Genomic DNA, 144,179 nt, shown 5'->3' on the forward strand with positions numbered 1-144,179 from the left:
GAAAACCTGAAAATTGCGCTTATTTTGTTGTTATATCTCATTAGTATTCAACACGTGCAGTAGCTCAATACGTCTACCCATACTACCTTTAGGGATTGGCTTGTGCAGTTTTGTGCTTTTTTCCGACGTTTCTCGAAATAGCTGTATTTCATTATATAACATAATGCTTAAACGTTGCCTTCGTGTAATCATCAAGCAATATTATAGAAACCTTTCTAAAAAAAAACGGCATAAAAACAAAAGCATCGTCAGTCTGTTGAAGTAAAAGTTAACCATAGAAAGTTTTCGAGTAACGCGGATCCGGATTTGAACGAAAACAGTGGCGGGTCGACGGCTTGGGCCAAAAATAGCACAGGTAGGCGGATCAGTGTACCGTACCCCCTCCTTATAACAGCAATATAAACTTCAATATTACAGCTTTCAATTAAGTCATCCGGCATTGAAACTTATGACCGGTCAACCTAAGTACACGAAGAAACTGATTAGGGGTCTAAATATAGTCAGGGAATGTAGCAGTCAAAACTGTCAAAACGTCTGTCAACTTGTGCTATGACCGCCAGACGGAACTCGGCGGCAGACACTTCCGACACTTGTTTGCGGCCAAAGTAAGAACATCGGCCTTCCTCGGTACCAAGACACACAAAAGGCTAGACACATAGAAGTCTTGACAAGAGATCTAGAGACTTTAATTTCATTTTCGTGACTGTAATTTTTTAGGTTAACATTTTTTAAGCCTAACGGCGTGTGCATCAGCTACCTACTGAAAAGCTAGAAAAATATAATAAAATTGTTAAACGCATATTAAAGAAAATACTCTCCATAAAAAGGTGCAGAATACTGTAAATTTTCCCGTCTGACTTAAACGGGCAACTAACTAAAAGTTCCCTTAACTAAATTAAAGGTCAAAGTATAAAAAATATACAAATATACGTGTTAATTTTAATTTTAAATTGTAGATAGTGAAATGAAAAAAAAAAAAATGTTTCATAACAAGGATTGTCGGTTGTCTGGACACCTTTTTGTGTTTTCTATCGTCAAATGCTACGCATTGAGATAATTTTATCATGTGTTTACCGAACATTTCCTACCATAGTGAATTTGCAATTCATTTGTTTGGATTAGGTCAGTTTTGCATCGTAAGTTTTACTTTTATAATTTTAATTCCATCGACTGCAATTGATTTCATAACTAAGATCATGTGAATGAGTCCCCCCTCTTAATTTCTAAGTGTATTTTACACGTGACTCAGAGCTACTGCTTATTGAACATGAGCCTACACAACTACCATTTATTTCATTTTTTTAAGTAGCTTGTGATTATTCAGGGTAGGGGTATGAGTTCATGGGTTAAAAAGCACGCAGTACATTCAAGACTTGTACAACTCAACAAAAACAACTTTGTTTTAATGACTTTAATACCTCAGTTTTAAATTTTTCGTTTCCTTGAATTACTCCTTTCTTAGCTTCTTTACCTGTAAACCATGTTCAAAGCATTAGACTCAGCTTTTTCTAGGAATAAAATGGTGTTATTCGGCGTATTTAACTAAAACAAAAATAAACAGAAAAGTCACTTTAATCTAAACAAGGAAATAGACTGAACAACTATATTCCATTTCTTTGTTCTCATCTTTACTCACCGCTGAGAGAATATACTTTCAGTTACATTATTTTCCATTTTTACACTTTGTTATAGAATTTTCCTGAAAAATGAATGGTGTGGCTTATGTTATTTATATAGGCCCTTCTTGGTACCAGTTATCTTAACACCGTTGCATACAATTCTATCCTCAGCAGGAAGAACATAAGGATTTCAACGATTAACCACGGGACATCAAGTTTTTTGACCTCACAAAACGGACCATTTGTTAGTTGGAGAACACAATAAATCTTTTAACAGTTGTTCGGCGCTGTTACTTTCTGAATAAAACTCACTTTATTTTTAACAGGAAAGCAGAATAGAATCTGTATATTCCATTTAACTTTTAGTCAAGAAAATATGATGTCTCACTTGTTTAATTAATTTAGGCCCGTTTTTTACGTTTATCATGGACTTTTCCAGAAACCTGTGCAGTGCGTTTTTGTAATTGTATTGACTCTTTTTTTGGAATCAGCCTGTGGAAATCAAAAGGTTTTATTTACTCGGCACGCTACTCTTTTCTCAGCGGGAACAGCAATATCTTTCAATTTGGCGATTAACTGCGGACATTTTTCTTGCTGTCGCAAAACGGAACATTTGATACATACAGAACACGATTCTTATTCTAAATTCTGCGTTTTATTTTATAAGCGCCCACAAAATGTCTTCCCAGTGATAAACATTACGAAAAAAAAAAAAAAAAACCCGGCACAAGCCTATACTTGATGCTTAGTAGCCCAAGCCCTTTGGCTCTTGCAGGCATTACTGATATCGTGACCTACGTCGACAATGTTTTGGCTGCTTAACTAATGTTTATCCGTTCAAACGACACCGCCGATTTATTTCCCAAACGGCTTTTTCTTAAATTGACATTTCCCAAGTACGCGTTGACTGTACAATAATATTCTAGCACAAGTTCGCACTCAGGATAAATCAGCCTCAAGAGGTTTCCTTTTTTCACCTTCACAATGATATTGACGTTGGCACGAAATTGTATTGTTATCACAACAATGTCTTGCATGTCAAGATAAAAAGTGTTCAGTTTGTTTTAGTCAAGTGCACGTTTTCACTTGGTTGATAAAGTATTTCATTTAAACGATTGCAAAGATTTGATACAAAAGTTAAAGGAAAATCCATTGATTTTCAATAATGGAAAAAAGAAAAAAATCTGAATCAGAGAATTAAAATCATTTTTGTCTATATAAACTGTTTTTCGCTCATTTTCATTGGCTGCTTAAACTCCAGATAATCTGCTTTGAGGTCGGTAAGTGTTTTCCACTATTCTCCTCCACTTTCATGAATGGCTGATAAATTTCGGTTGTACATCGACTTTCACGTCCAACAGCTGCTTAATAAAATATCTTGCTTTTCAGTCTTACCCTAAGCGTTTGTTAAGGTCGTGACTTGCATATGATAATTCTTTGTTTTTTTTTTGTTCGCTAAAATATATAACTAATATTTTACGTTAGGGAACCATAATTTTGGCTACTCCTGCGGTTATTTCCCCCACTGAACGAGCCACTTCCGTAAACATTCGGATATTAAAAAGTGCTTTGATTTCACATTTTCTAATCGTGTCACGCTATTTGTTATGACCAGAAATCCATGGTCCTGTGTTATAAAATCTCTGCTGAGCAACCAAATATGAGGGAATATTCTTCTCATGCTGTGTTCGACGATTATTTAGCAAGACTCATCGAATTCGTGACACTGAAATAACATTAGTATGCAGAGTTGACATACCGCTAGCATATACTTAGTAGCAATTTGTCTTTAATCTTGAAATTGAGGAAATCGTAAAGGGTTGCATTGCTTTTTATGGTTTGAGTGATTTTTTTCTACCAATTGTAATACTCTGCCTTGCGAAATATGGCTTTTGAGTCCAGATGAATTTAGGTACTTGTCGCTATTATTGCTCACCCTTTGGCAGGACATTATTTAAATTTTAATGACAGATCTTTGCATTTATTTTTCTCCTGTTCTTTCAAGTACGATAAATACTACAAGGTGGTGCTTGAATCACTTGTAACAAACTGTTTTATAGGAGCTGATATAAATAACTCCCACGAAAAGGCACCACGATTTTTGTCGGATCTTTTTCTTTTTTTGGAAGGCGGCTCTTTTTGTTTGTTTGTTCGTACTATGTAAGGCCAAGGAGACGCCAACTTTATTTGCCGTGAAACTTAACGAGTGTAAGTCTAAAAACATGGCATTGTTCGTAAACGACATTTAGGCGTAAAATATGACATCCCCTGACAAAGAAATGAAAAAATTGGGGTAAACATTGCAAACACCATGACGGGCAATATAACTGTTGTTTTTCCAGCTGTTTAGATAATTTCGTGGCACGTTTCAAGCCTTTATTTAGAATGAAATAAATCGAATGGCCAATTTTAAATGCTAAGACCTTTTCATAGCATTCAGAAAGCACAGCGTTGGCCGCCGTCAGGTTTCAAACGAAAAGTGTTCTTGACGCTTAATACAAAGCCCACGCACGTCAAAATGTCTCGTCAACGAATCATGTTTTGATAGCTCATAACGCAGGTGCGTGTATCGCGTGTAACGTCAGTCGACACTTTGCGGGATTTACGACATTTGAAAAGGGATTTGCCGTCAGGGCGTGCGTTAGCGGCGGATAACAATGTATTCTCAAATTTGTTATTTTTGAACAAAGGAACACCGTAAGATAAATAGCTTGCATCTAAATAGATCAGGTTAGATCCACCACGACTAAGAGCGGTGAACAACAAGGAAGAAGAAATCGAAAGTACAGAAGCTAAACCATGAAGCAAAACGTTCCTTTTCTACCGAGGCTAAAAATGACACGCCATCTAAGCACGATCGTGGAAGGAAGAGAAGATAACCAGGAGTTCAGTGATTCTGGTGAGCAGTTTGGCAGACCGGGTGAAAATAGGCACAGGAGATTCAATCGAAGGGTGTACTCGTGTAGTGACATTCCTGTTTCTAGGGATTGGAACAAAGAACGCGATGCTCTAATTCTTCCTCCGTTGGCAAATCCTGAGAAAACTCAGCGACAAGCTTCACTTGGCAATAGAAAAGGGCCAAGAGGCAATCTGAAGGTGGTAGACTGTACTGATAATACATTCCCGGATTTTAGACCTCCTGATAGAACTCGGAGCAATTTGGACATTAAGGTCAAAATGCGATCAAAATCGAACGCTGAAGACAGTTGTTCTCAAAACAAGGAAAACATTGTTGCCTCATGGCTTCAATTCTTTGGATGATCATCATCAAAGCGCATTGAAATATCTGTGTTGGCAATACGCTGCACACCGACGGCAAGCCAAGGATTTCATACAAATTCGTCCTAGCCGTTCTCTGAGAAATCATGGAGAAACAAAACGTGTTTCAGATATCAAATGCTGTTAAAAACTTTCAACGTCCATTAAAGTGGTTCTCAAGAATTAAATTGATAAGAGCGCTGCTGTGATTTACTTTTTCACTGCGCTCAATTTTATGCCAAAGTTCTCCCTTTGTATATAAACTGATGATGACGAAGAAGAGAATTTGGCATTAGCAGAAATTCTTGCATTTTAAAAAGGAAAAATATATTTTTTGTATTAATTAAAGGGTGATATTTCCATCATTTTCGTTTATTTTATAAGCTTGTATATATTAGATTGTTTTTCTTCACGTATGACGTTTTCTGTCACTTAATTTTGCCATATACTTGTTAGCCAAAATAATATAATTGTTCCAATTTACAACTTTCGTTATCGTACCAACCGGGAATACCAAATTTTTTGATTATATTCCTATCATTCACAACTTAAATATTTTGCGAAATACAGTATGCAAATGTCTGGCATTCATTTTGAAAATGTGAGCTCATGATATCCTGTTATTTCTAATTTAAACAATGAACAAAATCTTGGCTATTTACGTTTTTCTCCCCAGAAACGCTTTTTTTTAAACTATATTGAAATTTTGTTTCGCATTCGTTTATTTCATTTCCCAAGATAGTCGATATCTGTCAACGCTGCCTTTAGCGCGTACTCGTTGGGTAGTTTGTTGATCTACAGTTGTAGCTGTCTTTCCCTTACAAATTGATGCTGCACGTACGCGGAAGACGAGATAACAATTCAATTTGAGGGCTTTGTGAAATCATCAGCAGGAGTGCTTTTGCATGCGGTTATCTGATATTATTAACAAGACAAGAAAACGTATAACTGAATTTTCTACAATTCATCAGAAAAATTGCAGTATAGTATTAGTTTACAAAATTTTTTAGGGAAAAGGAGGAAAATGTTCACAGAGATAAGAAAATCGTCGTAACGGTGTTTCTTCAGTAAACCTTTTTTCATATTTTTAAAATAATCAAATTATTTTTTTTTTCATGCTGAATACATCTCTCATTGTACTAAGGAAGGACTTTTGTTCTTCAAAGCTAATTGTATATGGCCGTCTTGGTAACATTTTTTCGAAAAAGGCCTGCAATCATCCAGAAGTTTGTACTCTTTTTAAGGCTGAGCTTAGAGCCAAATGTTTGAATGCTTGCGGGTAAACGATCAGAAATCATTTGTGTTTCGCAATTCAGATACCAGAAAATATATATTTTTTATTTGTTTAAGAAGATGTATTTGTAAAAAAAAAATGATTAAAAATACAATTTTCTAGTTATTTTTGGATGGCAAATTTCCACAAATTCAATATTTGCTAGCGTTCATGGATGTAGAAATCCACCTCCATAATTTTTTTAATACACAATCCAAATAAACTTGATGTTTTGCGTATATTGACCGGTGATTCACTTCCTGTGAAAAGGAAAATGTTTTGATGTACCATACAGTATTTTGTTAGAATTACTATGTAATTTTTCCCATGAGAGATGGCTGCATTTGCTTTCTCAGTTTATGAATATACTTTTTTTTATACCACAAACTTGATTTCAGTAAGGAATCTGGAGCTGAATGGAAACTAAGTCAGCGTTTCCTTGCGTGCTTTGCTGAGTGCAAGTAACCCCGGCAAGATGAGATTCCGGATTGTAAATGTCATATGTCAGTTTGATTTTGGGGCCCCCTTAATTGTCTCTTCTTAGTAAAACTCTGTGGTTGTCGTTTCTCACTTGACAGTTCGGATGCATTTTGAGATGTGTATGTTGGTGGCTGAAATGTTTTGTCAGTTGTCTTTTAAGTCCCGGTTGTCAGACCCATTTGATATTTCTCTGCTGACCTGTTTATTTCTTGTTTCATAATCGCACTGTTTTGAGTAATTACTAAAAAGATGTTTTAGGGCCATCTTGCCATTTACAGTATACTTTGAAATATTGTGTATGTATATTCTATAAAAATTTTTTTATATTCCCGGGAATCAAATGTTCAGCTCGTCGAATAAATATTTCCCAGCCAGTACGTGGTTTTTCTGTTAATTTTAGATTCTTCTGGATCACCCTGCGGGTAAAATATGCGTGTACATAAAGATAATGTGATGGCCAAGATCCACTATATTTTATACGGATATTAATCTCTCGAACGACAGAACAATGGAATCAGATTTTGAATGTTAAATGAAAGGAGATTAGGCAAAGGTCATTCAACTGCAGTTGCAAGGTTAACCATTAGAGAACCAATCAGCTTTGCGTTCGTCTCCCATCCAATCCTACCCCTCGATTCCCCCATCCCCCCCTCTTTCTACTTGGTCGAAGACTGGTTTTCACTAGCGACGGAGTCGCAGTCGAAATCAAAAGCAAAGAGCGTTACGATCAAGTGGAAATCAAACCGGCGGTGTGGTAAACAGAGTTTCCGATTCCTGTTACGACTCCGTCGCTTAAAATTGTCGGAGTCGCAAGCAGAAAGGAAGTACTCAAAGGTCCTGAGATTTAACACTGTGATTGGTTTGTTCTTCCGCTTCTGCTTGCGACTCCAACAAACAAGTTTTCACTGGATCATAAGCGACGAGGTTACCTAGGCACGGGTGTTAGAGTGAGGCGTTAAGTATCAACTGGAACCCAAGTGAGTCCTAGAACAAAAAGTTTATTTAAATACATCCAAACAGACTGATTATAAGGTAAATTAAGGCATGCATGGGCAAATTAAAATTTTGTAGAAATCTTGACTATTTCAGTAGATCAAAGTACTTTGAAACTAATGACTTTATTTTCAAGTATTTATTTTACTGAATTACCTAATGTAGTCAATAATGCAAAAATAGAAAAATTTCGACAGTTAAACAGAGCGTAGAGTTCCTCGTGAAAATTAACTCCCAGTTAATACAGAGAATTGATAGAGCTTGAAACATAATTAATTACATTCAAAAATTAGCCTGCAAAAGTCACGAACCAAGCTTTAAAATGTCGTCCATAAATTTTAATGTTCATTTAATCTTTAACCTTATAGCCTGGCAACTATAACTGAGTATCTTCGTATTATTCCGCTTATTTGCTCTTCCATCCTGTAAGAGCCTTCACGGGTCATTATTTTTCAAGTCTGGTTACAGGTCTTCCAAGTGTCCTGATTCCGTCTTCTCTGAATCAAAGCTCTGTTATCAGGATTCAGATGTCGGACCTCCTGAATACGAAACCGTTCATCTATCATACTCTCTTCAGTTTACTGACTATTTTATCCCAAATTCACTCTTGTACCAGTCCTCAATGCCACGTGGGTTATTTTCGGTTACACCTTCACTGATCATCCGTTTGCGCTGAACGCACTTGTTAGGTACGTCACACAGGTAAAAGAACTCTGGAAAAATTGCCATGGCACTTCTTAGATCATCACCATCAAAACTGCTCTGCGCAGTATTCTTTAAACTTTCTGATGTTTTTAAGAAGAAAGAAGTGGAAATAACAGCATCGGGTGTAGATGGCGCTTTGACGTATCTGTTCATGTTCGCTTCCAGGACGAGATATTCTTGGTCTTCCTTCCTCCAAACGAAAATGACAACTGGCCTTATCGTTGCCAATCTTCTTCTTATATATCTTCCTGAAATATTTTTTGAGGTACGTGAAGAAGAGTCGTGCTTTAATAAGTGTTGTTTTGGTCAAGTGCACCTATTTTAAGAATGGGAAGCATTTTGGCACTTATTACCTTTTTAAATTGAATCACGTATCATTCCCATTTGTAAATAGATGTGGTAAGAGACAAAAAAGGTTTTAATTTGTTTTGTGGGTCTATCACTTGCTAATTATAACGTAATCAACAATAGGGAAACTAGTTACGTGCTTGTCTTAGTTTTGATAACAACTTGATATCTAATAATTTTCCGGCCTTTTGAATTACGAACTCTTGTAAGTTATTGTAATCTTAAATCAGGAGGGCACGAGTCTAATTTTAATACTAAATATAGCATCGAAACTAAGTAACATGAATAAAAGGAACTAATATACTTAATATGAATCTCATTACTTACAAATGTAAGCCATTGGCAGACATGATCCTTAAGGTTATTAAGTTCATCGAATTGTTTATCCCCTCATCTTTTTTTTTTAATTTACAATAATAATTTACCATTCGAATGCAAAACGACACGGTCGTGAGTCTTATCTCCACTAATCAGTATAATAGCCATACCATAGATAGGATATTAGGCTCTATAACGAGCTCGCTGTCACCATTTGTTTGTACAATCGTATAATAGAAAATGTACGTGGAGAAAGTCCCGTAATATATTCAATTCAATCAATCATTGTGTTTAGCTGCGAAATATAAATTACTTCATCTCATTTATAATTAGGATCAACCACGTCTATCAGTTTTTAAAAGTATTTTGTTGGTTCTCACCAGGGTTTCGGGTTTTCAGGTATCCCTCCACAAAACCAACATTAAATTTATTAGTAATAAGTATCCGAGGGCCACAGGTTTGCTTATGCTGAATTACACCACGTTATAACAGTGTTTGATTTGAGCAATATCAAGGGTTTTCTTTCGAGAGAATTCGCGATAAACTTCGGTCAGATCTGTATTGACCGCAAATCAGATTGTGTAATCGCAGTCTCGCAATACTGTAGTTTTCTGCGCGCGGATCTCCAAATGTTGTGTTTTAGAATATTAGAATTCATTGTTGTATTTTTCATTTACTCCTCCCTCGTTCACGACGTGCATATCGCAACGCACCTGAAAGTGTTTTGCTTTGTGACATTAATGTTTCCTTTAAACGTCGAACATTTGCAATTTTTTTTCACATTCGCACACACTCATGACTACGTAATCAGATTTGACCATAATGTCAAGTTTGCGTCGAGAAAGATGCCCATTTCTGTTTACAAGAGGTGCCCCCCAATGGCTAAGGAAAATTAAATCCTAACATAATATTATAACATCAATTTACGCTTCGTTTTGGAAGTGCCCAAGAGTGTTATTTTAAGCCAGGTGTTGATCCAGTAGTCCTTGCCTTTTGGCCTTTCAAATATTTGCTTTATTTAGACATGTCATATGCCCATTAGTCGAAACTAGCCTCAAAATTGGTATTTCTACTTAATTATTAGTTCAACGTGCTCTTTTTATTTAGATAGCTTTGTCGTTTTGTTTTAGCCAAGAGTAAATCATGTGACCAATTCACGTAAAGACCATTTCAAAGTTTTCTAAATCGCCATTGGGGCCAAGGGCCTTTGGCACATATAGACGGACAGCAGTTTCGTTTAAAAAAAGCACGAGATAGGTCTCGTCAATTGGTCAGGTGACAACATCATTGGTACAGAATGTATTAAAATTAGCAAGACCCAATTTTAGGCATGTATCGTGTAAGATTTTATGGTACTTTGAATGTTTCGATTTTTTGGGATTTGGATGGCTAAAGTTCAAGAAAGGCCAAACATTACTGGGTTTCTTACAGCTTTTTACCACAAAGTAATGTTAATTCATGAATCGTATGGCTAAACCAAATTAACTATTTCGGTAAAGGTTAAAAAAATCTAGTTTTCCTGAGGAAAATCGTCCCGTGCTGCGCAGAACGTGTGCGTATAACAAACGAATGCACTGTCCTTAAATGAGAGAGGTGTAGGATTGACAAGTGATGTAAAATTTGGCCCAAACAGCAACGTTCTCTGGCCGCTAAAGCTGCATAACTGCTAGTAGTGGATTCTACTGATTGGCTGCCTTTTAGCCATTTTGTTGAGCTAGTGTTTTCCATTCATTTTTGTCACCAAATAATTGAATGTGGATATTTACTTCACCACACGTTTTGGACACGTTTTATTATTGCAGTTCAGTGTAGCATACATTATGATCCACAATATTATTATAAAGGAAGTTTTATTTGTCGAAAGACCTTAGCGTCGTTATTTCCTGGATTATCGATATTAATAATAATAATAATAATAATAATAATGAATAATGATAATTATAAAAACAATATATAATTATAATAAAAACCTTCCCAAACTCCTTTGCAACTGAAAAATCGTCAATGCCAAATAACTTGGTATTGAAGTAGCAGGAGTAGTACTCGTATAGAAATAACTCTTACCATAAAATACTTCTTGTATAAGTCAAGGACGTGACGCCATTAGTCACGTACATTGCCCTGAAGTTCTTTTGCCATTAAAATATTTACTGAAAAAGCATCTGCATTTAAGCAATGTGTGAAGTATTAGACTGCCCGGGTACCGAAAAAATATAAAAATTAAGGGGTACATTTCAAAAAGTGGGAGTTGGGTACAAGTGCGTATCTGGCTTCATTAAATGTGAGGAAGCAAAAAATTACATTGGTAGATATTAAATGTTAAGTACATTTTTATCACTTTTATTTTTATGACGTCATTGTCACGTGACCAGAACGGACCGCAGTTTTAAATTCGCTGAAACTTTACCTGTATCTCTCTCTTAAGATTTTTTTACGCCAAGTTGTAGCTTTTTAAATAGTATTTTTAAAAATGGCCATTATTACTTTTTCCTAAAAAAGGACGGCAGTAAAAAATTCAACTGAAAAGTTTGTTGGCTTCCTTCTCAACGACAATTTGCGGTAGGAATAAAAGAAAATTTTGCCAAAGAGAGGAGTGTATGCTCTTTATAATAGCGTTGTCAGTTTTTTCTCATTTCAATTGCTTTTCGCAAGGTTGAATGTAATTTCTTCCAGACGAAAGGAGTGGGCCTGGGGAGAAGTTAAATAGCTGCCCCTCCCCCTCCCCCTGCTGGTGGTCACCCCAGCGGATTCCCCGTGGTCCGTATTGTGGGCTCATGAAGAGCATTTTCAAAATGGCGACTATGCGACAAAATTTTGAGTTATAGAGGAATTTGTCGATGTTTTTCCTTCTTGACGCGATCAAAACGAGTCCCCAAACGTGGGGAAAACCTCCTTTATTTGTATTCCGGATAAAGAAGAAATGGATTGAGTAGCAACGTCGAACGGGCAAAAGAAACTAACAGGGACTAGGTAAGCGTTTTCATGAACAACGATTTTTTTAGACTGGTTAAAGCTTATGTCTTCGACGTTTATCATGATTATCAACTAGCTTACTGGAATTAAGCCTGGCTAGGCGTAAAAAAATAGATGGTGAGAACAAGGCGATAGTATTAAATGGCAGTCATTCGTCGAGGCATACAACTGTTATTTATGTTCGTTATTGAATTTTAAGCTACTGTTTTCCAAATTAATAAGACTCGCATCCTTTCATATTTATACATGAGGAAATGTTCCTCAAAATATGACCAAATGGCCATTTAGACCGCAAAAAAATTACGTCCGGAATTTTATTGATACCTTTAAATTAAGAAAATTCAGCTCAGTGTATCTCTTTTTTTAATTAGCTAGAGACTACTTGCAGTCATCTGGTAGCTAATCTAGACTATTAATGCACTCTTTTTTAAATGAGACCATTCTTCTCAAATTCCCATATTTATATTAAAATTCATTTTTTTACAGGTCAGGGACTAAGAATGCTAATTTTAAGAATACTGTTCAGTGAGTTAAAAGAGTATATATCTCTTAGTTTTACCACAGGAAACCCGAACCGAGCAAAATAATGAAAATAAAATATTTTTTACCTGTGCTCCTTTCTTTCTTTTCCTTAAATGTTTCTCTTGTTTTCTTTTCCTTAAAATGTATTGAAGGTGCGAAAACGGTGAGCAAGCCTTGTCTGACGCTCCGTAAATAACGACGATTAACACCCGTATTTCCATTCATGTTATTAACTATTAATTCTCAACGGGAGAGGGAGAGAGAGAGAGAGAGAGAGAAGAAGGGAGAAACTAAAATCAGGGCTGATTTATTTCGAGGCATAATTTTCTTATTATTGAACAAAAATGCTATTACCTCACACCTAGCTTGATTTAAGGCCAAATGAATAGATGATGTTTGATTTGTTTGTTCGGATACCCGTTTTCCTACTTAATTTTGGTTATTTTACAAGCGTCTTTTGTTAGCTCTGTGACTTCACTTGACCTGACCGGAAGTGATTTAAAACTTGTGAACATGGCTTTATCAAAGTGGTTCTATTGTTCTCGTGACAGCATCTTTTGTCTTCCTTTGACAGCCGCTTGCCATGGGAAATATAAACCAGAACCTACCACGCGCAAAAGGATTCGCGCGACGTTATAAACTTCATCGCTCTTGTCAGGTCGTGCGAGTGTTCGATAAATAATTGTCTTTTTTTCCTTAAAAAAGTCTACCTCTCTTTTCTCGGACTCGTTTCTCTTTGGTACCACGGCATTTGCGTAGGCCAAGCTGGTCAGCTTTTCATATTTTATGTAGGAAAAAAATGTAACGCCGCGTGGAGATGTGCTTCTCTCGACATCGCCATGCTAAACAACGAGCAACAAAGAGCCAAAGATGTAGTCCAAGAGGGACACAACGCTTTCACACCGGAAAAGCAGGGACAGGGAAAACTTTTACTGTCACATTTTGTGATGGTTTAAAAAATGACTCGAAGACTGTTTCTGTAACGTGTACGACCGGAGAGTGTAAAAGTTTACCGCCAAGTCTTAGGCGACTACTCCACCCGAGAAAACCAGAAGAGAACAGTCCAGTGCACCGGAAAACCCAGACCACACGCGCGTAAGGAAAAGGAGAAACAACCCCCACCAGTCGGCCCAGAAAAAAACCCACGGGACCCACCCGCGCACAGGCGACAACGGAGGCCCGCGCCAACGGTGTCGCAACAGGAGGGACCGAAAAACCCTCCAAGCCCCGGAAAACAGAACGACCGCAGCAGATACAAGCGTGTAAATAAGCTCCACAAAGAAGAAATTACAAAAATTTTTTTTTAAGTATTGATGACAAAATATAAAAAGAGAAAACCCTACCAAAAGTCCAATCAAAGAAAAAAAAGAGAACCCAAAAAAAAAATTCAAAGGAAGGCGGGGGGGGGGGGGGGGACTCATAAATCGATGTGCCGCCAAGGTTAACTGACCTATTAGGAAAAAAACAACCTGCCCAAACGAAGCCCGAGAAGCGAGACGACCCAAACGGCTACCGCGCACGCAAACATATAAAACGCTTTCTATAAGAACAGTTCCGTTTTAAAATCTTTTTTCTTTTTTTTACTAATGTACCCCACTAAGGACACACCCGGAACCCAAAAGGAGAAAAGTACCCTTAGCCGAGAACCTCAAAAACATACCCTATCGGGCGGCACAACAGGCCGACCCCCCCCCCCCAGGAAGGAAGGGGAAACCCGCAGACGGACGAAGAAGAAAAAAAAAAAAGCTGAAGATGGAAAAAAATTGACCCTGCAAATAAAAGCAGCCAAAAAAAGGATAATTTAAAGACAGTCTATAAAATAAATTAAAAAAATATTTTTTTTTTTTTTTTTATTACAGTTGAAGATCAAAGATCTTAGTAAAAGAACTCAAAAAACATATAAACAAATTCCCACAGTGAGTTTAAACATAATGAAATATTTTATAATATGAAACCAGAACCCAATAAGATGGGAGGCGCAGTGGCTAAGGTAGTACGGACTCCGGATGAGCGTACGAGTTGAGCCCCGGCCGGGCATTTTTTGGCAAGACACACCTCAAGTGCCCCTCCACCCAGGTGAGGGAATGGGGGGGGGGACCCTGCAGTGGAAGCACCAAGATAGCGTAGCGCAGACCGGGGCGGAGTTGTTCTTGGCTGTGGCTCCTAGAACTAATAAGGCTATTGACATAATAAGTTTTAAAAATTTAGTTCATAAAAAATTTTTTTCAATAAAAACATGTAAAAATAATAAATAACAGAAATTTAATAATTTTTTGCAGACCACTACTCCATTAGTAATGTCAATTTGCAGCACAGTTGTTCCAAGTGTCCAAAAAATTCATACCCCCCCAAGGATTTTTGACCCTCCCACCCCCTGGGATTTCTATTTTGCTCAACTTCTTTAAAAAGTTTTACTTGAGACCCTCATCCCCCTCGGAATTTCCAATGACATGGGGTGGGTATGGATATTTTTGGAACCGCACAATGTGGGTTTGCTTATGAAAGTAAGCGCAGATGATGATTATCACACTATTTTCACATTACCGTTTTTATGGAATATAATTATATATTGTTTTTACCGGTTTCACTTGTAATAATAATAATAATAATAATAATAATAATAATAATAATAATAATAATAATAATAATACAATAATAATAATAATAATAATAATAATTGTAATAAAAAACTTGTGGTCCTCCCCTAGATTAAAAGTTACTAATACTAGAACTATATTAATAAAAACAGAAATCAAATGAAATAGAATAACTAAACAAAAAGTACAATGATAATATAGGTGTGACAGTGCAAAAGAATATGAATAGGAAAACTATCTAAGCCGGCATATCCTTCCTTAATATAATTAATGTAGTTCTGTTCAAAGGCCTTTTAAAACGCTAGTGCTAGATCTTATATCAATAGGTGAAGAGTTCCAAAGTTTTATGGCTGGAAGTTCTTCCACTGTCCGTTTCACGGTTATACCCTATGATAACGTAAAGTCGTGTCACCATAGCGTGAGTTTCTGGTCTGGTTTCCTTTATTGCTACATTCCATACTCGTTCCTTACCCACTCAACAATGTTTTTAGAATTCTCGAGGTGTTCTGTGATTTTATCATTTGCTCCACTGTGAGAGGAAAAGCTTTCTTCGGTGCTCGTCTGCCTCTTTCCTTTGTCACTTAATGATTCCGATCGTTTACAGTCTTTGAAGGTATCTTGCAAAAGAAATTCTGGAAAGAGTTTCAAAGCCATATCAAAGTCTTTGTTATTTGAAGACGGATCCTGCACGTTTTGCGTATTGAATGAGGTTTGCGAACAAGCAGCTACGTTATTTGTGGAATTTCGGAGATAAGAGTATGGTCTTGCTTGCCTGCGTCCGTTTCCAAAACAAGTGGAGATCTTTCCTGTAATACTTTGTTTCCTGTGCCTGGGCATTTGAACATACTTGGGTTTGGCTCATTGGGTTTAGAGTTGGTAGCAGGGTAAGCTGGTACAGCTATACTCGTTGCCTACAGGTTGAATCCCAAATCCCAGTCACAAATTGTAGATAAACACGCTATTGAAAAATTGTTCTCTCTTCCGAGTTTTCTGTTTGCCTCGGCTTTTGAAATTGAACAAGAGCATTGTAATATTTATATTTAGATATATGTGGACCTGAGGCCTTATGCATTCCATGGCGCAATCAGAGGATGAATGATACGTGGACCTATTTCTAGAGTATGTGATCGTTCTACGTAATTTTAAGAATGATGCAACATCTTGTGATCTCACATGGACTCACGTAGACGTCACCTGACACGTTTTTTGCAATATATTCGATAGTTAAAGTTAAGGTCTTTTGTAGTCTAAATCTCCTTTTTTGTAGTTAAACTTCCAAAGCAAAGAAACTGAAACAACATGCTCCTGGGTGATATTTCAGTACAAATTTAAACGGAAAATAAGCAAGCAACAAGGATTCTCGTCGGACTATGCAAATCATAGAAAATACTACAGGTTTGTAGAGGTTCCCGTGATTTGTTCAAGGTTCATATTTAATCTGTTCCGGTTGTTAATACGACAGGCCGCCGCCCTTTGATGTTTCATTGTGTTCAACTTTCCTCGCAAAATGGGTACGGTAACTTTGTTTTAACATAACTCAGAAATATACGTTTGTCCATTTTTAAATTTCTTTCACGTAAAGCACTCTTTTTTTATTTGAAAAGAGACTACTGGAGTTAAAATACTTATTCGTTTTGTAATTAATGCAACAACAATCAGAACAATGATAGATTACGTCTAGGAAACGGCTGAAAGTTGTAGCGTCGAAAGGTTCACCAATATTGCTATGTACATTGCGCAATTCAAGGCATTCATCAAATGCTCTAAAAGCTGAGAAAAGAAGGGACCATATTAACTTCAGCTTGAGAAAAGAAATCATTGAACATATCTCTGTGTTAGCACAAGGCATCTTTTAGAGTTAAAACCAGTTATTCGTCTTGTAATTTATTGCAGCAGCAATAATAGATTACGTCTAGGAAACAGCTTAAAGCTCTAGCCTTTTTAGATTCACCTATATTATTATCTACATTGCGCAATTTAAGCATTCATCAAATGCTGAGGCTAAGAAAAAGAAGGGACGATATTAACTTCAGCGAGAATAGAAATTCTTGAACATATCTCTGTGTTGGCACAAGGCACCCCGATAATAAGGAAAAACTAGTTATTCGTCTTTTAGTTTATTGCAACAACAATGATAAATTACTTCTAGGAAACGACTGAAAGTTCTAGCTACATTGCGCAATTCAAGGCATTCATCAAATGCTGAAAAAAGAAGGGACCATATAAACCTCATCCTGAGAATAGAATTATTGAACATAACTCTGCGTTAGCACGATTGATGCCATGTGCCTGCCCTTTTAACTTGGACTTTTTTTCCACGGACGGACAAAATAAAGTTTGTTCCAGTGATTGGTTAAAAGTGCCACCTTAGTGCAGTTTAATCACGACGTTAATGGCCCGCGGGGTGCTCAATTATCTAAATTTTAAGATGTTTGAATCTTTTCTTTCCTTCTTCCACTTCTAACATTAACCAAGTCTTTTGAATACCAACTTTCGCTTTATTTTGCATATTTATGCTTGTGAATTAATATGAGTCATCTAGAAATGAGTAAATTGCAGTAAGGGGGATAAATCAGACAATCGCATCAGACAAACGGTCAGCTGACTTGGCTATTCCACCGGTTGTTTTTCTTCATCAATTTCTCAGTAGTCTTGTCGCTGGGACAAAAGAAAGGAAGGAGCAGATGCATATTGCTTGCCCCAGGCTACAGCTTCATATTCCTTTTTCGTTTTATAAAAGCTCCCTATATTAATTGCCCGTCGCAAAGTGTTAAGGGGTAAAAGAGTGTGCATGTTCTTTAGAGCTGGTGCCACTCGTCTACCGCATGTTTTCAGCTTTGCTTTTGTGGTGTTAAATAGTGTTTTTACATCAGATTCTCTTACATGCATGTAGTCATATCCACTAGCTAGTTGGTTTGTGATTTGAAATAACCCTCTTCCCATCCCCTTCAATTTAGCTTACCCTCAAACGGCCAGGCCCCTGTGGCTAAATTGAATATTTAAGATAAACAATCGAAAATGCGAATAAAGTTATTACGAAATAACCAAAAGGGTATAGCAGTCTTTCGTGTTTAACTGGGTAAGGGCTTCCAATTGATTAACCACTTTTTGTGTCGTTCGTTGAAAGCATTTATCTTTGGTGAACAAATCTGAAGTGTTCTTCGATCTAACCACCAGCTGATTAGTGCTACAAGTCAAAGTTTACGAAATACCGCCATATACGTGCATTTCCATCTTCTCACATTTGAAAAACAAAAAAAGAATCAGACGTACGACTGTTTTGTTTATGATAAAGACGTTTGGCAAAGCACATGTTACTGTTAATAGAAGTTCCGTTGGACTAGCCATAGTTCACTACACGAGTTCTCTTTTCACATTCAGATGTTTCCTTCACTAGGCAGACTGCGAATGCAGAGAAAAGCCGGACGCTGATTAAACCATAACCATTGGGTCATCGGCGATTCGACTACAAGCTACAGTACAGAAAGGTACGTCGACTGTCGCCTCTTTATGCATTTATTTAGTAAATATGGCTTAGACCGTTAAAGTTAGACCCTTTGCTGTCACCAAACGGTCAATATGCATATTTGGCAGGTGTCTTGTGCTGGTTAAACATATATAGTTGACAGTTACGATAAATTTAATACATGTTATTTTATTTTAAAAATGCTTTATTGCTTTTTATTTGTAAAAGATTGAATTGCTCAGAACAATTTCACTTTATTTAATTCATGTAGGCCTATCATAAATCCCGCCTGGGCATGATATGAATTATTATTTCCGTGGTAAGATCATAAAATACAGCATTACAGTACTTGCGGAAGAAAAATGTTTGAAGTTTTGTTTGTTATTCAAATTCGTATTACTCCCAGAAGCTTCATTAAGACTGGGTAAGAAGTGACGTCAGGTTTAAGCACAATTTACATGCAATCTGCACTCTTCGTCGCTCTCCGTTTCCACCAGATAAAATGTGTCATTCAGGTAAGATTTTGCTATTATATCCGTTGATACCACTGGTCAGTTCTGATACATAACGACTAAAAACTTCTAAACTCGATTTCTTAGTTAAGTTCTATCATCAGTTAAAACCTAGTGCTAGTGCTAATACACGCGGCCAGATTCAGACAATATATACATACATTTGATCGTGCTCGATTTGCAAGGCAAAATATCCTGTTTTCTTTACAGACTTTATAGTCTCTCGACAATGTGTTGTTATCAGTGATAAATCATCACAAAATAAAATCAACACCAAATGTCAAAAGCAACTTGAATGCCGAGAATATATAGCAAAACTCAATCAATCAATCTGATCAACCGATTAAACTGATCGAAGAAACCTAACTAGAGCAAGTCCAAAAGGAAAGTACCTAAATCTCCTCAAGCAATGTTTCTCTTTTTGCGTTGTTCGTGTTATATTAGTTGTTACACAAACTTTAATTTTATTCACATATCCCTCCTGAGGGAGTCTGCAAATCGCGGACAAAATTGTTGTCAAATTGCCGAGGGGGCGGATCAGTTTTCCTTAAAACGGAGCTGTTTTATCTCATCCGCCTGCTGTCAATTTCCTCAGTTGCCAGTCAAGATTTCATGTCCTGAAAATATCTGTTCCAACGTTGGATGTGTTCGTAAGTTATCATAATTGTCCTGCACTAGTTGTCGTGGGAAGAAGTCTGGAAGGAAAGCTTTGGCTGCAGTCATGTCTTTTTCTTTTCTTGTCTGCAAATTTGAGTTTCTTGTGTGATTTTCCAGCAGCACCCGAGGAGGATCGTTCAAGACATAAACATTTTTGGCAAAATAGTTTTGCCTTGATTGATGCAAAGGGTCTTGAGTCTTCACATCACCGCCCTTCGCCACCCATCTAGAAAGGGGTTTGCCTTGAGCTTTTCCTGCATAGCCGTCAACCTCACGGAAGTATTTCTCTGTGATCGTGTAACTGTAGTGCTGTTGAAGAAGTGATTCGTTTGGGGTTTCTTCGTACAAAATACTTAACACTTCCTTTGCAGTCCTGTTACTTTCTAGATGGGTTATCGACAGCTTCGTATCCATAAACGCTCTCGATCTTTTAAGCATATTGCCTTCTCCATTGTTGCATTCATCAGGTGTCTGGTTCATTGTTACTCTTCGTTACTACAGTCATTGCCGGAATTATTCAAGCACTGGGTGTTATCGTCTTCATGCAATTCTCGCTTATAAAGCCACTGATGTACTACGTGCCATACTCTGTATGACCTGTAACTGAAAACTAAAACCATGGCCAGAAACAATGATAAAATTGCCCGAATCGAAACTTAACTTGTCAGCCTGTTCAATTCACATTTGTTACGTCAGCATGGTCACGTCACGAGCGCCTTAGTTAATCACGCTTTTGATCTAAATGGTCCCTTAGTTTACCATATAAGCGCTTAAAAACGCGTGAAAAGCACTTATTTGACGTTTGTATTCGTTTATGGTTACAGTAGAAAGTCAGTAAAGGGTAACACAATCAGGCTTCAGCTTTGAATTCGAAATCTTGTGATTATTCTAGAAGGCTCTAGTCAGTCTTAATTGACTGTTTGTGTATGCACCATGGCGTGTTAATTCAGCATTCTCCTTTTCCGGACTTGTTATTACTTTTCTATCTTTTGTTGGACGATAATTCCAGCATATGGAAGACTAATCCTCTTTCTTCTCCTGATCTTTGAATTCTCAGAGAGCAGTCGTGTTTGTTTTGTAAAAATATTTGGTACGTGTTTTATTGTAAGGAGATATTAGTCAGGACTGTTCTTAATTATTCATTGTGTCACGAAAGCGACTCAGTTTAATTCGGTTTACGACGGCCATCTCATGTTAGGCATCTGTTAACTGAAAGTTTGATGTTCTCGAATCCTGCATATGCTAAAAAAAACTGACAATGAAAACCTTACTGGCATGCTGTTTGACAAAAGCTGTCTTTACCAAAAGTAAAAAAAGGTTCAAGCTAAAATAACTAAAAAATAAATGTCAAGAAAGAAAAACCAAGTAAAGGAAAGACATCTGTATGTGCATCGATGAAATTGGATCCTTATCATAACAATTCAAGCTGCCCACTAAACGTGCTTACTGATTCTTACGGGCGAAAAGCTGTCTGCTTTGTTAAGCACGATGAATCTAGATATGATGATGTTTTAGTGTTATTTTAGATACCTTAAATGTTAATTTTCCTAAAAGCAGTTACAGACACGCTTTATTGAAGTTAAATGTTTTTCATCACTTACCTAAAGATTGATAAAAAACATTAAGTATAGGCCATATGTAGGCGCTGTATCTGAGATATATAGACATCAAAAATTAAAATAATGGCATGGTTTAACAATTCAAACAAAACTTAATATTCCACTGACGAAGGACCAAATAAGGTCAAAGAGAAAAACATAAATCTCATAATTTGTATTGTCTGGAAGAAATACATTTTAAACGCAGAACTTTATTTAGTGGACAAAATGAATTTCAATATATTAGAGTGAATTCGTATAACCCGTTTTTCATATGCTAATATTCTGTGTAATATTCTAATGAGCTGTACTGGAAAACTGAAATTACGGACAAATCGTCAAGCTTTTATCAACATGTAAAAACCGAAACAGATAACAGGAATCAATATTCGTCATGCCTTGATTATTTTGCGATTTAAGATAAACATTTTATATTAAATATCGCGTTAAGGGAAACAAAAATTAAACTTGACTGTAATACAATTTTGCGTGCGCAATTCATTTTGGGGAGCTCTAATAACAAACCACGATGGCAAACAGCTTTTGTTTCGCAAACAAAAGGTTAATGAGCAGGAAAATAGCTGTGCACGTTTTCTTGGCAAATTTGTTTGCCGTCTTCTGAAAAACAACAACGAGAAAATATTAAATTTGTGTGTTTTGAACCAACGTCCGTTTTATTTCGCTATAGGTTTATAGCAAAGGGAGTTGAACATGTTGAAATTGTTCAAAGAAGGAAAAAGCACTTCTTGGTTATTTTCTGTAAAACAGTTAAACTGATTTCTTTGAGGTTTTCTGACCATTCGTGTATTGTTTTATTGTACTCAAACATTGGAATATTTTGCGGCTCATTAGCATTTAAAAAACGGGTTACACGAATTCACTCTATTCATTTGTTAGTTTTTCAGTTCTAGTTTGTGATTAATGTGTTGGAGTAATGCTATTTTTTTAAAGAAAACACCCACACAATTCATCAGTTGGCCAGCTTGCAATCATGAGACCGAATGCTTTCCTTTCTAGAAGCTTTTTAAAAAGAGCTCTAGCCTAAACAAAACAAAAACAAATTATTTTTAACAGTCACGAAGGCCTAGAAACACTTAATACGGCTTCGCAACCCACCCTCAGCTAGAGCCAACGTTTCTTATGTTCATTCAGTTGTGCTCTTGATTCTGTTCAATAAAGGGAAACACTAAATAAATGTCCTCAATTGTAGTACAAAGTTGATTCAAACGAAGAAGGGGACCGAGGCTCTATCCATAGCCTGTGAATCAGTTTCAGGTTAAACTTTCTTGATTAAACGCCGGCGGCGTTTATTTAAAACCCAGCGTTTATTTCAAGACAGCGTTTATTCGGTAAACCCCAAGTGGTGGCGGTTGCAGGGCGCATATTCAATCCACAAAAGTAAACAACATTGGATAATTGTCCACGCGTTTTTTCATTCAAGGCATTATTTGAAGTGCAATTTTATTAAATGTCGGTGCAAAATGCAAAGTTGTCAAATTTCTGACAACATTTGAAGAAAATAATTGAGACCGAATGGATTTAGACCCTTCATAAGATCACGTATTCTTGTTGATATAGTTGTTGATATATTTTTCTTAATACTAGCTTTTATAATTCAAAACAGGCACCAAAACACGACTGTACTCTCGCATGCATTGCCACAATCGCAGATCTAAATTGCGTGCAAGTATCTAGCCAGTCATATTACATAAAACTCACTTACATGATGTTGACAGTAAGATTTTATTACAATCTTCGTAATGAGAATAATTTTTTCATAAGTTCAGTTTATCAATGCCTTCTTTATTTATTTTTCTTAGAAGTCTCTTTTTATTGTTCAGGCGTTAATAACAAAACGTGATGGATTCCCACTCATCCTGACCACTACTAATATACTAACGCTAAAAAGATAACTGGTATCTTTTCCAGTATTCAAAGTTCGTATTATGATGCAGTCCGCATGAAACCAAAAAGTCGGTATTGTTTTGTCCTGAAAATATCTGTTCCATCGTCGGTCTTGCTTTCCACGAGCTATCCTCACAAGTCTCCTGTAATGCTGCTTGTGGAAAGAAATCAGGAAAAAGAACTTTAGCTTCATTCATATGTCTCTGCTTCCCGGTCTGAAAAAGTAGCTTTGTCGTTCTCAGCTGATGCTCAAACAGAGGGCATCGATCTTCTGTAAAACTAGTTTCGTCCATATGGCGGAATAAAACAGTTTTCCTTTCTAAAGTTTGTTGGAAATCCATATCTCTTTTATTCTGTATGCTTGAATGGCTACTCTTGTCACTAGATTTCTTTAGTTGGATTATTTCTTCTCGATTCTCTTCAGTGTTTACAAGTCTTTTCTGCAGAGCTGCATCGTCCACTTCTTCTGATATAGTTGGTAAGTGCCTTACCGAGCGTTTGCCGCCACGAAAACAACTTCGTTGTTTTTCCATTTCTGGCAATTTTTTTTCTTGTTCTGTTTTCCTTCCGCTCCTCGCCAAGATTGGTCGTTCTTTAAATGTTTTGTTTTTGGAATACTCGACGTTTGTCGAGCTTTAGTTTATAGTGCTTCAGCGATTAATGCTCGAACAATCTTAAGTAAGAGGTTGCGTGTCCTGGGCTAATATAAGTGTCGGCCCCTTCTGAAAAACCAAATATTTTGAGACTACGAAGTCACGTAGTGTGCCTTAGGTGTGTATGTTTCTGTCTCGCTTTCAAACAAAAACGTCAGATTATAAAATAAAAACCTCATGAAAAAATGTCTCAATAAGAGGCCCCTTTAAAATTGTAGTAAGTACACTTTTAAAAGAAGTTTTCCACGGCAGTCATAGCTTCTTTACTACTGCTAGCTGTTCCCCGACTTTAACTTAAACCGAAATACCCGTGAATAATTATCATATGCTATAAATAATTTATTCTAGTGACATCTGCTGTATTTGCCCAGAACGTTCTATATATTTTTGATCTACGTCGGTGGAAATTCAATATCTGAGGGTCAATATTGTCTTTCACTGGAGCCCGCACGGTAACTACCGGAAATTTTTTTTATTTCCTCGATTTCTCAGAATTAGCGACGAAGGCGAAGACGAGATAATTTTAAGAGTAAAATTGTAACCTAATTGCATCTCTGGTGAAATATTATTAAGTCATCTGCTTTTATCGAATGTTGCATAGAAAAGGCTTTCAAAGCGTTGATTTTTTTATACTGAACATTTGATTCATAAGCCCGCTCAGTTTAAAAATGGGCACATTTTGCTCTCCCTTTATGAAAAGCGACGACGAAAAGGAGATCTAAGTTTAATGCAAGAAATTGTAACCTATTTGCATTTTTAGCAAAATGTTATTAATTTATCCGCACGGTAAAAGTTATTACCAAAAACAATTATATTCACTTCTTAATAATAAGCAGTGAACTCAGATTAGGACAAAAATGTTTGGTATTTTCTATAGGTCAAGGTGACTACTAAAGTCAATATCTGATATCAAAAGTGCTGATAGTGAACTTTTATAAGTGTCGAACCTCTTATTTGCGAGAAAAAAGAATATTGGCCCCTTTTTCATTGTACAAAACAAACAATTTCGGTTTTGATGTGATTTCTTTTTAGTCCAGCTGAATTTTGTTAGTCAATTCCTATCTGTTGTTCACGTTGGTGCAGAGAACAAGGTAACTCAACAAGACTAAAGAACTGGCTTTTTACTGGCGTTCGTAAAATTAAGATGCCGTTGACTATTTGATGAATATTAGTCCAGAAATGTACAGTGTCTTTGGTACGTAAGTCGATTGCCGGCGTCGATTTGTAAACATATATTGAGGGATTGCAGCAGTCTTTCTAGCTGGACACTTCATTTGTAATACGTGATGGACCCGATTTTAACCGCTCCTATGAGGCCGATCTTCCTTTATTTCTCCGAAAAACGGCTAGTATTTGAGCCTAAATACGCGATCGACAATTTCGTACACGGATGAACCTGTCAATATGTCACGAGACAAATATGACAATTTTCACAGTTTGTACCAAAATAATCCGAGAAAGTAAGGAGTGACGGATGTTGCATGAGTACGTTTGATGGACCAATCTGTGACCTTGGCCAATAGTTCAATTGTTCTGCATGTTAACCCGCGATAACGTTAAATCTCGGATTAGCAAACTTTTAACACCCACGGACGGTCGTTTGTATTTAAGTTCTACGCTAATTAGGAAGTCTGGATTCTGTGTCGTTCTTCTTTTTTCTTACTTTTGGTTTCGCGAAGTTAACGTTTTTCATACTGAAAAGTACAATTTTTTTCAATTCTTCTAAGTTGTCAATTCTAAGCTTATTTGCATTTGTACTGCTCGAACCTCGTGTGCCTAGCAATTTCAGAAGCAAACTGATCACGTTTATTGCATACGTAAATAAGCTTAATGGCGCTGCTTCGCGGCCTCAGACTCAGGTTTTATGCAACTTGTCTCGTAGCCTTGTTTAGCCTGCGAACAGGCTCCCTAATTGGATCGAGATCTTCAGTTACAGCACTCTTACTCCAGCTTGTGTTTGCTAGTTAATTGTTACGTTAATCGTTTGGTTCAAAGCTGGGCTGGTGTAAATACAAAAGGGGGAATACCATGCTGGAATAAAGCCCTGCACCTTCTTGTTTGTCCATCATCGTAAAACTCGCGATCAACGAGGCATTTTAATTGTGAAATGTTCATTTTAATACTTGTCCTTAATAATCATTTTCTGAGGTTGAAGGATGTCATCTATTTATGTGCTGAGATTTAATGAAATAATGGTTTTCACGCAAAAATAGAGGCGTTATATTAAAAACAGGAGGTCAGTTTGATCATGTTCATGCGGAAATGAGTCACATTCATGTACATGTACACATAGAAATTGTGTCCACTCTTGTCAGTTTTCAGTCAGGGACAGAATTGGCATAAGCACAATACTGAAGAATTTTTTTTTAAATTTTCTCAAGAGAGGTCGAACCCATGATCTTTCGCATTTTGATCGTACGCTATTAGGTTGAGTTATAGGAGGCTTTTTGGTGAGCTGGACTATCTTTGGGACTTGCATACCGATAAGATTACAAGTACCTAATGGGGGTATGTAATGTCCCGAAGTAAAAATGATCAAGTGGTTTTGGTTATTTTCGTTGTTTTGGCTTTCCCCCTTTGTTTAAGTTTAGTCGTAGGGGTGGTAAACCTTCGAATAACAGATGTCCTTATCATCCCGGCTTACCATGCCCTACTTGGCATGGCAAGCATTATCATGAAAGAGTCGCAGAGAATGCACAAGAAAAACAAACTCTTAGATCCTATTTTTTCTCTCGTTCATGATTTTGCTGTATATTTTTCGTATCGGTACTGTTTTTGTACTTGATATCTATATTAATACAAATACTTTGAAATCACGACTACAATAATCAACGTCCTACAAGGACATTATTACAAATAAGAGTCATTTACTACCTACTTCATATTAAAAACACTGACGATATCAACAGTACATTGTACGTTTATTTTAGCATGGAAAAATTAGGAGATTTAAATTTTTATTTTGTTTATCGTCTTCCGAGTTTAATTTTCACCCTGTATTTCAATTTTTACTTTATATAGTACAAGGGGGGGGGGGGGGGGAGGGGGAAGAAAGTCGGCACTTTTCTTTGGGGACTTAGAAGTAGTAGTTTTTGTACTTGATATCTCTATAAATACATATACTCTGAAATACTAAAACAATGGTCAACATCCTATAAGAACATCATAACAAATAGAATTTTACTACGTACTTCACATGAAAAACACTGACGATATACCAACAAGACATTGTACGTATATTTTTTCATGGAAAAATGAGGAGATTTTATCTTGTATATCGGCTACTAATTTTACTTTTTATCCTGTATTTCAATGTTTATTACTATATATGGTACACGACGCCACAAGCATTGTGCTTTAAAATTTAATTGTGTATAAATAAAGGATGTGTTGTTGATGATAATTTATGTCTTTATTTAGTAAATATGGCTTAGGCCGTTAAAGGTACACCTTTTGCTGCCACCAAACGGTCAATCTGCATATTTGACAGATGTCTAGTGCTGCTTAGACATATACAGTTGACAGTTGCGGTAAATTTAATACATGTTATTTTATTTTAAAAAATGCTTATCCACCACTTCGGCTTTAGTTTCCGTGTTTTGTTTTTTTTTCCCAATTTTTTTTTTTTTCTTCTTTTTTTTTTTTTTTTTTTTTTCTTTTTTTCCCCCCACCAAAACAAATAGCTTTTTATTTGCAAAAGATTGAGTTAGTTAGGACAATCTCACTTTTTATCATTTATGTAGCCTATTCATAAATGCCACCTGGGCATGATATGAATTATTATTTCCGCGGTAAGATCATAAAATACAGCACTAAAGTACTTGCGGAAAAAAATAGTTGAAGTTTTGTTTGTTATTCAAATTCGTATTACGACTCGCAAAAGCTTTATTAAGACTAGGTTAGAAGTGACGTCTGGTCTAAGCACAATTTACATGCAATCTGCGCTCTTCGTCGCTCTCTGTTTCCACCAGATAAAATGTATCATCCAGGTAACATTTTGCTATTATATCCGTTGATACCACAGGTTAGTTCTGATACATAACGACTTAAAACTTCTAAACTCGTTTTGTAAGTTCAATTCTATCATCAGCTAAAACCTAGTGCTAGTGTTAGCATGCAGGCGGCCAGATTCAGACAATACATACATTTGATCACGCTCGATTCGCAAGGCAAAATATCCTGTTTTTCTTTAGACTTTTTAGTTTCTCGACAAAGTGTTGTTATCAGTGATAAATCATCACAAAATAAAATCGACACCAAACGTCAAAAGCAACTTGAATGTCGAGAAAATATAAGAAATTTCAATCAATCAACCAAGTAAACTGATCGAAGAAACCTAACTAGAGCAAGTCCAAAAGGAAAGTATCAAAATCTCCTCAAGCATTGTTTCTCGTTTTTCGTCGTTCGTGTTATATTTGTATATTATACAAACTTTATTCATCTATCCCTCACGAGGGAGTCTGCAAATCGCGGACGATATTGTTGTCAAATTGCCGAGGGGCGGGACAGCTTTCGTTTAAACCGAGCTGTTTTATCTTATATCCACCCGCTGTCGATTTCCTCAGTTGCCAGTCAAGACTTCATGTCCTGAAAATATCTGTTCCAGCGTTGGTTGTGTTTGCAAGTAATCATAATTGTCCTGCACCAGTTGTCGTGGGAAGAAGTCTGGAAGGAAAGCTTTGGCTGCAGTCATGTCTTTTTCTTTTCTTGTCTGCAAATAAGGGTTTCTTGTTTGATTTTCCACCAGCACCCGAGGAGGATCGTTCAAGACATAAACATTTTTGGCAAAATAGTTTTGCCTTGCTTGATGCAAAGGGTCTTGAGTCTTCACAACACCTCCCTTCGCCACCCAACTAGGAAAGGGTTTGCCTTCAGCTTTGGCTGCAGAGCCGTCATCCTCACGGAAGTACTTCTCTGTGATCGTGTAACTGTAGTGCTGTTGAAGAAGTGATTCGTTTGGGGTTTCTTCGTGCAAAATACTTAACACTTCCTTTGCATTCCTATTACTTTCAAGATGGATTATCGCCAGCTTCGTATCCACAAATGCTTTCGATCTTTTAAGCACATTGCCTACTCCATTGCTGCATTCACCAGGTGCCTGGTTCATTATTTCTCTTCGTTTGGCGGAATTATTCAAGCACTAGGTGTTATCGCCTTCATGCAATTCTCGCTTATAAAGTCGCTGATGCACTACATGCCATACACTGTATGAGCTGTAACTGAAATAAAAAACCAGACCAAAACCTGTGATAAAATTTCTCGAATCGAAACTTAACTTGTCAGCCTGTTCCAAGTTACATTTGTTACGTCAGCATGGTCACGTCACGAGCGCCTTGGTTAATCACGTTCTTGATCTTCGTGGTCCCTTAGTTTACCATATAAGCGCTTAAAAACGCATGAAAAGCACTTTTTAGACGTTTGTATTCGTTTATGGTTACAGTAGAAAGTCAGTAAAGGGTAACACAATCAGGCTTCAGCTCTGAATTCGGAATCTTGTGATTATTCTAGAACGAAGGCTCTAGTCAGTCTTAATTGACTGTTTGTGTATGCACCATGGCGTGTTAATTCAGCATTCTCCTTTTCCGGACTTGTTATTACTTTTCTATCTTTTGTTGGACGAAAATTCCAGCATATGGAAGACTTATCCATATTCTTCTGCTGATCTTTGAATTCTCAGAGAGCAATCGTGTTTGTTTTTAAAAAATATTTGGTACGTGAAGACAATCTACTGTTCTTTACTATTCATTGTTTCACGAAAACGACGCATTGACGACTACGTCGTTGGATCCTTTCCTCTCAAATTTTTTTTTTTTGCGGTAAAAAAATTAATTTTAAAATTTTATTGTAAGGTGATATGGTCAGGACTGTTCTTAATTATTCATTGTGTCACGAAAGCGACTGACAGTTTATTTCGGTTTACGACGGCCATCTCATGTTAGGCATCTGTTAACTGAAAGTTTGATGTTCTCGAATCGTGCATATGCTTAAAAAAACTGACAATGAAAACCTTACTGGCATGCTGTTTGACAAAAGCTGTCTTTACCAAAAGTAAAAAAAGGTTCAAGCTAAAATAACTAAAAAATAAATGTCAAGAAAGAAAATCCAAGTAAAGGAAAGACATTTGTATGTGCATCGATGAAATTGGATCCTTATCATGATAATTCAAGCTGCCCACTAAACGTGCTTACTGATTCTTACGGGCGGAAAAGCAGTCTGCTTTGTTAAGCACGACATGAATCCAGATATGATGATGTTTTAGTGTTATTTTAGATACCTAAAATGCTAATTTACGTAAAAGCAGTTACAGACACGCTTTATTGAATTTGAAATGTTTTTTATCACTTACCTAAAGATTGACAAAAACATTAAGTATAGGCCATATGTAGGCGCTGTATCTGAGATATATAGACATCAAAAATAAAAATAATGGCATAGTTTAACAATTCAAACAAAACTTAATATTCCACTGGCGAAGGACCAAATAAGGTCAAAGAGAAAAAACATAAATCTCATCATTTGTATTGTCTGGAAGAAATACATTTTAAACGCAGAACTTTATTTAGTGGACAAAATGAATTTCAATATATTCATTTGTTAGTTTTTCAGTTCTAGTTTGTGATTAATGTGTTGGAGTAATGCTCTTTTTTTTTTGAAGAAAACACACACACAATTCATCAGTTGGCCAGCTTGCAATCATGAGACCGAATGCTTTCCTTTCTAGAAGCTTTTTAAAGAGCTGTAGCCTAAACAAAAAAAAAAACAAATTATTTTTAACAGTCACGAAGGCCTAGAAAAACTTAATACGGCTTCGCAGCCCACACGCAGCTAGAGGCAACGTTTCTTTTGTTCATTCAGTTGTGCTTTTTATTCTGTTCAATAAAGGGAAACACTAAATAAATGTCCTCAATTGTAGTACAAAGTTGATTCAAACGAAGAAGGGGACCGAGGCTCTATCCAAAGCCTGTGAATCAGTTTCAGGTTAAACTTTCTTGATTAAACGAGGGAGGCGTTTATTTAAAACCCAGCGTTTATTTCAAGACAGCGTTTATTCGGTAAACCCCAAGTGGTGGCTGTTGCAGGGCGCATATTCAATCCACAAAAGTAAACCGCGGCAACATTGGATAATTGTCCACGCGTTTTTTTATTCAAGGCATTATTTGAAGTGCAATTTTATTAAACGTCGGTACAAAATGCAAAGTTGTCAAATTTATGACAACATTTGAAGAAAATTATTGAGACCGAATGGCTTTAGACCCTTCATAAGATCACGTATTCTTGTTGATTTAGTTGTTGATATATTTTTCTTAATACTAGCTTTTATAATTCAAAACAGGCACCAAAACACGAGTGTACTCTCGCATGCATTGCCACAATCGCAGATCTAAATTGCGTGCAAGTATCTAGCCAGTCATATTACATAAAAGACTCACTTACATGATGTTGACACTAAGATTTTATTACAATCTTCATAATGAGGAAAATTTTCATAAGTTCAGTTTATCAATGCCTTATTTATTTATTTTTCTTAGAAGTCTCTTTTAATTGTCCAGGCGTTAATAACAAAACGTGATAGATTCCCACTCATCCTGATCACTGCTTTATATCACGCTATATTCTAAAAAGATAACTGGTATCTTTTCCAGTATTCAAAGTTCGTATTATAATGCAGTCCGCATGAAACTGAAAAGTCGGTATTGTTCTGTCCTGAAAATATCTCTTCCATCGTCGGTCTTGCTTTCCACGAGCTATCCTCACAAGTCTCCTGTAACGCTGCTTGTGGAAAGAAATCAGGAAAAAGAACTTTAGCTTCATTCATATGCTTCTGCTTTTCAGTCTGAAAAAGTAGCGTTGTCGCTCTCAGTTGATGCTCAAACTGAGCACATTGATCTTCTGCAAAACTAGTGTCGTCGATATGGCGGAATAAAACAGTTTCCCATTCTGTAGTTTGTTGGGAATCCATATATATATCTCTTATATTTTGTATGTTTGAATGGTTGCACTTGTCACTAGATTTCTTTAGTTGGATTATTTCTTCTCGATTCTCTTCAGTGTTTATAAGTCTTTTCTGCAGAGCTGCATCGTCCACTTCTTCTGATATAGTTGGCATGTGCCGTACGGAGCGTTTGCCGCCACAAAAACAACTTCGTTGTTTTTCCATTCCTGAAAATTTTTTTTCCTGTTCTGTTTTCCCTCCTTACCTCCTCGCAAAGAGTGGTCGTCCTTTAAATGTTTTGTTTTTGGAATACTCGACGTTTGGCCAGCTTTAGTTTATAGTGCTTCAGCGATTAATGCTCGAACAATCTTAAGTAAGAGGTTGCGTGTCCTGGGCTAATATAAGTGCCGGCGCCTCTTAAAAAAGCAAATATTTTGAAAATAAGAAGTCACGTAGTGTGCCTTAGGTGTGTATGTTTCTGTCACGCTTTCAAAAAACGTCAGATTATAGAATAAAAACCTCATGAAAAAATATCTCAATAAGAGTCCCCTTTAAAACTGTAGTAAGTAGACTTTTAAAAGAAGTTTTCCATGGCAGTCACATTCCTTAACCACTGCTACCTGTTCCCCGATTTTAACTTATACCGAAATACCCGTGAATAATTATCATATGATATAAATAATAAATTCTAGTGACATCGGCTGTATTTGCCCAGAACGTTCTATATATTTTTGATCTACGTCGGTGGAAATTCAATATCTGAGGGTCAATATTGTCTTTCACTGAAGCCCGCACGATAACTACAGGCGTTGTTTATTTACTTCCTTGATTTCCCCAGAATTAGCGACGAAGGCGAAGACGAGATAATTTTAAGAGTAAAATTGTGTCCTAATTGCATCTCTGGTGAAATATCATTAATTCATCTGCTTTTATCGAAGGTTGTATAGAAAAGGTTTTCTTGGCGTTGATTTTTTTAATACTGTTTTTTTTTTTTGTCCGCTTCATTTATAACAGGGCAATTTTTTTTGCTCTCCTTTATGAAAAGCGACGGCGAAAAGGAGATCTAAGTTTATTGCAAGAAATGTAACCTATTTGCATTTTTAGTGAAATAATGTTATTAATTTAACCACACGGTAAAAGTTATTACCAAAAACAATTATATTCACTTTTTTAATGTCTTTAATAAGCAGAGAACTCAGGTTAGGGCAAAGATGTTTGGTATTTTCTATAGGTCAAGGTGAATAATAAAGTCAATATCTGATATCAAAAGTGCTGATAGTGAACTTTTTCAAGTGTCAAACCACCCATTTGCGAGTAGAAGAAATATTGGCCCCTTTTCAATGTACAAAACAAATAATTTCGCTTTTGCTGTGATTACTTTTTAGTCCAGCTGAATTTAGTCAGTCAGTTACTTGAACTGTTCCCATCTGTGTGAGTGCAATGTATGCAAAAAACAAGGTAACTCAACAAGATTGAAGAACTGGCTTTTTACTGGACTTTGCAGACCCTGTTAAGTTACAAATGAAGAGACCGTTGATTATTTGATGAATATTAGTCCAGAAATTTACAGTGTTTTCGGTACGTAAGTTGATTGCATCGATTTGCAAACCTATATATTTTAGCAGTCTTTCTTACTGGGTTCGTCATTTGTAATACGTGAGGGACCCGATTTCAACCGCTCCTGTGAGGTCGATCTTCCTTTATTTCTCCGAACAACGGCTAGCAATCGTACGTGATCGCCAATTCCTTACACGGATGTACTTGTCAATATGACACGAGACAAATATGAAAATTTCTACCAAAAAATCCGAGAAAGTAAGGAGTGACGGATGTTGCACGAGTACATTTGATGGACCAATCTGTGACGTTAGCCAATTCGAGTTCAATTGTTCTGCATGTTAACCCGCGATTACGTTTAATATCGGATTAGCAAACTTTTTGTACGCACCCACGGACGGTCGTTTATATGCACGTTTCGCTAATTAGGAAGTCAGCACAATTCTGTGTCGTTCTTTGTTTTTTCTTACATTTGGTTTCGTGAAGCTAACGTTTTTCATAAAGGTACGATTTCAATCCAGTTAAGCGCGTTTTTCTAAGTTGTCAATTCCAAGAAGCAATTGATCACGTTTATTGTATATGTTGTTTCCAGTTTGATTTTATTCCCTTGTTTGAGATTATGTTAATGAACATAAGACAATGAAAAAAAAATCAAACTGGTTTGAAATTTCAACCAAAGAAAAAATTAAACCACAACATATACGTAGATTAGCTTAATGTGTGTTTAATGGCGCTGCTACGCTTCTGACTCAAGTTTCATGCAACTTGTCTCGTAACCTTTTTTAGCCTGCAAGCGGCACGCTCCCTTATTGGATTTAGTTTTTTTTTACAGCTCTCTAACTTTCCGGACAACTTTGGGTTGCTTTTAAGAGAGAATAATGAAATAAAACGCTGCACCTTCTTGTTTGTTCATCATCGTAAAACATGCGATCAACGGGACATTTTAATGATTAAAATTTCATTTCAATTTTTGAAGTAAACAATCATTTTCTGAGGTTGAAGGATGGCATCTATTTATGTGCTGAGATTTAATGAATTGAAGTTTTCCTGAGAAAATAGACGCGTTAAAAACAGGAAATCAGTTTTATCAGGTTCAAGGGTTCACCGTTGTCTGTCTTTTAGTCAGGCGGAAATAAGTCACATTGATCGTAGTGGAACCCATGATCTTTCGCATAATATTATCGGTCGAACGCTATTAGGTAGGAGGCTTGTGGTGAGCTGGACTATCTTAGAAACTAACAACTACCTAACGAGAGAATGTTATGTCCTGAAGTCAAAATGATCGAGTTGTTTTGGATCATAAATTTACCAGAAGTTAACTGGCGTTCCACCTTTGTTTAATAGAGTTTAGTCGTAGGGGTGGGAAACCTTTCAAATATCCTTATCGTCAAGGCTTATCATGCCCTACTTGGCATGGCAAGTATAGGAAAACAGAGAAAGCAAGAGAAAAACAAACTCTCAAATTCTGTTTTTCTCTCGTTCAGGATTTTGCTTTATATTTTTCGTATCAGTACTGTTTTTGTACTTGATATCTCCATTAGTACATATACTGTGAAATACGAAAACAAAGATCAACATCCTATAACTGAAGAACATTATTTCAATAGAAGTTTACTACGTACTTCACATGAGAAAACGCGGACAATATCAACAGCACATTGTACGTTTATTTTTGCATGAAAAAATTGGGAGATGTAAATTTTATCTTGTATATCGGCTACTAATTTGGATTTTTATCCTGTATTTCAATGTTATTTTATATTAGTACACGATCCCACAAGCATTGTGCTTAAAAATTTAATCTTGTACAAATAAAGGGTGTGATGATGATGATGATGATGATAAGATTTGTCGAAATCAGGTTATTTTTCTGTTTTAATATAGCATAACTATAATGTTGTTTTTCTTTTTTCTTTTAAAAATTAATAATAGCTACAATCCACGTTTTCGAGATTTGTCGTAAATATTGACAATTGCACGGTGTTTATGATAATAGAAACAAATTTGTACGTAATTTGTAGCACACGAATTCTTCTTGGTAGTACTACTGACAGATTTAATTTGTTGTTATTTTCTGTTCCAACCCATGTAATTCTTTTAATTTTAAAAGTTATTTTTCGAGTGTTCAGATACGAGCACGTATTGTGTCAACTGGAACCCTAAAATTAGTTTAGTGTATCCGTAAACTTGCTTTCAAGTTTTGAAAATCAGTTTTAATGAGTATTCTGGTTAGAGCACGTAGCCTCTCACCTGGAAAGCTAAAATTAGCGAATGCATCCGCAGGCTTTCTTAATTGAAATTTATTTCACACGTGTGCGTGATCGGAGGCACCCTAAATTCTCATGACAATGAAAACATTCCGAGTTAATTTCACTTTTACTGACGTTATCGTGACGTCATACAGTCAACGTTCCTCGTTTACTAGACGGAAAGTTTTTATATTTGTAGCTAAAAATTTTAACTGTTTGCAGACTGAATGATTAACCTCACCAATTAGCCAATTTTATTTTGGAAAATCTCAACCTTATGTAGTACTTCACAAGCGGTAAATTTTGTAAAAAGCACCACTTTCAAGGGGACGCAATTGTTCGCAATATACATCTTTCATTTTAATTGAGATCGCCGCGAACTGACATGTAAACAACAGACTGCTTTGGATGTTTACTTAGTTTACAGAAAGAATAAAGTGATCCCATCCCCCAAACCTAAATTTCTATTAATTTTGTTTACTTCATGTTCTTTCATGGCAAATATCATGGGGCTTAAATTTCGCGATCGTAGTGACAAGGAATCGCGAAATTCAGTATATTCATTAATTTTGGTTAAATAATAACAAAGCACACGTTCTTTTAAAAAGAAAATTTGAAATTGCTTTTGAAAGTTATCAGAAATGCTCAGGCATAAAGCTTCATTTTTTTAGGCTAGACCAACGTTAAGAGTGATAGGCAGATATAAGAGCAGATAGTTTCCCATTTGCATTCTAAAATCAGCGAAATTCATTAACAAAGAATTGCACAGGCCTTAAGCTTCATTTTTCTCAACCTAGAACAGCAGTGACAGATAGAGCTAGAAGAAATCCCTAGCCGGATAAATAATAACAAACCACAGGTTTTCCCATCCATTTTTGAAATAAAATTTGAAACCATTTTTGAAAGCAATTAAAATTGCTCAGGCTCGTAGCTTATTTTTTTCTCAAGCTACAACAGCAGTGACAGATAGAGTTAAGAAAAATTGCTAGCAACCTGCTCTGCATTTTTAGCTTTAGTTATCGTTGACATTTTTAGCTTTAGTTACCTGACAGCCGATGGATAGGATAAGTTTTATGAGGATTGATAATACGCTGGAGTTTTAGCTAGCGATATATTTTTTGTGAGTTTATATAGCCACCATTTTTGACCACGTGTTAAACCACATAGCTTAAGAATAGGAATATAGAATGGCTGGAAAACCGCATGAAAAATTGAGAAATCGTGAACGAAAATTAAAATAAATAAACCGACGTAGTTTACAGAAGATGACCCTAAAAAAAATCTAAATTTAGGCTCTTCAACAACATATATTATTACCTGTACCAAGATGACAGAATATTTATTTTAGGTCAACAGAAATCATGAAAACGAAATTCATTTGAGACGTTTGGGAATCGTGATCGCTGTCATTCAATTTCAAACAAATTTCTTCAATTTGGGAACGTGAAGCACTTAATTTGGCAATGAAAGTAGGCTTGACAAACTCAAAAAAAGCCAAATGCCATGTAATATGGATCTAAATTAATTTATTACACTTATAAGAACGAAAAGAGTTCAACACTTTTGAAAATTATTTAAGTGAATTAGCGGACTCTGGTGCTTTTCGACGGTTTATTTACAGAATTCTGACAGTTGGCTATTATTTTAAACCTTTAGTATAGGCAGCTTGGCTTCCCGTGAAGATTATCTAATACACCTGCGCGCTCCTGGGCTCGCATTGGAGCGTTCGAACCTGATCTTGTCATTTTGCTTCCCAAATAAACCGCAAATGTCGCCACGATATAATAGTGATAAAACTCATTTCGTTATCTTATAAATTTTTTTTTCTTCGCCATAACAAACGACATGACAGGATCGTTTCCCCTCCCCCACTGCCAATTTGAATTGAGGCCAAAATTAGATTTTTAGAGTTAATAAAGAAACCGGCCATTGTTGCGAAACGCTTGGATGCATCGATGCTGATAAATTCATTTAAGCGCCTTTCCGAGGCCAAAACAATCTTTGCTTTTGCAAAGTTCACGAATTGAGACGTGACGCGCATGTAGTTATCTTGAAAAAGCTGAAAAACAAGTTTTAGCGGAACCAATCACGGAAAACGTCGCACTTCGCCCTGAACAACAAGTTGGCGGAAAGAGGTTATTTTTAAACTCGATCGATACGTGGGTTGGTGGCTTAGCGTAAATTTCTACGAGGTGCTTAAAACACACATATATCTTGGCTAATTGTAGACAGCTTGAAGACTGTTTCTCCGCATTTAATTGACTGTCTGACCATGGAAATTGTGAAACCGCAATCACTGGCCTAATATTTTCTGCCTGATGAATTTTATTATTCACGTGTGGAGCACTGCAGTTGAAACATTTTGTAGCTGATTCGCAACACTGAGATCACAGGAGCATTGAAGCATTATCAGAAAAGACAACTGTGGCACAAGAAAAATCAACAAGTAACCGATGAAGTTTTACATGCAATATATTTCTTAAAAAAGAGAAGGGACACTGATTGACATGACTATTTATCGCCAGGAGGGAAGCCACGGCGCCAAGAGAAACCCAAGATGCGCAAAATTCCCTTTACTTTCCAGAAAGAGAAATTCTCTGAAAAGTTTGCCGCCAATTTACGAGATCGATGAAGATTGTGAAGAAACCGCCTTTTTAGATGCTAAAGACAAACAAAATCTTCAAGCTGGCAAATTAGGAAACGTTTGTCGTGACCATGATGACAAATGTTTTCAAGAAAATACCAATATACCTCATGGAGATCACTGGGAGGTCAACAAAACGCGGAAACAACAGCAGAAATATCGAGAGTTTCCTGCACAAGACAGAAAGGAGACTTGCGGTAATCTTAAGCGAAATCTTGGGCGCAATTCATCTGTTTCCTCGCACGCCGAAGGGAACAATCAGATGGTGTTTCCAGACTTTTTTCCTCCAGGGATGCATGTTCATTGCGCGCAAAACGCACTCCCAGAAGCGAGCAAAGGATTGTACATGAAAATTATGCAAGGTGAAGCTGAAATGACGCACGATAGAAACGTCTGCAAAACGTGCAATAATTCCAGCAATAAACAACAGAATTGGATGCAGTTTTTTGGTTAGAATATAAAATAAAAACCACTGCGAACATTGATTGGCCGTCAATTTGTTCAAATTATTTACTACAGTCTTTGTATGGAAGCGACTATTTTTCTTTTTCAGTTTTTCAAATAAAGAAGCAAAACTTTCAAGATTGAACCCAGACGAGAATTAGCACAGAGGCAAACAAAAGAAGAACGGGAAGTTTGTCTACACTCCAGCAAATGTAAATAACGAAAAGAAAAAATCTTTTGAAATTACCGATGTTTCTATAATCGCTTTTATTTGTAAATAACCTCGGATTTGAATAATAATGAAAAATTGTTTGAACAGATCCTTTTTTTATATGCGCGAATCAGTATTCTACCTGCATTTCTTTTGTATAGCTCGGTCTCCCACTACTATTTAATCAACTGGAAATAGAATAATCACAAGTTTGTCAAAAATAGCTTTCTATGTACAATGTAATGTATATTCATATAAATATGTTTGTCAGATATTACAAATGCGCACAGTTGAGTTGGTCGTTATTAATTCTTAAATAAGCGGCAATGCTGTAGAACTATCTGACAATCGACACCTGCTGCTAACTGTCATGTTTATTTTTTAGGAATATTTACTGATTTGCTGGCGGTGTGTGAAACGTGTATTTTAAGAAAAGTAGTTGCAACATTCATGCAAGAACTAGCGTGAATTGCAGCTGTCTCTCCTCTCTCGCTCTGGTGGGGGGGGGGGGGGGGGGGAGACCCCGGGAACGAGGTTGCAGTCTTCTTTGGTCGATTTTTCCTGAGTTCGGGATCGTTAGTGACCAGCAAGAGCAGAAAGCTGAAATTCTACCTTGGCCAAAGAGCATGATGTCAGAAGTTGATTTAAATAATGCAGGAAGAATAAAAAATATTTATATAAAATAATCGTCTTCGTTAATAGGGGAGTTTCAAGCCATCACTGCTGCCGTCAGAATAAGAACCATATACCTTCACCCTTTTCTAGTCTTCTGAAAGTCGAAAAGATGCGCGACTCGCATAAGACGTTTTTTTACGTTTACATGAAATAGCGACATGCGCACTAAGGCAGAAACCCGTACGCCGGCCAAGGTGTTGAGCCTTTTATTCGCACCAAAACATCATTTAACGCAGTTCAGCACGGTAAATAAGGACGTGTAAACTGGGTATCAGTGCAATTTTTTTTTTGTACTCGTACCAAACAAATTCTGCCGTGCAAATCGACCTTCAATGTCAGTCATTAAAAGTTCCCATTTCGGCCCCATCATATGTCAGATAAAAAAGGAGCTCAAATCTGAAAGGAACAGTTTTCTTTTTCCAAATGCAACGCATTTATTAATTAACGAACCACATACCACAGAAGATATTTTTCTCAGCAACTAATAACGTTAAGTTTCACAGAAAAGGCAAATGCTCTTTCTGAACCCAAGGCTAGTGAAATGCGCCCCCGAGAAAGGCTTTCGTAAGAAACTCTATCGAAGAAGATTGTTTTATACATAACCAAATTACGTACAAGACCTAAGTCAACAAAACAATTCCCCCAGAACACTCCCTTAACCACACCTACGGAAAATACAATAATAAAATCAAAAGAAAATAACTTAACTTTGCATTGTTTATGCTTGTCTAGTCAAATCAACCTAGCTAGCTTAGCTGTTGTTATGAACAATCTAGTAGGAAACTCAGCGAATACGTAGTGGTGCGTGACTGTCCTACGCTGTCATTAAAAAGGCCGAATTTCAAAAAACATTTCCAGCTAAGCAGTGCTCAGTTCAGTTGTTAATTAAATCGCAAATTGAACCGGAACTTCAATGATGGCGCTGAACTCACTCTGTATCTTCGTCTGAACTAAGTGAGCTACTTGTGGTAGCACGGCCGGAACAAAACCGCTTCCTCTCAACATCAGAATCTGACTGTGAAGAACTAAAAAAGGCAAAGAATAGAAAAAAAGCAGGTTAAATTATCTGACAGCCCTATTTCATTGTGACCTTGTGTCTATTGTTTTAAAGTGAACCTCCACTATTACGACAAATTGACGTTGAATTGTTTGAATAATGCCTAAATTCCAAATTTTACAGGACAGGGGAAAATAACATTTTATGGCAACAAAAGGGGAAGAACTTATCGCTTTTAAATTTCCTGCGCCGCTATTTTGCATTTTATTACATGTAATGGTTGCCGCTATTGTTAAAAAACAGATGATCTATCTGATGTGAAGCAATTGGTCAACCATTTCACATCATAAAAGCAAAAATGGCGGCGCGCGGGAAATTTTAAAGCAATAATCTTTTTGTTGCTATTAAATGTTACTTTCCACTGTCCTGTAAATTTTGGAATTTAGACATTATTTCAAACAATTCAACGTCAACTTGTCTTACGAGTGGAGATTCCCATTAATAATTATCATGTCACGAGCGTGCGACAATGAAAGAAAATCTCAGTTCCTGACGAAGTGAATCGATGACCTCCCAAACACCTATATTCCTTTTGATCTCCAAACAGCTTTCTAACAGAGGGATCATTAATAACAGATAAATCGAACTCATTTTGTTCCTCTTGGTACACCTCTCAACTATCTAGCGTCCTTGCTCGGTGAAGGTAGTTTTCTAATGCAAAACATAATATTTAATCACAGTGACTAAACGATAAATATTTCTAGAAGTTAAATGGAGGTTTTGCTTGCACTAAAGGAATAATAAAACCCTCGCCGACATTCCCGAGCCTTACCTGTAATCAGTGTCCCGATATTTTCTTTTCTGTTTGCCTTTCACAGGATTGTGACAACGGTCTTTTTCCACCTTCATCGATTGTCTAATTGCTTTTGGTCCCAGAACATGAGGCTTCATTAAACTGATAAACTTTTGGTTCTCAGCTGCGGTGAGTTTAACCTCATCAAGTTGATATTTCAGTTTGTTAACTTCTTTCTTCAATGTCCCGTTTTTCACTTCAAGTTTCATCCTGTCGCTACGCTCCCTTTCCAGAGACCTTTTCAAGGATTTTTTGTCTTCTTCCAGTTGTACTATGGCCTCTTCTACGTCCTCCAACGCATTTGTTGTGTTTTGGAGCTTAGACCAGGTTTTCCTCAGGTGGTCCTCAGTAGAGACTTCTAGATGGGCTTTCAAAGTACTCCTTTTGTCCTGAGGTTGGAATTAAAATCAATATAATTATACCCACGTTAGGTTCTGTCATGCATACAAGAAACATCTCTCTAGACTGATTGCAGTTGCTACAGTTGGGGGGGGAACCTCTCTAATACGGACACCGAAGGGACAGAGCAAAGTGTCCGCATTAGAGAGGTGTCCGTATTAAATAGGTCCCCGCTATGACGTCACTTTTGACTTCATTGACAGATTTATTAAAGTATTAAGTAACTCGAAATGTTCTGCAACGCAATGCTGAAGGTAAACAATTTAACAGTAAGCACAAATCCGAAACGTCTAAGATTAATAAAGCGTTACGTTTGTTGTTTTTTGTAACCACAAACAGGAGATTGCATTACGTACACAAAATATCATCGCCTGTAGCCTGCGAGCACCGTAGTGTCCGTATTAAAGGGGTTAATTTTATATGGATTTGTTCCCTGGGGCCGAGATTTAGTGTCCGTTGTCCGTATTACAGAGGGTCCGTATTAAAGAGGTTTTTTCTAAAGAAAATATATGGCAATTTTGTTGGGACATAACTGAGAGAGGTGGCCGTATGGAGAGGTTCGATTGTATTTAGACATTCGAGGAAATTGACGATGAGAAGACTGCAAACAGGATCTCTGGTTGGGGCAAAGAGAAAAGTGGAAATAAAAAGGAGGGGGTGCCTCCCCCTCTACTGACCACTTCACTCCCAATTATTTTCTTCTCGGTCCGCGGCCAGTACCTTCGCAGCCCTTCCACCAGAGCCTGTTCACAGACGGATGACGAGAGTCTGAAAATCATGACGGGAGCGCGAGAGTGGCCCGCGGGAAGCTGCGGGCGCGTAATGCTATAAACTATGCTGAACAAAATGCAAAGCCACAGGGGCTAGAGTATCTAACCATGCATTACTTACATGAAAGTTGCACCCTGCCTCCTCGTAAGGACAGGCAACCATCGTCAACAAACAGTCGTTTTTTACATGGGTCTCCACCTGCAAAAGAATAACATACGTAGCCGAATTTTTTTTTTTTTTTTTTTGGAAAGTTAAAGGGACTGACAGCTTGGTGTACGTAATAATGATCGGCACAGTCTAATGGCTTGTTTTGAGGGTCTATCTAGGCCCTCTAACCATTTTTAAACACTAACAGGCAAAATTTTTGTGCGCTCGGTGATTAAGATCTTTGGTCAGTGATGTAATCTTCCCCTTAGTCAAGCGCGGGCGATTTCGCAATGAATTGCTTCTCCAATTCTACAGTAAATTTCAATAAATATAACCATGGTTTAGAGAGTTTGCTCTGGGTTATTCTAAAATGTGTAACAAAAAAGAATACGGTTAATACTTTACTTGCATCACAACTAGTAAAACCAATACTAGGTAATTTTTTTACCTCCTGTCGCGGTATTTCCCGCACTCCACATTGCTGAGGACAATCAAGGGGAAAGCGTAGGCATTTGTTGCGATGAATCTGTTGATTACAATAAACATTACGTTTGCGCGACAGGCTTTTAAATATACTTCTACGCTAAGTAAAATTTCAATCACGCAATGTATTCATCTAAAAAACGCGCGATCCCAAATTTAGTTGATCATTGTATGACCAAACACTCGACATAAATTACAACGTATAGTGAATGTACTTGGAAAAGGTAGCCTGTTAGATGCGTTCGCGCGAAAAACGGGATTGGCGCGAAGAACGTTCATCCCCCCTTACGTTCTCTCGCCGTTTTCCCCGCTGCCTGGAACACGCTAGTGGAAGGCAGCATCTGAAATGGGGTAAGCACATGAATTCTAGCTACCAAACGCCTGGCTATGTGAAAACTCGGACTTCCTGTATCCAGCCTGAAATTGTCAGTAGTGTAGCATGCGCAGTTGTCCTAAGCTTGTAAATCTACTAGTCCTCTAGTGTAGCAGTTGCTATTGCTGTGAGGGCTAGGGGCATTGTTCCTGTTTGTTCTATTGTTTTCTCGAAAGGACGCGAGTAATTCATATAAGACCTTGCGAGAGCTGCGAACCGATCCAAAATTAATATTGTATGATCAATATTGTTATAAAGTAGGATCAGGGGCGGGCACGCGCTGCAATTTTGTAGCAATGTTGCAGTGTGTGTCCGCCCCTTAAGGGCTGTATCCAGATACGAGTGAGAAATGACTAGACTGTTCCAGGTGTTTGGTTAGTCTTGAGCAGCACGAAAAACAACCTGAGAAGTTTGGGTTCTTCCCCGCTCCCCTTCCCTCATTTTTTAATTGTCGTATCGCGCTTCTACCCCTAAAACCCGACTTCCTGGGACAGGCTAAGGAATAAAACAATTCTTGTAAGGGTAGGGTGGCAGAAAGTGATTAGGCTACCATATGAAACAAACATTCATGAACTTCGGCGTCAACGTTTGTGATGTCTTGAAAGAAATCGATATTTCAGTCCTGCATTTCAGTGTTCGTGTAGGGCTCATGTACATGCATTGCACATATGAATACATAACTGCTGCTCTGAAAACCGCCGATCTTAACGATGGTTCGTAATTGTTATGAAGCCTCACCTCTGTGCGAAAGAAAGCAAACTTCTTTTGACAGTATTCACACTGCACAATCCTCCAGAGACATTCTGCAGTATTATGTTGTTGCAAGAACCTTCGTTCCACAACTTCATCACAGGCATCACAAACTTCATCTTCATATTTGCACATCCTGAAGTGTTTCTGGGAAAGAAGATCGAAACACGACGCCAGTAGTAATAACTGTTACCTCATTTTTCTTGAGACTCCTATGGCATCTATGACATTCCTTCCTGAGCTAGGCAGCAGTTTCCATCAACAATGACAAAAACAAGGTAACAAGATGAAAGGCCTTTCTAACAGCTTCTTTGGTAGCTAAGTTACATTGGCCCGATTTATACTAGAGACAGATGATCCGTCTCGACGCACTTGCATTTTAATTAGGCGAGCATTTTTTAGTTCGTTTGATAATTCATCTGTGTATAAATACGGGCAAACAGACGGTTTATCGGTCCAGACGAACCATCTGGAAAGTTCGACTTGGCAGACGAATTACGAAGATAGTTCATCTGGACGGATGATCCGTCTGTTTGCCCATATTTATACACAGACGAATTATCTGACGAACTAAAAATTGCACGCCTATTTAAAATGCAAGTTCGTCCAGACGAATCATCCGTCTCTAGTATAAATCGAGCCATTATTGCTTCATACAAAACAAGTTACCTCATAATCACGTAGTTGCTCAGTCCAATCACATCCTCGTTCACTCCTCTTGCACTTGACGCGAAGAGAAAGTATGTCCCTCTCCCAGGCCACATCGGCAAAGAACTGTGACAGAAAAGCAAATTATCAAACGACCTTCAGTGTTCAGTTTATCCTAAGATTTGTTTGATAAGACTGATGGTACAAATTTTAAAAGATGCCCAGGACAACTTGGTATCACGACTTCAAGCTAACAATTATAAGCACCAAAACTCGCCAAAATTTTATTTCGCTCAGTTTATTTCGTAGTTTTTCCGTTTATCAGCCGGTTCCAATCAGGCATATTCATATTTGAATTTTAAAGCTCGCTTCAATCCCAGACACTTCAACACCCAGACACTTGGTACACGTTTGACAGCGAAAATGTAAACGGGGCTCGTCACGCAACGACACGGCAAACATCAGGATCCTAGCTCAGTAAAGAGCGATAATGATATAAACTGTACATGTGTTTATAGTTATAACTCACCCCTCCATTTTTTGGAATAGGATTTCTATCTTGCGGACAATGGTTGCCTCGCCTGAAGGGAAATAAATCACAAATTCAAACTTTAATACTCGCGTTAGACCGTGACAATATTCGATAACTCAGTAATGTTCGGACATATTGAATTTTCGTTTTCATTCAGTTTATTGTGTAATAAAACGGAACGCTGAACTATTAAAAGTCCTTAAATCACATTTTTCGCATTTTCAGGGAAAGCGAAGCATTCGCAAGCGCGCTTGTATTCAACAACTGAACGTACCTGAGTACCTGCAACAAGCATGTTTCGCAGTAGCGGTGACCACATTTAGTCTGCACTGGCTTTCGCATGGCAAGAAAACAAATGGAGCAACTTTGGCATGGAGGCAACGCGTCCACAAACTCAAAATCATAGCCACCGTTAACCTCAGTTTCTTCCTCCATCGTTGAAGCTAAAAGATTGAAAGACGGAACTACAAAGTGAAAGTGCCTTACAAGCGTGTTCTGTTGGCGTTATTGAGAGTCGACTTGGGTTATGATCAGGTTACAACAACATGATTGGTTTTAATCTTGGTAGATTATTAGTCCAAACAAGCTAACCAATCGTAATCCAAGCCCTATCAAGCAACTGAATATTTTACAGTCACGCAAGGCTAAAGACACTGATGAATTTTCTGGAAGTTCATCGAGTAGCAAAGGGAAAGAATTCCAGGAGGATTTTGAGCCAGATTTCATAAATGCATTTGACGGTGAAGCAGTGAACCCCGTTTCGGTGGCTTTAAGTATGAGTTATTTGAGTAGGGTGGACGGAGTTTGAACGAGGTGACAGATATCAGAGATATGTCAGATATTCAGGTCATTCAGAGTTACCAGTGGATCTGTTGCCGATGCGTGACGCAGTGCAAACTTCAATCGATTCTGGATCTGTAAAGATTGCTTGCACGGGATTCAGTCCTGAATTCTTAGGTAAAATAATACCAAAAAACATGGTTTCAAGTCTGTCAATTCTGTCACACTGATCTGTTAAAGCAATGAAAATTAACCCATGTATGGATGCTATGCACAGGGTCGTAACCAGGTATATGGGATCAGGGATCACAGCCTTGGGATCGGGATCACAGTCTCAGGATCGGGATCATAGACCCGGAAATCCTGGGTCACAAGTCATAGGATCCGGATCGGCCAATCAGATGGGATCAGAATGGAATCCGGGATCAAATGTTGCCACATTTTGGGGATCAGGAATCAAAATTTAAAGCTTAAATTTGGGATCAGCGATGAAAAAAAATATACCTGGTTACGACCCTGCTATGCAAGCAACAGAACCCGTCGGTCGTCTGTGCTTACATCAGCACTATTTCGGCACTTGGGTTAAGTCTGTGTTAGATGCTAGCTAGGTAACGTTACGAAAAAAAATTATTGCACAAGAAAAGTAGGAGAAAAAAACGTGCACAAGCAGGAGCCCATTATGGGCTCCTGGTACAAGTAAGCACGTAAAAAAATTCAAACAAGTCCCAGCTGCTAAACATAGATGGAATCAAACAGATCCAGAGCGATGTGTTGGTAAAAAAAGTTCTTGCAAATACCAATGCTGAAAAAAATTTTACTCAGAAAAATTGCCCAAGTTAGTATTGCAAAAGAGGCTAACATTCGCAATTCTTTACCGGATCATGTAGCTCTATGATACAAATACCCGAGTTGTTAAATAATCATGAAACATACCAACGGCGTACACAACATTTAAGTCTAAACAATGGCTTTGTTTCTGCTTATTTATGCTTGAACTAACTTTGCCTAGCATTCAAATCTACTAATTACATATATATTGCGTTATTGCGTGTAGCATACCGTAACACAATGAAAGACACGCAATGCATGCAGAAGCGGTGACGTTTCACAAGGGGGTCTAAAATAATTTTCAGGAAGTTTGTCAAAAAATAAACGTAAATAAAAGTACTTGACAAGCAGTGACACTAGTATGTTAAATTATTGTTTTTCAATGAGGAGTGAGGAGAATTGGCACAAAAAACAGTTTTCGGTACAATGGAGAGTTTGGTCAAAGAATCGGAGACAGTGTGGGAGCAGGGGATTGGTGGGGGTGAGAGAAACGCTAACAGCTTGCATTTTTGACATAAGAAATATGTTAGATCATGTAAATGTTGCGCAAATTAGCATTTATTTCATATTTTTAGACTTCCCTTTGTTCTTGTTCAACAAAAGTCCCGTTATATGTGTTATATTGTAGAGTAACATCCGATACATGATACGGGCGAACAAGGACAAACACGAGCAAGGTTCAAAGACGTTTTTTTTTTCTGCTTGTTTACGCCGGCGAAAGAATAAAGAGATCTCTTTTTTGTAAATCTAATAGAACTCATCAATTTAAGCTATCTCTTTCGTTAATACTTTGTATTGCATTATTCCTCTCTAAATGCCCGGGAGTATTTTGCTTTGTATTCTACGCGGCGATTCTTGTTGGGTTGTTTGCGTAATCTTGCATGCCGGCATTAGATGTTTGTTCTTTACATCAGCTCATTGTGATCGTCAGACTATTCGGATGTTATCATTACGTTTATTTTTAAAGCAATTTATCCAATAACTGATAAAGCACAACGCTAAGCAAGACCCGAAATCTCCGGTTGACATCAAGAAAACGAATGCAGTTTGCGATTATACAAGTTGCAACAACAGCTTAAAAACTTGTCAAATTTTTCTTTGTTTTAGCATGTCTTAGAGTTATTGATTTCTTATTGTATACTGTTTCGAGGTTCTTTGCTGCCTTGGTCCTTCTTTTTTTGTTTTACCTCACTAGTGAGTTTCACTGGTTTTTACACCAAGGATGACTCGCCAAAACCAGATGAAAGGGAAAAGGAATGAGCTAATGCACCTTGTTCCTAGTGCTTTTCGGTTCGATACAAAGGAATAGATCGATCGCGCCCAACAGACAACAGTACAAAACCGAATTTGGGGATTCTGTTCACTATGTACATCGATAGTTAGTACTCTACTAACTATGCTACATCTAGACCAAATATAATTGGTTTCTTTCGTTAACTTTATACTTTGTATTGTTATTTTATTAATTGCCCGGGAGTATTTTGCTTTTGTGTTCTACATGACGATTTCTGATTTCTGATCACTCCCCTTGCGATCGATCACGCGCAACCGTACAACAGTTCAGACGCCAGTACAGATCCCTTCCATCGCTTCATGACATTAAGCGATGACGCCATCGCTTAAAATCGAAATGAAATAGACCTCTTTTGCTTAGTTTGTTTGTTGTCCCATTGTAGCCCCACGTGATGCTCCGGTTTGCCCCCTGGTGTATACCAAAGTATGTTTAAAATGTACAGCATGCATGCGCATCTCGATTGTGTAATCCTTAACATCCCGTAGGAGCGTTTTTTAAAAGAGAATCAAGTGGGATTGTTTTTGACCAAAGCAATTGCGTTTTGTTAGTTTGTTGTATACGTCTGAAAATTAAATGAAAACAAATTCAACTATTAAACAAGTACCTAATACTGTTATTGTCAAATTAGATTTATTATTCGAATTAATGTTCGGTTGAGTGAATTTATAAAACCTAGCATATCTAATTTCATTGTTTCCTTTTTGTTTTTACTTTAATTTACACAATTGATTCTTTCTTAGGAGTTTCCGAATATAAAACAACTTAGAGTCCAGTCATAGATTGTTGGAGCATCGCTTTTGTGTGAAGCGAAAAATTAGTCCCCTCGCATTTTTTTCCACTCGCCGTTTCAGTTTCGCGCTGCTCTCTAACAAACCGAACTCCTGGAACAGGCTAGTGTGGAGTTAACATGGCAGTAACGGAATATGCATTTGTCTTTATCTTTAGTAACGAATTTTGTGTTAATAATCGAGAGAAACTTGGGAAAATGGAAAAATTTTCTGCACGTGATAGAAACAGTTCCGCTAGCACTTTACTTTACTTTAAAAGATTAAAATAACAGTTTCCGCGATGAGGGGTCCGTATCCGCAAGCGGATTTGGACCGGGGGCTCAAAACCCGCGGGGGTTCCAAATCCGCTGTGACACCAGGATCATTTGCTTAGCTGTACGACCTTTCGCACCCATAGCCGCCAAGTTTGGTTTACAGAAATATTTTGCAATGAGTTTAAGTTTGTTTGAACACCAGAAAGTTTTATCTTCGCTGCAGTTACAAGCGGTTTCATAACTTCAGTACCAGCCATCTTTTGGTGACCAAACAAGTCAAGTTTGTTACCCATTAAGTTCTTTTTATCGCGCCATGGACGTGTTTTAGCTTGGATGCACCGCAGTAACGCAAGTATAGAAGAACTAAAGAGAATGACTTGATTACAGTCAGTATAACAAGTTTTAATAATTCGTAACTAAGGAGTACTCAGTACGGTGGTTAATCATAAATACTTTTGTTCCTTGGCCATTTCAATTTGACAAGAAATAAAATACAAACAACAACAACAAACATAACACACCTACTACGCGTGGTTTGAAAAAAAAGCTTAAATTTACTTGACGTTTCGCATGCTACAGCATACATCTTCAGAAGTGACGGTAAAAACTTTTAAATTTTTCGCTTTTTGTAACCGGTGCTTAATATTAAGTATGTTGCTGACCATACCCTTGTCAGAAAAATAAAAGCCAGTTTAAAAGTTATACTTTTTTTCAATCAGATCATATACGGAAGTGGTGGAAAAAATCGTGCTTCCATCTTTCCAAAGTTTTCAGTCGTCACCCGAGTCATCTGAAATTGAGAATTTAGCCCAGCGTTCCTCTTGTGAAGATGTCTCTGTTGATAAGCCAAACAAAAAAAGAACAATCGTAAGATTTCTTAGAGCCCTTTTCAGTGTCACGTCACGTATCTTTTACGACCCGTTTTGAAACCAGGGGCCCGTTTGCCGAAGGTGCCGAAATAAAAGCCTTGCATACCAAAATCTGGAACTGGAAAGTCAAGTTAACTCTGATGTAGTTTTAATGAAATGTAATTTAAGAGCTGGGTAATTAACGTCTCTAGGGGCAACCGTACAAACAAGATAGTAGCAATCATTTTTGTGATTTTGGTATCCACTGCTTGCTCTGATTATTTGAAAATTCATATGGAAGTGGTTTATGAGCACACTGCACACAATTGCTAATTTCTCCCACACCAAAAAATGTAGGTTTAATAAGAGTAATACACGGATACTTTCCTCCAAAGTTTAGCTCAAAAGGTGTAATATTCGAACAGTGGAATTTATTAATCGCAGAAATGATTTTTATAATTACAGAGCAATGTATGGGCACATTGCACAGAATTGCTAATTTCTCGGCTCCTCAGCATAACAAAATGAAAAAAGTAAGAAACTAAAATGCCGGGCTAAAGCCAGGTTTTCACTAGCGACGCAAGCACAAGAGCAAGGAGATCGATAAAAGCCTTAGGCTCTTATTTCACTGTGAAAACGGCTTCGACGCAAGCAAAAGCACAAGCGCATTGCATTTTTATGCTTGTGTTTGTGCTTGCGGCAAGCACAAACACAAGGGTCAAAATTTTTCCTTTTCTCGTGCTTGAGCTTGTGCTTGCACCGCTAGTGAGAACTAGGCTTTAATAAAATGTCAGTTGTGTTTTGATATATATGTAGTTGGTTTTATGGTTTACATAATGTTTAGAAGGGCAATGTGTTCTCATCAGCGCGCCAATTGTCAGGCGAACTGGACCAAACTGCCCAAACCCGTTTCTCGTAGCGTTTGGTCTCATTTTGATCTTTCGTGATCGGTTGGTTAAATGTTAGCGGATGCCCATTCGTTTACTCATTTAGAGTTTTGGGAAACAGCGAAAATACACGACTAAGTCTCTAGATCTTCGGCTTTCTGATCGAGGAAGCCCGAATAAATTTATAGCAGTCCTGTATTTTGCTGTCTATCGGAAACAGTTGAGAAATCTGTTATTAACTGACTACATATAAAACACTTTTAAAACGGGTTTTCTTTAAAAGTGCTTCAATGTTGTCTAGTTTTGCGAAACTTTTCGGGATGACCCCTTCATCAGTCGCAAAGTTCATGCAAAATCGTTGAGCGATAATCAAACGTTATTTTCTGCGCGCGTCATATGACGTAGATGCCAAATAAAGGTTGCACGCGCGAAAGAAATGAAATAAATTTGAAGTCCATGTTCAAGCCCCTTAGGGCAAGTGTTTCGAGCCTGAAAATCAGCCTTCATTCCTCACACTGTCTTCTTGCCGTGTCGCCGCTTACCTGGCTCACCACAGACACTCGCATATCACTAATCTCGTTGTGGTCCGGGAGGTTAACGTGTTGGGAAAAAGGGAATCCACCTTCTAGGTAGCGGAGATTCTGATGAAAACCTTCCACTAGAACGGAGGTGCTCACCGAAACGGGTCGAAAGCCTGCGACCGGTTTCGCCAATGTAGATCATGTGACAGCGTTGACACACGATAGCATAGACTACGCCAGCCACAGTGCAGTCGAACCGTCCCTTAACATGAACACTCCCGCTAGTGGAAGTGACAGTTGCCGTCCTAGCCTCCCCGTGAAGTCGCATGTGCGGCACCTGGGTCTGTGGCAAGGAAATGTTCCTGCTGGTGCGTGATCTTGATCCGGGTGAGGCGAGAAAGTGCTACGAACCAGGATGTCCCTAAGGTAAATATCCCGCTGATAGACGCACCAGGGCTTGGTGTAAAATAAATCTTTGGGGTCTTCGGTCAGGATACGAAAGTTCTGAAATAGAATCTTCTTGACTTCCTGGTTCTTTGGATGGTGGGTGAGTACCAGAGGCACTCTTTCTGATCGTTCGGCTCCATTCGCTCGGTCACAATTCCCAAGGGCTCTCTCACGGCTGATATCCTTGGCTCGCCTCAGGCTGGCGGTAATAACATCCCGTGGATAACTTCTCCATGCGAAGAATGATGACATGTCCTTTGATTTAATTTCATAGTCACCGTCATCTGAACAGATCCTACGAAGACGAAGGAATTGGCCAAATGGTATGCTGTCCTTGCATTGAGTAGGATGGGAGGAGCTACAATGAAGGAGTGGGGTGTCAGTTGGTCCAGGAATGGAATGGACGATTCACTGATCTCAAACGTCACGGTGTACTTTAGAGAAGGATGGTAAGATGAGCAGAACTCTATAAAATTCTCGAGATCTTCAAGTGTAACAGACGAACCGCCAAGAACGTCGTCGATGTATCGTTTGTAGAGCTCTGGCTTGTTTCCAGGGTAGTCTGCAAACATCTTCTCCTTCACACACTCAACAAACAGGTACATAATTGGGACCCATCGTCGTTCCCATAGCAACGCCTCCAACCTATTGGTAATAGATTCTGCCAAAACAAATGTGTTTAAGCTTCGAACCAGTTCAGCCAGTCTAACAAGAGTGTCCGTTGGTGGTTGCTGCACTGGACGTAGGTCGAGATGGTACTTTAAAGGATGCAAACCTTATAGAGAGATTTGATATCCATTGTAAACAGATATCTGTTAGGGCCTGGAAATGTGAATGAGTTCAGCATTTGAAGTGCATTGCATGTGTCTGACATAGGTCGGAAGGATGAAAGGGTCATTTCCGAAACGTTTCGCAAAACTTGACAACATTTAAGCACTTTTAATGAAAAAAGTTTTTCATAGTACTTGAACACAAAGTGCTACACAGCACCTTATTGTCGTTATTTTTTTATTTACGTATAAACCTTAATGACCAAAGATGGATGTCACTGTAACACTGTGGAGTCGATGTGGAGGGCTGCAGTCTATGTGCATTCCTGGAATACAGAATAAGGTAATAACACAAAAAGGTGTTAAAAAATAGTGGGCAAGAATCGGCAACCTACCATTTGAAATTGACGGCTTCCGTTGAATCTTTCCTCTTCTGCAGATAAACAGACAAACAACGTTCATTTCAAAACAATGTACGACAGCGGCGTCCAAAACAACTTTTTCAGTCACAGACATTGTGAATTTACCGACTTTCCAGCTCTATATATGTTTTTTAAGAACTAGTTTTTCTGAAAGAAGGATCGATTATTAAGAGGGCGTCTTTCTTACAAACACCCACACAATTTCGCGTAAAAATAATTTTGCCTGAAACTCTGTCAACTGAAAGACTTTATCGAGGTTAGAACTAAAACAGATTTGGTTTGATTTGAAATGATATTCTGGCCGCGTTAGGAGCCATAAAATATTTTCCCTTGTCAGCCCCCGTCACAACGTCTCGAAAATTGAAAAATAGGCACTTTTCGTAACACTGTAAAATATTTCTTTCGCATTATTTAGCCACAAATTTTATATCAACTTGCTCATAAACCTTTCTAGTTTTCCAAGAAAGTCACAATTTGCCTCTCAATTCTCCTGAAAAGACAAAATGGAGCGTAATATGACCACTACTAATCGCCTTCGAGCGAAGGCTGTAAATTGGCTTCGATTTAGAGGCTATTTTTTACATTTTGGGACCAACCTAATACTTCTAGCCTATACAACCGACTAGAGTAGTCTTTAATCTGCAAATATGTGCAAAATCCCATGTACGTTTTCAATATTTCAAAAGTTGTGACCGTTTTTATCAGCACATGTACCAGCATTTTCGATTTTTTAGCCTATATTGAAATCGAACTCTCTCGAGCAAATTTTGACACACATGCAGCCTACCTGCTTCTCATCTCGGTTTATGTCCAACGTTAGACGGTTAACAATCCCCAGATTGCTAAATTCCATAATAACTCCAGCAAATTGGTAGGTATTGCCTTCAAAACTTGAGCACCACGGCATCTATCGAGTCCCTTGTTGGCGAGCGAAAGCCTGAATCCAAGGCTACATTTCGCACTAAATAGCCCATTGAACACCGTTTCAGAGCCGTTTTTCTTCAAGAATCAGTCAAAAGACACTCCAAGACTGGTATTCAGAGAACATAGCCGCGATTTGAGGTCTGAATTCCGAAGAAACATCACCATTTACAGCGTATATCTCGACAATATCGATACTGTGTGATGCTGCTTCCGCAGAGGTCCGCATAAATGGGGAGACCGCTGATCGCTTGTGCCAACAAGGCAATGTTACTATGTGTTACTATCAATGTTACTATAATTTTTTTAAATCAAAATTTGGAAAGCATGCGCAATTTCGAGTTTTAAATAAATCAATCCTATACAAACAGGATGGGCCCTAAGCAAAGCGAGGAGCAACTTTAGAATTTCGCAGAAGGTTAAAGAATACCTTACGGTACGGTTTACAGTAGAAGTAAGAACTTGGCGAAAGGCGGATCCTTCCCCATAGGTGTACAGGCCGGGGGGAGGGGGCAGGGAGGGCTGCAGCCCCCTCAAATTTTGGGCTACTCAGATTTTTTGGGCAGCAAGAGAAAGAAGTTTTTTTTTTTCGAAAAGATAGATATTTTCTATTTTAAGGGGATCATTTGTTGATATACATATTTGTAATTTTTTTACTGTTGAACACTGTACTGCAAATATCTGTCACAGTTAAACACCTGATATAGAAAGCTTCTCTGCGTTACTAAATTTTATAAAATCGACGGAGACATTCTGGAAGCCGAACAGAAAATGTGCGCGAGTTTTCGTCGTGTGCGCGGATTAGGCTACATGTCTGTTTCAGAAATGCAAGAGAATGATCTATTTGATAAGTTTTCAGAGTTTCCTTACGTTCTTCATATCCGTGAGTGATACCTGCTACATCGTGTTCTGCAGAACGATCATTCAGTGCGTTGCGCAGATTAAAAACTTACCTCCGCCGCATGTGATGGGGCGACAACGTGTCAGTATGGCCAATTAAAAAACAAAAACAAAACAAGTGTTTCTCGTCCCCGCCCGCTTTATTTTTTGGGGCCGCCTCTCTTTTTTTATTTTTGGAAAAATTAGAACGAACAAAAACCAACAATGTTTACTTTCACTTTGTACGGAGTAAGACATGGCTTTTGTCTGCGTTTAATACAAACTAAGGCCCAAAACTTTAAATCCTTGTTACACTAGGTCCGTACTGGATAGGTCAATTACCTTGCAGGATTTATTTTGGAAGTTCGCTTCTGGCCTGGAGAATTTGACGATGGAGGAAAAAACATTAGTGTCACCAATAGGTGTTTAAAGCGCAAGAACGATTGACACTTAATACAAGTTTACTACTTCTACATCAATATTCACATATTCGAACAACACAGGTATGGAATACAACAAAATAATAAATAATTAAAAAATAAAAAAATGCGCCCGGCCGCTCTCTTTTTTTATAGAAATCGGGACGAGAAACATTTGTTTTTTTTTTTTTTATTTTATTTGGCCTAAATTATTACTTGCCATCGCACTTATTAGCATTTAATGGGCATGTTCTAACTCTGTAGTCAACAATGACATGGATTGTATGGTTGATATCTTCGGCCGTCGAAATGGTAGAGACAGCTATTTCTTTTAACGTGCTGTATGAGCTCATATGATAGATTCGTATATAAGAATTTTTCACTTCATTTGAAAGCCTATGTTAGTGCTTCGTATGAACTTTGTTTCTTCTAGACTGTTTCGTAAAAATTTGGGCATGCAACTTGCGAGAATTTTTTTGGGCAAATGTCTCACCGCCCCCCTGGCAAAAATTGCCCGTACGCCTATGCCCTTCCCAAGTTGCAGTAGACATGCGAAATGCCAAAAATGAAGACAATGAACGTATGTTTACAAGAACAGAGTGGCTCACGAAGAACCAAATCCAGCGCCTTTTCTCCCAACTAACAGCAAAACGTCGCAAGGATCAGGGTGTGGTCGGAATGTCACCCGATGACGAGGAATATATCCAATGCCTCCAGGAAAATTCCGACAGACAAGTTCTGGTAGATGAGGTTAATAGAGAAATCAACGTCTCGCATCCCACCTGCTACGACACGTATGACCTCTGTGAACGTTACCACAGCAACACGCTTCAAAAATTCAATGTGGACATGCTGAAAGCCATCTGTAGCCACTTTGAGATTCATGTAAAATCAAAAGAAAAAAAGCAACTTCTGATAGACAAGGGGACGGATATGATTCGTGAATGTGTTTCTGACTAAACCATGTTAAACATCCCGTAAGAGTACCAGACAGTCGTTGAGTAGTCTTAGCTCCATGCCTTGACATAGCTGTGCTTATATTACGTTCTACGTTTTATTAAGTCCTCTCATCCCTCTCATCAAAAGGCAGGCAGGCTAAGAATACTACATCCTATAAGTGGTTTTCACTGTTACGCCGTTAAAAATAAAACCAAAACTATTAAGTAAAAAAAAAAAATATTGCACGTTATAGAAAACTGCTATATAAACTACCGTTACTTGTCCAAGTCTCAGATCTGTACATTATTCTGTACTCTAGTTATCCGTCAAATTGTTTCACGCAAATTTGAAGAGCACAGACATGTGATCTGGCATTAAATTCTGCTACAAATCCGATCACCCTCACGAAAAAGTAAACATTCAAATAAACTCTTCCCGCAAAACCTCAACGCTCAAGTGTCCAGAGTATTAAAAATGGCAAGATGAGGATTTTTTAAGAAAACGTGACAGCCTTCTGGCGGCCATCTTAGGTCTTGTATGGCGTGAACTCCAAAATTCAAAATGCTATATATTACAGTCGGCCGGACTCCAGATCGAACTGTCCGCGGTTCGATCTTTGGCCAGCGTTGCTGTATTGTGTTCTCTACCCACCCGGGTGTATAAATGGTTACCGGCAAAATAATTCTGGGGGGGGGGGGGGGGGGGGGGGACTGCGATGGACTAGCATTCCATCTAGGAGGGAGTAGAACAATTCTTAGCCGCTTAATGCTATCGAAACCGGGATAAGCTGTGACAGCATGGGCCGTTTGGCTCGAGGCTTCGCTTTTAAAATATATTTATTTATAGGATTGATTTCTTTAAAACTCGAAATTGCGCATGCTTTCCAAATTTTGATTTAAAAAAATTATAGTGACATTGCCTTGTTGGCACAAGCGATCAGCGGTCTCTCCATTTATGCGGACCTCTGCGGAAGCAGCATCACACAGTATCGATATTGTCGAGATATACGCTGTAAATGGTGATGTTTCTTCGGAATTCAGACCTCAAATCGCGGCTATGTTCTCTGAATACCAGTCTCGGAGTGTCTTTTGACTGATTCTTGAAGAAAAACGGCTCTGAAACGGTGTTCAATGGGCTATTTAGTGCGAAATGTAGCCTTGGATTCAGGCTTTCGCTCGCCAACAAGGGACTCGATAGATGCCGTGGTGCTCAAGTTTTGAAGGCAATACCTACCAATTTGCTGGAGTTATTTTGGAATTTAGCAATCTGGGGATTGTTAACCGTCTAACGTTGGACATAAACCGAGATGAGAAGCAGGTAGGCTGCATGTGTGTCAAAATCTGCTCGAGAGAGTTCGATTTCAATATAGGCTAAAAAATCGAAAATGCTGGTACATGTGCTGATAAAAACGGTCACAACTTTTGAAATATTGAAAACGTACATGGGATTTTGCACATATTTGCAGATTAAAGACTACTCTAGTCGGCTGTATAGGCTAGAAGTATTAGGTTGGTCCCAAAATTTAAAAAATAGCCTCTAAATCGAAGCCAATTTACAGCCTTCGCTCGAAGGCGATTTGTAGTGGTCATATTACGCTCCATTTTGTCTTTTCAGGAGAATTGAGAGGCAAATTGTGACTTTCTTGGAAAACTAGAAAGATTTATGAGCAAGTTGATATAAAATTTGTGGCTAAATAATGCGAAAAAAATATTTTACAGTGTTACGAAAAGTGCCTATTTTTCAATTTTCGAGACGTTGTGACGGGGGCTGACAAGGGAAAATATTTTATGGCTCCTAACGCGGCCAGAATATCATTTCAAATCAAACCAAATCTGTTTTAGTTCTTACCTCGGTAACGTCTTTCAGTTGACAGAGTTTCAGGCAAAATTATTTTTTACGCGAAATTGTGTGGGTGTTTCTAAGAAAGACGCCCTCTTAAGCATGGAAAGATCTAGAGTAAAGCACACATCACAATTTTTCGTTAAATTCTATATTAATTTATTATTAGTTCAAGTTAGTTCATTAGTTCGACTGTGATGACTCGCGTTATAGTTGTCTATAGAACAACCGTTATTGGTTACTTACGTTTCGACAACCCAAGCGGTTCTCTGCTGTACGGATGATGGCAATTGGTCTCTCGTTATTGGTCAGTTTTGTCACAATGTGATTAATAGAAAATAGACGCGAAAGTTATTGTTAGCTGTTTTCAAGTCTACCATGGTTTGTATATCTTATTAGACATTTTGGTGTGTAGTATCGCCATAAATTTGGTATCGATCATACGTACAGTCTTTCCAAAAATTAAAAACAAATTTTTGTGTTTTGTGTTGCGCAAGCAATAAGTGTCCCGGGATATTTGTTCTCAGTCGTTCACGAGTAATTTGTACACTGATCTGCTAAGTGGTGTTGGATTATTTGTCTGCTGGAGTGAGTAGGTGGAACACAGTTAGTTTAAATTCCATAAGAGATCAAGATCACAGTTAGCCAATAATAAATACAAGTATTTTCCTAGAAATTAACTTGAGCTTTCTTTGCGTCGTAGAAACGTGCCATTTTTTGAGAATTTCCTGTGACATACCTCAATACAGGCTTCTTTTCATCAAAATTATCCACCTGACTGTTTTTTTTACTTGAACCTTTTACTTGGTCTTCCTTTTCTTCCTTTACTCCAACAATCGGTTTTCTTAAATGCTCCGTCACCTTCAAATGACACGTTCGACATTGCGGTTTCTTTTCATCCCTGGCGTCAAACTTGGTCTGCATGGTTTGTACAAGTTGTTTTAGCGAACTGATCTCTTCCCGGTCATTAGCAGCGGTACGTTTTACTTCTTCGAGCTCCTTTTGCAGATGTTTCACGTCTATCTTCAATGTCATATTTTCTAAGTCAAGCTTTTTTTCTGACAGCCTCAGGTCACTTATTTCTTCACCATTCTTGTCCAGTACCCTTTTCATGGATTCTTTATCGGTTTGCAATTCTCCTATTTGATCTTCTACTACCTCCAACTCACTTAATCGTTCTGTTGTCTTTAAGAGCTTAGACCATGTTTTACTAAGGTGCTCCTCACTCGCGAATTGCAGATGGGCTTTCAAATTACTCCTTTTGTCCTATACAAGGGTTAGATGAAAATAGTGATACATGCAATTTATTAAATAGATTTAGCCAAGCCTAAAAGCGGAGCTCCCCGGTTATTTGCTTTGCCCTTTATTTAAATCTGAGTTTACGCGATGATAAAACTTTCAGGCTAAGTAAAAAAAATCAGCACTTGTGTAACTCCCCTCCCCCTCTCCAGGCGCTTGCTCCCTCGTACGCTCACGTGACAACCAAAACTTTTCGGCTTGGTGGGTTTACCAAAATTCCATACGCATGCTACTCTGCTGGCGCGCTTCGCGCGCTGGAGCTCCCCTATAATTTTATGTTGTAGCCGGGGGGGGGGGGGGGGGGGAAGAAACTTCCTTTGTTTCACGACTCAAAAAGTGGTCATAGCGGTGCCGGTCAACCGAGACTGCGCAGTAGCTATCGAATGGTTGCTAAGGGCGTAATGAATAGCTCGACAAAGTTCATTGTTTAGTTCGCATGTTCTGGTCTTGACCGTGCACAAAACACAATAGCTATTTGCATTTTGTTTGCTCCATTGAAAGTTTGCCAGACATCAAAACAACACAGTGATAACGGTGACCAGTCTGCCAAAAGTAAGGCTTACAAATTATACTGAAATTATTTCCCATTTTTTGGTTGTCAAATTTCAACCGTGACAAATTTTTCGCTTGTTATTCCACGCCGCCAAAACATTCTCAGTGACGTGCAACATCAGGTGAGAAACCTGGCCGAAAATGCCAAAAGCATCTCAGCGGCGTAAAATATCAAAAGCGAACACCGCCACTATTCGCATTTCAAACGCACGAAGTCTTTGATATTTAAATCTTTCTGAGAAAACAAAACTTTGGTTTGACATCTTTCTTAGCAACGGCTTGATTGACATAGGACCCACCGTTTCCAGGCACTGCTATGTCTTCAAAGAAAAGTGCCGACTTTCTTCCCCCCTCCCTGTGTTGTAGCTAGTTTGTAAATACTAAATTAGATAGTTACCTTACCCTGTATTTTAAATAACGTTTAAGTAAGCACCCTCTCGAAAATGAAGAATAAAACAATTTGAATAATTGCGTGTCATTCTTATAACGCTCCTGCTGAACTAACTGTTTTCATTGTACAAAATTGCAGTAGAATTCTGATATTTGCCCCTAAAAATCTCAGACGCACCTTACCCCGCCTCCGCCCCCCCCCCTCCCGTCGGTCGTTAGCGCTAGCGCTTCTTTTACTTCGCTTGTCTCTTCCGGGAAGGCGAGCCAAAGTGTTTACATAATAAGTTGCCCCACCCGCCAGGGTTACCTTGCCTGCCAAGGCGAGACAACTCACCTTTCGCCCTCGATATGAGTCTGCAATCCTCATATAAGCAGTTGATTGACTTTTTTCCAAAAAAAAAGGATGGAAGAAAGCAGGGGGGGGGGAGCAACTTCCCATACATTCTCTTATATGAATTCTGAGCGATGCTCTCACAACTTGCAAAGCAATCATCGGGGCGGTAGTCAGCGGATCTCTTTACGGCGCATGAGCAGCTCCTTTCTTTGTGAACTTGCCAAAACAATAACAACATGGGACCAGTGAGAGAGTTCGATTATTCTTTTTTTATAGTAATGAAAAATAAGGCTTTCTAAGTTTTGTCTTTAAAGCAGCGAAAATTTCTCCGGAAGGGTTCTCGGTGTATGTGGTGTTTGTTATGAAATAAAACCATCACAGAAATGGTAATGAAAACGAATATTCCCGCGCCGGTCGGAGCTATTGTTCTTGCTCTATTGTTTCGAGGTTGTTTGTTGACTTGGTCGTTCTTTGTTTTACCTCATTTACAATCCCCATGTGGGCCAGTTGAAAATCGTGGTACAAACATTTGCATTTCAGCACTGAAAAGTAGCACGGTATCACAAAATTCTGCGTTCTTAAAACTACACGACGATGACGAAATTTTCGGATGAAAACACTGCTTTTAGATTTTTAGTTAAGAGAATTGAATCCCTTTATAATAAGTTATTCCACGGCATGGTAGTCGTGATTGCCATAGCTTCCATTTCGCGGGAACAGATTGCCTGTTGCATCGTACAAAAACCGCTGACTACATCGTGATTTGATCGCGTTGCAATTTGTGAGAGCATCGCTACTCGGTCCCAGACCTCGTTTCTTCCCCCCCCCCCCCCCCCCCCTGGAAGAAAGTTATCTCGACCATGGTAACTCGGGGGTTGGGGAGGGGATCGGCTGCCGAGACCACATAAATGGAGCCTGAATCAGCAGACAACGGAACTAGAGAAACTCCGACTAACTACCATAGCTGACTGCAACGCACGAAAACCTAGCTGACCTCGGACTTGTTGTGTGTCTCGAGTGACTGCTTTGTGAAGCCAAGAAAGCGGTGAAACTTTAAGGGGGATCCTTCTTAACTACAGATCTAGAGCAGTTGCTAAGGAATTGCTAAAGATAAATTTTGGTGGCAAGCTATTTTGGAGCGTTCGGCAATGCTTATTGTTGAATTTTTGGTGTGGAGGACAACTGCGTTGACAAAATTGATATTGCGCGCGCGTAACTAGTGCCAGTCCCAAACCGCGCACTGGAATTTAAAATCCCTAAAACTTTTGAGAGAAAAGTAAAGTTCCGATTTTTTTCAAATAATTAGAGATAACATATCATCCTTCATAATCCTTCGTATGGAATTATGATTTACGTGTAAGAATAAGATGCTACTGGGGAAAGTCTGAAAATGCCAGTCTTTATTACACAATAACTATAATAATAATGCGAATTTCCTAAAAGTCATACGAGGCATTAAGCACATGGACGTTCTTTATCTGTTGGCACTGATTTTAATTTTTAGATCTATACCCTCTTTTGGTTATAGGGTTTTCTCTATTCTGGTCACGTGACTTGTCTAATATGGCCGTGTTTTGAAACTTTTGAAGGACTCTTCAATTGAACAAAGTTGTGCAAAAATCTCATCCGTAGGAGGTTTAGTTTCCAAAAGTTGACTGTCAGAAATCTTCTTAGCAACAAATTGGTGGTTAAGAAGGACCCCCCTTGACTCCCTGGTTTTAAGTTTCTTCGAGCTTCCTGTTTTCAATATAGACAACTATTTGTATGCAATATATTACAGCGACGCAAAAAACGGTGTGAATGTGCTCATTGAACGGCATGTAGAAAGGCCTGTTAAAAATTGTATTATTGTGAACTTACATAAAAGGCACATCCAGCTCCCTCGTAAGGACAGACCACCATCGTCATCGTACAAACATCCCTCACATGAGACTCGACCTAAAAATGAAGCATGGCATAAATGAAATACATGATTTGTTTTAATTTGTGCTTGTGATTGTATTCTTCAGGATAAGTTGGAAGCATCGTGATGGTTGCTTTCGAATTTTCTGTAATTATTTTAGACTAGCTACCACAACTTCATTTAAGAGAGAATCTTTCTCTCCTATGAAAGCCTACAGCGCACGCGCTTCGTGGCGGCCGTCTACATCAGTCGAAGACATTCTCTTGCCCGCTCTCTTAAGGTGGCTTAATACAGTTTTTACAGGGCAAATCAGTCCAACCTTTAACTCTCTTGTAAAATCTCCAGAAAAGTTTTCTCTTTCTCTTATCGCTGTTTGTTACATCCTAAAACCATCTAATGCGATATTTGGAAAATAAAAATTCTTATAAACAGCTTAAATGAACGGCCGAGTGCCTATGAGGGGACTGGCACTAGTACTTTAAACAACGTTTTTCTCAAAATCTACCCGTACGACCATACCTCAAAATCTCAGAAATAAGAAATTGGCTTTGATTTATCATTCATGCAAAATAATTTAAAAATCTGTAAGACAGATTTTCCGCAAAATAGGAAAATGTGATATTTTGCCGATTTTTAAAATAGCTCAAAATCTGTCTTACGGATTTTTTCAAAATTTTGGCCGTGAACGTGGTTCACCCCTTAAATTTAATTGTGAAAGTTTCATAATAGGTTGTACGGTAGGTTTTCGAGAAAATATGGATCAAAATCTGGCTTTTACGACCTCCGAAGTGAATCAAATTGCGCGTGCGAGCGCGCGCTCATATGACGCCATGTGTCGCGAGCGATAATGAAAGACAGAATTTGAACTTCTCTGTCGGTTGTTTATCTACATTTTTTGTCGTAATGTTTTCCGTCCCAGGTTTCGAGACCTATCTGAAAGTATTTTGAAGTTTTCTTTTGTATACAAATTTGGTAAAGCGCGGTAAAACAGATGGAACTCTTTTTCGTTTCTGTTTAGAGTTGCTAGCGCCATTTTAGCCCGCGCGAGCAATAATGACGTCAAGCAGAAAATCTTAGCGCGCGCCTTTGAGCCACGTAAAAACTGTATTCAGCCACCTTAAGCCTGGTTTCCATATGATCGCAGACGATCGCAGAATTGTAGGTTCTGCGCAGAAAATAAAACCAAGTTCTATTCCCTGCGATCGTCTGCGATCGTTGCGATCATATGGAAACACAATTGCGATCGAAATTTATCCCATAATATTGATAATCGATCCCATCATTCAACACCATTCAACACTTTTGCGATCATCTGGAAACACTAGAAACAGTTCGCTCTTCGATCGTTGCGATCAAACAGTTCAGTAAATTTCTGCGATTTTGTGATCGTCTGCGATCATATGCATGGAAACCAGGCTTTAAAGAGAACTATAACTGGTTTAAAATTAAATTAGGTATGCAGATGATAAAACTGTACTGATCCAATCCATCAGTCATTTACGCTATAATTGTAAATTAGTTCAGTATTTCATGAGTATTATCTCATTATATACTATTAGATCTGTACCTCCTCCCTGGGTATCTTCTTCACTCCACATTCTCGAGGACAATCAAGAGGAAAACGTGCGCAGTCAATGTCTTTATGAAACTATTGATTTGAATGAACACTAAATTTGAGAAACAGTTAAACCAACCAAAAAGAGGCTTGGAAAATGCAATTATCTTCTAAGTATACGTTTGCCTATTGAATTTCAAGTATAAATAATAACAACAAATAAAATAAATTTGTCACAAAATTAGGACTCTTTTAGGCACTTCGAAACAATGCCCACAATCGAAAGAAATTCAGAGCATATACACACAACCGATCCGGCAAATGTAGCCAATACTAGTGTGGAAGCTCCTAAGTAAATTTTTAAGGTTGAGCAGCCTCACTTCTGTGATTCAGAAGGCGAACATATGGATGTTCCTAAATATTTTTTTGAAAATTGAGCAGCCTCACCCGTATGACCCAGAATTGGAACTCCTTTTTACAGTATTCACATTGCACGATCCTGTTATCACATTCTGATGCGGTGTGTTTGTGCAGGAGCCTTCTTTGCATCTCTTTGTTACAATCATCACATGTTACGTCTTCATACTTGCATAAGTGGAAGTGTTCCTGATTAAAAAAAAGAAAAAGAAAAACAGCACTCCAGTTCCTTCGCTCAGCTCCCATAATGGACGCGGTTAGAGAACTGTCTGTTCTCCATTTTATTTGATCTTTATACTGCTCGGCCATAAGACAGTTTTTTATAAATAACAGGAAACTACATCGTTGGTTAGCTACTGTGTTTTGGTGTGGGAGTTGTTTATTGTCCTTTGAATCTTTTGTTTTGCACCAATGGTGACTGCAACACCGTGATGAAGAAATTGCTTGAAATTCAAATAGCACCTAAGAAATACAGAAACTTCTTCAGATCTGAAACTTAGCTAATAAATTGCATATTTACCTCGTAGTGACGTAGTTGTCCGGTCCAATCACACCCTCTTTTCTTCTTCTTACATTTGACACGAAGGGAAAGTATCTCCCTCTCCCAGGCCACGTCACGAAAGAACTGCCATAAAGAGAATCGAAAGAGAAGCAAATGACACTGAGTGTCTACATTGAAGAGCCGAGTAAAAACTGTACCTTGCGTATTATAAACCCCTTGTAGCTACAACAGGGCAATCATTTCTAAGTATAAATGAAACTCAAGATACATTTATTGTGCACTGGAGACTTAAATTAACTGCTACTTTGAATTCAATAGAAGCGACTGTTCAGGTGACTGTTAGGCATAATATACGTTGCTGTTTTCAGTATGCTTACCCCTCCATCTTCAGGAATAGGATTTCTATCTTGTGGACAAACGTGGTTCTGGCCTTCCCTGAAGGAAAATGCATGTGAATCGAAAATTAGTTATTTGACGACTGATACGATTTGGCGATTTGCATCAGTATGTGCTCGACGTGTTGGACCGTGACAATCTTCAATAACTCGATATCACGAGTATGCTGGTTGAATTATGCATCAGTCAATTGAAACCCCGGCCCCCCGACCCCCGGGACTTAGCGGGGATTTAACGCGTCCATAGCCGGGATTTAACGCACTTTTAACGGCGCGTTGGCCCCGGTGGGCGGTGGTTTTAACAAAAAGGCAGTAGAGCGGGGCCGTGGGGCGGTGATTTAACAGCACGCGATCACCTGAAGCGGGGACGGCATAAAGGACTAAATGTTTTGCTCAAAATGTTCCTCCTCTAAGAAGTGTCCACGCTTCTCCCTTGATAAAGCCTTTCGTGACGCTTGGGTTTGTATTTAATGTGTTCGGACGATAAAAATAGACTCCTTGTACTTGGAATCTGCCACCTTTGTACACTATCGTCTCCAAGAAAGTAGGGTTTCTGTTTCTGAGATTTCAGCGGTGAATTAATATATCGTTGGGTGAAAGCTGTTTACCTTAAGAAGGAATTCATCTATTTTGTCTCTTCTTGTGTCCCACATCAGTTGAAAAGACGTCGTCAATAAATCGTTTCCAAAGGATAGGCTTATTGCTACTTGTCTGAGTATTTCGTTTTCTATTAATTTTTGGCCATGAAGATGACAGCAGAAGCTTCAGCGATTTTCGTGCCCATGGCTGTTTGATGTGCTTAAAGATAGTCTTGGAACGAGCTTTCTTGAAAGATCACACTGAGCATCTCTCTAAAAAACCTCTTAGGTACGGGAGGGTTTCCTTGATGAAATTCTTCGTATGCTTCGCATACAGTGTTAATGAGACAAGGAAGGCTTTTTTTAGGTTGTTTAGGCATGGCAGTGTAATCTTCTCAATGAAATTATTAAAGTCTGTCGCGCGAAAGCTTGTCGCTGTGCTATCGGCTGAAGTAGATGGTCAACAACAGCTGAAATACGTTCTGTAGGGCAATCACACCCGATATTATGGGTCTTCCGGCATTTCGGGTTTGAAATTTGACAAATTTGTGTCTCTGACCACTAAAACGATTTTAATAGGTTTTTGGCGGAAACAAACTACATCAGGTTTCTTTCCGACCTCATAACTATATATGGACAATAAATGAAAGAAATAGATTTTTCAACTTCTGCAACGAAATCAAGATTTTTGTCCGTTTTTTTTTCCTGAAAGTCGATTCGGATGCCCCGCTATGCGGGGCTTTTAACACACGTCTTGGCCCCTAGGGCGGGGAAATAAGCCGGGTTTTAACACTTGGTAAATGTTAAATTCCCCGGTAAGTCCCGGGGGTCGGGGGCCCGGGGTTTCAATTGACTGATGCATTAATCGTTCATTTATTTATTTATTTTCGTTAACTAAACATTGCACCGTTGGAACTGGGACCTCAGATCGTTTGGTTGCTAAGAACTGAAGTATTCAAGCAGTACACACTAACTTCTCGGTACCTGAATGTACCTAACAAGCAGCTTTCACAGAATCGATGACCACACATAGTCTGCACAGGATCTCGCATGGCAAGAAGGCAAACGGAGCAGGTTTGGCCTGAAGACAACTCATCTAAAAACTCAAAATCATGGCCACCAAATCTGGATTCGAAGACTGCAACTTCTTCATCCATAGTCGGTGCTATAAACAGAAACAAGGGAGGAAGTCGAAAGCGAAAGTGCTTACTAATGTGTTTGTTATTTGTGGAGAGGCCAGCCTAGTTATGGTTCATTACATGATTGGCATTCTTTTTTATAACTGTCACTCATGACGCACTTTTATTACAAAAGGAAATTATTGTTTTTAGAAGTCAGTCAATCGCAGCTCAATAACACCCACCTCGCGTGATGCTAACAGTTTGTCGTCACGCGAGAAAACAGATTTAAACCTTTTATTTCCGAGAGTCCGTAGGGAGCTGTGTGCGACGTCTGGTGAATATATCAAACGGGATTTGTCGTTTTGTTGTCAACCTTCTCGCCTTCGATGACTAATGCTGTTTTGATGAGTCATGTCAAAGAAAGCGCCGTTTACTAAGCGCTTCCAGAGACCTCTACGGCCCTCAAGTCGACCGCTAGTCTGCGCTGGCCAAGTGACACGCTTCCCGCGACTGTCGGCCAATCAAGATTTTTAAATCACTACAACCGATATTTTTTTACAATTTTTATACGGAAAATGATAATTTTGTGGCATTTATTTTTTTTTCATTTAATGAATGAGACGTCCCTCTGTTTCCTTCGGGGTTCAAGGGAATCTCCAGGAGTTGGGTTGGGGGAGTGGGACTCTTTCGCGCTTTCGTATCTTTGCTGTCTGACAATAAACTCTTTGTCCCCAAACTCGTGGTCTATATTAAAATTAATGTAAACAATTATAGCCGACATATTAGAATCCCTTTTAGTTCAATAAAGAGCTACTGTTCAAAATAATGCCATAATCGTGTCAGTTACCAGTTTCTTCAGCTCACGCTACTCACCCCTCTATCTTCGGGAATAGGTTTCCTATCTTCTAGACAAACTGGAGGAGAATAACGAATTCATCTTTCGATTTGCATGTATGTTAGACCGTGCAATATCGTTTTGGTTCAGTCATAAATGTAGAACACTGTTGACGACAGTCCTAGAATTTATACATTTTATGCCGATTTTCAGGCGAACTGTACGCCAAGATGAAAAGCGTTCGCACGCGGTACATGCTATGCAACACACGAATGTCGCTAACACGCATGTTTCGCAAAAGCGGTGACCACAGGTAGTCTGCACTGGGTTTCGCATGGCATGAAGACAACTCGTCTACAAACTCAAAATCGTTGCCACTAATAACTAGCTTCAGTTTCTTCCTTTAGCTGAAAGAAAGAAAGGCGGAATCGAAGTGGAAAGTGAGTCTTTAGATGTTGGCGTTACAGCAGCATGATTGGTTTAGGAGCTTTTTGTCTGCAAGTTAACCAATCGCAATTCAAGCCCTACCAAGCAATTGAAATAAATATCTTTGCGGTCACAAGCAACCCCCTTTTTCACACAAGATAGAAATGAGCATTCTGGCCAGAGACCATGATCAATTTTTTGTAAGTTCATCTAGTAGCAACGAGGAGGAATTCGAGGAAGAAAATCAACCCCATTTCGGTGGCTATGACTACGAATTTGTGGACGAGGTTTTAGACAGTCAGAAATGCCCGTTGTGTCTGTTGCCGATGCGAGATGCCGTGCAAACTTCAGAGTGTGGCCATCGATTCTGTAACGATTGCTTGCAAAGGACACTAAGGTAAACTATTGCCAAACAACATATTTTCAAATCTGCTACTGAAAGCAATAAAAATGAAGCATGTTTACGCTATTTAAACAACAGAAACCGTCGGTCATTTGGCTTACATCACTGTACACTACACAATTTTTTCGTACTTGTACTCTTGTATGAAGTTTTTCGGTTGTAGGTATAAGTCTGTGTTACTGCTAGGCAGTTGCAATCAAGTATTTTTGTAACACCTATCTGAAGAGTTAACTACTGATACTGACTTCGTCAAAACGAAGATCAAATCCTCAATCACTTAGTAAGGAGAGTGACATAATACAATCATAGTCAGGAGCTCATGAGTCGTCCCATGTCTGTCTTTAAAATTACATTGTTTTATATGGTACGAAGAAAATTGTAGTTTCTAAATTGCAACTTTTCATATTCAGTTATCTAAAACTTATCGATACTGTTCAGTCTGGTAAGTAAGAGCAACAGGTTGGTTCCGAAAGTTCGAGAAACTAAAATCCAGTAGTAATTTTGCATATATATGAGTAAACAGGCAACTACTGACGCGGAAAACTATTTATAACAAGACTATAAATTATAACATTTTAAAGGTAAAAGAGCGCATTTTGAGCATTTTCTTGAGTTATCCGCCTCAAACATATGATAGTCATTCATTTCTTCACGAACTAAACGTTTCATTTCGATTCATGGTGTGGTAATGGTTGATATGATCTATGTGCAATTATGCACAGATGCAGTCGTCAATCATTTAAATTTCACGACCACTCTTAAGCTAAAGACCGGACTCGAGGAGGCGGCGGAAATCGAGCCTATCTTAACATGTACATCACGAGTTCTCCACTTTACAGAAAATCAAAAGCCAATTCAATTCCTTATAATTAGCGCTGAGAGGAAAAATTCAGTGCGAGAAGGCTCTGGGTTTCACTTCCTGTTGGTTGCTTTCATGTTGCGATAAATGTAAGACACGACTGCTGGTTGTCCTCGCTACAATAGAGACCTTCAGATTTGACTACGAGTACAACTTTGGAATTTCTACGCAATTTTATCCCCCAAACTATAACTCTTCCCTGTTGCTGACTAACACATAAATAAACGTTAGGGATAAGCTTGGTGTGATAAGCGATTATAGAAGGCACACGAATTTGGTTTGAAAACTCGTACTCGTAGTCCAATCTGAAGGTCCCTAATAGGGACTCCAGGCGTACAATTTACATATACATATATATATTAACTAGTGGTACCTATCGGTAGAAATGCCAACGAGTACACCGGGAGAGAAGAAGGGAGGATAATTGTAAATGTTTGGCTGAAAGTACGCTTTATGATTTTGGTCCGATCAATAAACATTGGATGTTTTCTTTGAAAATCTTGAATGTTTCTGGAATAAAATGCGATTTTGTGAAGGCTAAATGAGGAAAAAGTTCTAAAATAATACCAAAGTAGTGAAGATTTAGTGAGAAATCTTATCTTTTTTGAGAGTTTCAAGACATTGTTGTTCGATGCTGCAATTTGGAAAGGTTTCTCCTAAAGGTCTTAATCAAAGTTGCTATGACCCACTGAACTCGGAAAATAAATTACGAAACAAAAAGCAAACTTTTACAAAAATTTGCCAAAACAAATCATTTTAAACTTTCCACACTGCAGTTAAATCCACTCAACACGTAAGTATCCAACAAATTTGAGGTTCCATCTTTGTGGCCAAAGATGGAACAAGTTTATTTTATTTTACTACCACCTTTCCGAGAATAATTCATCACGCGTAATGCGTGACGTCTCAAATGTCACGTTAAACTGATGTTGTTGAGACAGCTTTAAGGAAAATTCAAGGCCCGGTTGTCCGAGAAAAAAAAGGTAGACAATCCAGTAAAAAAAAATGAAGTATAGGGCATTTATTTTATTAATTCAAGAAATGAAAAAAACCTCTAAATAGCTCTCTTCTGACGACCTAACTTATGCACCAGTCATTTGAAACCCCCGCCCCCCCCCCCCCCCTCGGGCATGAGCGGGGCATTCACTTTTTTGGCAAGTGAAAGCAAGTGAAGTCCCCGGCCCCCGGGAGAAAAGTGAATGGTGAACTCCCCCGCCCCTCTATATATCCACACACATGGTAATTCCTTGTAGAAAACTTGTTATAGGCAAGCACAACAAGGGATGACAGTAAGGGATGATTTATTTATAAAAACGTTGGTAGCCGTGAAATGAACACATTGATTTCAGAGCAGCTAGGAATACAATTGCAAAAGCTCCCCGATGGACAAGGAAGAAAACGACTATTTGAAATTTCCAACTCAACTTAATATGGAAATGCAGGATGATATTACAATATGCTCTGTGTTTTTTGAATAGCCGGCTCCCTGTTTGTTGATCTCTAAAACTAGAAACTTCCTATTACATCTTTGACGCGCTAAGAATTTCTCTTAAATCTTGCGGACAGTTTTCAGTTGTTTTTCACTCAGTATTAGTAATTTATTCATCTTGATTGTTGTAAATGCAAAGTAAGCACATTCACAAGTAACACTATTATTTACCTACATTTCGATAATGTATGCGAAATTACCATGCGGCGCGAAAATGCAAACCGCTGACCAGGGAGTGAGTACCCCGCTTATTCCCCCGGTCCGGGATGCGAAGACTGTGATTTCTGGCGCATCCCCCGCATAACGGGAGACCAAAATGGAGTGAATCTGAAGTGAAAGCCCCGCTTTTGCCCCGCTCATGCCCGAGGGGTGGGGGGAGGCGGGGGTTTCAAATGACTAGTGCATTAATTACGCATGCAAATTTGTATGACTTCGAAATTTTCGAAGCTTTGGAATTTTGAAGCTTTGTAATGCATTTCTTGCCTTTATCTTAAATGAAATTAAATTCGAAACAAAGTTTAATTCAAGTTTCTTTCGTAGTTCAATCTCTAGTTCGGGAATTTTGGCTTTTTGAAGCGAACAGATTTGAAACTTTGCGGAATGCAGAGGCAAGTTTGCTACGTTTTTCCATTCTTTGTGAGCTTTTCAGCAATAGTAACAACAAAGATAAATTTTCTACGTTTTCAGAAGAGGAGCTAGCTAAACTGAGAAGCAAAAACCAAGAGCAAAACAACTCAAATAGTACAAAACTTGGGTGAACGTAAGTGCAGCGAAGCGAAGCAAGAAATCTGTTAGAGCAACTAGCTGAGCTAACCGCCTCGCGTGCCCGTTTGCTCAGCAGATTTCTCTCGTGCGGACATTTTTCGTGAGAATTTTGCCTCGCGAGGCCTTGAGGAAAATATCTATCGTGTTTGATATTTTTTGCCTCGAGAGGCAAAATCCTCAACGTGTTCGGGCGACATGAGAAACTTGCTCAGCCAGATAATATCAACTGACCAATAAACACACGCAGAATGCTCACGTGATTCAACATGGCAGCTTCTGAATCAAACTTGCTAAGCACTTTCCTCACTGTCTGCGGTGAAATGTGCAGTGAGTAAATGACTGAGCAAACGGGCACGTGAGGTGAATAGCTCAGCTAGTTGCTCTAGTGTGCGGCAGGCTTAGATATTCATAGTCATGAGTTAGATGCAATTTTTTGTCGTTTTTTTTGCTGAAATTCGAAAAGAAAATACGGCGATGAAGTACGAACGAGATAGTGAAAAGGAGTTTGTCAGATTCAAGAAGTTGTTATGCTCTTCGGACACTTTGTTCACGACTTTCATTGATTGATGCAGTGTTTTCACCAGGAGCCCATCAACTGGAGCCTCCATACGTACTGTAACCTTGAGTCAACCTTTCCCGTATATTTTTATTTTTAGAATCACATTTCCCGCGAAAACATTGCTCCTGTGGTCAGACCACATGCAGCGTAGCTAGGGCGACGATGTAAAAAAAAATGGCGGCCAATGTCGTACGCACATTCCCTGTCCATTTTCCTTTATAATTTTGCTTCTTTCCTGATTTTACAGCCAAGAGAGCCTGGTTTACTCGTGAATGAATAACGGTTAAAAGTTAATTAATAAACCACTTTTCAGTTTTTGTCCTTGAAAATGAAGTCAGTTTAGTCATGGCGTAGCCTGCGAATACAGCCGCCTCTCATTCGCGTCCCGCAACGAAAAGCGAAACACGAAGAAATGATTTCAACTATCCCGGCCTTTTTAGGGTTTTTGTGTGTACAAGTTTACACCTGTTAGGGTATACAGGGGATTGAAAACCCTTGTGGGCTGTCTATGTAGCTGTAGCTATAGGATACTTGCGACAATGAGGCACTAGGTTGCAAGCACATATATGTACACCCAAAAATACGCACAATATTTTGAAGGCGGAAACCTTACTTGGAAATTTCGAGGTTACAGTTTGTATTATCTCTTGGCAGGAGCGATCACCCAGTTTGCCCAATCGATCGGCGACAAATTCCAGCGGAAGGAGGTGTAAGTATTATTAAAGCCTAACGAAAACCAGTCACAACAGTGTTTCAGTGAGCACCCTATCAGTGTTTGGATCACCTGCATGCATGCATCGGTAAGCATCCAAATTGAAGTGGTATTTCAAGAGGTACATATGTAGTTCGACTTGGGGATCACATCCAATCCACAGTCCATTCGTGAACATTTTGGGGACCTTCTGTAGGCAATCAGTGATCCACGCTTTACATCGCTTTATATTTAAAAGCTTAATAGAAGTTACAGAGAGGAACTGCATGTATATTGTATAACATCTAACAACCTTTTTCAAACAAAAATATCTTACAAAATTGGACAAATTAAGTTGTAGTTGGCATAATTACTGTTAACGTCAAGTACATTTTAATTTGACCAGGTGTCGTACTTTAGTCCGGCTCCTTAGCAGCACCGTTTAACCTTGAATATTCTTCTTCACTTTAAAGTTTTTTTCTGACAAAGCCTGGGCAAGAGACATTTTGTCTCTCTGTGTTAAATGCAAGCAGAGCAAGAGAGGCTGTGACTGGATTGGTCAACTACGGCATGCAGAGGTATATATTTAATATCTTGCTTGTTTTGCTTGGATGAATCCAGTGGCTCTTTGCCACTCTAGTAAGCTAGGAAATGCACATGTACTTCAACAATTAGCCTCATGATCAGGATCAAACGTGCAAAATCGACTGATTTGAGTCAATGATCGCGTCGAATATTCCACACACCGAGTTTCGAACTGAAGACTTTGCAATTGAATTGGGCTGAATTCCCGAACATTGGAAAGTATACCCAGCTAGGTATCGCAGTCGTTGGTGTTTTAATTTACATTTAAATCAAAGTTGAAAGGGTCGACAAATAATTTCAACTTCGTATGGTAAACAACTACAATTGCATGTAATTTAGGACCACAGAGATGAATGCAGTTATGAAGAACGCGAAGTGTGCCTTGCTTGCGAAGATAACATTCAGCGGCGACTGTTAGAGGCTCACCGCAATGACGAGTGTCCAAAGAGAATTATAGAATGCGTCCACTGTCAGGATGAGTTCTATTTTATCCAAAAACAGGTAAGTATTGGTATAATAAAATTTTTCACCTGTACTGGTGAAACAAACTATAACCTTGTATTCAAACTAGCCCTTAGCTAGCCTCCTACGCAGACGTTCTTTTGTCGTCGAGCTGAATCTTTCCTCTCCATTTCCTTCCTTCGCTGGGGAGGAAAGATTGCGTAACGAACCAAAATAACGTTTGCGTAGGTGGCTAACCGTTCGTATACTCTCTTTAATCTCAACGTAAAACTTGAGGAACGAAACGAAAACTGGTTACCGCGATCTGAAAAAAACAGTAGGCTAAAGGCTGGTTCTCATATGATCGCCCCGATCGTCTCTGTCGCTTCTGTCGTTTGCAAAGTCTGAGGTGATTGGAGCAAGCAAACTTTTTGAAGCGACAGAAGCGACAGAGACGATCGGGACGATCATATGAGAACCAGGCTTAAAAGTGAACAGTCTTTGTTCAAACAAACACTCTGAATGACAAAATGAGTATTATTTAAGACGGATTCCATCAGGAAATCGAGTAATATTAATTTTAGTTTAACCGAGTACCAAAATAATTTCAATCTTATTGCGTTCAGATTTTTTACCGTTTTTTTTAAAGCTAAAGATGTATAGATGTTGGTAATTATCCGTGAAAACACCAACACTTATTTCGTATCAGAGCCTAAGAAAATGACTTTCAAAGTTCACAAGAATGTGAATGTTTGGTGTTGTTTGAAATGATTTCTTTTGATAAGATATTTGAAACAGTAACACAAAAGTTTTCAATAAGATGTGAATAATTTTGGTACATAATTTTGTCCAATTAATACTCAAAGTCCTGGCGGGAAACAGTGAGTTTTGTTTCCCCGAGACCGTCAATGTTCTCCGAGGAGAAGCCGAGGGGAAAATTAAGGGTCTCGGGGAAACAAAACTTACTCAGTGTTTCCGCAGGGACGGTTACTTAGTGTTTTGTTAGGCCCCAACTGAAATTAAACGCTGAATCTAGCTGTAGCTGTTGTCTTCATTATTCATCACTAAATTTTCCTACAGCTGAAAAATTGTTAACACTGCGCGATACTTTGTGCTTTTAAATTTGCATTGAAATATATTCTTCTTTGAGTCGAATAAAAATTTTGCGTGTACAAAAAAATATATTTCACCTGTTGGCTCTCAAGTACGAAACAAACGATGAAGCTTAGCGTTCATCATCAACAACTTCGGATTCCTTCGCGTTCAAACCGTGGCGAGCCGCAGGTCTTGATCACGTGGAAGTCCAAGGTTCAACGGGGGTTCAACCTGTTGTGGTCCTAGGAAGTTTAATAGTGAGTTTTTTTCGCCCAAGGGAGTTCTACAAATTGACGCGCCTCACGCGATGCGCTCTCGTCCAATAGAAAACTGTATTTTAAGTTGAGGAGTATAACAAAACATGATAACACTCTGATGTAGGTCTCTTTTTATGCAGCAACATGAAGACATTTTCTGCAGACGCTTTCCCATCGTCTGTGCCAACAACGACAGCTGTGAAAATCAAATACCCAGAGAAGAGGTAAGCTTTCTGGTGTAGAGTTTAATAATAGGTAGAAGACAGTATCAATTTATTTTTCTTTCAAAAATGTCGTCTGGGCGGGTCACTTTCCTCTGAGAGGCTGGGCATTTAGTCGAGCAGGGACGAAGTTACTAAACCAAGCAGCTAAATCGTGCGTTGACGAAGTTTAAAAAAACTTCCGTTCTTGGGAACTTCGTCGCACCGATACTTCTGCCTGGATCTGCCGTGGCCCGTCTAACTGCCCCTGGATCTTCAAGTTCGAAAAGCAGTTGCAGGCCTAGCCGTGCGACGAAGTACTTCGGGTGATAGCTTGATTCTCTAGTAGCAGGTTGATTCGAGTCTATACTAATAATGAATTTTAGCAAGAGAATGTGAAGTGCATTTAGATAAAGACAGGTTTTCCAGCTTGTGCTCGTGGCTTTATGCCGTTGGAGCAGATAAATACAGGTGGCATAAATAGTTCGCATTGTGTGATCCCTTTAAACTTTTTATTATCAAGGCACAAATGTTTAAAAATAAAATTTTTAAAAGGTATCAGTTAATCTCATCTTATCAAATACTTGATAACAGTAAAGATTGCAGAGAAGGGCCGTGAAGGAGTGTTAGTTGGATCATATCTGCCTATTTTTTTCCTTTTGGTAGATGGAATGGCATCTATCGGAGAAATGCCCAATGACAAAGGTAACTTGCCCTTTTGCCAAAGTCGGTTGTCCATTTAAGGTTTGTAATAAATTATTTCATGAATGTTAATCTATTTAAGGAAGGGTTCATAATTTATGTAGGGGGGGGGGGTCTTTGTCGATTTGAGATTTATTCCCTTGCATTTTTTGGTAGCCCCTCTATTATTTGGTTTGTTTTTTCCCAACCCCCCCCCCATTACATAACCCACCAACGTGAGCAGGCATGACACCTCCCCCCTTCCAACGCCACCGCGAAAAAACCCTGAAGATTAAAACAAGGCATTTTTAGTCTCAAAAGTAACCACATTATGACAATTGTTTTATCAGCAAAACTACTAATAATTTTTTAATAGTTATTGAGAATGAAAAACTTAAATTTTTTATGCCCCCCCTAATACCTTCTTTCATATTCGTAGAAATTTTCGATAGCCCCCCACCCCCTAAAACCTAACAGGAAAAAATCATGCCTCCCCCCTAAAAATAAACATAGCCCCCCAAATAATGTAACTTTAAATCACCTTAGTTATTTTACTTGATTAGATGTTACATCAATTAGCACCGTTTTTTTACAAACAATAAAGAGAGACTGGATCCAGGTTTTTGCCAACTAGCCAACAGTCATCTTGTTCTATTGTAAAATCCGCCATTATGGTTTCCTCGCTCTCGCAGGCCATTTAACATTTAGACAGCAAGGTCGAGGTTTCTGTCGGTTGATAACCGGCAAGGGACGAATTCCCGAGACTTAAACAAGGAATATTACTAGAGTTGATTTATTAAACTTTTGATGAATAAAATATACAGCGAAAAACAGAGTGCGCGCTCCACTTAAGAGCCGTCTATCGATCGATTGACGGCACCTGTTTAGCCAATCAGATTGTGCGTTTTGCCAAAAGCCAGTCGCTGTGTTATGCTAATATTAGCGACCTTCAGATTGGACTACGAGTACGAGAACGAGTTTTCAAACCAAATTCGTGTGCCTCCTATAATCACTTATCACACCAATCTTATCCCTAACGTTTATTTATGTGTTAGTCAGCAACAGGGAAGAGTTATAGTTTAGGAGATACAATTGTGTCGAAATTCCAAAGTTGTACTCGTACTCGATCTCGTACTCGTAGTCAAATCTGAAGGTCGCGTTGCTCTTGAAATGAAAACTTATGTTCTTGAGTTTCTTTTTTGGCCTTTATAAGTTGAAGGTTTCTTAATACTGTTGTGGTTATATTTTTCCCATGATACAATTTGGTATTTTCCTTGGTGGTGGTGGTGGTGGTAGTAGTAGTAGTAGCAGTAGTCTATTAGCAAATCCAGATACAAGGTTGGCTCTTCCATGCTAAGAACTAAACTTTTATGTTGCGATTTGTTTATGTAGGACAAGAGAGCTTATCTTAATGAACACAAAGACGCGAGCATTCATCACCATTTGGAAATGACAATGCTGGTTGCTACGAAACGAGAGCTCGACAGCATCAGCAGCATGAAAGATCAGCGACAAGAATTCCATCAAATGCAGGACGATATGGCTAATTTGTCATTGGCAATGAAAAATCTCGAAATGCAAAATATCCGACAAAACTATTACTATTACTATTACTATCACTATTATCATTAAATGCCTTTGTTGACTGGAAAACGTGAAACACAACGGCGAATTTGTCAAGTTTCTATTTGGAATGGACCTTTTGTCTTTACATATCTAGCTGTGGATAGTTCTGATATCAAAAGACAGATGTTAAATAACTGGACTAGACATTATATGTTTTTAAATAAAACATAATTCATTTATAACAACGTTTTCGCCTTTACCGTCGTGTTGCTTAAACGCCCTAATGAAACATTCCTATTCCACCAAAATGATGAACACAAAACAGATTGAACTCGACACACCGATCATGTGCTCATTTTAATCACCCTCCCCTGATTATATTTTGGTTGTACCGATTACATCATCGATATCCTCACCCCCTGCCTCGACCGCAGTCAAACGACGGAAATTTGCAAAAAAAAAAAAAAGAACACAACAACAACAAAGTTCTAATTTTTTCCTTTTTGAATCCTGATGATTTGGGATAAATTTTTTTTGGAACTTTACTAAAAAGTTCTCCGTGTTTAAAAACAAGGAAATGTACACTTGTCGGCTCCATTTCTCAAAACAAATTGATTCGGGTGCAGAGCATTAAAAAGGTAAAGGTACTCTTCTATTTGAGGTAATGGAAATATATTGACAGAAGCAACTATTTGCAACGTTTGTTGCGTTGCAAGTTGTAGGAAAAATGCATCGTGTAACATGTTAACAAAATGAGTTTCGAGTTGTGCCGGATGTTGGTTTAGCTCCCACCTCCCCCCCCCCCCCCCCCGGTCTCCCGCCTTCGCTATCGCGGCACATTTCTTAATAATTGTTCTTCGCTGGATTGATCATGGCCCGGGGGTCATGGATTGCAAATTTAAAAACGCAAGTTTCATTTGCCAATCACTTCCTTGGTCCGTTCCTTGGTCTTCTGATCGTGAAAAGCCAGCTTCCTTGCAAAATTTGGTGCCGTTGAGCTGCAAATGCAGACCTGCAGCTCGGACGCAGTCGGACGGAAATCTAGCAACCTGCAACTTGGAGATCTGGGATCGAGAGCCGTCCCAGACCACCCAAACGCTTCGGATTTCAAGATGGCGGTGGGACGAGGTTGGATGGCGGTGGAAAACATGTTATTCTCCAGAATGTTGTGGTGGCTGTGCACTGTGAGGGGCTAAAGGTAACTCTAAATGGGAGCAACTACAGAATGCAGGGCCACTTCGGTCCACCGTGTCGGCACTCTTTATAGAACGAGGCATAACACAATAGATGCTACTGCAGAACTACAGAATGCAGGGCCATTTTGATTCTTTGCCGTCGGATTCCCATACAAACAATACTGTAATTGCTAACTGCGTTGCCTACCTGTCAAAAATGGCGTCGAAAACCGTGACATGGCCTATCATTCTCTGCTCCTTTTTGCATGTCATTGAATAAGAATAGCATCTATTGTGTTATGCCTCGTTCTATAAAGAGTGCCGATGTCGCAGTGATCTTGGTATCCCCCAATTTTAGGCACCCCCGTACCAAGATCCCTAGTGATCTTGGCATCCCCTCAGGGGATGCCAAGATCACTAACAGCGTTGAATACAGAAGACTGGGGCAAGTGAAGCAAACCACAATTCCATTCAAAAACCATTTTGCTTTATCAGAATGCTTTGTCTTCATAAATTTAATCGTTCTTAGCAAAGCAGTATTGACGACTTCGCAAATATTCGCAAAGCTAAACAACCGTTTCGCACGCATTTTCGCTCTGCGTAGGAATAACATCAATACAAAGCGACGCTCACTAAAATTACTGCATGTCATACACACAAGAAAGTCAAAAGTTTTTTGCTTCTAACGGCAAATGTAATGTTAACTTGAATAAAAATTTTGTCTCCAAATAATCCTTGACCGTTCAAGTTTTGTTTTCTGTTCAAATTTTTCAAGTTTTGCGTAACTGAACATGACACTTCGCATGTGAGACTGAAATCTGACCCGTGCATTACTGTCTCTGATTACTGAAAATTATTTTTAAAAAAGCATCTTAATTAGCAGTTTGATTTTGGGATTTGATTTATAAGAAGTTCTTGAAATGCAACTATCCCTTTTGTGGACGGAAACATTTTAACCATCGCGTGTTGTATTTAAAAAACAGTGATTAAACCTCATTTATTAATTAATTATTGCCTACATTTTGTGACATTTTAACGTTGAACAGAATTTAAAGATTTGTCAAGAGTTATCAATCTGTCAAACCCGTAGCCTGCGTAGCAGACATCTGTGTACGTTTTTTAGTGTGTGTTAAAATAGTGCGCGATCGCGAGAATACGCGCCCTGGAAACTACGGCGCCTGCTACGCAGGCTATCAAGCCTGTGTCACTTACAGTACCGCTCAAAAGTAAGTTACCACCCTCTCGCGAGACGCGATTCTCGTCTCGCGAGACGAGAGTCTCGTCTCTCGAGACGAGACACTCGTCTCGCGAGACGCTTGTAAAAACTGCAAGTTCACGGCTCTAACTTCTCTCGAGATTTTAATTTCCCATTGTTAACCATACATGTAGAAAAAATAAGCGAGCGAACATCGCCAAGCAAAGATTACCTGTGGTTGAAAACAGAAAATGTGCCGTTTGACATGTCGACCATTCAAGCGAGTTCTTTCTTCCCCGAATATCGCTTGTATTCCAAAGCAAAAGTCTTATTTGAACAAAGTTGTATGTTTTAAATCGAAATCATTTCGTTCGTGGCTATCTAAATCACGGTTTTCAGTCAAGTAAAGTAACGCTTCGAAATTAATCTAGCGATCTTTGCACGGCTTTCTGGCGGTAAATTTCGTCTGAACCCTGTAGCGGCCAAAGAAATTATATTTGATCGGTTCAACAAGCCTACTTTCGAATACTTGTTACATATGCTATCCCAAACTGAAATTTAACCGTTACCAAGAACTTAAAAGGCTAAACAGAACAAGCGAACTGCAAGCGAATTCCGTATTCGTAGTTACACGTAATGAAAATTATAAACATTGGTCAACAAGTTGTTTATTTACACAGCATGTCTGGGTCTCTGAGAGAATTCGCGTCATTCTCGAAATGAAAAATTTTATCCATGTTTTGCTAGCGTTGAAGACTTCGGTTTCAACGACCATTTTCTTGTTTACGATATGTTAAGCTATTACAGCCACGAAAAACTTTATAACTGGCTTCACGAGTTCCAGCTAACATTTTTCACACGTGAGCGGCGATGTTGGCGGTAAAATTACTGTAGTTATATGTTTGTGACAATTGAGCACGTTGGCGGAACTCGAGCCGTAGAAATCCTAACACTGATTACGAATCCAGCGTCAAAATTAGAATTGAGCGAAAAAGAGCTATTTCATTCCGCTCAAAATAGTACTAATCGGTAAAAAATCAAGCTGAACGGCAAATAAACTTCTCGTTGATTAGAAGCCGACATTTGCATAAATCACAACTTTGTCGGCGTTCGTCGCCCGAAAGATAACACATTCCCCGCAAAAAATGTCGCCGATTCCTCAATCTTCTGTGAAACTTTTATTTTAATAAACGCTCGCACTTAATGTGTTCTTTTTCATAACTTCACATTACAACTTCCAAGCCACGATTCGGCGGCAAGCGTGATGAAAGGTCAAGAAATCATAACAAGCGTGACCTTTGTTTACACACCGGCTAAACCACACAACCAAAACGCACATAGGTTTGGGTCTAAGGCAGCCTTTATTGACAACTGTTAAAATGTAACTTTCAATAACAACATAGAAAATAAAATACTAAATTACACTCCAAACCCAACGTGTGGAATGTGGAGTCATATTGATGTGTTTGAGATAATAGCCTTAGCAAGGATATTAACTGACTGAAGTCTGATAGTAAGTGGAACCGTAAGGTATAGGAGAACGGCATCTGAATGCCAGTCACCCAGAATCTTAATAAGATCTACAGGAATACCTGCTTGAAAAGCAAAGGAGGCCCCACCCCTACGGAAAGAGTGGCAGGCATAATCTTTGGCTGGCAGACCTAGGGATAAAAGAACCGCCCTAAGTTTTTTTTTTAAAAACATAGCGTACGTAAAAATTTTTTGTTGTAGGTCAGGCGAGCTGAGAAACAAAAAGGCCTGTGAGCTGGGGTTAGCCTGATGGGTAAAGTACATAGCCCGGGTTATAGCCCTAGCGGGACAAAGGGGGGAGTCTGGAATAAGGGGAAGAGGAAGTTGGACAACCCTTTCGCGAAATTGGATAGTCTTACTCCAGCGAATGGACATTAAGTAGCCCCAGGGGAAGGACTGGAAATCTGAGCGTAAAAGGTGCTGGGATGTATTGAAAGCCCCGGGGGAACTGGCTAGCAGGTGGCTCTTGCGTAACATGCCAAAGAAAGAAACCAAACAAATGGCCCAGAACGAAGCATCAAAACTAGAGCGCATGTCTAGCTGAGAGTGAATACGCAGCAAAATATCTGGGGTGATAGGTAACTTTTGGGCAGGTGGTTCCCCTTTAACCCGTTTAATACCTGTAAGGAGGGATTGTAAGGACCAGTTGTCTATTAGGGGATTGGGTAAGTTGAACTCCTTGTGAAGAAGGCCGATAATGTTTAAATAATTTGGAATAGAGGATGGCTTTAGGGATCTAGCTAGGAAAGCTGCATATTGGCAGAGGTGGGCAGGCTGTGCAGGAAAAGGTGGGTATCCCATGCGTGCACAAAACCGGAGATAGCTGGCACGGTGAGTGCGGTAGGTTGCCTTTGTGTTGTCTGCAAAAGTATGGAAGCGGTACTGGAAGATTTCGTCTTCAAGTTCCTTGGCAAGCTCTGGTTCTTGTGAATCTGGAAAGAAGGAAAATACCACTGTTCAGGGACATGTGATTGACCAAAGGTGTTGAATAGACTTGCTGAATAGGTTGATACTGCAGCAGGAGGCGGGAAAAGGCGATGGCTTTGTCCGGTTGGTGAAGGCGCGAAACAGCATCTGCAGTGGTATTTAGCTGGCCCTTAATATAGCTGGCTGTGAAACGAAAGTTGTGAATGGCAGATAGCCAGAACAATTTACGAAGAAAAGACATAACAAGAGGATGGTTAGTGGTGCCTTTATTGATAATATGTACAGCTGCAACATTGTCACAGTGAATGATAACATGATGATTTTCCCACAATGGACCCCAGCGAAAAGCAGCGAAGACTTGAGCCAGTACTTCCTTATAATTAATATGAAGGGTTGCACATTCTGGGGAGTCTAATAAGAAATGGTGATATAGCCAATCACCTCTGTAGTAAGCGCCAGCGGCTAGATTACAAGCATCTGTATCCACGTCCGTGATCGGCTTTGTACTGAGGAAGGGGCGCTGGCCATTAAACACTTGTAAAAAGGAGTGCCACCACTTGATGTCCTCAAAAAAATCAGAGGATAGCCTAATCTTAGCCGTGGTGGACTGCAGGGTGTTCATCATGTCCAAGATGCGTCGAAGGAAAGTACGTCCCCCATAAACCACTCGACATGCCCAGTTCAGTTTACCCGCGAGTTGCTGGAGTTGCTTCTTGTTTGCCCGTCGCTTGTTCAGGAAGTTAGATATTACAGTCTGGAGTTCGGTAAGCTTGCTCGACGGAAGGGACAATGAACAATTATTTGTATCTAATTCTACACCTAGGAACACTAGTTTTTGTGTAGGGCGGATAACTTTGTGCCAGCTGATGGAGAACCCAAGGTCTTGAAGCAGCTGTAACAGGGTGGAGAAGGCCAGCTGACAGGCTTCGCGTGTGGGGGCGATCACCAGGAAATCATCGAGGTAAACCACAACGGAATTGAAACCTCGCCTAGCCATCATTCTACGCACCGATTGGGTCAAACGATGGAAAATCTCTGGCGAACGTTTAGCTCCAAAGGGAAGGCGGGTGTCGTAGAAATATGTGACATCGTCATCACCATCAAAATGCCATTGTAGTCCAGTGGCTGCATAGTTACTTGGGTGAATGGGAACAGAACGGTAGGCATGACGTAGGTCTATTTTAGCCATGAAGTAATTAGGTTGGAGTTGTGCTATAGCGTCATCTAAGGTTTGAAACTTGAAGGAGTGAGTGCTGATATAATCGTTGAGGGCTTGGCCATGCGGGCGGGAACAATCATGAATAAGGCGAATTTCTGAAGAATTTGGCTTGGGAATAGCTCCCAGCGCACTTACAATAGCAGGTTTGGATTCTGTAACAACATAATTACCCTCGCGGATTTCGCTTAAGATAGTCTGCTCGACTGCTGCTTTGACACAGGTGCCAGTAGCTGATTTGTAATTATTATTCTGTGCCTTTGCAAAATGGGTGCCAGAAGGGACTAACTGGAACCCATTAACAATGCCATCTGTGAGGAATGAGCGATCCTCATCATTAAGTAATTCTGCCAGCCAAAGATTTGTGTTAAGGGGTGAAGGGATAGGTAGTCAATGCGACCCTGTGGGAGGGGTAGGGGTAGGAGTGCCACCCTTAGGACTACCCTGGTGGTTGTAAAAAGGATGGGGCTGGGCACATGCCTTCCCATTTACCTTACGGTTGCATGCATGAGCAAAACTACAATCACGTAAGGTGCAACCCTTAGCCCGATTGAAATTCCTACATATCACTTTACCCTCCTGAGTGAAATTAGCAAAGATAGAGCTCCCAGAGCCAATACTACCATTAGGCTTAGACAGGGGCTTGGTTTGGCTATGAGCCAAGACCGGCTCCAGGAGTACGGTGTGGAGATGGGGAGAGTCATAACTCCACGGATACTGATAGGTGGCCTGTAGATGACGAAATTCATCGTCGTACTTAAGTACAGAAGCCCATGTGAACCTAGTGCTTAATTCCATTACTTTTACTGTGTAGGCTAAATAGTGCTGAACATCTTCCTGTGATGGAAGTTTACCTAACTGTAATAAGGTGTGGAAAATACGGGTGTTGCCTATCACCCACTGGGCCAACGATATAGAGTCTAACTTGGGCTTTTTAGTGCCGAACGACGAAATAACTGCGAAATACACTGGCTGCTTGCTTAACGTATGTACTTGCTGCAAGAGCATTAGCAACTAGCCTATCTAAGACATGCGACACTGAAGTATTGCTATGATTGTACTTCTACTTGCATGCTGGAAAATCACTAGTACTACTTGTCTAAAGTAATATTACAGCTAACAAGGTAATTGCGAAATAGGAATGACCTATACAATAGTTGGCAGACTGGGCAAGACTGCCTTGGCCCCAATACCTAGTTTGTGATTTAGACAAGCATCACCATCCGCCGATGCTACCCCAAAATTCACCGTCAGATAAAGATCCAAAGACAGGAAAACCTCGACGGCAGAAAGATTTCGCTTTCTTCATTTTCGAGTCATGTTTGAAGCGAGAGTTGTGCTTTTAACAGGCGTCTAAACCTCTGATTTTTTGATGGTGCTTTCATTCACGATTTGCATTTTTGATAAGATAAATTCTTTTGCGACGCGACAAGTTTCGATTCAACAGCTTCTCATGCTAGCACGCACGCAAGATTTAATACAAACCCGTGAAGATGTTGCAGTGTAACGCAAGTGCTCTGCTTTTGATTTTCGGTTTTTGAGTTGCTTTAATTCACCTTTTGCATTTGTGATAGAAAGAATATAATAAAGACCAGCAAAGCGACGACTTTCGATTGAAAAGCTCTCTCGAGTTCGCTAGCACACACATTCATCTCAAATGGAACTTTTCTTACCAGTGAAAAAAGACAAACCGATCGTTGCCAACAAATCAGCAACCTTTCCAATCAGGCAAAAACTTCGAATTTTAGTTGACAAAACGGCGAAAACTCTCGCGAGAGATTAATCGTTTTCTCGTAAGATAATTGCCGTAATTTATGCCAGACATTTCCGCTTCGTTGATTCTCGCGAGACGAGAATCTCGTCTCGCGAGACGAGATTCTCGTCTCGCGAGACGCTAGAAGAAACGGCACTTTTGTAACCTTTTTATGGCACATTCGTAACCAATATGGCACATTGGTAACTCTGTGTGGCACATTGGTAACTCTGTGTGGCACATTGGTAACTCAATATGGCACATTAGTAACCGATATGGCACATTGGTAACCAATATGGCACATTGGTAACCAATATGGCACATTGGTAACTAATATGGCACATTGGTAACTAATGTGGCACAATCGTAACATTTGCATTAATAAGCGTTTCTTAAGGTGGCTCGTGATAGTTAAATTTGTCAGAATTAGACATGCCCGTCTTTGGTGTTCAATCGTGGATATACCAATAATGTTTAAGAAAATCTTTTAGTACAAACTTATACTTGTTTCACCAACGAAAAATCGAGGTCATTGTGACATCAAAATTTGTTACCATGGCAATGCAATAGGAGTTCAAAGATACCCTATTTTGGATTTTTTTAGGCTAATAACTCAAAAACTACTGGGTAAAATTTCTTGTTTTTGATATAATTTCATCTCACGGACAGAATGAAAATTTTTGCAAACTTTCAAAAAATTCTGTAGCGCATAGCACTGGCCTCAAACATAACACAAAAACAGTGCATAGCACTGACGTAACAATCAAACATGACATAAAAACAGCGCAAAGCACTAACGTAACCGTGATTCAAACAAAACTCAAAAACAGCAGCCTAACACTGACTTAACAATCAAACATAACACATTGGCGGTCGATAGACGACAATTTTATATAGACAATTTTTTTTTATAAAGAGCGCATAGCACTGAGCGAACAGTCAAACATAACACAACAACAGCGCATAGCTCTAACGTAACAATCAAACATAACACAAAAACTGCGCACAGCACTGACCTAACAATAAAACATATCACAAGAACAGCACATAGCACTGACCTAACAATCAAACATAACACAAAAAATGGGCACAGCACTGACCTAACAATCAAACATAACACAAAAACTGCGCACAGCACTGACGTAACAAACATAACACAAAGACAGCGCATAGCTCTGACGTAACAATCAAACATAACAGATAAAAGGGCATAGCACTGACCTAACAATCAAACAAATCTTAAAAACAGCGCCTAACACTGACCTTACAATCAAAACATAACACATAAAGAGCGCATAGCACTGAGCGAACAATCAAACATAACACGACAACAGCGCATAGCTCTAACGTAACAATCAAACATAACACAAAAATTGCGCATAACACTGACCTAACAATCAAACAGAACACAGAAAAACGGCGCATAGCACTGACCTAACAATCGAAAATAACACAAAAACAGCGCATAGCACTGACCTAACAATCAAACAGAACTCAAAAACAGCGCATGTCACTAACTTAACAATCAAAATAACACAAAAACTGAGCACAGCACTGACCTAACAATCAAAGAAAACACAAAAAGCACATAGCTCTAACGTAACAATCAAACATAACACAAAAACTGAGCACAGCACTGACTTAACAATCAAACATAACACAAAAACAGCGCATAGCTCTAACGTTACAATCAAACATAACACAAAAACGGCGCACAGCACTGACCTAACAATCATATGTTAACGTAACAATCAAATATTGCGCATAGCACTGACCTAACAATCGAAAATAACACGAAAACAGCGCATAGCACTGACCTAACAATCAAACATAACATAAAAACGATGCATAGCTCTGACGTAACAATCAAACATAACACAACAACTGCGCCTAACACTGACCTAAAAATCAAACATAACACAACTACAGTGCATAGCTCTAACGTAACAATCAACATAACACAAAAACAGCGCATGTCACTAATTTTACAATCAAAATAACACAAAAACTGCGCACAGCACTGACCTAACAATCTAACAAAACACAAACACAGCGCATAGCTCAATAACGTAACAATCAAATATACACTAAAACTGGGCACGGCACTGACCTGACAATCAAACATAACACAAAAACAGCGCATAACTCTAACGTAACAATCAAACATAACACAAAAACAGCGCATGTCACTAATTTAACAATCAAAATAACGCAAAAACTGCGCACAGCACTGACCTAACAATCAAACAAAACACAAACACAGCGCATAGCTCTAACGTAACAATCAAACATAACACAAAAACTGGGCACGGCACTGACCTGACAATCAAACATAACACAAAAACAGCACAAAACACTGACCTGAGAATCAAACAAATCTTAAAAACAGCGCCTAGCAATGACCTGACAATCAAACATAACACAAAAACTGCGCACAGCACTGACCTAACAATCAAACATAACACAAAAAACAGCGCATACCTCTAACGTAACAATCAAACATAACACAAAAACAGCCATAGCTCTGACGTAACAATCAAACAAAACACAAAAACAGCGTAATGCTCTAATGTAACAATCAAACAAAACACAAAACAACGCATAGCTCTAACGTAACAATCAAACATAACACAAAAACAGCCATAGCTCTGACGTAACAATCAAACAAAACACAAAAACAGCGTAATGCTCTAATGTAACAATCAAACAAAACACAAAACAACGCATAGCTCTAACGTAACAATCAAACATAACACAAAAACAGCGCATAGCTTTAACGTGACAATCAAACATAACACAAAAACAGCGCATAGCTCTAACGTAACAATCAAACATAACACAAAAACAGCGTAGCTCTAACGTAACAATCAAACAAAACACAAAGACTGCGCACAGCACTGACCTAACAATCAAACATAACACAAAAACAGTGCATAGCTCTAACATAACAATCAAACATAACACAAAAACAGCGCATGTCACTAATTTAACAATCAAAATAACGCAAAAACTGCGCACAGCACTGACCTAACAATAAAAAAAAACACAAACACAGCGCATAGCTCTAACGTAACAATCAAACATAACACAAAAACTGGGCACGGCACTGACCTGACAATCAAACATAACACAGAATCAGCACAAAACACTGACCTAAGAATCAAACAAATCTTAAAAACAGCGCCTAGCAATGACCTGACAATCAAACATAACACAAAAACTGCGCACAGCACTGACCTAACAATCAAACATAACACAAAAAACAGCGCATAGCTCTAACGTAACAATCAAACATAACACAAAAACAGCCATAGCTCTGACGTAACAATCAAACAAAACACAAAAACAGCGTAATGCTCTAATGTAACAATCAAACAAAACACAAAACAACGCATAGCTCTAACGTAACAATCAAACATAACACAAAAACAACGCATAGCTCTAACGTAACAATCAAACAAAACACAAAAACAGCGCAATGCTCTAATGTAACAATCAAACAAAACACAAAAACAGCGCATAGCTATAATGTAACATGTAACAATCATAGCTCTAACGTAACAATTAAACATAACACAAAAACAGCGCATAGCTCTAACGTAACAATCAAACATAGCACAAAAACTGCGTACAGCACTGACCTAACAATGAAAAATATCCCATAAAGAGCGCTTAGCACTGAGCGAACAATCAAACATAACACAAAAACAGCCTATATCTCTAACGTAACAATAAAACATAACACAAAACCAGCGCACAGCACTGACTTAAAAATCAAACATAACACAAAAACAGCGCACAGCTCTAATGTAACAATCAAACGTAACACAAAAACGGCGCACAGCACTGACCTAATAATCCCGGCAAACATAACACAAAAACGACGCAGAGCACTAACGTAACAATCAAACATAACACAAAAAACAGCTCAGGTTGGCCTAATAATCCAACATAACAAAAACTGCGCATAGCAGTGACCTAACAATCAAACATAACACAAAAACAGCGTATATCTCTAACGTAACAATCAAACATAGCACAAAACCTGCGCACAGCACTGACCTAAAAATCAAACATAACACAAAAAACAGCGCAGGCTGGCCTAAAAATCAAACAGAACACAACAAACAGCGCATAGCACTTATCTTACAATCAAACATAACACAAAAAAACAGCGCATAGCACTGACCTAACATTTAATCATAACAGAACAACAGCGCATAGCACTGACCTAACAATCAACCATAGCACAAAAACAGCGCATAGCTCTAACGTAACAATTAAACATAACACAAAAACGGCGCACAGCACTGACCTAATAATCCCGGCAAACATAACACAAAAACAGCGCATAGCCCTAAGGTAACAATAAAACATAACACAAAAACGGCGCAGAGCACTAACGTAACAATCAAACATTGCACAAAAACAGCGCATGTCACTGACCTAACAATCAACCATAGCTCACAAACAGCGCATAGCACTGACGTAACATTCAAACATATCTCAAAAACAGCGCATAGCACTGACTTAACAATCGAACATAACACAAAAACAGCGCATAGCTCTAAGGTCACAATCAAATATAACACAAAAACGGCGCAGAGCACTAACTTATCATTTAAACATAACACAAAAACAGTGCACAGCACTGACCTAACAAACAAAAATAACACTGCTCATTCTGGCACTGTAATTAACTCCCATAAACGTTTTGTGCGACTTGCTTTGTACCGTTACAATAGGCAATGTCACTATAACTTTTCTTGTATCGTTGCTTTAACTATAAACATTAACCAGGAGCTACCTTTCCAAATGGTTGTTAGAAGTGCTAAAAGCCTTTCCGTATTGCAGCGATGCCTGACATGTCGTAGGAAACATTTCCGTGTGTATAAAATGTAGACGACCATTGCTTGTTTTAAAGAACCTGATAAAACTGCCTCCAGTGCCAAGAGCTTAAAGGCCACAACCTTCCAATTTATGTGGCAGGAAGATATTATGTTGATTATTATTTAGACCGGAAATAATCGAATTCTGAGTTTTTTTAATATTATTATCTCGGTGCTGGATTTCTTGCATTTATGGCACTCTTGTAACCCGGCTTGACGGCTGAAGTGAGGTCTGAAAAAATCGTTGTAAATGATAAACATTTCAACCTAAACAAATGAAAACTGGTCAAAACAATGCTATATAATAGGCCTTTAATATGCCTAATTTTGAAGATCATACTTTAAATTGCAAGGATACAGGAGTCTTCACTAGTTGAAAATTGCAATACAAGGCCTTAAACTGAAACGCCAAACTCTAACCTCGAATGAAGTTCATATAACTTTACCTGATCTTTTGAAATAGTCATCGAAACGACATTTTAAATTGAAAGGGTAAGCGAGTGAACGTACTGGCATTTATTAGACGTCCATCTATCTATTGATCGCGGTAGAAATTGGATTTTACCCTTTTAAATTAGCTCTTACCCCGACTAGAGTTACTAGTGTGCCATTTTCGTCCTTTAAACGATAATAAATCATACAGGAATTGATGGATTGATCCACGATTTGCACAGAAGGTGTAAAATGCTTCAAATTTTTGATAAATAGGCTTTTTTCGGAGAACGGGAGGTAAATCAGGTTTTTCTTTAAAGGGAGACAAAATGTTACAAGAGTGCCACACTTTTCGTCTAGAGGGAGAGAAACTCGTCTCGCGAGAAACGAGACGAGAGGTGGTAACTTACTTTTGAGCGGTACTGTATGAACACCAGAGAAATAGCACTTTTTTCGCATATTACCTAAAATACAATTTACCATATTTTGTTCATTTCAAATAAGTTCTATCAAAAAACATTCAATATCTGTTCTTATGAACAAACATGAGTATTTCGCTCGTTGGCACTTACCGATAGGTACAACTAGTATTTCAAACATAAAAAGCGCATTGTAAGAGCTTCCAATTTGCTCGGTGAATGAACATTTAAGAAAAAATGCGAACATGATCAAGAAACTGACAAAGGGCTGTCACGCAATATTGCAACTCGATATGAATGCGATCGCCAGGCGTGAAAACTGACCTCTCGAGTCTGTGAACTTATCTCTTTTGTTTGTATTGTTATCAGCAAAAGGTTTTATTGCAGGTTAGGGTAAATAAATACTGGGTTAACTTAATGACTTTTACCTTGTGATTTCGGTTTAGTCTATATAGGTATTCGAGCATCGACCCAAGGTTAGAACATTTACCATTAGAAAAAATAAAAAAAACTTTAAAACGTTGAAAACGTTGAAAGGACAAGACATCTAAAGGAGAGTGATTTATTGGGGATACCGAAATCCCTAGTGATATGCGTATCCCTTCCTACTATATTATCTCCGATGAGTATTCTGAGAATTAACCTATCAAAAGCAGTTACCTAAAAGCAAGGCTTTCAAACGGGTACAAAAGTGAGGACGAGGAATTTTGGGGGATACCGAAATCCCTAGTGATTTCCGTATCCCATTCTGTATCCCATTTTTTAGAATTCTGAATAGTAAAGTAACCAACACTAAAGATAAAAAGGTGTGTTACCTAGACGATAAGCGTTCTAACCTGTAGAAAAAGTAAGGAGAGAGGAATTTAGCTAGGGGGATACCAAAATCCCTAGCGATATGCGTACCCCCTTCCATTATGAAATATACATTATCGGTTAACTTAATTATATATAGAAATAACAAGACTTTTAAATAATAATAACATTTTTTTTTACCGTTTGAACGTTTTTCGTCAATTTAACCTACTTTTCATTTCTCTTGGTAAATTCTCTCTTCATCATACTCATCAGAGACATTGTAGTAGGACGGGATACCAATATCACTAGGGATTTCGGTATCCCCTGATCCCCAATATATCTCTCTCTCCTGACGTTTTAATATGTCTTGTCCTTACCACGTTTTCAACGTTCGAGATTTTCTTTATTCATCTTTGTGCCTTGGCTGTTCGTTGTACTCTTGGGACGATGATCAAATACCTATAAATCACTATGTGCAGGAGTAAAGGTTATTACGTTATCCCAATCAGACTACGTATTCTTTGTTTACACCCAGGCGTAGTCAATCGATAAACCGATAATCGATAACTATCAATAGCAATCGATATCAATCTTCGATTGATATCGATTTCCGATACCACTCGATAGGAATCGATAAAGAAAAAAAGTTGTGAGTTCGATTGATATCGATTTCCGATGGAAATCGATAAGGATTGTTTTATCGATTGTTATCGATTGCCATCGATTTTTATCGGAAACTATTTTTGACAATCTCAACAAGATAAACATTGACAGGATGTTGTTTTTATAGCTTTATTGGGTCATTTAATCGTGGATATGCGACTGCAAATACCAACAAGCTGATACTAAAATTACAAGAACAGTAACAGTAACATAACATCTTTATCAGCGCGGTTCAAAAAAGAACAAGGTGCTGCGGCCGAAGTAGCGGTGTGCAACCCTCTAGTCTCGCTATAGCAACGCCATAAATATGAAGCAAAATAAACAAAAGAATCAGTGTTTTTATGATTTCAGTTAATTGCATTAAGAAAGAAGCGTAATCGTAATAAATCGCAGAGTAAGCAAGAAATAAAAAGTAATCCAGTAGTAGGATCATGTTGGATTTTCATCTACGCGAGAACGCTATGAAGGAGATTCAAGATGCAATTGAGAGCGCTGGGATGGCTGGACAATAATTTACTGAAACAAAACGTTTTCAGCCTCAGATCACAAAAAGGAAGAACGCTTTATATAGCCTCAGCCGGGGCTGGACAAGTTAAAATATTTTAGAAACACAAACCAAGAGGATCTCCTGATGGTAAACATAATTTTCTACACAGACTCCGGCAGGACTAGATACTCCAAATAATCTGAATAATAAAATGTTTATCACTTAAACGCTAATCTCGTATCGTTTACTTTTACTAGGTAGTAACGGCATGTAACATATTTGAGACGAATATTTCTTAAGGGACTTTTTGGGTTTAGTGATTTTATCGATTGCTGTCGATTGCTATCGATTGTTATCGATTTTATCAATCGATAACAATCGATAAAGAAATTTTTTGTGAGTTCGATTGTTATCGATTACCGATATCAATCGATATACATACCTGTTTTATTTGTCACTTAACTATATTGTTAATAACGATACAAATAAAAGGGATTAGTTCACATGGAATAAATGAGCATTTAATAAAAAAAATCAAAAAACAAAATCTTTGGTCTAAGGTTATTTAAATCTTTGACAGACTCGAGAGGTCAATTTTCACAGCCTGGTGATTGCATTCATATCGAGTTTCTATTGCGTGACAGTCCTTTGTCGGTTTCTTGATCAAGCATTTTCGCATGTGAAATTTTCATCCACCGAGCAAATTGGAATCTCTTACAATCGTTTATGTTTGAAATATTAACCTGCCTTGAAAAGTTTATCGATAAGCACCATGTGCGTGTTAGTATAAGGGATTCCGGCGCGTGGTTCGGCTTTAAGAATAATTGCACGGACTTGAATCAAACCGACAAACGGTTTGTTTTCCTTTGCCAATATCTGCAAAGACGCTAATATTGTTTGCTAAGAACGATTAAATTTACGAACAAAGCTTTGTGATAAAGCAAAATGGTCTTTGAGTGGAATTTTGGTTTGCTTCACTTGCCCCAGTCTGCTGTATTCGACGCTGTTAGTGATCTTGGTACGGGGGTGCCTAAAATTGGGGGATACCAAGATCACTGCGACACCGACACGGTGGACCGAAGTGGCCCTGCATTCTGTAGTTGCTCCCTAGAGTCAATCGAACGTTTGATTACCGAACTCATGTTTGTTTATATTGCGGACATTTTGTATGGTGCACCATCCCCTTGATTAGTCCTGCGTGATTTACTTATTAAAAATCGATTGTGTTCGATTGGTTCGATTGGTTCGAAAATCGGACTCACAGCAAAATAGATGTTCGATTTTGTTCGATTACCAAACCCAATGGAACGATTGGTGTTCGATTGGGTTCGATTGTTTTTTGGTTCGATTTTGTTCGATTGAATATGCCGGGAGACTTACAGCACAGCCACATCCAATAGTATCTATACATTAATAAGTTGTTCACAATTAAACTTTTGCAAAAAAAATATTTGCCATCGGATTCCCATACAAACACTGTAAATTCTGACGGCATTGATGGCCTCAAAAACCGTGACACGGTCTATTGTTTATGTTACATAGGACCAAAATGAACAGATCTAGACAAGGTTACCTAGTCACATGATTTTGTGACATCAGTGCAAAGTGGTAAGCTGTAATATATATACACCTTATTTGATGGTTTAACATATAATACGCTCGGATTTTTGTGAGTTGCATTGATAGTATTTTTCTAAGCCCCATAGGGGCTAGGAAAAATACCAGCAATGAGCAAAATGTCCGCTCGTATTATTTATTATTCCACAAATTTTTCCACTTTGTTCGGGCCAGTATTCCGTAAGTTTGTCCGCCTGTATTTTTGCCCTGTTCTACTGTGTAATAACGTGGCATATTTTGCACGTTCTTTTGCCCTAATATGGTAAAATGGGGCAATAGTGGGAATAATAAAAGTTGCTTATAGTTAATTTATTGTCCTGTTGTGGGGTGAAATTCAAACCTTTTCATGTCACAATTTCAAAAGTCGCCCATAGTCAAGTGCTGATAATATAGGAAATGTTTGAGTCTGGAATGTATAACATAAAATAAGGCATTCTTGAAATTCTGTCACCATAATTTTCCCTAATCTTGGATTTCTCAATTAGAATTGTTATCACAGAGTGAGATTTTGACTCTGATGCGAGTCAGTATAGCAGTTTTTTGTAACACCGAAGGATTAGAGAGGATTTGGAGGCATGCTCTCCCCAAAAAATTTTCGAAAAAATGAAGTTACTGAAAGAGAACATGCCAGCAGCTTAAAAAAAGTGCCAATGTCGCTGTCAATTTTGCTTCTTTCTTTGCCGCTGTCGTGATTTCACAGTGGCATCTCATTGTTGCTTGAAATTTCAGCTCCTTTATGTCGCCGTTTCAGAGCCGTGTTGCCTGTCGGAATTTACCCTAACAGGGCCTCTAGGGGGAGATGCAGGGTTAGAGTTTTGTAATTGATAGTTCAAGGGGAAACTTGGGGTGTTTTTAGAGCCATCCTATGTACATTGAGTCACGTCCCTCAGGTACTGTTTAAACTTATATCCCCCCTTCCTCTCATTTCCCCATTCCCCAATGATTCCAATCAATGAATATCAATGATCAATTAAATTAGTAGTAATCAACTGATTGATAGTGAAAATAAAAAAAACAAAGTTGCAGTGTTGAGTGATTTACAGTTTTCATTGATTGTCATTGATTTTCTTAATTTCTATTGAAAACTTTTTTGTTTTTAACACATCACAGGGTTTATAAAATTGACCCAGTTAAGTTTAAATTATCTTAACTTTGATAACAAGTAAAGAGCAACGAAAACGACAGTAATAACAACAATTTATTATCTCTGCTGTAAACTGATCCATTTCATTTCTATTTTTGGGGGGTCAGAAAATGTTCTACCACTTTAGGCTTCTCATTTTTTTTTTTTTTTTCAGGTTCTCCCTTTTCCCTTTTTCTCCTTTTCTTTTCTTTTTGGTGCACTCATAAGCCTCCTGGTACTGTAGGCTACAACAACAACAACAACAACAAAACAACAAAACTTTTATTTAGGCAATCAAATTATTTACAATATTTTTCACCTCCCGCAATAATATTAGCCCAGCTATTCGAGGTGGGAGGTGAAGAAGAAAATGAAAAAGAGAAAATAAATAAATAAATAAATTATAAATTTATAAAAAGGTATTAACTTATCTACATTAAAGAAAAGAAATTAAAGCTACTTTAAGCTAAAAAGTTTAGGAAGTCAATAATTTTATTGATTTCAACATAGTCATCCTCAGCTGAAAGTAAATTGAGCATTGAGTCACGAATTGTTTTTCGGTAAACTGTTTTAGGTTTGTCTCGTAAGGCCAGTGCAATGTTATTCCAGACTAAAGTTTCGAAACGAGAAAAGGAACGCTTTTGAATTTCCAACTTTGCATCTTTTTGAAAGAAGTTACCTTTTGCTGCAGATCTTGTGTTGTATCGGTGAACTTCGTTTGATAATTTTTAAGAAAAGTGCTTGAAGAGGTAATGGTGCAGACCCATGAGATATGTCGTGCATAAGGTTAGCAGTGGTTTCAAAATAAATCATAGTTACAGGTAGAATCGTTGAATTGATAAAAAGTGGAATGGCATGCTCATTTCTAGGAGTAAAATATACAGTATGAGATGAAGAACTCGTTTTTGGAGAATTAGAAGCTTGTTGAGAAGAAATTTGGAAGCCTGTCTCCATACACATATCCCATAGGTTAGGTAAGGTAAGATCAAGGAACGATAGATCATCAGGAGTATCTGTGTCGGGACGAAGTGTCATAGTCTTGCTATAATCCCAACAATTCTACTTATTTTAAGGGCAACATAATTAATGTGATGGCCCCATTTTAAGTTGCTATCAATGAGAACACCGAGAAAGATATTGCACAGTGTTGTTGTCATAAACAGTGATAGCAATTTCGTGGTCAACCTTCTTTTGGGGAGGATGAAAAATTACAAAATTAGATTTTCGAATATTTAGGCTCAGTTTGTTGACAGTCAGGTTGTTGTAGGCTTGCTCTCAGTTCAAGAATTTTGCATAAAGCACCCGACATCCTTGCACAAAATGTTTACCATGGAGCGGCTATTTTCCATTGAGTTTTTCACTGAGATTTCTATACGTTATCGTGCAGATTTCAGGCTACAATATATTTAACACTTCTTGTGCAGATCCTTGTGCAGATTTTTCTTTGGTATAAGTGATGTGTTTGCATACCACATTATTTTAGTGTTAATGTAAAAATAAAGCACCAATCATTCAAAACATGACATTATATAGATGTACATGCAGTAATGCCTTGTCCAAACTTATTTTCCCAAAAGTAACCATTTTAAATCAATTTTAGAAAATAAAAACCTGTTTCCAAATTTTAGGCTAAATTGGTTGTTATAAAATAGTCAAAGTTTAGCCTAACAGGTTCTTAAATGTTAGGTTCTTACTTGTGGGTTTTTACTGTATTCCATCAATCTGCCGTTTGCTAGACACATAGTCCATGGCCATGATATTTTGAAGACACCCCATTTGAGGGCTGCAAATAATTTTTTCCACTTGAAAGACACCATCTTGGTCTTACAGAACAAATTAAATTGTGGTCAGACAGATTTTTATTCATTATTGCCATGTCCGACCACACTTGGGATTTTGTTGGACATGAGCAAATTTTGGTCGGCCAATGTCCGATGACCGACTGTTTTTTGCAGCTCTGCCATTTTGAAATGAGGTTACATTACCAGTCTGGCATTCTGGTTACAAAGTCAAAATTGTGGACATTGACAATAAAAATAAATGTTAATGAGTGAGTGTATTGAAGTTCTGAAAATAATTAGTGTTGCCAAGGTTGCGTGATATTTTTAAAAAAAGACTAAAGCTTCCTTAAGCCTTTTTCTTCCCCCATGTTTGTCAAACTGAACATGAATTTTATAGTTTAGCATACTTGTCTCTCTCCAGCCAGTCAAACATATAACAGTAAGCATGCTGCATATTTTGACAAAACCTGCATGTGTGTCTGTCTATCCCCACAGATAATTTTGACAAGGCACTTATTATAACCTTGCAGTTTTGTTGTCTTATTGAGGTGACGTGTCCACGGGAAAATGGGAGGGGAGTGGGTCACATTAAATACAATGGCAATATTGAACTTGGAAGATTAACTCGAACAAATAATTAACCATTCCTGCAGGTTAATACCCTATTGTCAGCCAGCAAAAAAACATGCTTACAACTTACCTGACAACAAACATACAAACTTACTAACTTACTCAAGCAAATGTGATTAAGACATTTTCCGCTGATAATTCCAGCAGAAAAGGCAAAAATAAAGTTACCAAAAAAAGAGCTCATAGCATCAGGTCACAGTTTTAATGAAGATCTCATTGAATTATGAAACTTTAGCTCTCTCACCTGGCCATTTCATATCAGTTCAAAATAGTAGGATCAATTATAAAAATGAATACCAATGAAATGTTTCTGATTGGTATATTAAATACATGTATAACCGTGCCATGAGTAGAGTATTGTTAATTTATTTTTTACACTTATTGCTCGAACTTTCAGCGGAATCCGTCTTTCCTTTGGGATAATAATGCAAAAGTAAGAAATAATTATGTGTGAACCCTTTGATATGGGGACCATTTACTGAATAACATGCAGCCATACATCCCCAAAATCATTCTGTCTAAACTAATTGTTCAATACCCTTTCTTTAACAGGCAGAGACAAAGCCATGATGACGTAGGAAGAGACTATCATTCATCACAGTAGCTTACTCTAGATTGATGATCAATTCTACTGGAAACCAGGATCCAGGTAAACAACTTGTGTTATTATGCATTGATCAAATCAAAACCTAACCTGGCTCTCCCAGGGCAACTCCCTAGCCTAGGGCACCTCTGGAGGGTACCCCTGAGATATTGGGATGGAAATCACAACTGTATTGCACAACTGTATATTGACAATTCCTTTCATCCAGAGCACTTCTGCCAATATTGTGCAGGCCCTTTACAGACCACAGACATTGTCTGAATACACAAATCACTGAATACAAACTTTCCAAAATTCTTTTGAACTGCAACATCCGATACTGGCCAATCAGTTTCAATGACTATAGACTCAAACACCTGTACTTTTTAGAGGGAAACAGGAAGAGGGAGTCTGTTGGAGGTTGGAACTAATAATAACTTGGAGAAGTGAGAAATTTTTGTACAGCATTTGCAGGATTCAATACTATTTTGTAACAGAGAAAGGACAGAGGCAGGAACCTCTAAGGAAGGGCAGAAATTGGAAGTAAAAGTAAGGAAATGAAAAGTTCAGACTCCCTGCTGCCCTCCCCCAAATTGAAAGGAATTCCTCTGTAATTAGTATTTACTACCAACTCAATATCTAATTTACTGTTAGATAAAAAATATATTGGCATGGCGGCGGCTATCATCATCATCATCCTTGCGGCACCTCCAGGTGGTGCATAATGCCGCATGTCAACTCCTTCCACTTTGCATGATCATTTGCCACTCCATCTGCCTCCTATGTGGGTGGATATAGGAGGGGATTAATAGGTGGGAGGTTATTTGAATATTTCAGTTGAAGTTCTGATTGTGTTTAACAGGTGTCCATCTTAGTTGCTACATGTATTTCAAACACTACACTTTCTGAATTGTCACGGATTCTAAACTTTGTGAAAATAAAAGGCATTAGGTTACTTGTTTCAGAAAACAAACCTAAAAAGTTGTGTGTACATACTTGCTTGCCATTTTCTCTGAAGCCTGTTTGGGGTTATATTGTTAACTCTTGGACTGGGGTGGGGTCTGAATGTCCACATCCATTCTTGCCCACATAGCCCCTTTCGTTTCTCTTAGCCGGCAGCGGGGCCTTGACACAAGAAACGAAGGGCTCCAGAGACATAAGATTTCCATTCCTTGATTCTAGGACTTCTGGTCTTCATTCATGCAGTCATAATGTTTCTATACATTGTCAGTAAAAGAGTCATGGCGTCTTTTACTTCCGTTCAAAATTTCTTAGTTTCAAATAGCCAATAAAATTTTTTTAAATTAATTCAAAAATCCTATGTCCCCAGAGTCCTTCGTTTCTCAAGCCAATGCCCCACCGGCTAAGAGAAGTGAAAAAGATAATGGGGGTGAGAATGGCCTACATCCTGTACCTTTCACTCTCAGTTTCCACCACTCCTTAGTTGTTCCTGCCACTTTGTGCTATTTCTATTACAAAATATTACGTAATGTTGCAAAAAAAATTCCCAATTTCTTCTGGTTCCAGCCACCTAGGCAATCCTACTAATAAAATAGTGACAGGTAATATTATTGTAACTGAATATTAATAAACTCTATGACTTGTTTCTTTCAGGTTTGACGCCATTACATTCAAGGAGTGCAATGATTGGTGATCTGTAGGAGATCTCCAGTTGGATACATCATACATCACTTACAATAGCCGTTATGTTAACATGTCTACCAGTGACAGGTTAGATAGTCTTACCTCACCTTTGAAAATTTCTCTGGAGCGGTTTCAGAGCCACCTTTAGTTTTCAAAAATTTCGGAGTATGCTAAACTGGCTAAAAAGAAATTGGATCTTAGAAAAATTTCTTCCTCCCCCGCTCCCCCCCCCCCCCCAAAAAAAAAAAAAGGTCCACCCCTTTGTCACCTTCGCAGCCGTAGTTTGGACTCGTCACGCAACGCTCTCTGGAAGGGAGAGTTGCGTGACGAGACCAAACAACAGCTTCAAAGGAAACTATATAAGCTCCCTTTACTTCAAGGGTAGTATTAAATACTCAATTTGGATAGGACTTTGAAATGGTCATATTTTAGCCAGTTTTTTTCCTGCAGCATGACTGAAACTGTTGTGAATAACGTAAGCTAAGGAGGAAATTATCGCCTGTTTACACAGGGAAGTTGATGTAAATGAACTGAAACTGGAGTCGTTTGCACGGCTGGAAAAAATAGGGTTTTCATTTAAGCCATGTTGAATGACGCGGGATAAATACTTATTTAGTGTTAACGTCTTTTGTCTTTAAGTTCCAGCGGCTCTGTGTAATTCTCTTCTTGGATTTGAAAAGAAAAAAATTTCAATTTCAATTTTCATTTTATTACTTTTCCACATCGAGCAAAGAAAAGCTTTACATTTTTTATAGAGTATTTAGCTTTGCAAGGCGTGTCAGAAAAACGATACAACATTTCACAACAAACATACATGTTTGCGATACGAAAACCCGCGAAATTTAAAGTTATTCAAATTATTTATTTCAGGTAACAATACTCATGGTAATTTTATGGAATGTAAAATTTTCTGCAATCATTTTAATTTACATACAGTTGAACTCTGGTAACTCGAATCCTGTAGGGAAACGAAAAACAGTGTTCGAGTTAGCGGTATTTTCGAGTTACAACCGAGAAAAAGAAATGACTGAAAAGTGGTTCCAAGGGAAATAGAAGTTATTTCGAGTTAGCGGGGTTGTTCGAGTTATCCGAGTTTGAGTTCTACTGTATTAATATTTTCTGTTTGTGGTTTACGCACAGCTCGGCTAGGTTTACAGTTTTTAGATGATTCTTTAACCATAAATTTTTTGCAGTAAATCGCCGAGTTTATTAAGTTCCAGTTGTAAGTTGATAGTCGTAATTTTAAAACAGGTCTCGGAATGCCTATCATTATTAAGAATATTTGTTTTTTTCGACGGAAAGCAGTGCCGCTATGTAATTGTTTTTATTTTTCTTCATGGCTCTCGTAAAATCATTATTTTATGAAGTTGTTAACACTAGTTTTACAGCTGTAGCTAAAATGCGGAGCTAAAAAGATTCACCACATAGTCTAAATACTATGGTAGTCGCCATCAGAGTAAAGTAAAGCAAGGTTTGTAAACAAGGGGTTCAATCTTTACCCCTTTTCAGGTGTCATCTTAATACAATCTTTTTTTTTTTTTTTTACATACAATTTTTCCTGTCTTCCAAGATAAGATTTTTTCTTCAGCCTTTTCTCAAACTGGTCATTTGCAAGGCATCTGAAAAAGATAGAGCTCATAAACGTGAAACATACACATTTTGTCTGCTAAAAAAACTTTCACTCAAGAATATGATATCAAACACGCATGCGTATGTACATAGTTGTACCACAAGGATGAGAACTCCAAACAAATTTTTCCCGCCAAAAGACTTAGAAAAATATTGTATATCAACTTTTTCGTTGTCTGGCATTTCGAGGAAACAGTAGTAGGTACGAAACGACACTTGGTTAAGTTTGGTTAAATTTTGTCAGGGAAATGATTGAGCCCGAGATTTTCAGCGGGATTTGTTACTAGGCAACATTACGTAATTCCTTGCGCCACGTTAAGGAAAGACTTTCGGAGTGCACGGGAGCTCCTAGACTATGTCATGAATAAAAAAAAATCATAAATTCTTTATCTTAGATGGCATTTGCCAGAATGGGTGCTTGTTCCCCTGTTTTATATTCAATTTTTGTAATCATCAAGTACCAGTGCTTTTGCAGCTTCTTTGTCATAAATTCGATCATTTCAGTACTGAAATTATAAAACAGAAATTTTCATGTCAGTTGTAAAATATTTTTGATAAACGTTAAAGTAATCAAATAAAAAGTGGTTTTAGTAAAATACTTGGCAGTCTTCTTTATCTTGAAATGAAGTCCCTACTTCTGTGAATCTGTGAAATAAGCCATAAAATCTCGATTCCGTGAGAGCGAACTTAATATTGCAAATTTTATACGAGTGATCACTTTCTAAAAGTGACCAGAACAAAACGAGAGCGCTCAAGTTAACATGACTATATCCTTTGAAAGGAAACCCTTCATTGGCTGTGAAAAAATTTCTATGAATACACCATAATACGATAATTCAATAATACAACCACTGCATGCACAAAGTACAGTTTTTTTAGTTTTTCTTGCCGAAGGACTTTGTTCGCTTTCTTTGCTTATTTTTGGCGCAAGTATTACAACCAAGGACAGAAGGATTTGGGAAAACTATTATGCCATCAACCTGGCGTACTGCCGTCTAAAATTGGGCCTTTCGAGGGCCTTTGTCTTTTATGATTCTTTTAATGTTTTAAGTACCAGCAATCTTTGAATATGAACCACAAATATTTTTCAGCTTTTTGCCTGCACATTGTCCCGCGGTATAGCCAATAAAATAAATTATTTTAGGAGAAAAACAAAAAGCAAGATTCTCATACTGTTCTGCAATTTGAACAAGTTCGCGCGCTTTTTTCAAAATTTGCATTCATCCAATCATTAACGTTCTTCAAGCATTATGCAAAATTAATTTATTCACAGGTTACTGCACGTGTGAAACTTCGTCAAGCCACGTTTTGCTACAAGAGTCGTCAAAGTTATGAACAGGAAAGGTTTTCTTGGTGGACACAAAGTACGAACAGTTCAGAGATATTAATAAGCCATGGAAGAACAAAGAATGGTTTTCGCTTTGTCTGAGAATTACAAGCTTGAGGTAAGTTAAGAAAATAAATGGCATATAGTTCGAACTTTTCGCACCGCCAAAGTTCTACATTAACAGTCAACTTATGTTTATCAACATGTGGATGGTTCCTTTCTAAGTAATGTGCCCGAAAGTTTGTCTTTTATTCGCTTTGTGGTTTACATTGTACTTCTTGAAGCCAGGAAACGCGTTTAGGGGTAGTTTAATTGGAATTAGTAGTTATGGACTTCTGTGCATAATTATAAACTTGTCTCAAGTGTTTTTGCTACTTGCCTTATTACACAGACTAAATATTTCTTTATTAATAACAAGCCTACCGTATTTACTCGAATAAGCGCCGCCCCCGAATAAGCGCCGCCCTCGAATAAGCGCCGCATTCAGGACAAAAAAAGTTAATAAGCGCCGCCCCCGAATAAGCGCCGCAGTCCCGATGCGGCTCTTATTCGAGGAATTCCAAATAAGCAAAAAGAGCACTACAAAGAAACTCTAAAACAGCCTTCGAAATTCGTTTTCATCAAAAGCGGTGTTTTGCAGTTCAAAGTTGTTATGTTTTACCGCTCGCCTATTATTTTTTCTATCAAAAATTTTAACAATGTCGCAGTTATGTTAACGTTGTGAAGGCCGTGAGCGCCGCGGCGCCTATTCGAGTAAATACGGTACTTCATTTCAAAACCACAGAATATAATTGATGAAATTAAAACAGGGGTAACAGAAGATTTGAAAAAAAAACTTTATCAGATAAGAGCACTTGGGATGACGGTATCGCAATCAGTGGATGACTGTGCTCTTATTTGGATTACAAGGATTTTAGCGTGCACTCTGCTGCCGTGATCCTGTCAGTTTCCTTCCTGGGGTTTCCATTTAATCCTTTAAAGCTTTGCATGATCTCCAGTCACCACCAAGAATGCTGTTATTTATTCACCTGCTTTCTTCAACAGTTTCTGGGCGATTTAACTGGCGAAACAACAATTTAAAAAAGCTTGGAAAAGAACGTCTCTACATCTTGGCAGTTGGTGAGTGCAGTTTCTTTTGTCCTAAATTTCAGTAAAATGTCGTCATTAGAATCATCCTGGGCGATAGGCGCTTGAGGTGGGATGCCTGTGGTACACGGAACGAACTTTTAATTATATGAAACGGTGCTGTGGAAGAAATCAATCTTCAATATCGGTTGTCAAAAATATGCACAGGCTTTTCCAAGAAGCATGTTTGTCATAGCCGTGTACAAACATTCATATAGTAAATTGCCAGATATCTCCGGGCACAATATCGTTACATTGTCCATTTTCTGAATTTAATTAGCAATTACATTCTGTCTTCTTGAACAACGAGCAAGAAAGTATTAATATATTTTCAATTGTTTTTCCAAAGATGTCTGGGCGATTTCATTAAAAATGGATCAAGCAATAAAAAGGGATTGGAAAATAACTTCTTGGCATCTCATAAATAGGTGAGTTAAGTTTTCTTCTTCTGCAACATTTTTTACTCGTGGCAATGGTCTGTTTACATGTATGATTACGTTACCCAGTGACACTAGGTCACCTCCTCCAAATCGCTCTGGAAGATCCAACTATTCAAACTTGTCACGAGGCAGAGTGGACGTCGGATGGGTGGGCAAATCTTTTTACAAATACGTACGTATTTTAGGTGTCTCTGATAACGTTTTACTGCATAAAAACAGACTCTAACTCGAATAATTGGTCTTTGCTCCCTCATCGTTTGCTACTAAGCAAAATAATTGGGCAGTTTAGATGTCAAGTATCTGAATTACAGTCGGAAGCATATCACTTAAGTATTTCATGCGCAGCTGAATTAGAAACTTGAGCATAACTCCAGTAAATCCTGGATATAACTTTGTGAAACATGGGGAATGCAATATTAAACATTTAAACAATGTGATCAATGTTGGAGTCGGAAGAACTTGGCCAACAGTGGATGATGCTGCAAAATACTATTTTACTTAAATGTAAAGGTACGGCTTTGAAAATACAATTTTCGTCGAGAAGGCGTTAATTTTTTTTATTTTCTTAGTCGTTTGTGTTTTGATCGCATTTCCTAGTTTTATTTTCACTGTTACCATGGTAACTAAAATTCATAGCATTTATTTTAAATGAGGCCCATTAATGTTTGATGTCTGTTCAAAAACGTTCATGCAATTTTTCCACATTTCGGAGCATGACCAGAGAAGACGATGGTTGTTTTCATATTTCAAATGAAAATTTATGAGAACAGAAAATCCCTCCCGGTGTTGTTAAATAGGAGTTTTGTTTCGCTTGGTTAAGGAAGCACTATCATAAACGAAACTTCGAAAAGTTAAAAGCCGAAAGGCACTGTAAAGGCACATTCATAATAATGAAAACCTTACAGTAATTGTCTTGTTTTGTTAAAAATTACTGTTTTACTAGCACACTGAAGCTTAAATAGTTAAAACTATTTAGGCCGAGTGTTATCATGAGTTTCGAATAAATTGCACATACTCGAGGTTCTGATCTCAAATTAAAGTAGCCGGGTAGGCTTTTTTCAATTCCGTCGTTGCGTTTTAGAATAAATACTAAAAAATTAATTACAATTTGCTGTCCCTGTAACGATTCACTGAAATCTTTATCTTAGTGTTCTGGAAGCATTTCCTGCATGTGCTAAGATTCCCTGTGATAGTGACCCTTAAATCGCTGGTTTAATTAGCCATGTTCAAAACGAGCAGGGGACTGGGTACGAATATTCAATATCGATTGCACTGAAAAACTGGGCCCGTTATCTGAAAGAGCATCCAAAAATTATTAACTCAACCAAATTTGAGAGTTATTGGTTTAAACGCATAGGTATGGTTCACTTTTAGAAATTGCTAAAATAAGAGAGCTTAGTATGGACCGGATTGGAGGGACAGCTGTCCATCCAGCCATACAAAGCTCTCTTATTTTAACGATTTTTAAAAGAGTTCCATGCCTTTGCGTTTAAACCAATAACTCTCAAATTTGGTTGAGTTACTAATTTTTGGATGCTCTTTCAGAAGACGGGCCCAGTTTTTCAGTGCAATCGATATTGGATATTCGTACCCAGTCCCCTGCTCGTTTTGAACATGGCTAATTCTGTCAGATATATTAACATCACTCACATGTAGTGAGCAAGCTCGCGTGTTTACCGCTCGCAATCGTTGGCAATCGATTGAATATTTTCTTCATGACTGGAACCAGATTGAATAATTTAAGTCGCATGGTCTACTATATTCTATGTTAAGAAAATAAGAGATGATTCAAAAGAGAATTGGTGAACTTGCGGCAAATTAAACGAGTATAATCTAAGGACTGCAACGATATCATTTTTAAAATATTTCTTACTAGACACGATTATTCTTTATCAATTAATACTGTAAACTATTGTATTTTTCCTTAGCTGGTCGTCTGTTATTCTCACTCATTTTGTTTGCATTTAATACTGACTTATGCACTTATGCCACAAAATTGTTACAAATTATTTGACTAGAGTGCAAATTATTTACATAGAATGAACTCTTTTAGTCGGCTCTTGCGTTTGTGGAAAAGTTAACATCAATTCGCTTTTTTCACGATCCCATAATACATCTTGTTTTATTTAAATAACCCCAATTTTTGATAAGCATTGTTTTCAATTTCTCTGGGGACGATTGCACGTCACTGTAAATCCCAAGAGAAATTGAAAACAATGCTTATGCAAAATTTTGGGGGGTAAACAAGATGTATTATGGGAACGGTGAAAACAGCGAATGGAAGATATGAAAGTTTCTCATTGTACTGAAGATAAAATTGTGAAATTTTATTCTTTGCAGAAAACGTTCCGATCTAATGGTTACTTTTTTAAAAGAAAACCGCCGTTAAAAATTTCCCCATCTTCAAAGATCTACCAATACTGTGAACTAAAGACAGTGAAATAACGTCATAGATAGACAATTCCAGATGTTCCAAAAGAGGAGAGGAGGGGCGAGCGAAAAGAGTGAGGGAGGGGTGGGGTTGGGCCCCCCTCCCTAAGTCCTGTTAATGGATTTGACTTCTGAAAAACAAGTTTAGAGTTTGATTAAATTTTGAAAAAAATTTGCCTTCTCAAAATTAACTGTATGAATTGCTGTCATGGTAGCTTCTCAGTTCAGCGACAGTTTTTCTTGTAAACCAAATGAAATTAAACTAAAATAAAACAATGGCAATGTGAAAGAATGAAGAAAATCGTAGGTTACCTTTCGATTGAATTTTTCGTCAAAATCTCAGTTGGAGTCAGCTTTCACGTTTAAAATTTGTAAAGTTTGGAAACAAACTTAAACCATTGGATTTGTAATCCCAATTTCTGGAAAAAAAAGAAATGTTAAAGATGGTAATGGGATTAAGGAAAATATTAACTGCTAGATATTGTTTTGATGTATCACGAGATTCTCAAAACAAAGATTAGAAAAAAATACTGCGGTCAGTAAGGAGAATATATACACCAAGCTTGAGACTGACAAGTGTTCATTTTGAAAAAAAGAGAATTCTCTTGTTTCGTACTTCAACTTAAAGATGAAAAAAATCTTAAGACGTGGTAAAGTTTTAGTCCAAAATTCGCAATTTGAAATCCCAGAAGAATTACCCACGTAAGAGTATAGTCGGTAGAAGGAGAAGGGGGGGGGGGGGGGGGGGGTGTCTGTGTCAGTTTTTGAGCGCACCATTTTATATTTAGATTCCTCTATTTATCGCGATAAATTGTGTATTGAATAGACAGCTAACAAAAAGGAGCCTAGAAGGCTTGTCACTGCCTTGATTTCCCACCAAATTCTCAGATATTGCAGTAAAAGAAACGTGTAGAAATAAGTAAAGAGTATTCATATTTTAAGCTTGGAACTGTTAAGTGTATCAAAACAAAAATATATTTTATCTGGAAATTGGAATTTGCAATCTTTTAATTTCAGTGCCACAAAAACAAGAGCTTGAGACACGAACTCGATTACGACTCACTTGCCGTAAGGTGGCTCACAACACCATTTAAAAAGATTGCCAGTAACAAAAAACATAGCGGTGATTTCGTGGCGACGAATCACCACGAAATCGCTATGAAATTCGCCGTTAGTTTACGCGCGATTTGCAATCGCCGCAAAAATTGTCACAAAAATCGTCTGTGTAAACAGGCCTTTAGATTAGCACTTTATTATATTCTTTTGCCTTAGAAATGGTTGTAAAAAGAAGACATAATTTTTAATCAAATGTTGTTTTGCATAAAATAGAAAAACTACGTAAAAGTATAAAAACCTCCGGATAAATATTCCGCTGGTTTGTAGTTAAAAACCTTTGGGTCATATCGCCAAGCTGATCCATTCATGTTGTTATTTGGTTGAAGTAGATAGAAAAAGTTTATAAATAAGTGGAAAAACAACTCGAAAGAACATTTCCGTGGTATTCGCGTAATTCACAAAAATAAATAGAATTCTTCGAACCGTAATATTTCGGCTTAATTAAAACCATTTTGAGTACATGACGAAATGTTCTTCGGAGTTGTGTTCTTGCTCTATTTCCTTCAGTTTGCTTGTCGCCTCGCTTATACATTTAATAATAATCATTTCTCAAAACCAAGGTTGTAGAAAGAGCAGTGTTTGCAATTAAATTTATTTGTGATCTTTCCTTCTAGGTTCAAGACTAAACCAGAAAGTAATTCAGTGGAGTCACCAAAGAACAAAGCCCAGGCGACAATAATAAAAGGACTTTAAACAGGAATTGTTTGGTTTTAAAATGGAAAAAAAACTAAGTCTTTTGGCGGGAAATTTTTCTTGGTTAAAAAATATTGCGCTTTTAAAAGGGACCAAAAAAGCCTAAAAAAACTAAGTCTTTTGGCGGGAAAATTGTTCTTAGAAAAAAAAGTCTGCGCTTTTGAATGGTGTCTGGTTTTGAATCAAAAATATACTAAGTCGTTTGGCGGGAAAAATCCAGCACTGTGCAAACGGATTTATCCCTTCAAAAGTCCAAATATATGTTTGATTTCTGACTAGACTCTGTTCAAACTCGCAGGATTTTTTTTTCTTTTCGGCAACCCTACATAGTCAAAATATAGTAAAAGAGATAGCCTACATTTCTCCTAGTTACCAGGCCCCTTTTAAAAGCGCAATATTTTTTTTACTTCTTTTGCACAATTAAAGACAAAAAAGAAATAAAACAAACAATACTTGTAAAAGATTTTATTGGTTTGTATCATTAACTAATTTACAAGTTTTATTAAAGCAAACTTATTTAAAACCATTGAGATTGTACTACTGATAGAGAAGTTGAAAACAATAAACGACATTTCTAAGTATGAACATTGTTTATAGTAATTACAAGAGTCGATGAAATAAAACTAATCAGTACAAAAACTTAAATATATTTGCAATGAATACATAGATCACAATAAATTTTGGCTAGAATTAACTACGAAATGCGCAAATACATTTAGATCAAAACGTTTGAAAACTTTCCACGTTTTAAAAACGAGTAAGCACAAATTATTGGTGAAAAAAATTCTTAAACTGGCTAATAATTTTTTTTTTACTTCGGATTCAAGTAAACACAGTATTTGCTGAGATCTTTGAAAATTATTTTCCTTTGACTTGCTTGATAACTTCTTCGCAAAACTTTTTCGATGCGTTAAATTAAATGCGGACCCATGCTACGCAACGAAACCACACGGTAAAGATAATTAAACATGTCAGGTTTTGGCGTAGAGTTGTTTCTAAAAAAATTTCGTGAATCTTTGCACAAATTTGACTGCAATTAAACAGCGAAATATGGCAAAATTTAAAAACAAATTCTGGTTGATTTCGTAGTAACTAGCAAACAATATTTTTTGAAAAAATTAAACTGAATTAAATTCGTCAAAACAATTAAGTTTGGTCTGTGGTTTTCATAACATGGGTCCGCGTTTGCTAAAGCTAAGCATTTAAGCCCAAATTTTAAAGTAAAAGTTCTCCTTTCTGACTTCATAAGTTTCTCTTATCATTAGTAAGGAGAATTTGGCAATTCATTAAGAAAAATTAGTTGAAAATTTCCTTATCATCTATTTGCTTGACAGTGAACTGATTTTGTAAGAAAAAATGAGATCTCGAGCAGTCTTCGGAATTGAAAGGCTTGAATAATTTGTACCTATACATTTGTTTCGATATACAGTGATTAAATTATTGTCCTTTACCTAACGAAGCACAATGTTCAGCAGGCCGACCAGCATGATCCAGAACTGACAGTAGGCATCTGTCGTCCACAAATATCCATGAAAATTAGTCTTGAGAGTCCATTAGAATCCGCAGCAAGGAGTGATCCTGAAAAAAAAAATAAGGAATACTTTACCATGCTTTACGTCAACACATTATTACCTTTTAACTTGGTTGGATTTAACCAATACGTATAACACTGAAAATATTGTCCACCGTAAAAAGAACGCGACGGTGTTTGATTGTAGGTTTATTTACTATAGGTTTTCATGTATAATATACCAAATTAGCCATGTGGTTTTCAAAAAGGTTAACATTTGAAAGCGACAACGGTCGTTTTGGAAAATCGATTCTCCCCCCCCCCCCCCCCCCATTATTTGCGACAAAATCATATTTTGGAGACCAAGACGATGCTTGTACAATTGTTAATAGAATGGTTGCTCTATATTCTGCTCTTAAGTACGCAAGTCGTTTGTCTTTCGCTAAAAAAAGCGACGAAAGTTTTTTAATTCGAATCATCAAGTGTAAATTCATGAAAATGTAAATCAGAATACTAAGATTTCAGTCTCTCCATGTAAATTTGTTTACCATTCAGAGACCACGTGGCTAATTGGCATCATAATGAAAACCAACATAGTATTGAAGGTCGTTCAAGGTCACCCAACTCCCGAAAGAAGGATTAAGGGCCAGTGTTCCATGTCAGCGAAAACATTTGCTTTTATTCTTTAAAACGTTCAAGGTTATACAACGACATAGACCAATGAGAAATAAATTTCAGTTCTAATTGTCACCTCTTTTCGAGAGTTCATACCTTGCCTCAAATCTACTAAAGGAGAAAGATACCTCCGAGAAAATTTGTTTAAAATATCCCACAAGATAGACTCCTTTTAAAAAAAAACCTATTTTTGAATCTTTGTCGCTCCTTGTTATCTTGTTCTAAATACTCTTTATCTTTGGCCATCGTAGTTTAACTAAATTAAATAGCACGCAAACTGCGGTGATGAACATTACGGACAAACGCATTGTTAGAAAAAAAGGGTCTATTTTTTTTTCTAACAATGCATTTGTCGGTAATGTTCATCACCACAGTTGGCATGTTATTTTTAGTTATCTTGTTCTAGTTAAATGTTTTTTTTAAATAAAGGTGGTCATCAAAGAATAATTTTACACGGCGATTCGATAGAAAGGTTTCCGGGAGTAGTCTCAAAATTGTCTTTGTCAGCTCATAGAAATTTTCGGTGATTCCGCGATTTTTTGAACAGCTAACAATTGAACGAGCTTAAAATTTATTTCGTGTACAGTTCAATAAATAGCAAATGTATATCGCCTGAATAAACGTGCTTTTAGAAATCGAGGGTTTGTGCAGCACGACCAGGCCTGGTTGTTCAATGCACGATAAACTAATCCAGGATTAACGTAGGTTTTGATTTCATTTTTATGATTTTTCAGTGAGGTTTTCTGTTTATATTTTCTGTCCTCCAGTTTTGAATTCCACTTGTCTCAAACTCCATAAAAAGGACATTAAAATTACAGTCGCCTTTTTATCCTGGATTAGTGTTAATCGGCATCCGAACAACCCGGCCGTGCAGTGATGCAAAATTAATGAAATGGTAAATTAAGGTCTCTAAACTCACCATTGTCGTTATTTGAGCAAGGCATTTTCCATCTTCCTCTTGTGAGATTAACTGATCACAGGGCACCACACCAATACCAATCTACAAAGCGATCAAGAAAACAACGTAAGTACAGTATATCAAAGTTTTTTATCCAAACATTCTACGAATTGCTCGTAGAACGAATTCCTCTTGCCATTTACTGTTCAGTACCAAAGTTCGTTCGCCGTGCAGAAGTAAAAAACAATCAATTGCACTTATAATTAAGTCGGAGAGGTGTACGTAAACGTTACCGCAAAGGGGGCCCTAAAGCCTTAGAAATAGTCCAAATTTTTATGCCTTCCCCTACTAATCAAGGCCACTTCTTTCCATTATTAATTCTTGGTTTTCTTGGACGTCATCAAAATTCTTAAATTCAGAATCGCAAGGCCCCCCATTTTTTTTTGCTTCGTCTTCATCTTGTGATTTTCAACAATCTGAACAGTTGAGATTTTGTGAAAAGTGTGTATCTGAATGTTTACTTGTTCATGATGGTGATCTGACCGCCATGTTGGAGCCCAAGCAGTTAGGCTCCAACATGGCGTTTCCATACCGTGCTCTCTAAATTTGCGTGAAACATTTTGACGGATAACTCGAGTACGGAATACCGCACAGACCTGAGACGTGGGCAAGTAGTTTATATAGTAGTTTTTTACAACCTGTAATATTCTTGAGTTTTTGAATCAATAGTTTTGGATTTATTTTTTCGCGGCATGACAGTGGCGTGACAGTGAAAATGAGAGAACATAAGATCATAAACTAGGGGCAAATATTCTCTGGCTTAGGGATATTGTCTTGATGTACTAACAAATAGTCAATTTTACAGTTGCCTGCCAAGTGACCTGGCCTTTGAATGGTAGTGAGGCTGGAGGTGACCTTGCATTGATACCCCTGCTATTTGTACAACTAGACGAACAACATGATAACACAACAAAAGCAGTGTATCAAAACAAGGTCACCTTCAGCCTCACTTCCATTCAAAGGCCAGGTCGCTGAGCAGACAACTGTAAAATGGCCTATTTTTAGAACTAACATTAAAGAAATGTATGCCAAACAGGAAGGGGGAAATAAAGGTTTGAGGTTAAAGTTACCTGAAGCAATCGTGTCATGGATCACTCTATTTGAATCTCCGCGGTTTTATCTTCATTTCTTAGTCCTGGAAATAATGAAATAGTATAAACGATTGGTTTAAAACGATCCAAGCATACAGGCTTCTCTAGTTAATCTTGTTTTGCTGGAACAGGTTTTTAAATTCGAGCTACGCGGACAATGTACTCAGTAAAATGCTCCGCTGGAGCGCAAGAAAAATATTGCACTTCTTTGGAATGTTATCACAAAATATTGCCATAGCTTGTATCGGTTAAATAAATGCTCTGCTAGTCTGACACACGTATACCTCGGTAAATATTAGGACAAAAAACACCTAACACAACAACTGCTAATTGTCAGTGGACTAGCTTTACCTGAGGTCTTACAACGTCTTTCGAGAAGCAAAAGCTAAATTACTACTACAAACTACTTTGTTGCACTGTACAATTCTTACCTTGGAAAGTCTGAAAACCATTTGCCTTGTGATATATTCCCTTTCACCGAAGCACGTGCTTGCATAGTTTGTGTATAGCCAAGTTCTTGTTGCAGGTATACGTAGTTGTGCTTTGTTACCTCTCCAAACGTAAAAACTTTGCCAAACTGAAGCTTGGTAGTTTTTTCGTAGCCATAGGCGAAGGTTAAGGTAAATTTCTGCTAGTTGAAATCTTGAACGTGGATGTTAAACTTCCACCGAAGAACACAACGTGACAAATGTTTTAGCACATGTATAATTTACAATTTAAATTTTCAAACATTTGCGACCACGCACCGAAATGGTTGTTTCAGTGCGACCATTTGATTGGTTTGTCTTCGCATTGTAATAAGCGCGGGATATTTAAATTGTCGTGATCATTACAGTTGAAAGTGGAGATATCTGGGCGAGTGAATATTTTTTTGCACCTGTTTTCATCGTAAAACTGGTATCTAGACTTAGCAGTAAATATCTTGATCAGGCAAAAGAACAAAATAAAACTGACTTCCAGGGTCGTCATTGAACAGAATAAACTAAGAAAAAACCTGGGAACCAGATTAATCAGTGACGTCAATTCGGTACGCGGTAGATTCCAGACCCCAAAGAACTGAGTCGTGTGATCACTGTGATGAAGTCCAAAAATAAAACACTCGATTTTATTAATTTAAGAACTACTTGTTTCTAGGTTTACAATTTAAAAATAAAATCGATTTTATTTTTTTACAAAGGCAACCCAAATGTATTTTTTTTGACAGCCGCTCTCATTTAGTACTAAGAAGCGGAATTAAATAAATATATTATATATTATCAGTTTTGTTATTTTCCGACCCCTCCCCTTCCCTGATAATCACACTTTGTCAGGAGCCCTGACTTTGTATAAATTGAGCATTTGCTATTTCTTCAATAACCTGACGGAAAGTTCAATTTAGCCGCTTATGCCTGTCATAATATAATTACAAAAATATACCTAGCCAGTTAAAAGAATGACTAGAAGAATCTATCTGAAGAATTTAATAGTACTTAGGCCGATAAAGGAGCTTTGTCACGCACACCAGGGGCTATGTCATGCACGCCATGTTTAATCAAAAAGGTTTTTTTTCCTTCATTTCTCTTTTTTATTTCGGGGAGGATTAAAAAATAAAACCCTATTTTAATTTTTTTTTCTTTAAAAAAAGAAAAAGATTGGGGGGGGGGTGGGGGAAACCCCAAAAATTTTTTTTTTTTACAAAAATAAAAAAAGAAAAAAATTTAATGCCAAAAACCCCCACTTTAAAGGGCTATGTCACGCACGGCATTGTTAAGGGTTTGTCACGCACACCATTAGGGGTTAGGTCACGCGATTTTTTCGCGAATCTTGCCCTGTATCTGAAGTTGCAAACTTAACCTTACAATAAAATGTTCATTTTCTGATGAATCTTTTTATCTCAAGTAAATTTGACCGTCTGTTCTTCCTATAGAGCTTCCTGTATTTCTTTCGTATTCTTCTACATTTTTTCACGGCGCGGAGGGAGGGATGGAACCCACCCAGGGACTTCTCAAGGGACTGATCCAAGGGATACCGCGGGGTGACACGCGCCGGAAAAAAACGGACTTGTCACATTTATTACTCATTACGTAAGTTTGCATTTCACAGAATCACATTAAATAGCATGCCTAAACTGCCTAAATGATGGTTAAAACACCTTAAAACTGATGTTTCCTTTTGTTATTTTGTAAAGTGTCGATAGAAATATGGGAAATATACATTTAAAACAGCCTAATTTTGGTGTACCGTTAAATGGTAAATGATTCAATATTATACATAAGGAATTTTCTTTGCTTAATATAACAATAGAGTTGATGTTCTTGGGCGTAAATATGTTTTTGGCCCGACTCAGGCTTATTTCTAAAATGAGCTCTGAGAAGGGCCAAAAACATATTTACGCCCAAGAACATCAACTCTATTACTATTATAATCATTTCAGAGGGCATTTAGTTAAATCAAAAACAGTAAGCGATATCTTGAACACTGCCGCGACCTGCGAGTCGGCGTTTATTTCTGATTGTAAACCACTAAAAAACAGGTTAAAAGTTTACAAAACGCAGAAAACTGCAAAATTACTCAAAACAATCTTTGCTTGAAAAGGAAATTTCAAAATTCTATCGGCAGCAAAGAAATAGTCGTCATTTAGAAGTGTTTAAATTAATCGTGCTGTTAACTGAACTGGCAGTTTGGAATATGCCTGAAATTCGACTGAGCGAGTTTCGCTCGACGAAGACAAACTTACATTTACTTCGCCGCCTGGATTCTTCTTTAAGTTTCGGTAATTCCTCTTCATCTAGCTAAGAAGACTAACAATTTGCTTTCTCGTTCAGTCCTTCAGCAATTTTGTCGTTATAAAGCTTAAAAACAGTTTGCCATTGCAGATGAAAGTATGAAAGCGTCTCAACTCAAGGACCTTGAAGTGATGCCAGCTTTTGCCAGCCAGCAAGGAAACGGCGCGAACAGCTGAATGGTTTTCAGTTCTGATTGGCTGGCTTCGTTATTTTCTTGTTTCTGATTGGTCCACGGCAGCGGGCTAAAATATATTTTAGCCCGCTGAATTCTCCATTTTAACCCGCAAAATACGCCACAAGCAATGCCCGATGAAATGATTATAATTAGCAATTTTCCCTAAGTTGTAAAGTGAAAATATAAATTTGTCGGTTTTCTCGCGTTTCTCTTAGTTCTTGTTGGGAGAATTTGTTTATTCAGTTAGAAAGTCGATTTTGCAGTATCAGGCGATCATTTAGTTAATTCTCGCCGCCTACATTTCTGACCTCGTTTTGATATTCTGCGGAGAAATTAGATTCTGATCGCCGCGATTGAGTCGACGCAACATTTAATCTATGATCTCAATATATCTTGACGCCAGTAGATCAAAACGCGACGATTTGTAGAAAAAAAATTGTTAATAAAATTATCATATGTTTGAAAGCATGCTCTTTGCTGAAAAAAATCTATCTACAATTATCAATGTTGTAGCTGCTTGCAATAGCAGAATTTCCTAGCGTAAGGTTCCTTTTTTAAAATACACTTTGGCTGATTGCCGTAAAGATTTGTTCTACTTAAATTAGGATTAACGATCACCTTATGGCTGTCTCCTACAGGTGCTCGTATAGTGACTGACGCTTCGAACAATGCGTCGCCAGGGCTTGTCATAAAGTTTATTCTATAGTGAGCACTGTCTGATGTTGGTGAGCCGAAATTAACTGCTCGATCCGAATCTTGGTTTGTACTGCTAAATCGCCGAAGCTTTTCGTTCGGTTTGTAGCTGGAAGCCTTTAGAATCTTCTTGAGTTGGACTCGAGCACACGACGTCCGAAGTAACTTCGTACGATTAAGGATGACGTCATTGATGTATTTAACAGTCATTTCTGCTCCGCCAATCACGTCTGGATGCGTTATGTCCACTTCAATGAATTCGAGGCATGGGCACGTACCAGTGTTCGCCGACTCCTGGTAATGCAAAACAAAGAGAATGCAAATATTATCAGCCAAAAAATTAAACAGAAAAACAGCAACAACAAAAAACTCTACTTATGTACGCAAGGTCTGTTTAACATTTTAGCAAATGCCATTCACGGAAATATACACGATAAGATAATTTCTCGATACTCACCGGTGAACATTACACATCAAATTGCTGACGGGCGCCGAGCCAGTGGCCCAACAGACCGGAGCATCCCGGCCGAGCGCGACGAGAGACACCCCCCGGATGGGATGCAGTCCACGCAGGGACCCCCCAGCGACGCCGACCCACACCTGGGTGGAGAGAGGCACGGGAGGTTCCCCGAACACAACGCAGCCCCCGGCCAGGCCCGAACCCGGGCCGCGACCGGAGGCGCGCTAACCATTAGGCCACCGCGCCTCCCGTCAAGATAATTTGCTCGGTAACTTCACAGGCCTGTGTTGAACTATTTACTAAACTATCAAATGTCAGCTTGACCATAGACTTCTTAAAATCGCAAAGTGTGTATTGCAAAACTACCTGAATCCACAAAGGCACCCAGGAAATCAAACCTATGGTCTTCGATAAAATCGTTATAAACGAATCAGGAAGTACGATAAGTCAAACGTGTATGCGTCCAAAAGGGCGGGAAAAATTGCGTTAGCCTTTTCATGTCTTGAGTTGGGTTCGCTTCTGATTGGTTGATTACACAATACCTTCAATCTGATCGGTTCGTGCATCGCATAAGTTTTTTAAAACCATTTAAAACTACGCGAAGGAAAAATAAAAGTAAAAAAAAAATTTTTTTGTAGGTCGTTAGATATCGGCTGTGTGGAAGCTAATTTTGCTTTATGTACGAGTAAATCTCGAGCTGTATTATATAAAAAGGATTGCTTCCTGATGGGTCCCCGATTCCAAGCATTGGAGTGATTTTTCTAACTTTTTTCTCACCTGCGTCGCTGGTCTTGTGTAGTTTAATTTCTTGAACAAGCTTTGTGAATTTACAGTTACAAACCACAGCAAGGAATGTAGGAGGCAGTTTGTCGACAAGCTGCTACATTGTTGGCTCGAGAGCGATACCTAGAATCAAATGCTGCTAAATACCGTAATTCCTATTCTCGTCCCCATAGCCCTTTCGTTTCTCTTAGCCGGCAGGGCCTTGGCACGAGAAAACAAAGGGCTCTGGGGACACAGGATTTCCAGTCCTAGATTCTAGGACTTCCGGTATTCATGTTTGCAGTCATGACGTTTTAAAAGAATGTATGAGAGGGTCGTTACGTTTTCGACTTCCGTTTAGGAATTCTTTGTTCCAAAAAAAGCCAATCAAAAAAATTCGAATTAATTTTAAAATCCTATGTCCCCAGAGCCCTTCGTTTTCTTGTGCCAAGCCGGCTAAGAGTAACGAAAGGGATGTGGCGACGAGAATGCGTTATTCCTGGAATAAGCTCTACGCTCTTATAAGCACAGTACCCCGAATAAGCGCCCACACACTTATTCGAGGAAATTCGGTATAGGCCCGGAGGGCACTGCGATATAAAGAAAACTAGCCTGCGTAGCTGGCGGAATTAGCATGACGCGAGAAAAATCGCATCTCGATTCCTCTACAATTCCCTCGCGACTTCGCAGCTCGTCTCTGCCATTCGCCGCAAATGACATGAACAAAGCACTCGCACTAAGTCGCGAATCCCGCAAGCTACGCAGGCCAAAAGAAAACACACCTCTCTTCGCCACATATTCAAAAAACCAACAATTAGTTTTCATAAGAAAATAATTTTCTTCTCGTTAGCGCCTAAATATAAGAGGTTTACACAAGGTTTCCTTCATTAGAGATTGTGTGGCCTGTGACCCCTTGCAGTCTCACACAGTCTGAAGTCTGAATGTCCCCCTTGGCTTTCATAGAATAATTTGAGCTTTTTTGAATAATCACGATGACTGATGGGTGCATAAAATGCCAGCTTTTCTAGCACAAAATCAGGAACAGCCTACGCGCTCTGGCTAGTTGGTCACATTTTGATTGTAAACGGTTCACTCTGATTGGACTGTAGGCACCAATAGCAACATTCTATAGCATACGCTCTGATTGGATAGTTCACTTGGTATTTTGGCTATATATTAAAAGCACGCTCTGATTGGATGATAGGTATTTTTAGCTATATAACATGTGCTCTGATTGGATAGTAGCTATTTTGTCTATATAACATGCACTCTGATGGGATGGTAGGTATCTTGGCTATATAACATGTGCTCTGATTGGATAGTAGGTATTTTGTCTATATAACGCACGCTCTGATTGGATGGTAGGTATTTTAGCTATGTAACGCACGCTCTAACTGAAAGGGTTAGTGATTTTTTGCACGATATTGTTTGCATCAAGCTTATAAAAGCGTGTTTTTGCATTGCTGTGTTCAGAGCATTTTTTGTAATAAATCAGGTCGTTGCATATCGAAAATATACCAAATTAATATTCAATTTAGTACAACAAAAACCCCTGTCAGATCCTGAACATTACGTCAAAACCAAGTACGAGTGTAGACTGATTTACGCGTAGTGAGGTAAGGGAGGGGGATGTTCAATCGGAATATTGGAATTAAACCCCTAACGGAGACCAATCTGGGCGTGGATCAAGCCTTTTTAACCCTAAAAGATACCATTTTTCATGCTTAGTTGGTCTAGACCGCAAACACAGTATCACTCGTATCTTTGTTTCTTCGTGTGCAATCCCAAACAACATCTCGACGGCTAAAAATATTGGCGTTCTGTCCTGACCACCCTACATTGTAAGTGAGACCAATATCGATCCTAAATTTACACCCCAAAGCGAGACGACGAGCATCCTCGTCCCTTTATTTCATATAGGAGTCTCCCCTCTCCCTATCTCCTCCCTCCCTATCTTTGGGATAAGCCTGCAAACACAGACGGATTTTAGTGTTGTTTTACGCCGCCAAAAGTACCGGTCGTTTTCCACGGCGTGAAAACATGCAACCGAAAATCTGTCTGCGTTTGCAGGCTTCTAAGTTATCGAGAGGCAGCTCACCATTTTTTCTGGCAAAGTGAAAGATCATCGCGTTGTTATGAGCATCTACGGTGGTTTATCCTGTAAAAAAAAAAAAACAATAGACATTTTTTGAGAAGAGTGTTTTCTTTGCAATTTAATATAAAGAGCTCGAGCTAGCATGCACTAACGCCAACTTAAGATCAATTTATTCAGACCAGGTTTCTATTTCAAACAACGTTTATGTAGCATCAGTCTTCATTTCACAAATCGATAACATCAAGGGCTGGAGAGAATTTGCTTAGTGGAACAAACCCTGCAGTTTGTAGGAAAGCCCTTACACCAAACTCTTGTTCGAATTCCAAGAACCATTCAGCGCATATCCGAATTCCCACAAAAGTCCCATTGTTCCTAAACAATTTTCTACTTTGATCAATTTTGATGTAGCATCAGTCTTGCCCAACAGGAAGAGGGGCCCGGCAGCAACCACCACAAGAAATCACAGCGAGCGAGACAACAGAAGAGGGACCGCGCACAGAAGACAGGAGAGATGTTGGGGGACCAGCCCCGACCAGTCACACCCCCGGAGATCCATCAGCGGACACAAAAAGAAAGTATGATATAGGACCAGTCTTTGCTTTACAGAGCAAGAAACTCTAGAAGAGATTTTGTTGGGTGGAACCAGCTCCCTTGTGGGCCAGTTCTTACACCAATCTCTTGTACAAAGTTCAAGATCCATTTAGCACATGCAGACAGTCCAAATTCCAAAACAACTTTCCGCCTTTTTGGTCAATTTTTTTGTGATGTAGGACCAGGTCTTGCTTTACAGACCAAGAAACTCTGGAAGAGATTTTGTTGGGTGGAACCAGCTCCTTGAGGGCCAGTTCTACACCCATCTCTTTACAAGTTCAGATCCTTCGGCTAAACGTACAACATGATATAGGACCAGTCTTTGCTTTACAGACCAAGAAACTCTGGAAGAGATTTTGTTGGGTGGAACCAGCTCCCTTGTGGGCCAGTTCTTACACCAATCTCTTGTACAAAGTTCAAGATCCATTCAGCACATGCAGACAGTCCAAATTCCAAAACAAGTTTCCGTCTTTTTGGTCAATTTTTTTGTGATGTAGGACCAGGTCTTACTTTACAGACCAAGAAACTCTGGAAGAGATTTTGTTGGGTGGAACCAGCTCCCTTGAGGGCCAGTTCTTACACCCACCTCTTGTACAAAGTTCAAGATCCATTCCGCGCATGCAGACAGTCCAAATTCCAAAACAAGTTTCTACTTTAATCAATTTTGATGTATGGCCAGTCTTTGCTTCACAGACCAAGGAACGCAGTAAGAGATTTTTGGAAGGAATCAGCTCCCTTGTGGGCAAAGTTCAAGATCCATTCAGCGCATGCAGACAGTCAAAGTTCCAAAACAACATTCTTATCTTGTACAATTTTGATGTAAGACCATTTGCTTCACAAATCAAGAAACTCTAGGAGAGAATTTGGTGGAAGTAATCACCATGCCCTGGTTTAAAGAATAAAATCATGTTTTTGCTGCTAATCCTAGCTATAGAATACAGTTTGGCCAATACTTATCTGACTGCACATTTGTGATCTGCACGTCAAGAGTGAACTGTATTTGGACGATCACTGAGCTCTTTTATCCTGAAGGAGGAAAATGAATAAAGTATATTTACTGGTTGGATGATATCAATTGCAAGTGTGAACGTACAGAGCAATTTCTTTTGAGTGTCAAAGGAAATTCGCACCATCGATCTTTGGTTTTGCATTTCTATGTTCAGTGATTTGCTTAAAAAACCTCGCTCCAGTTTCTCGACCAATCAGAACAAAAACCTAAACAAAACATTACTCGCACGCGTACACTTATAGGTGCTTTGCGCTTGCTACATGTAATCGGTTGGAGGTTAACGTCTGATCTGTCTCACTAGATTAGTATTGGTAATCAAATGGTGACGAGTGAAATTAGGAAATAATTTCACGCGCGTCAGTTTTGTCAAAATGCTAATAATTGACAAATTGCAAGTGAAACTATTTCCTAATTTCATGAGTATACCATTTGATTACATTTTAATATCAGAGGTGACAAATTACGCTTGCAATCGTAGGTTTTTGACTGGTATATTCGACATCGCAAACTCCGAGCTTTGAAGAGTTGAAAGCATACATTTTGCTCAAGTTCGCAAGTTTTTTAGTCTTTGAAAAAAAAACTTTTTAGAGATTCCTTTTTGCTGTTGACAAAAAGTTTCAAAGATGAATCAACCGTCAATTATTTTTCACATTATATTATGACCGTAGTTCGTCTTGAATATATGAACTGAAAACGGTGCCCGTGTAAAACGCTCAAAAATCTGCTCGATGCCATTTAAGTAATTGGCTTAAGTCTTGAACTCGTTTTGACGTTTTGAAATATAAAATATCATCAAAAGTTTTATTGCATGGCCAAGGTTAGCTGGCTAAGATGAAATTCAAACGAAAATATACAAAGTTTAAGCTTTGAAACATCTTTTATTTCGGACGCCATCTTGCCGCTAACTACGTTGCCATGGCAATTTTATAATTTCACATGTGAAATTATAAATTAACGTTAAAATTTCGCGTCAAAATAAAGGAGTAATTTGTCACCTATGATATTATCTACAATACAATACAATACAAAATTTATTGTCACCTCTACATGGGGGGCTTTTCAGAGACAATGAAAAAGAAAATACTATAAAATAATAAATTGTCTATAAAAAATTATTGATAAAACTATTTACAATGATAGAATAAAAATTCTTAGAGATGCTAAAACTTGTCTATAAAAAGTAATTGCTAAAACTAATCACATGTAGAGTTTCTGACATTAAAAACTGATTTAAAAGATAAGCTTTCATTTTGCGTTTAAAAATAATAAGTGATTCACTTAATTTAAAATAAGGTTTCAGTGCATTCCACAAAGTTACAGTTCTGTAATAAAAAGATCTTTGTCCCAACTTGGTCTTAAAAAGCGGTATGGTCTCCCGACCGCTGATATTCCCTCTGGAGAGAAGATAGATCGAAGATCTAAGTGCGAGTGTTTCCTTTAATGCCGGGTCAGAGTGCATTACTTTAAGGTGGCTATAAGTGGTTTAGTCAGAATTAAACATGCCCGTCTTTGGTATTCTTTCACAGCTATACCAATAACGTTAAGGAAAATCTTTTAGCACAAACGTAAACAAAATTTACCAATGAACAATTTGAGGTCATGGTAAGGTCAAAATATGTTTCCATGGCAACGTCATATGAGGTTAAAGATACACTATTTTGGAACTTTTCGAGGCTAATAACGCAAAAACTACTCGGTGAAAGGTTTTTTTTCACTGATTTTTATCAAACCGATCGACAAAATAAACATTTTGGCAATTTTTTAAAGAAATCTGTCAAAAGGATTCGGTGCTTCGTTAGTTTTGCATAAATTTAAGGTGGTTCGAAAATTTTTTACAGAATTTTTAAAAAATTGTCAGATCGTTTCTTTTTCTTTAAAACAAAAATATACGAAGAAGAAAAACTTTTACCCTCTAGTTTTAGAGTAATTAGCCTAAACAGTCAAAAATAAGGTATCTTTGACCACTTTTGTAGTTGCCATGGCAACGAATTTTGACGTCACAGTGATTCCAAGTTGTTTATTAGTAAAATCTTTAGAAGGATGTTCTGAAAGTTAAACCTCAACATTACAGGTGTAGCAGCAATACAATTCCAAAGCTGAAGACGGGAATATCTAAATTAAACTATTACTAGCCACGTTAATAGTTTTGGTTTTAAGACACTCAAACAAAAATTGCTCTATTTACAAGTTTAACCTAGTGAGAAGAGGATTTGTGTGAAGCTAGAACTTTCGACAAAAAAAGTTAAATTTAATTACCAAGATCTGAATTGACCATGGAATTAAGGACACGCCATTAATATTTTTTTGAGGGGGATTCACAAATCCTGAAGAAAATTGTTGCATTTGCAAAAGCAAAAAAGTTCAAATAAATTGTTTGCAGACATGAAAAGGAAAAGATAAAAGTTTTTGCAGGCCAGTAGATAGTCCGCTATTTCTAAATCGATCATGATTCATAGTTTGGTTTGTGTAAGTAAATTTATTCCTGTTTGTCACAATTCAAGATAAAAATAAATTGCAAAAGTTAGATTTATCAACTGGTTTGATAAGTAATGACCTTTTAAAAGTTTTTGTTTCAAACGATGTAAAGCAATTTTTTCAAAAACATACTATTAAAAAGATTATTTTTTTAGCTTTTAAGCCCAATATCCACATGTAAATTCTTTTTAGTGATTTCGATATCTTTCTTATATTATTAGTTGGGAGAATTTGTTAAAAGATCGAAGCAATTTCCCTTTGGTGACCATTTTCAACTTCACGTTGTCTTCGGCTTCGCCGTCGTGATTCCCGAAGTTTTTCTTTGGGGTTACACCACATGACTTTCTATAGTGAAACACGTTTTGCTTTCTGGAAGGGCACACTCAATTAAGAAAATTGTAACCTGCGATCAGGCGTTATTTTTTCGATTTTTTTTTCGGAAAAATTTCACGTGACGTAATTTTTATACGCCATCTACATAAATTAAATAAAAGTTTTAGACTGTCGTGGCCAAAGATTCAGAAGATAGACCACCCCCTAAGTTTTTGGTGAAATATAATGGGAGAGCTATGCATTTTCTTAACCTAAGATCATGCCCTCCCTCCCTACTTATCACTCCAGACCAAGCTACTTAAAGCCTCAAATGCATCAACGTTTGTGTTTCGTAATATTCATGAGTGGCACACGAAGTTTGAATTACATTTTACTAGATAAAAACAAAGGAATCATTCAGTCCTTCCCTCCCCCCTCACCCTCTTCCACTCTTCCCTCCCTCCTTCGCTCTCTCCCTCCCCTCCCTCCCACAACCCTTCAACTCGTATTTACTTGCTTGTGATCTTATAGCTTGCTTTCGACCATATTGAACTCAATTATTTCAGTTTTACAATTCGCATCAACTTAAATCCACTGTATTGTACCTATTTACCTTTTGACTTTTATCCGGCTTGCTTTTGCTGAGAGTTTTTCCAACTGAACGTTAAATTGCGTCGTCATATTCCAGGTTTCTTCTCTATCCGCGTAAATTAATGTCGCACTCATATGTCGAACAGGAAGGAACATAAGTTGTACTAACTTTTCTTGGAAGAGCCGAGCGAATTATCTTCAAGTTGAACAGCCGAAGATAGTGTAAAAATTGTTCGCTGTAGATCTTACCAAAACATTCACTCATCGACGAAGCCAACAGAAATATTCAAATTTTCTCAGCGGTAAAACGCGTGCGTCGAGCTGAAGTTAATTAGCATAGTTAAAAATCACAATCAGAGAGGTCCTCAGGGATTTATATTATATCTACATATTTTACTTTGGGAAAAACAAGTAACAATTTTTTTATTAAGATAAAAATAATACAAAGAATTAAAACTAATCAATTTCGCAATATGAAGCACCATGCATATATGAAGCATTTTTCTTAATATGTGTGCGGTTTTCTATCTACCGTATTGTACTAGCCTACCCAGGGGCTCTCTAAACGGGAAATATAAATAGGCCTTTACTTTTTCTCTAGCAGGGAGCCTGCTAGCGGATTGCTTTCTTTTTTATTAAAAACTCGTTCGCATTTTTAAATTGAAAACGGTTTCGTTATTTCCCTTACAAACCCTTATAATTTCGCTGTTACGTGACGGCCACTCACACAACGCTGAACAAAGGTAACACGGTCTATATCTCCCATAGAGCTTAGGGTACCAAAATTAGAATATTTGGTGATAGAGGCGCTTGTTGCACGCAGCGGTCTGCTGGTTGAAAAGATAGGGCCTTATTCAGTATTTTTGGTGAAATATTTATTGGTTTTTATTTATTCCCTTTGAAATGAGATGGAAACCGTAGTAGAGGAAATTATTACGGACAAGACGATCAGTCCTGAGTTCCAAAGAGCAATCTACGCGAGAGGACGGGTAACTGCTCGGGCCTACGAGATCGAACAAGAGTTGGCACGGGTAAGTCTGATTTGTAAAAAGGTAGAATCGCTGAGGATTTTAATAGGATAACTGCAGTTACCAGAGGGAGTAATCCTAACTGTCGGAATAGTAACTACGCTATATATGCAAATTATTTAATAAGCGACTAATTTACCTAGCCTATTGCGATGACATATATACCTTCCGTGGTTCAGTTCATTTTGGCTTATTTTACAACATTTCGTTAAGGTGAATAAGATTTCTTTTGAAATAGCCTGTGAAATGCCTCCCTAGTGGAGTATTAGGCAAAAAAAAGATGTCGGCGAGCTATTATGGAATATTAATATGTAGATTAGAATTTATTATTGTCTAATTTAAATACCACGGGTCGGTTGTCAATAAGAAAGGTAACGGCAATAAGCACGTCTCATGCGTGACTTGTGACCCCAGTCCTCTTGAGGCCCTTTTAATATCGATTGTGCTAGTAAAAGTAGCATATTAGGGACGGACCATTATTTTCTTGGAGGGGGGGGGGGATGAAAAATTTTCCTCTGCAAATTTTTTTTTTTAGTTTATGCACCTCTGCAAACATTTTTTTTTCGAAATTCTTACTATATTTTGTTATACATATCGTGTTTACAAACAATTTATTTTGTCTTTCCAGGCCCTGCAAACAATTTTTTTCAATATTTTTCATCCCCCCCCCCCCCTCCAAAAAAATAATGGTCAGTCCCTTATGCTACAAGAAGTGCTAGATTTTTTCAAAATTATGCTCGTTTTTGAAAATTATGCTACTTTTTGTTTAAGTATGTTTTTTGATGCGATCAAGAAAAGGGACTTTTTTGCGTTACATTCAGGTCTTCCATTTGCCTTTTGTTTACTTCAGAGCCCGATCTCTAGCAGTTTGAATGGGTGCTGGCCTATCGTGTGGCTGCCCATTTCGCATTTGCAAGCCCGGGGGGGGGAAGTTTTGTACGGGGAGGCTCCGCCCGAAGATCCAACCCCTTACCCTTTTATATACCATTTTGATAGAAAAGGTACCCCTTTTGTATACCTTTTATTGCAAAAAGGCACCCCTTTCATATACGTACACGACATCACATTTACCTAAGACGGGAGTTTTCTTGTCATTTTTATGTAGCGCTTAATAAATTAAGACGATACATCCAAAAGTTGCATCTGCTCGAAATGTTTAATGTATCGGCCTTTTAAAATATCATTATGGAAGATTTCCCTACCCTTTCATATACCTAAATTTGTGAAATCCCTACCCTTTTATATACCTGGAGCCTGAAAAAGGTACCCCTTTCGGGCGGAGCCTCCCCGTTTAGGCCATAATAGGGAGTACCCCCCCCCCCGGGTTTGCAAGTTGCTTGACGCCAATTTGTTGCTTGTGAAAGCGGAAACTGAGGCTGACGCAATCTTTACTTCCAGTCTACCCAGTCCCCAATGCAAGGCGACGAGCGATGCAATATTGCGGTAACCTTCCTTTCCCTCCCCCAGACGAATGAAAACATGCTGAACCATGGACACAACTTGAAAATTATCAATTTTAGAGACCAAGAAAGTCATGAATCTGGTAATCTTTCCTTTAAAAATACAAAAAATATGCCAATTATGCTAGCAGTGCTACTTTTATCAAAAGTGCAAAAATTGTGCTCGTTTTTCCAAATTATGTCAGAAATAGATCTTATTACGGTTTTCGACGCCATCTTGACGAGTAGGCAAAGCGGGTAGAAATTACAGTATTTGTATGGGAATCCGACGGCAAATATCTGTTACAGAAATCGAATTCTGGACAACTTATAAATTGTAAAGTTAAGATACTAGGCAAAAGTTTTTATTCGTCAAGTTTGAAGGATGTAGCTGGGCTAGAAAGCGTTCAGTTACTTTTTTAATTTCCATACATTTGTCTGTATTTTTTCCCACAAATTGACGCAGTTCGCGGGAAAAATGTTAAGGCCTATTATGCTATAGTCCTCTTTCCTTCGCCGAGGTTTCTTTTGTATACGCTTACAACAGTGCTACACGGGTTCTTCTCTAACAACTCTAGACAAAATACAATAAAGGTTTACCCTGTTTCATGCCATTTTTAGTGCAGAATGCACTTTTGTGTTGGTAAGTGGGCTGTTGTCTGCTAACCCACTAATTATCTTAACCACTAATGCGCTATGTCGTAAACTTTATAGTTCGGATTAATTAATTGATATCAATTATTCTTGTGAAGAGGGTAGGGATGAGGAGCACCTGACTGTACACTAGGGAAAACGTGGAGTATATCTACGTTTTTTGTATTCATACCAGAAAGGTATGTTTGTTTGAGAAAACCCTATGCTTTCCTTGTGGTAGTATTCTTTCTAGAACAAAGTGCTTTTTTCATACATTTTCGGTTTTATTTGGTAGATTTATTTGCTACAGAAGCTTGGCTAGTAATGCCATACTTAGAAATAGGAAGACTCTATAGCAGCTCTATCGGCTAATTTAACATCAAGATGTAAACTTATGCTTTCCCTCTCGTGTTAAAGGGACTATTTCACGGGGATTTTGCAGATTTTTGGTAATAAAGGGTAAGGCAACTTAACACGTGATCTTTGCACATTTAGCTAGTAAAGATATAGTGACATAGTCCCTTTAAACTGTACTCTGTGCAGCGGCCATGAACAGACCACTTAGTAACCTTGGGCTAAAAAATCACATTGGCTGATTTAATTGCGGGTCTTTACTTGCCTGGACTGAATTGTATTATTTCTTTTACTCTGAGAATATTAAACAGCCCCGCAGCTGGATTATTGTTGTATTTTACTAGGGTGACAGTAAACCTTTTGATGAAGTTGTAGTACTTTATGGAGACCCTCAAGCATTCGGCCAGCCACCCATCACGTCTGTGAGACAGGTAAGTAATAATTGTTTAGTATCGCAATACATTTGCGATGTAAAGGTTTCCTAAAAAACATCTCCTGACCCAAACATTTTAATTTTTCGTGTACATAAACTTCTTAACTTCTTACTTAAACTTATTTTGTAATTTATTAGGGTCCCAAAAGTGTACCCGGCGTACTTAAGTTTTCCTGGGCTTCAGCCCCCAGAGGAATAGGTTTGCGGGCGTCTGTGATAAACGTTTTTAGGGATCTACGCTTTGCACCAAAATAATAGAGGCTCCCTAATTTAAGGGCTAATTTTAAGGTCCGAGCTCCGTACTTAAGTTTTCCTGGGCTTCAGCCCCCAGAGGAATAGGTTTGCGGGCGTCTGTGATAAACGTTTTTAGGGATCTACGCTTTGCACCAAAATAATAAAGAGGCTCCCTAATTTAAGGGCTAATTTTAAGGTCCGAGCTCCGACCTGCCATACCTCCCCCCCCTCCCCCCCCCCCCACACACACACACACACACACACACACACACACACACACACACTTCCTTTGGGACCCTGATATATTATCGAATTATCGTTTCTCTCACGATATTTCCACTGCATACTGCTAGTCTTCATCAGGTGATGCGGCCGACTGCTGGTTACGCGTAACCTTGTATACTTCTGTAATTTCGATTACTTTAACACCCGCGAAAGACGCACCCTGAATTTAGCAACTCAAATTTTGGACAAGACGAATACGAACTAAAAAAAAAACAAGATGGAGAAAAACTTGTTGCATGAATTACCTATTACTGTTGAAGTAATAGGCCATCGTTGACACTGCAAACAACTTTTAGGAGTTGTGAAACTTGTAAAAGCAATGACCAGTTCGCTCTTGTAGTATGAGAGTGTCAATCCACGGAAATTTATGGCACCTTTTCCAATAATATCCCCGCAGATAAGCCGCACCCTAGATGACCACACAGATTGAAGCTTATTTTCAATCCAGATCAAGCAAAACCAACCAGTTTAGGACTTTAAATGTATAGTTTGGGTCTTTTTGGAAAACCGCCATCACGTGGATTCATCCTAAATTGCACTCCAGGACCAAAGCAACGGATTAAAAAAAAAGCCTAAAGAGGAACTGAAAAGGATTTTGGGCCCTTGTGTTAAAATACCACCACGTACATTAAAGCTTATTTGCACTCCAGATCCAGCAAAGCCGGACAGTTTAAGACTTGAAATGTACAGTCTGGGTCTTTTTTTGAATCCGCCATCAGGTGGATTCATCCTAATTTTCAATCCAGGTCCAAAACAATGTAATGAGAAAAAAGCTACAAGACCAACTGAAAATGACGACTTTGGGCCTTTCTGTTGAAATACCACCAGGTAGATTAAAGCTTATGTTCACTCCAGATCCGGCAAAACCGGCTGGTTTGAAACTTGACATGTGCAGTTGGGAATCCGCCATCACATGGATTCATCCTCATTTTCACTCCAGGTCCAAAACATTCGATTAAGAAAAGTGACTAGTGAGGAACTGAAAATGACAATTTTTTGCCTTTATGTTGAAATACCACCACGAAAATTTAAGCTTATTTTCTCTCCAGATCCAGCAAAGACGGCCAGTTTAAGACTTGAAATGGACAGTTTGGGTCTTTTTGGAAATCCGCCATCACGTGGATTCATCTTAGTTTTCACTCCACGTCCAAGACAATGGATTAAGAAAAGTGCTACACGAGCAACTGAAAATGACGATTTTAGGCCCTTTTGTTGAAATACCACCAGGTAGATTAAAGCTTATTTTCACTCCAGATCTAGCAAAGCCGGCCAGTTTAAGACTTGAAATGGACAGTTTGGGTCTTTTTGGAAATCCGCCATGACGTGGATTCATCCTTATTTTATTTCCAGGTCCAAAACAACGGATTAAGAAAAGTGCTACAAGAGGAACTGAAAATGACAATTTTGTGCACTTGTGTTGAAATACAACCAGCAAGATTTAACTTATTCTCACTCCAGACCCAGCAAAACTGGCCAGTTTGACACTTGAAATGTACCGTTTGGGTCTTTTTGGAAATCCGCCATCAGGCGGATTCATTCTAATTTTTACTCCAGGTCCAAAACAATCGATTAAGAAAAGTGCCTAAAGAAGAGCTGAAACTGACGAATTTTCGCCTTTGTGTTGGAATACCACCACGCAGATTAGAGCTATTTTTTTCACTTCAGATCCAGCAAAACCGGCCAGCTTAAGACTTGAAATGCACAGTTTGGGTCTATTTAAAAATCCGCCATCACGCAGATTCATCTTAATTTTCATTCCACGTCCAAAACAATGGATTAAGAAAAGTGCCTCAAGAGGAACTGAAAATGACGATTTTGGTTCCTTGTGATAAAATACCACCACGAAGGTGGTCCAGCAAAACTGGCCAGTTTGAGACTTGACATGTACAGTTTGGGTCTTTTTGGAAATCTGCTATCACATGGATTCATCCTAATTTTCACTCCAGGTCTAAAACAATGGATGAAAAGAAGTGCTACAAGAGGAACTGAAAATGACGATTTTGGGCCCATGCGTTTGAAAACCACCACACAGATTAAAGGTTATTTTAACTCCAGATCCAGCAAAACAGGCCAGTTTAAGACTTGAAATGTACAGTTTGGTTCTTTTTGGAAATCCGCCATAACGTGTATTTATCCTAATTTTTACTCCACGTCCAAGACAATGGATTAAGAAAAGTGCTACACGAGCAACTGAAAATGACGATTTTTGGCCTGTGTGTTGAAATACCACAACGCCGATTAAAGCTGAGTTTCACTCCAGGTCAAGCAAAACCAACCAGTTTAAGACTTAAAATGTGCAGTTCGGGTCTTTTGTGAAATCCGCCATCACGTGGATTTGCATCTGATTTGCACTCCAGGACCAAAGCAATGGATTAAGAAAAGTGCCTCAAGAGGAACTGAAAATGACGATTTTGGGCCCTTGTGTTAAAATACCACCGTGCAGATTAAAACTTGTTTTCACTCCAGATCCTGCAACACCGGCCAGTTTGAGACTTGAAATGTACAGTTTGGGTCTTTTTGGAAATCCGCCATCACGGGGATTCATCTTAATTTTCAATCCAGGTCCAAGACAATGTAATAAGAAAAAAGCTACAAGACCAACTGAAAATGACGATTTTGGGTCTTTCTGTTGAAATACCATCAGGTCGATTAAAGCTTATTTTCACTCTAGATCCAGCAAAACCGGACGGTTTGAAACTTGACATGTACAGTTTGGGTCTTTTTGGAAATCCGCCATCGCGTGGATTCATCCTAATTTTCACTCCATGTCCAAAACAATCGATTAAGAAAAGTGCCTAAAGAGGTGCGGCTTATCTGCGTGTGTTTACGGTACACTATTGCTGTTGACGTTGTTAGGGTGAATCCTTATGTGAATTAGCTCTTTGACCCTGCATGTGTAACAAAGAGTATCACGATCAATACGCCATTCCAAAACGGGTGGTGTCCGATATTGTGGGCGTGCTCTGAAAAGGTCTGCCAGTCTCGCCGATATCAACGTAGCCAAATTCACAGGAAATCCTGAAAAAAATTCCATCTTGCTTAGCTGGGTAAACAGCGTGTTTTGATCTCAAAACAGCGCGTTCATCTTGTAATTGATTAAAAAAGTTAGGCGTGATGTTGTTTGTTTGTTTTGTACTGTTTTATAAAATCGGGCGACAGATTTTAAATCGTACCGAAGTATATATTATATTGCCTGATATCCATCGTACGATTTTGTAAAGCTTGATGTTTTATCCGTTGATTGCGCGCGAAAATTAATCGGTGGGTGATTCCCAGTATACTGAAGACTTCATTGTTAAGGGTTTCGTTATACCGCGTTTTACTGCACTAAATTTGTACTTTCCTATCTCTGTCAACAGTTTCTGGCATGTGTGCTTTGTCCGCATTTTCTTGACGACTCAAGCTACCCACAGGATGTCAGAGAAAAAGCTCGCAGAATTCTCAAGACAACACTCGGATTTTCAATAGGCAAGAATAAGGCTGTTCCAAAGATGCTGGGAATTTTCCAAATTTTCCAAAGTTGCTCAAAATTTCTTAAAAAGTTGCCAGAAAGTTGCTCCAAAATCTAGAAAGTTGCTCGAAAAAAATCCAAAACGTTTTAAATTTCTCCAAATATATGCTCATTTCCCTTTGCAATTTCACTGCAACAGAATATAATCTAAATAACGTTTTAAGGCAAAAATTTGTTGAATTACAAGAAATTCTTTCACCGAGAACAGTCGTGAAGATACCGATGATGTCATGTTTGCTGACGAGTTAATGCTGAATGATTCAAAAGTTGAAGCATCTTCTGAACTTCCTCGGAAATCTTCGCCAAACTTCGTTTATCTACGGAAAAGTTCGAAAAATGCTCGAAAACGTTCGTATGGCCTTAAAACAACACTCGGAAATTTTTTTTCGGAAATCTAAGGTTTAAAAATTGATCAGAATACAAAACGTTGCAGGAAAGATGAAAAGTTGCCAAAAAGTTGCCAAGCGTCTTTTGGACAGCCTTACGGCAAGACGTACATTTTGTTTTGCTGTATGATTTTTAATTTGCACCGCCCTAGCTGTGTTAATCTGCCTGTGATTAGAGAAAAAAAAAACTTAGGGTGAGGATGTTGTTGTCAATCATCAATTTTCTGAATTAGTGGAGACTTACTCTTCCCCTAAGAGAAAGGATGGCGGTATTAAAGTCGTTTAAAAGTCATTACTCGTTGAAACAAGAAGCGAAAACCAGCCAAAGCGTGACTTGTCTGATTTAAAACCAGATTCTTTCTGGATAGGGATGTAATCCAAAACGTATGACCACAAGCAGGATAATTATGTTGCCGGTTAAAGTAATCAACCCTGCTCCAAAACCTTAATAACACTGCGTCCCTATATCAAAGCATTCTCTCTTGATCAAAGATCTGATCAACGACATTGTGTTTGTGTAGGCTCTTACACTGATTTTATTGGATTGAGAATTGTTCGTGAAGATGTAGCCAAGTACATCTCAAGAAGAGATGATTATCCTGCAGACCCAGATGACATCATTTTAACAAACGGGGGAGCAATAGGGATACAGGTTCGTTATAAGAACAATTACAAAACAGTCTACCGTACGGGAAAAGATTGCGGATGTACAACACTTTGCGAACCTAACACAGCTAGTAGGCTCATAGATACAATATTTTGTATGAAATTCCTCTCTGTACCGAACCACATTGAGTATGTTACGTTTGAAGGTTCTAGACCTTTTAAGGGATCAATTGTTGGGAGTCAATTTGTAAATAGCATTTGGCCTTCTCTACGGAAAGCCGTTTGCTAATGAGCCAAAATGAAAACAATGATGTCAGCGAGGAATTCTCTATAGGTAAGTAAGCACTGGGAGGCGTGGTGGCCAAATCGGCTAGCACGCTGGACTCCGGATCGAGCGGTCCGGGGTCAGGCCCTGGCTGGGGTCATTGTGTTGTGTTCTTGGGTAAGGCACTTTACTCTTACAGTGCCCCTTTCCACCCAGGTGTATAAATGGGTACCGGCGAATTTAATGCTTGGGGGTAACCCTGCGATGGACTAGCGTCCTTCCGGGGGGATAAGAAATACTCCTAGTCGCTTCAGTCTTAAACCGGTTTTACTCCAATTGTTTGTTCTACTCTGTACTACAGTATTCTGTCAGTTTCCGCTACTTCTTTATTAAGCAACTAAGGAACATTCACTGACAGACACTTTTCATGTAATTCCAGATTGGCCTCGCAGCGCTCAAGACTAGTTCTACCAACGACTGGGGAAGGGCAGGACTCATGATTCCGATTCCGGTGTTTTTTCAGTACACTGCCAGGATCACAGATGAAAACTTTTACACCGTAAGATTTGTCTTAAGTAAAAAAAAAACAACGTTTCAACATCGCTCACGATGTCATTTCAAGTAAATGCGTAGTTCAGTTTGTGCTATTTAAAGATCTTCATATTACGATTTGTCTTTATATTCTTTATTTTACTCTCACAGAGCCTCTTTCCACCCAGGTGCATAAATATCGGTGAATTTAATGCTGGGGGTATCCTGCGATAAGCTATATAATATCCCATCTAGGGGGTAGTAGAAATACTCCTAGTCGCTTCATGCTACGGAAACCAGGATACGCTTCATGCGGTAGAGGTCACTGGCTCCGACGCAGACTTCATCGTAAACGTACTCATAGAGTCCGCCACTAATCAGCATTAACTTATTTTCCTTACTAAATGGATTTTTTAACGTTGGAGGAGAAGAACTCCTCAATGTCATGTAATTATTCCATATAATTTTTTTCTGGACAGATTCCTTACTATTTGGACGAAGAAAACAACTGGAATTTGAACATCAGTGAACTGAAGAGAGCACTAGACGAGGCCAGGCCGCACTGTACACCGAGGGGACTGGTGCTCATTAATCCGGGCAATCCCACAGGTATCAAGTGACGAAGTCATGATTGCTTTGAATCATATCAGAGAAACTTCCTTTTTTCTCACTTGATATAATCAAAGTGGCTGAGCCACTGAACTCGAAAGAAAAAATTACGAAAGGATTAGAATGTTGAGGCCACTGAACAGTCAGAGTTCGTATTTATCGACTGGTCATTGTTTCTAGTAATACCACCGGTTAATCCCTGCAATGTCCTTTTTGTTCCTTTTCTCATTAACGCTGGTAGATTTTTTTTTAATTTTATAGAACGTTGTTTCTTGACATAATCATTATTCTATAGCTGTTCTCAATATAGTATAATTTTATTTACCAGCAGGTATCAAAGATTCGTAGTATGTGCTGTACGATCTCAATTATTGTCAACCCCTAGATGGCCGACTATCCTTACACAACAAATAGTACTCAAATCCAGTCTAACTGATTTAATATAGTGTTAAAGGATTTGTTGTATAACTCAGTCCTTATCAAAGTACAAGCTATGTTTTTGTTCGTGTTATTTATTTTTGTATCTGTTTTTGATATATATATATATATTCTTTTTTCTTTTTCCATAGGGAACGTCTTGACTTACGACAACATTAGGGACGTTATTAAGTTTTGCGCTAGAGAGAAACTGGTTTTATTTGCCGATGAAGTGTATCAAGAAATAGTGTTGACCAAAGAGGCCCAGTTCCACTCGTGTAAGAAGGTTCTGAGGGACCTTGGGCCCGAGTACAATAAGTTTCAACTGATGTCGATAAACTCAGTCTCCAAAGGAATTTACGGCGAGTGAGTGTGAGATATTTGTTATTCCTTTTGGCGTGCCTTTGAGTACTCACACTACGTTGGTCACAGGAATTAGTGCAAACTAAAATGGTTTTGTTCGTAGACCTACTCGAACAATTTTGACATAATTATGTGGCTGAGTAACATATTGTATACGACTCTTGAGCGATGCATATCCTGCCGCAACAGGTACTCGCCAAGATACCTGTGGCGAGACCAAACAATCTGGCCTGATTACATATGTCACCAAGGCGTTTGAAAGGCAATCCGACATATAATGTCTGCATGGTTCGTTGTTATTTTTGGCCAGCTATAAAATAGAAGAAGGCCATAACACTCTTCTGATGAAGGGTAAAACAACCTTACGCATCGTGCTCCATATAGACATAAACGTTAGGCTACATAGTAAGAACTGTTAACACATCCGACACATTGCACCTAGCTGTTTACGATTGATACAAGACTTTTTTACATTAATTTACTTAACCGTGACATTCATTTTCTTTCCAGCATTTTGGTTAAGCTTTAATTTCGTGTTCTATTGTTGTTTGTTTAAGGTGCGGCTTACGAGGAGCTTATTTAGAGTTAGTAGGATTCAGCAAAGAGGTCAAACGCCAGTTTAAAAACAAATTATCACCGCATAGTAGCCCTTCAACGATTGGACAGGTATTACAAAGATCTTATATGATTGCTTCAACTAACTGCAAAGGCGTAGAGCTTTCCCCAAGTTGCTCAAAGTTATTCATAAAGTTTCTGGAAATTTCTGAAAAAGGTGCTCGAAAGTTTCCCCAAAAATCCAAAACGCTGCATTTTATCAAGAAAATTTCTCCAAATATATGCTAATTTCCCTTTGAAGGTTTCATGCAATTTCACTGCAACAGAAGTATCTAAATAACATTTTCAGGCAAAACTTTTTTGAATTACAAGGATTTCTTCCACCAAGAAAAATCGTGAAGATATCGATGACGTCATGTTTGTTGACTTCGAACGTCGAAACGTCTTCGGATGTTCCACGAAAATCTTCGGCAAAACATCGTTGATCTTCGGAAACGTTCGTATGGCTTTCGGACGATACGCGGACAATTTTCGGAGATATTCGGTCTAGAAATTGCTCAAAATGCATCACGTTGCTCGAAAGGAAAAAAAAGTTGCTCAAAGGGGAAAAAGTTGCTCAAAATATGAAAACTGGCCGAGCAACTTGCGGAAAGCCCTACAAAAGCGTGTCCATATTCAAATCCGGCTCCCATGCATTCATGAGTAAGTAGCTAAAAGGAATTATTGTTCTATGGATAAGGCAAACCTTACGGCAGACTTTTCAAGGGCATACACAAAAACTTTGAAAGTTTCGAAGGTTGTCACGCCATGATGGTATGATCAGCTGCTTAGCAACCGTTGCTTGGCAAACTCGAGACGAAAACTCCGGGAAAGACGTTTAACGTTCTCGACTGAGCTGAAAACGTTTAGTTTTATAATGCACCCAAGAAAAATATGTTTATGTTAAAGAAAAAAGCTTGAAGCAAAATTAATTTATTATTGAAGGCTGCCGTGAGTGCAATGTGCAATCCGCCTCAGCCTGGGGACGAGTCATACGAGACGTTTATCAAGGTAAGATATATATATATATATATTTAACTTAGGTAACTGATGAAGGTCTATGTCCGAAACGTTTTTTTATTAAATTTTTAAATTTTTAACTCTTTTACCGTCAGAAGTTGTCCGTCCTTGCTTTTTCAAACGTTTTTAAATTCATTCTTGCGGTGAGGCTTGGACTGTGAATCTACATGATCCTCCTGACGCAGTGGCATTCTTTGTTGGCTTGAGGCATTTCATAACCGTTTTTTATATATTTAACTTATTATATACTCGAAAGAGGGAGATATTGGAGGTTGCCGAACACCGCAATACCGCAAAAAAAAAACCGGAAATGCCGCAATTTGTATAGCTGGCGGATGCCTGTGTAGCTGGCGGATTCGCTGACGAGAGGGCAAAAAAAGAGGCAAAGACGAGCGATGGGACCGTGGAAACAATGGCACAGCTTTAAACTGATTGTTAAAACAGTCAAATTGTAGGTTTTAATATGTGACAAAATATTGCTGTGTCAGGTTGCCTCCGAAACGACCACAAATGGCTTAAAGTGGTCGGAAAAAAATTGAAGGATACGTTTTTATACCAACTACCGCATCCGCAATACCGCAATTCAAGATTAAAATTAACGAAATACCGCAAGAAACATTGACCAATGCCGCAATATCGCAAACCCCAATGTCCCCCTCTAGAAATTTATAGCTCATGATCTGATTGTTATTCATTGAGAGTGTAAATAGTTTTCTTAAGTTAATTTTTATTTTAATTCTTAATTTGTCAATGAGCTTATTATAAAGCGCAACTGGGTATTTATATAGAAGTTGCGCTATATATACGTTAATTATTATTATTATTATTATTAAGATAATTTCGGATGTTGCATACTGCTGCTTGTGTATTCTTACCTTTTTCACAGGAAAAGATAGCCATATTGGACTCTTATCAAAGGAAAGCCAAGATCACCACGTCAATGTTGAATTCTTTAGAAGGAGTGACATGTAATGAAGTGACTGGAGCCTTGTATGCATTTCCCAGAATTCATCTCCCTCGAAAAGCTATTGAAGAGGCCAAGGTAAGAACATCAGTTGTTTTAAGCAGGACTCGGGGGGTAACTCAACAAAGTTTCATACGGGGAGGCTTCGATGACGGTGAGTTCGGATTTGAATTAGTAAACACCATTTCTAACACTCTCTCCCTCCCTCCCTCCCTCCGCTACACATATCGATTTTGGAACCTCACCTTACAATCTTGTTTAAGGTTGCTAGTAGCCAGGTAGCTCAACTTTTAATAAGGGAGTGTAAGGGAGGGAGGGGAGGGGAAGGACAAAAGTGCAAAGCTTCCCAACACTTTATTTTGTCTGTGATTGATCCAGGGCTGCAAATAACAGTCGGTCATCGGACACTGGCCAACCAAAATTTGCTTATGTCCGACGAAATACCAAGTGTGGTCGGACATGATGTCTGGACAATTTTTTGATTGTAAATCATTTTACGGCAACAGTGGATAAAAATTCAACCTTTTGTTTTTGGTGATGTCCGAACACAATTTTGTTTTGTCCGACCAAGATGGTGTCTTACTATGACATATGTCCTTTCAAGTGAAAAAAATTATTCGCAGCCCTGTTCAGATGAATAAGCCATTTAGTTTGTCTGTTCGAGATATTTTGTTAGGCCCCTTTAAACACCTCATTCATTCAGTTTTCCTACCTTTTCCTATATTTTAAGGTGTGAAAGGTTCCCTTTTCGGGTTGAGCCTCCTTGTATAGTCTATTATATATGAGAAGTACCTGAAAGAAGGAAAAAAGCTTAACTTGCATTGTAATAGAGATGGTCGTAGGACACTATTTCATCGTTGCTTATTGCTTTTGATTGTTTTGAGCAAACTGGGAGTAAAAATGGATGCGAAAGCCAGATTTGAAAAATATAACACTTGCGCGCGCCACATCATAAATAATTACCATATGGAGCAACCTTTAATTTAAGTCCTTTGTTATTTTATATTAGACTGGCCTTCATAGCGCTATACAATACATTGGCCGTTTTCACACTGGAGACGGACAAATCGTCTGGACGGACAGATCGTCTTAGTGTGAAAACGGGACGTACACGATTTTGGACGTACAGGTTGTCTGAATGACCGTTTTCACACTAGAAGATGGACAAGTCGTCTAGTGTAAATTGAAGGTGGCTTTTAGACGACCAAGTCGTCCTCAAAAATTCGTCTTCCCAGAAGGTCAGACTAAATGGCGTGGGTGGGTGGGTCGTGGGTCGTGGGTCGTGGGTCGTGGGTCGTGGGTCGTGGGTCGTGGGTCGTGGGTCGGTCGTGCGTTTTGGGTCAAGGCAAGTTCGCCCCCGATGCAAAGGAGCATTCTCACCGATTTGTTATTTTTGGATACCGTTTTTCTTATTAACAAAAACATGTTTTTCTTTCAAGTCGGGCCCACTGTTTCGCTTTTTTCCCTTCATGTCTGCCGGACAGTTTTACGGAAGTGGGCCGAAAATTGCAAGTATTTGCTTGACCTTGGCGTGCAGGCTGTTTGCCGACTGAGAATTTTCTGATCGGCAACGTTTTGGTAACAACCAATTTATTGAACGATTTCATGTAGGTAGCTTGGGGTTCTTCATTCCTTATCGATTAAATGATCATGTTATTCATTTATTTGTCTTTCCAATTTTATCAGGGAAGTCACGCTAGCCAATATATTTTATAATTTTTAAAGATTCGTGGCTTTTCTTGGTCATTTCAAGTGAAAAAGTTACAACTTCTCAAGTCTTTTTTTAACTTTAAGGGGTTTCTACAGAACACCTAATGGAATTTTTTTTTCCGGTGCATGGCCAACTTTTTATTCCTCTAATTGAAAAAAAAAAAAGAGTTTCTTTTCCGTTGATCGCTACTTACCAGTGATCCAATTAGTGGCGTGGGAACGCTCAAGTATGATTGGTTAAAAATAGGTGAAATGTACATGTTTGCTGAAAGCATTTGCGGAAGCATTATCAAAACTTGCACTGTCTGGGACTATAGCGAAAGGAATTATTTATATTCTTGAAATGACTTAATAATTGTACGCCGGTTTTAAGTACTAGAGATTTGTTTCACAAGGCCAAATCGATGTTGCTGTTTCAGAATCCGAACTTGTAGGTTTGTCGTCGACCGCGGTCAAACGACAGAAATATGCCAAAAACAAGACAAGTACTTCAAAGATAAGGTTTTGATTTTCACAATTTAAAGTTTCATACATTACCGGTATCGTGACAATTTACGAAGCTTTTTGGGGCTTTATTAAAAATGTTTGAAAATGGTGATATGTGGACTTCTCTGCGCCATTTTTTCAAAGCACTTTGGTTCAGATGTAAAACATTAAAAAGTAAAAACACTCTTATACCTGGGAAAACGGGAATGTTCAGGAAAGCGTGACTCTCGCGTGACTAAGTTATAGTGACGTTGTGTTTTAGGTCAAAGTTAAAATGAGTGACAGATGTCAAACGAAAGGTGTCAAGGATTCGCGAGCGGTAGTTGTTGTACACTGTTGTATGTTGTACAATAAAAAATTGTGCTTATTGAGAAGCCTTTCCATCAACGCAACAGGAAATATGTTTATTTACACTCAGCAGCTATTTTTTGCTCATACTAACACATCAGATATGAACGAAACTCCCCGAAATAGGAAGAAAAGCTTTTGGTGAGGGTGCGTCGAGATTTGACCTTACGTTATCAATTGAAGCTTGAGGTTGCAGATGCACTATCGAAGGTTGCGGAAGGGAAATCAAAACTTGCAATGTCAAGCACTGTAGCGAAATGAACGTTTCATTTTGTTGAACTGACTAAAGTTATATTTTAGACCATTATTTTAAAATAAAAATGTTCATATTATTTGTGCATATATCCTGCGAAACCAAGAAACAAGAAACCAAGTGGAAATATTTCGACACTAGTTTGCCACTGATCCACACACTGGTCCCTGATTAAAATTCCGATTTTACACAGATGAAATGGCAGAAATAGAAGTAGCTGATCGGCTTTTCAGCCAAACTGAAGGAGCTTGTCCTTGTCGATGCAATCGTTTTAAGGGTGGTTTTGTTTGTTTAAGATTTTTCAGTTTTTCTGCTAGTAGCCTGCGTGGCTAACTGCGTGGCCGGCGTTCAAAGGGGAAGGAGAGGGGAAGTTCTAGCGGTAGTCTCATGCAACGAATATTGTAACACCTCCATCCGAGGTCTTTGAATGATTGAGTTCAAATTTTCGGCCTTGTTAAGCGTCACACATTTTTCGGTAAATTTAAAATCCAGAGATAGCTGGTAACTCGGCTCAAACACGCACGACCCACGACCCACGACCCACGACCCACGACCCACGACCCACGACCCACGACCCACGACCCACGACCCACGACCCACGACCCACGACCCACGACTCACGACCCACGACCCACGACGCACGCCAATTAGACAATCTCCTTCCCAGACAGCCAAATCGACGGACAAATTCAGACGACTTGTACGTTCAAAATCGTGTCCGTCCCGTTTTCACACTAAGACGATCTGTCCGTCTCAGACGATTTTTCTGTCTAGACGATTTGTCCGTCTCTAGTGTGAAAATGGCCAATTTGTTCGTCGATTTGGCCGTCTAGGAAGTCGATTTTTCGAGGACAACTTGGTCGTCTAGACGGACAAAAGCTGTCTTAAATTCATACTAGACAAACAAATCGTCAGACGACTTGTCCGTCTAGACGATTGGTCCGTCTTCTAGTGTGAAAACGGCCATTAGGTTAGTGATGGATGCAATTTTTCTCATTTACAACTTTAAGTGTGGCTGTTGAATCCCTTTGTGTTCTCTTCAGCTAGGGAACTGCACACCGGACGAGTTCTACTGCTGGCAGATGCTAGAGGCTACTGGGATAGCTCCCGTTTATGGAACTTTGTTTGGACAGAAAGAAGGAACCCACCATTTTAGGTCAGAGTACTATTTTGTTACACATCGCGCTTAGCACATTTCAACGAAGTTAAGGCCTGGGTCAGACGCCGTTCTTTACATAAGCCGAATCGAATTAGGCGGCGTTTGAAGCGATTTTTTTTTCAATTTGGAGCCCGCAACTCGCGTGAGGTTAATTTCCAGATAACAAGACGTATTCATATTAGACAAACTGCTCATAAATGCTATAGTAAGTATATCTATACACGCGAGTGTTCTTAAGTACTAGTGCGTTTGTGTCCTCGCGAGGGTTCGTGTACGGCTTCTGTGTGCTCGTGGCCGTTCGGAAGTGCACGTTTGTATGCGAGACAACTCGTGCGTGCTCGTGACTGTTCGCCAGAGTTCTTGTAAATTTTCATGCTGGTGTTTATGAATACTTGTTCTATTTTTCGATGGAAAAAAACTATCGGACACTTTTCGAAGACCTTCCGAAAACGGCATTAAAATCTCTTAGTTGTGAACAACCTCTCAGCAAGCG

The 144,179-nt window shown here is 38.4% G+C and overlaps 4 protein-coding genes and 2 long non-coding RNA genes across 14 annotated transcripts in view; 3 read left to right on the top strand and 3 right to left on the bottom strand.

Moving 5' to 3' along the window:
* Positions 1–39,999: 39,999 nt before the first annotated feature.
* On the bottom strand, positions 40,000–46,579 carry LOC144651766 (TNF receptor-associated factor 4-like). Its single transcript, XM_078511744.1, has 8 exons — positions 45,818–46,579; positions 45,541–45,592; positions 45,033–45,137; positions 44,352–44,510; positions 43,206–43,283; positions 42,731–42,808; positions 41,420–41,829; positions 40,000–40,615 (listed from the first exon to the last, which is right to left on the bottom strand). Exons 1-8 carry the CDS (start codon positions 45,976–45,978, stop codon positions 40,519–40,521), a joined length of 1,140 nt encoding a protein of 379 aa, XP_078367870.1. The 5' UTR covers positions 45,979–46,579; the 3' UTR covers positions 40,000–40,518.
* Positions 46,580–49,864: 3,285 nt separating this feature from the next.
* LOC144651750 (TNF receptor-associated factor 3-like) lies at positions 49,865–67,531 on the bottom strand. Of its 3 annotated transcripts, none has more exons than XR_013570367.1 (9): positions 67,289–67,531; positions 65,709–65,766; positions 65,350–65,454; positions 64,860–65,018; positions 64,425–64,505; positions 62,815–62,892; positions 58,626–59,645; positions 53,356–53,393; positions 49,865–50,322 (listed from the first exon to the last, which is right to left on the bottom strand). XR_013570367.1 is itself a non-coding variant. In XM_078511725.1 (9 exons), exons 1-9 carry the CDS (start codon positions 67,459–67,461, stop codon positions 50,258–50,260), a joined length of 1,284 nt encoding a protein of 427 aa, XP_078367851.1. In that variant the 5' UTR covers positions 67,462–67,531; the 3' UTR covers positions 49,865–50,257. The 3 variants fall into 3 exon arrangements, 2 of the variants coding, with proteins under 2 accessions (XP_078367851.1, XP_078367852.1); XM_078511725.1 differs by having other exon boundaries at positions 59,119–59,645; XM_078511726.1 differs by lacking the exon at positions 64,425–64,505 and having other exon boundaries at positions 59,119–59,645.
* A 1,288-nt stretch (positions 67,532–68,819) lies between these two features.
* LOC144651801 (TNF receptor-associated factor 6-like) lies at positions 68,820–78,522 on the top strand. 3 transcript variants are annotated; one of them, XM_078511801.1, is made up of 7 exons: positions 68,820–69,083; positions 73,416–73,470; positions 73,926–74,030; positions 74,377–74,538; positions 75,971–76,054; positions 76,697–76,774; positions 78,104–78,522. In XM_078511801.1, the coding sequence occupies exons 1-7, from the start codon at positions 68,851–68,853 to the stop codon at positions 78,341–78,343; spliced, it is 957 nt and encodes a 318-aa protein (XP_078367927.1). In that variant the 5' UTR covers positions 68,820–68,850; the 3' UTR covers positions 78,344–78,522. The 3 variants fall into 3 exon arrangements, with proteins under 3 accessions (XP_078367927.1, XP_078367929.1, XP_078367930.1); XM_078511803.1 differs by having other exon boundaries at positions 76,697–76,735; XM_078511804.1 differs by lacking the exon at positions 68,820–69,083 and having other exon boundaries at positions 73,445–73,561.
* Positions 78,523–79,378: 856 nt separating this feature from the next.
* LOC144649875 (uncharacterized) lies at positions 79,379–110,452 on the top strand. 5 transcript variants are annotated; one of them, XR_013569971.1, is made up of 8 exons: positions 79,391–79,475; positions 95,301–95,366; positions 99,462–99,558; positions 101,107–101,223; positions 104,039–104,210; positions 105,137–105,211; positions 105,567–105,645; positions 109,818–110,441. It is a non-coding gene; the product is annotated as an uncharacterized LOC144649875 (long non-coding RNA). The 5 variants fall into 5 exon arrangements; XR_013569970.1 differs by lacking the exon at positions 95,301–95,366 and having other exon boundaries at positions 79,379–79,475; positions 102,330–104,210; positions 109,818–110,452; XR_013569969.1 differs by lacking the exon at positions 95,301–95,366 and having other exon boundaries at positions 79,379–79,475; positions 109,818–110,435.
* An 18-nt stretch (positions 110,453–110,470) lies between these two features.
* LOC144649876 (uncharacterized) lies at positions 110,471–115,670 on the bottom strand. Its single transcript, XR_013569972.1, has 3 exons — positions 114,110–115,670; positions 113,001–113,081; positions 110,471–111,474 (listed from the first exon to the last, which is right to left on the bottom strand). It is a non-coding gene; the product is annotated as an uncharacterized LOC144649876 (long non-coding RNA).
* An 11,182-nt stretch (positions 115,671–126,852) lies between these two features.
* LOC144651742 (alanine aminotransferase 2-like) overlaps positions 126,853–144,179 on the top strand; it is a 17,418-nt gene continuing 91 nt past the window's right edge. Inside the window, exons 1-11 of the mRNA XM_078511713.1 lie at positions 126,853–127,089; positions 129,857–129,943; positions 133,824–133,932; positions 134,883–135,013; positions 135,672–135,791; positions 136,243–136,372; positions 136,942–137,155; positions 137,710–137,818; positions 138,692–138,757; positions 139,653–139,808; positions 143,571–144,179. The exon at positions 143,571–144,179 is cut by the window's right edge and continues 91 nt beyond it. Of these exons, the coding sequence (XP_078367839.1) occupies positions 126,967–127,089; positions 129,857–129,943; positions 133,824–133,932; positions 134,883–135,013; positions 135,672–135,791; positions 136,243–136,372; positions 136,942–137,155; positions 137,710–137,818; positions 138,692–138,757; positions 139,653–139,808; positions 143,571–143,717 (1,392 nt within the window). The 5' untranslated portion in view covers positions 126,853–126,966 and the 3' untranslated portion in view covers positions 143,718–144,179. The remainder of the gene's footprint in view (positions 127,090–129,856; positions 129,944–133,823; positions 133,933–134,882; positions 135,014–135,671; positions 135,792–136,242; positions 136,373–136,941; positions 137,156–137,709; positions 137,819–138,691; positions 138,758–139,652; positions 139,809–143,570) is intronic.

This window comes from Oculina patagonica, chromosome 4 (genome assembly GCF_052425735.1).
Source record: "Oculina patagonica isolate OP01 chromosome 4, crgOcupat, whole genome shotgun sequence".
In the NCBI taxonomy this organism is placed as follows: domain Eukaryota; kingdom Metazoa; phylum Cnidaria; class Anthozoa; order Scleractinia; family Oculinidae; genus Oculina; species Oculina patagonica.

What these genes read in the sequence shown, in the direction of transcription:
- LOC144651801 (XM_078511801.1), top strand. Translation starts at nt 68,851, where the DNA reads ATGAGCATTCTGGCCAGAGACCATGATCAATTTTTTGTAAGTTCATCT. An exon ending in GTCAACTACGGCATGCAGAG is followed by an intron (nt 74,031 to 74,376) that starts GTATATATTTAA and finishes CATGTAATTTAG; the next exon opens with GACCACAGAGATGAATGCAG. An exon ending in AAGTCGGTTGTCCATTTAAG is followed by an intron (nt 76,775 to 78,103) that starts GTTTGTAATAAA and finishes TTGTTTATGTAG; the next exon opens with GACAAGAGAGCTTATCTTAA.
- LOC144651766 (XM_078511744.1), bottom strand. Translation starts at nt 45,978, where the DNA reads ATGGAGGAAGAAACTGAGGTTAACGGTGGCTATGATTTTGAGTTTGTG. An exon ending in TTGCTTTCTTTCGCACAGAG is followed by an intron (nt 43,284 to 44,351) that starts GTGAGGCTTCAT and finishes TGTAATCAACAG; the next exon opens with ATTCATCGCAACAAATGCCT. An exon ending in AGGCAGGGTGCAACTTTCAT is followed by an intron (nt 41,830 to 42,730) that starts GTAAGTAATGCA and finishes TTCCAACCTCAG; the next exon opens with GACAAAAGGAGTACTTTGAA.
- LOC144651750 (XM_078511725.1), bottom strand. Translation starts at nt 67,461, where the DNA reads ATGGATGAAGAAGTTGCAGTCTTCGAATCCAGATTTGGTGGCCATGAT. An exon ending in TGCTTGTTAGGTACATTCAG is followed by an intron (nt 65,767 to 67,288) that starts GTACCGAGAAGT and finishes ATTTTCCTTCAG; the next exon opens with GGAAGGCCAGAACCACGTTT. An exon ending in GAAGCCGTCAATTTCAAATG is followed by an intron (nt 50,323 to 53,355) that starts GTAGGTTGCCGA and finishes GCTTATCAACAG; the next exon opens with AGACATCTTCACAAGAGGAA.